General features: G+C 48.8%; 2 protein-coding genes across 2 annotated transcripts; one reads left to right on the forward strand and one right to left on the reverse strand.

The window, feature by feature from the left end:
• Window positions 1-774: 774 nt before the first annotated feature.
• On the reverse strand, window positions 775-76,886 carry KCTD16 (potassium channel tetramerization domain containing 16; the record flags this gene model as incomplete). The annotated part of the gene is made up of 2 exons (XM_082489704.1): window positions 775-1,226; window positions 76,055-76,886. 2 exons carry the CDS (start codon window positions 76,884-76,886, stop codon window positions 775-777), a joined length of 1,284 nt encoding a protein of 427 aa, XP_082345830.1.
• Window positions 76,887-86,484: 9,598 nt separating this feature from the next.
• YIPF5 (Yip1 domain family member 5) lies at window positions 86,485-93,396 on the forward strand. Its single transcript, XM_082490109.1, has 6 exons — window positions 86,485-86,548; window positions 86,827-86,937; window positions 88,484-88,656; window positions 89,849-89,994; window positions 92,055-92,236; window positions 92,885-93,396. Exons 2-6 carry the CDS (start codon window positions 86,837-86,839, stop codon window positions 93,045-93,047), a joined length of 765 nt encoding a protein of 254 aa, XP_082346235.1. The 5' UTR covers window positions 86,485-86,548; window positions 86,827-86,836; the 3' UTR covers window positions 93,048-93,396.
• The last annotated feature ends 50,301 nt before the right edge of the window (window positions 93,397-143,697 follow it).

Raw genomic sequence — 143,697 nt, forward strand, 5'->3', positions numbered from 1 at the left:
GTACGCTGCTGATGGCAACAGACCCACATGCTGTTCCCTGGTCCCCACTGAGACGCGTTTACAGTGTCTCAGAGAAGGGGGGGGATAGAGAGAGGGAGCAGGAGGGAGACAGCCACATGGGTTTTCTACTGTTCCACCCTCAAAGACCTGAAGAAGAAACGGAACATCCACAGACTGCTAAAAAATGCTCTTTTCTGAGAAAGTGCAGTTATAAGGAGAGAGCCAGAAAATCTTTAAGCAATATATATTGATATATATATACATATATATATACACAGAGATATATATACACACATATATATATGCACATATATATATATACACATGCTTAAGGTAAACTGTCATGGCATAGCTTGTTTCTTTGAGCTGTGTACGTCCCTCCAAACAAACGCACTACGGGGAGAACGCGGAAGGCATGCAGTGCACAGACACCCCCGGCCACCGCCTGCTCCCGTGCCACGTTCCCACCGCACCAGCAGCATCCGCACACGAGCATCTCCTGTTGTCAGTATGGTTGTGCCCTTAAGGTATTCAGCTTGTGTAAGACTCAGAGTTTACAAATAAAAGCGTTTGTCATTGTGCTTCCACCACTGGAAAAATATCGTTACCCTATGACTATAAATGTTAAGGTGAAATAGGCAAATTAGGCAGTACTATAGAGATGCTTTTTTTTTTTTTGTGACCTAACAAATAATTATTATTGGGAATTATTTTTGTATCACTTAGAATCTTGCCCTAACGGTAATAAGGTCGTGTGCTTTCCCCACCCTGAGCCTATAGGTGGTACTTCCGCAGCAGTTCGGATTGCCAGGGATGTTTCCTTTCTGGAAACCTGTCGGGGATTTTGATTTTAAGGAAATCCTGGATACACTTTTCTAGCTCCTCCTCGATGGAGAGCTTCTCCTTCACCGCTTTCTTCTTGCTGGAGTTGGACTCCCGGGAGCCGGAGGTGAGAGTCCGGAGCAGGTCGCTCTTCCTCCGGATCTCGGACTGCTGCAGCAGCTGCACCGGCCCCTTCTTGGCCGGCCGGTCCAGAGTCTGTATGTTGGGCTGGCGGGTGACGGGGCCGCAGATGACGGTCTCCTGGGGGGAGCTGGCCTCCGACTGGCTGTCGCAGCTCGACGTGGACAGCTCGTTGCATGACGTGCCGCTCTCTCCCTCCTTGTCGCCTTTGCCGTTCTTGCAGCAGCAGTCGCAGTGGGACGAGGACCAGCGAGAGGGCTCACCTGCAAGAGGAACAGAGAGCGCCCCGGGGTTACCGACAGCTCCAAACCCTGTGCCCGCACCCAGGAAGAGGCTGCTCACCCACCGCCGCCGTCGCCGCTGCCGGCCGAGACCCGCGGGGGAGCTGAACGTCAACACAAACCGTTGGCAAAACCTCCACCCGGTCTGGGGGGGGCTGATTTCCATTAACAGGGGAGCTCCTTCACCCGCTCCGCTTGCATGCGTTGCTCAGGTCCCCCGCGGGTCCCCTGAGACATCCAACGCGTGCCTGAAAGTTTTCTGAGGTCCTCCGTGAGAAACAGTCACACGAGGATGCAGCCGGGCGCTTACGCAGGGTGAGCGCCCATCGCCCAGCAACACTAACTGCCCTTCAGGCTTCTAATGATTTGCTGCCACCTCCACCCGCCAACCCAGGGCCAAACCCTGAGCAGCTCACACGGGGCTTATTCTCCTTTGAGAGAAAATCCTGATGAAGTCCACAGAAATTCTGTGTGAGAAAAAACAGAATGGGGGCTTCAGATTTTGTCATTCCCGATCCATTCCTCCAAGTTTTGCCTGTATCCCCACTTACAGGCAAATTGGCTTCCTTTGAAGCCAATAAACTCAGGTGTGAGCAGAGCCAAGGCCAAGGCTACTAGTTCGAAAGAGACACACAAATGATGAATTTTTGGCTGCCAGAGGAAGGCGGTGTGTGGGAGGCAGGATGCCGGCAAAGCCTGCCGCCCCTTCCCACCCCAGCTACCGTCTCCACAAAGCTCGACGGGTCGGGCAGCTCCTTTCGGCACTGATCTTCCCTGCGCTTGTGTTTGATAAAGGCAGATCAGGACAGGAGGGAATAAAACTTGTTCGCGCGGGAAGGGTAAGTCTTGGCCGGCGTGTGAAAAGTCAGGCTGGTCTCACCCGGGAAGGGCAGGCTGCTCCAGCCCCACCGCACCCCCGAACCTCAGCATCGCTCTGCCTTTACAAGGGCAGTACCAAATACGCTGGGAAATCCACCCTCGCTCGTTTTCTCCCTGTTTGCCACCTTCAGGTTAAGACCCGCGGATTCTGCAAAGATCTTCTTTGTGCAACTACACACGGCTGCAGAGTCCTACCCCTCATTAGCAACAGCACTTAACGAGCCAGCGCAGGCAAATGCCCTGCCGCGGGCTCTGCCCCAGAACACACCAGTGTAACCAACGTGGCACGGGCCAGTGGCTCTCCCGTACAGCAGTGATGAAATTCTAGCCCGGCCACAGGGGCAGGCACCATCACCGCTCCGCCGAGGCATCACGGCAGCTCCGCAGTGTCTCCCCGCGGCCCCATGGCACACTGGTCCCCAGCGGACACCCCGCAGGGACCCCCACGCTGGTCCGGGCTCGGGGCGCCACAGCAGTGGGTTCATCAGCAGAGGGGCTACACCGGACTCGCTCCCGCCACCTCCCGCCAGCACAACACCCGCTGCCGCCCCGGTCCCGCCAGAGGCAGCAATGCTGCGCAGGATCGCATCCGCCACTGCGGTGAGGAGCACCACAGCTGATGACACAGCACTGGGAGGGGTGGCTGACACGCCAGAAGGCTGTGCTGCCATCCAGCGTGACCTGGCCAGGCTGGAGAGTTGGGCAGAGAGGAACCTCGTGACATTCACCAAGGGCAAGTGTGGGGTGCTGCACCTGGGGAGGAATAACCCCCTGCACCAGTACAGGCTGGGGGCTGACCTGCTGGAGAGCAGCTCTGTGGGAAGGGACCTGGGAGTGCTGGTGGGCAACAGAATGCCCATGAGCCAGCAATGTGCCCTGGTGGCCAAGAAGGCCAATGGTACCCTGGGGGGCATCAAGCAGAGTGTGGCCAGCAGGTGGAGGGAGGTCATTCCCCCCCTCTGCTCTGCCCTGGGGGGGCCACATCTGGAGCACTGTGTCCAGTTCGGGGCTCCCCGGGTCAAGAAGGACAGGGAACTGCTGGAGAGGGTCCAGCAAAGGGCTACAAAGATGAGGAGAGGACTGGAGCGTCTCTCTGCTGAGGAGAGGCTGAGGGCCGTGGGGCTGTTCAGTCTGGAGGAGAGAAGACTGAGGGGGATCTTATCAACGCTTATCACTCCTTCATGGGCGGGTGCCGGGGGGTGGGAACGGTCTGTGTGCAGTGGTGCCCAGTGACAGGACAGGAGGGAACGGGCACAAAGGTGACCATGGGCAGTCCCATCTCAGCCTGAGGAGGGACTTCTCTGCTGTGGGGGCGGCAGAGCACTGGCACAGCTGCCCAGAGAGGGGGGGAGTCTCCCCCTCTGGAGCCATTCCAAACCCGCCTGGAGGTGTCCTGTGCCACTGCCGGAGGTGCCCCTGCTCTGGCGGGGGGTGGCACTGGGGGGCTCCAGAGGGCCCTCCCAGCCCCCACCAGTCTGGGATGCTGTGGTCCTGTGAAAGTCACCGCAGGAGACAGAATGGCAGAATGTGTGCAAAACGCAAAGTACGCAGATCCTGGGTACAGGCAGCTGGCACCGGTCTTTTGCCGCATCTTACAGGTAAAATCCTGGCAGTCCCAGAGAAATTCTGAGCTGGGGATTTTGGAGTGGTCCGCCGCAGGCGGGGAGCAGCCGGGGGCTGCGGGAGGCGGGCCAGCACGGGCAGCCCTCGCCGCGGCGGCGAGGCGGGGAGCCAGCATCCCCGCGGGACACCACGCGCCGCCCTGGAAATCACACGCCTCCCCCACGGCATGAGACAAAACAACACAAAACAAGATGTTCCTCATGTCTAAACAAAGCGTTCAGACAGTACTGCTCCCGCTGCTCAGAAAAATGTTTGTTATTCTAAGTCTGTAATCATCGCAGTCTTTCTACTTTCCTTGGATTAAATATAACTATTTGTTCTTTTTTAAAGTAACAAACCAAAATAGTAATGACCATTCAGGTGACCGTTGGCTACTTATGTCACTAAACATCTCTCCCCACCCCCACCCCCGCAAAGGATATATACAGCCCACTATAAAATTCAGACCCGGGTGTCAGAAGGCACCTGGCTTCCCCAGCCTCTGGGGAACAGCGTTCGGGAAGTTCTCTCTTCCATTATGGACGGCCACAGCACCCCTAACTTTTCCAGACATCTTTTCTTCTCAGTGGCTCGACAGCACAGCCAGCTTTGGCCGTGAGCCGGCGCGGGCAGAGCCGCCAGCCTCGGCCCTGGTGGGCAGCACGCTGCCACGTCCCCTGCCCGCCCGGAGCCGACCCCTGCGGGCAACCCGCCTCGCGCCTGCCATCGCCCCCCGTGCACGAGGGCTGTCCTGCACAAGAGAGAGGCTTTTGGGAAACACGGTCCCTCATTTGCACAACCCATCGGTGATGGGAACCCCTGAATAGCGCTTAATTTATTTCCTGATTCAGGAAGCGCATGGCTTGAATTTTTCTTTTTCAGCCGGAGACCTGCCCAGGCGCAGCAATCCGGGACAAAGGGGAAGAGCCGCCATCGGTCACAACTGTTCCCGGACCAAACCGCTGCCATAATCACGGATTTAAATGTCACCTGGAAGCGTCCATCTCCCCGCTAAAATGTAATTATCATTTCCAACTCTTGCAGACTGGTAACATTACTCAGATCAAGGAAAGCGCAATTTAGCTTCGCAACTCCGGACCCGCAACACAGCCCCTGGTCCCCCCTGCGAGAAGGAACCCCGGCTCGCATCGCACCGTGGTTCTTGCGGCATTTCCTGCGGCGGTGCGAGGGGCAGGAGAAGGGGACGGGGGGGGATCAGTGGGGCAGAGCTCAGCGGGGGCCCCGTGGGACCGCGGCCGTGCCGGCAGCTCCTGTGCGGCTGCCAGGAGGGCGGCAGAGGGCAGTGGTGCCGATGGGGAATCTCTTCCTCATGCCACAGTCCGAGGTGACCATTTGCTGTCACCGCTCCAGAAACAGGTCCCCATCAAAAAAAAAAGTACAAAAAGAAAAAGAAAACAAAGGAAAATGTTGCTGCTGAGTTCAAACCCCCAAGCGTGGGAGCAGATGCTGGAGGAAGGGTGTTTGCAAGCTCATGGCAGCAAAGTGTTAAAAAGCCGCACCGCTGACCGTCACTGCCCTGCTCTCGCAGTTCTCCATCTTTTCCACAACCATGAACACGATGTATCTAATTTAAAGAAACGGGTGGAAAAACAAAAGTCAGGAAGCCCCTCCTCAATCTCTTCCTTCCACTTCCTTGTCAATAATGAAGGAGTCTTTCAGTCTGTGAGCTGTGTGGCCAAATTTGATTTATAGATGTGCTTCAAGACCTGTTCTTTATCTTGTCTGAAAAAGGTCAATAATGGCTAAATCGAAATTTTTTATAATTTGCTCAGCTTTGACAAAGGCATTATGCACTGAGCCATCGTAAGACCCTGATCAGCCGTGCTTCTGAGAAGCACAGCCGCGAGCATTCCCCTACTGCCGCTGACGTTGCGGCTCGGCGAGGGTTTTCCTGCGCTGCCGCTGCTGAGCACCCCCTGCGAGGGACTGCGCCGGCGCCTCGGCCCTTCCCAAACACACAACCATCTACTGCAGCGACCGCCAGCGCCGGAGAGGCAAAACCTAATCAGGCGGAAGGGAAGCGGTGAGGGTGTTCCTGGTGGCCCCGCGGCCGCAGAGGGGTGCCGGGGGCAGTGCCTCCTCGCGGCTCTCCTGGCCGGTGGGAGGGCAGCTCCTATGCTCCTTCTCTGTCTTCACTCTGCACACTCCTGTCATCACTTTTTCTCTTCTCACCTCTGAGGTCAGTCATCTTCCCCATGCTCCTTGTGTGAATTTAAGGACAAGAGTGAATCCTAACAGAGGAAACAGATTTGGTGAGCGCCACTGCTGCCACCACCTCTGTCCCAACGGGTTTTCCCTGCTCGGGACCGCGGGCTCCTGCCCTGTCTCGGCCCCGCAGGACAGTGGGGTCCAGCTCCCGGCGGGCAGCGCTGGGGATGCTCGCCTGCTCCCATGCCGGGACGATGCGCTCCCACTGCCTTTGCTGCTTCCCCACCCCACACTGAACCGAACGAAGTCTGAAGAATGGCGAAAAATGAGCCAAGAGGGAAAAGGTCTCTGCTCAGGTCATTTCCCATTAGCGCACTGTGCGTTCTCCTCCTACATCCTACCGCTGGCTCACAGCACAGCAGTTTTCCGTGCCTCCCTAACAGCTTCTAAGGAAATTCATAGGACCATTCAGCTGAAGCCCATCCACATCCCACAGCAGCAGGACAGCCCCCGAAACCCAAATCAGGCCAGCCAAGGAACGAAGCTCCAACGGGCACCCAAAGTGCCCCAACAGCCCGGACACCAAACATCGGACACCAAACATCGGACCACTGCAGCGGTGCGGGACATTGCCACAATCCCCTAAGGAAACTTTGCAAACCTGAGCTGATGTTCGCGCACCCTTGGGTCTTGGACACCTCCTCACAGCTGTAACCTCACAGCTGTGGGGAAGAAGGAGGGGTCTGGCCCCCCGTGCCCCGGGCAGAGGGACCGGACCCTGCTTGGGGATGGCCACGCGGGTGGGGGGACCCATCAGCTGCCATCCAGCACATCTAGAGTATATACTTCATTAGCACAAAACAAGCCTTTTATAAGTTAATTAAGACCGAATAGATGCTAATTTCACTCAATGAATATTCACCAACAATGGGCACACTGCGGGCGAGCCAGGAGGCAGAAATTCATCCATTCATGAGGCTGAGCAGCAGAACGCAGGCGAGACGTGGGTGCGGGAAACGGCTGCGGGGTGTGGAGTGGTTCCCCGGGCAGAGACCTCCCGCCGGTGGCGGTGGCGGTGCCAAGCGAGCGGGGCTGGGCCGGGCTGGTGCAGCGGGAGCGGGGCTCGGCGGCAGTGAGGGTGCCCCGCAGCGGGTGCGGGGTGCAGCGGAGGCGGGCAGAGCTCCCCAAACCCCCCGGGCAAAGGCGAGCGCCCGCCACGCGGCTGCCGCGGTGGCAGGGAGTGGGAAAGCCAGCGAGATCCTTCCTGCAACCAGAACAACTGCTCCGCTCTGCAGGAAAAGAAAGGGCAAAGGCGAAGGCGTTTCTTTTTGATAAATACATTTTTGATGCCTTTAGGTGGTGGGGAAGTCGGTACTCACTGTTAAACACGCTCTCAAAAACCACCCGGCCGGTGCGGCCTCCGGCCCTCCAACACCCCGCGCTGGCTGGCCGCAGCCCAGCGCCACACAGCCAGAACCCGGAGCGTGTGGGCAGCGCCAGCCGCGGCCCGTCACTCTGAGCGACAAAATGAGCTTAAGTTTTACGCTGAAAAGACCTTGATATAACCATTACAAGAACAACGCATCAGGCTAGCCAGAGCCGTGCATCAAGGAAATCTAAAGAGAGAGGGAAAGCTATGGAGAAAATTGAATTGCCCTTTAGCATTTAATGAAGTAGGGGAAAAAAAATAATTTTCATCAGGCTATCTTCAGATACCAGAGGAAGAAAAAAAAAAGAAAGGTCCCAGTATTAAGCAATAATACATGAAAAATACATCTGTGCCAACCAGCATCAAAGTAATTACCGTGCTAGGAAGTTGGCTCTGCTAGTTAAAACGGTACTGTAAAATTATCAGATCTCAAGTCGAGCAAGCTGGGTTCCACTTTGTTGCAGGTGCACAATGAGGAGAGCCAGCGGAGCTGCCTAATTTACTGCCTCGCACGTTCCCTTTGCCTAATTCTGACGCGGTCAGGCAAAGCCTCTGCTCCCCGCGCGCTTTGACAAACAGCTCCGGACGTGGGCACGGTGAGACGGCTTCTGCCGCCTCCTCGGGAGCTGCAGGACGCCCGGGTGTCCCAGGGGCAGACTTGCCAAAACACATTAAAGAGCCTAAATCTGCAGCCAGCTATCGCTCAGGGAACTCGCCGGCTACGGGGACCTCGCAAAGGAGACGCTCATTCTGCCCAGAGAGTTTCAGAGACTATGGGGTAAGGAAACACACCGACAAAACCCTGACAAGGAACGGAGGTCGGAGATTCTAGACACGTCATACAAGGTCTAATTTTGCCATTTTACGTGACTAAATTACTCTCTGCATTAGATCCATTAGTTGACATCAAAGCGAGGGAAAAGGCTCGGTCAGCCTGGCAGAGCCGCGGAGCAGCCCGGGGAATTACAGACAACTGCACGCGCGGTCGCAGCACAGAGCCTGTTAGAAAGAAAGTCCTCAACAGCGTCGTTAGCGAGGAAGCGCCCTTTGGGAGCGGGGGAGAGGGGCAGCAGGTCCCCGAGCACCGCCAGCACGGTGCGCGCGAGAGCGTGCCGGGGCGGAGGCTGCGCGGCCGCGCCGCGTGCCAGAGGGATGCCAAAGGGCTCCGCGTCTCGAGAAAAAATCTTCTGCTGTTTGCCTCAGGCTGGTTCCCCCTCCCCCCAGCAGTGTTAAACCAAACCACTTCAGCCGCCCCCTACCAAAGGGAAATAATACATTGTTCAGCTATTTAAAAAAAAAAAAAAAAAAAAAAAGTCACTTTTAAAAGATGTTTTGGAGCATGGGAGGGAGAATGGGAGGCAAAGGGCCCCCGATCGCCGGCTGTGCCACGCGTCACCTCCACGCACACCCCTCCGTAGCTGGCGGAACCAGCAGCTGCTGCCCAACCTCAGGCTGCAGCAGAAGACGATCCTCTATCACACTGTCATGAAAGGAGCAGAGCCGGCACGTCACGCCTTCCACGCGCGCACGTTACACAGGATTGTGCTGGATGCAACGAGTTTTCATCAGCAAGAGCTGCGCGGGCTGCAGGCGGCTGCCGGCAAAAGCAGCGTTCCAACCGCCGCCACTGCGGTGAGCCCAGCCCGGGCGGGAGCAGCATCGGCCACGGGTTCGGGCTCGGGGCTGCCGCAACCTCTCCGGCCTGGGAGCACTGCCTTCCACTGCCGTGCGTGTTGTGGAGTGACCGCGTGTAAAAGCAAATCAATAAAGCACTACTGAAAAAACGCAGACTGCCGCTAACTGAAAAGCAATGGCTACAAACTGAAGTGAAATCAATTAAAAAATAAGAACTATCGCCGCCGTTAAACAGAATAGCTAAGGCAAGTCAGTCATCCCCGTGCCAGGACACCGTTCACGCTCTTCAAATCTTTTTCCCGGCATTTTCCAGATCACTTTGAAAGGACATTTCGCCCAACTATTCACTTCTCGGAATGTGATTTTGGGGGGAAGTTAGTGACTTTCAGCATAGAGTGCTGACACTAACGCCCGCGCGAGGGTGGGCGCGCGCCGGCCCAGCTCACCCCGGCGTCCCTGCCCCGCGGACGGCAGCGTGCCCACCGGCGTGGGAGGACGCGCAGCCCCCAGCCCCGAACCGGGGCTGCTGCGACCTGCCCCGGCCACGCTGCCGTCAGGCGTCTCTGAGTTAGAGAACAGTCAGCGCTTGTTAAATCCCATCTCAAAGGGAAAACCACGCGTACCTGGAGGCCAGGAGAGTCGTAAACCCTACAAGCCGGGCCACTCCATCGCACTGCGTATCGGAAGCTTTTTATTAGAGGAAAACTGCTGCCGGTGTCAATTCATCCTTTTGGGCACCATTTTGCCATGCAAGAAACATTTTTGCTGGAGCCCCAGGGACAATCTAAGTGCCGCAGGTGGGAGATGTCACTGCGTTTGGGTCCGGGTCAGCAGAGAGCCTTTAGTCACCATCAACTTTCGGTGCGAGGGGACGTGCATCTCGCGGGGATTCGTGCCGTTCCCAGCAGGGTAAACCTGCCCACGTGTGTCGCCGCATGGGGCCGGGTCTCCTCACCGCGGTTTTGGGAGCTGTCAGGATGACAGACAGAGCCGACAGGAAAAAAAGAACTATTTCTCTGCATTTTGCAGTGCGAGGAAGGCAGCTGCAGCGGCACCAACCCACGCGGGACCCGCGGCCGAGCAAGGACGGGTGCTGAGCCCGGGGACCGGCCACCATCCCGGCGGCAAACAGAACATCGCGCTGATCTAACCACAGAATTCATTAATTAATGTCTAAATGCTTTGAGATTCTTGGATAAAAGGGGCTAATTAATTCTGTCCTGGCTTTCCTGCTTTTCTCCCTGATCTCAGCACATTTCTCTCCCAGTACCCTAATTATAATTATTATTATTAGAAGCTTCTGAAGAAGCAGCAAAGCCTCTGATGTATAATTGACACACGAACCATCAGCCATCCGGTTTCTCTCTTCTCCTCTCCCTCTTTCACACTGAACACGCTCAAGCAGGGGACGGGAAATCCCCGCGAAGAGGGACGGCCGCTGCGCGGAACACCGGGGAGAAGAGGGAAGTTATGATATAAAATAAAATTAGCACTGAACCTTCAAAGCAAAATCAACGCTGATTTTTTATCGCGAGGAACGGCACACAGACCCCAGCCCTACCCAGCACGGAGTCCAGCTCAGGTGCGACGGTGTTTGAATTGTACGCCCGGGATAAGCAGCCCAAGGGGACAGCCCCGGGTTCCGCCGGCAGCGCTGCCCCTTCCTCCCCCCTGCTGGAGCCGCGGGATGCTCTGGTTGCGGGGGGGGTGCAGAAGCACTTTGAGGTGTCTAAATCTGCCCCAAAGCCCCTTTGAGGTGTCTAAATCCGCCCCAAAGCCCACTGCTGCCGCGGGTTGGGACAGCTCCCCCTCCTCCACTTCCAGGAACTCTGAGAAGTTGTTTTTCACATGAGTTCACCCCAAAAAAGGCCAACAGAAAATTTAACACCATTCAAATGTCAATGCTATCCACAAGCAACTTCCAACCAAACGCTGTCTCACCACGTCATTGCCGCAGCCGCTTCTGGGACCGGCACCAGTCTCAGCCTCTGCCTGTCCCAGGAGATCCCCCCCAGGTTTAATCCTGCTGACAATCGATCCAGCTGCTGCGCCAGGAGGAAATGAGCGCCCTTTGCTCCCCCCTGGGGACACAGAGGGAGTGCCATCAAACGTGGGAAACCTCCGACAGATCCCAGGAGAAAGGGCTGAACACTTCTTAGGCAATTTTTCACTGATAAATGCTGTTGTCTTGAAACTGAAATACTCTAAAAGCGCATGGTGATTTTGATGACATTTGCACTGGGAGAGTGCTGAGCCCCATCACTTCAACACTCCCTTTCATTTTGACATCCATAAGATAACATTAATTTTAATACCACACTACGCATAGTTAATTTTCTGTTATAATGCTTTAGAATTATAAAAATGCAATGTTGTAATATTTCAGAATGAATGTTACAAATTACTATTCTACAAGAAAGTTCAAAAATTTCATTTTTTCCCCTCCTGAATTTGGAATGAAAGTACGTGTTGATGTGGGAGGACACGCGATGGGATGGAGACTCCTTTCTCATGCAGCTCTGACCTCACAGGCAGCAGAGTTCATTGTTCTCAGAATTCTGCTCCTTTTATTCAGCTTCTACAGTTTTCACAGCTCTTTTTCTGGAGGGGGTGGGGGAGGTATGGTTTGGGGTTTTTTTGGGGGGGGGGGGCACAGAGGGAGATTGGTGGCTGTTCATTGTTTTTCAGGGGAAGAGGGATGGTTGAGCCTGTCTTACAAAATAACGAGCGACAGGTTTGTTGCTACAGATACAGAGACGGCAGTGAAGCCGTAACCAAAGGCAGGAGTGAGTCCTCTGCTGAGAAGAAGACACCCCACCAGCAGCAGGAGGGTCTGGCTGCCGTCACCGCCCGCACAGTGGCCGGGGCCGGCACGGCCGGGTGCTGTCCCCCAGGAGGGGGGGGGGCACTGGGCGATGACCCTGGCCCCAACCGCCGGCACTGCAGCCCCTGGAGCATCCCACCAGCCCCTGGAGCATCCTTCAGGAGACACTGCTGGGAAGGGGCAGTGTCTTCAGGCAGGGCACAGAGGGTGTGCGCCGTAAGCGCTTTGAGGCAGGCAGAGGTATTTCAGGGTTCAGACAGTCATTACCTCTACGTGTGAGGGCGGTACCAACCTTCCTGGCATCATCCGAATTTGAGCCATTTTCCCATCTTCCTGTTTTCAATCCACTCTTGTCCATTTACGCTTTCCTTCCACCTTTTAGTCTCCTTACTGCTTCTTCTGCTTTAGGGTTCTCTTGTTGGTTTTGATTTTTTATTTCTACTTCCCATTCTTCTTTTTCCTCCCTGCCCCTGTGACCTCCACTGCTCTCAGTTTTTGCTGCCTCTTCCCCACCTCCTCTCTCCTGCGAGGGCTAATTGCAGCAGCTGATCCCCATTTCAGCAGTAATTAACAACACCGCCCAGGTAGCCAGGACCACTGACAGGTGGGAACACAGTAGCCCCACCCTGAGCCAGGTGGCCTCGGGGCCACCCCCCGGCCACCTCCCCATCGCCCCATCCCTCGGGGTCCCACCACCCGCGTGCCTGAGGGGTGGGTGCCCTCACCCCCACGCTCACCTTTGTTTCCAACCTTGTGAAGCAAATACTCTCCTTTCAACACCAAAAAAAAATGAAGCGTTGAAGCTTTTAAAAATATCACACATTATTCATATGGTAAATAAAAACGCGATTGCCTCTAGGTCTGAAGATAAGGTAATGTCGGTAAAGTGACAATTTGATTTAGCTCACTCATTCGTGCATGCACAACGCCTCAAACAGGTTTTGCATCCGTGCATGAATTAAAGGTGTTGTGATTGATGAGAGACCAAGGTCTAATTGGTGTTTTAATAAATACATTCTGACTTGGTAATCGAGCTAGATTTATCAGCAGAAAATGCCCCTGTCTAAATAAAATTACCAAGGTAAAGCTTGGGAACACTGACAAATGCCACGCAAGTAATTGGCTCTGGGATCAGCGTTGGCAGCAGGACGGACGTGCAGGAGATCTATTTGCATTTAGGATCAAGTATCTTCAGTAAAATTTCAGCAAGCAAACAAAGCCAGGGGAGGACTTGACGGTAATGTTATTGGTTTGAACTCTCCCATATGTTCAAAGACAGCAGTGACGGGGGAGGACGGGCACCGGCAGAGGCGACGGCTGCTCCCGGGCACACGGGGTAACCTCATCCGATTCTTCACCCCCGGGTGCAGCTGGGCGCTGCCATGGCCAGCACTTGAGCGGCTCTCCACAGATACCCCCTTCCTTCCTAGTCCAGTCTACTAATTTAAATTTTCTATTTTAAAGGGTTTCCCATTTACATTTCCTGAACTTGCCAACCCAGCGTGAAACCCCCAATTGTTCGCCCACGGCCTCTCTCTCTGGGGAGCTCTACGATGTGTGCAAGCGAGTTTCAGGCAGTCCCTAGCCGGCACACGCACCTGTATCAGCAGTCTCCCAGCACTTCGTCGCTTTACCAGCGCTCCTGTCATCTTTCCTAAACCGCTCCATTCGGGAAATGAACTTCTGTGTATCAGATTTGTTTGAAAATAAAAATAAGTTCCCCAAATGGTGGAGAAAATATAAGACCTGGTGTTAAAATACCAGAAGGCATATTAAATGAGCCAAAATATTTATATATGGAGCTTTCTCAAAGTAATATGTGATGAAGTTAAAATTCTGAGCGGAAAGAGAAGCACAAAGTGTGAGCAGCCATATGGTGAGAAACAGAAAGCATTTAGAGAACTTGGTCAACCGTGGTCACTGACGTTGTCAGACCGTTTCTGAAAGTTGTGATGTACCCCATGTCGCCCAGACTCCTCCTTGCACTCCGTAAGAAAAGCCCTTTTATCAGCAGAAAACCGCTTCTGGGGTCAATTTATTCTTTTGGGCACCACTTTGCTGTGCAATAAATATTTTTTACCCTACCTGGAGCCCCCCGCGCTGGCCTGCCCGCGGACACAGCCTGTACCTGGGCTCCTCAGCACCTCTCTGAATCAGCAAATAGGGCCCGGGAGGACCCCTCAGCTTCAGGCATCTCCCACCGCGGCGAGCAGGCGGTGACGGCAGCCACCGCAGCCACGGCACCAGCCCGGCCTCGGCAGCGCATCGGCGTCCCTCCCGGGGGCCGCGGGGGCCGCGGCGCTCTGCAGCCTCCAACCAGCAAAACACATGGTGGAGACTCAGCCCAGAGAGCGACTCCGTGCAGCCTTCTCGGCAGGCTCTGATGAAGCCCGTGACGCTTTTAAACCGAGGTGGGGGGGTGGCAGGAGACCGGAGGGTGGCAGGAGACCGGAGGGTGGCAGGGGGTGGGAGGGTGGCAGGAGACCGGAGGGTGGCAGGAGGTGGGAGGGTGGCAGGAGGTGGGAGGGTGGCAGGAGACCGGAGGGTGGCAGGAGACTGGAGGGTGGCAGGAGACCTCGCGGTTCAGTCCCTGTGATCCTCGAGTGAGTTATTTCCACCTTCAGGAAAACTCTGGTCTGTCTCCTACTATGAAGATGTGTGGTGAAACCTCAGCAAACGTCTCCATCGTTAACTCAGGTCATCTGTCAACTTTTAATTGTTTCTGATTATGGTCTCTTCAAATCAATCCTTTTTTTAAACCTCTTTATCAGCTGAACCACAGCTGTCTGCTTCACCAACCCCCCTGTGGAAGCACTGCACAAATCGTTCAGGCTTGCACAACCCAGATTTATCCGCCTTTCTGCCTTTTAGTTCTCTCCCAGTAAGTAAAATCTTCGGCCAGACCGAAGCGAGAGCGCAGCTGAGCAACACTCCTTCGATCCTCACCTGTATTTGTCTCTGGCAGTTTAGCGGGCGTTGGGCCTGAAGAAGGGAACAGCCGCGTTTGGAGGAGGAGCTGAGGAGTTCTGACGGCTCAGCGTTTCCAATATAAGTAATTGGGGGAGTAACGCAGCGCTGCTGGCTGCCTTGCTTTGCACTCCCCTTTCCAAATACTGCGATTAGAAGCGATACTTGACCACCAGGACTGTGGTATTTCAGTATGTCATCCTCTGGGAAAACCACATTGATATGAAAAACTGGCGCACAAGTTTCCTTCTGCCGACAGAGTCCGCTCCCCCTGGCCCCTGCCCCGCGTCTCGAGCGTGCTTCACGCGGGGGCACGGAGAATTAATAGCTGCCACTACGGGCATCTTCCTTCTTCAAGTCCAGCCTTGCCCCCTCAAATGTAACACTTTTTTGTATCTTTTTTGATTTATTATTGCTGCATTAATACATTATCTTAATACAATCTCTCCTTTTACCTTCTGCTACCTCAAGTTTATGCTCGAGAACCTGAAAGTGAAGTCTGATTGAATTGAGCCAGCCGGGGCCAACGAGCGCGGGCTTTCCGTGTCCTCTCTGACCAATCCCCGGGAGTCGCGGAGGGCGCGCGGAGACCTGCGCCGCCTTTCTGTTGGCAGAAGACGTGAAACCCTCTGGTAGGACGTTAAATGCGGCAGGCAGACGCCAGGGAGGTAATGCAGGCGGGCGGTGGATTGAACCCGCCCAGCTGTTTTGCACTGACGTATTCCTGATGTTTATTAGGAAAGAAATTCCAATCACCCACTAATTAACACACAGGAGAAACCCGAGTAGTCTGAATAATCAGAAGACACGTCCCCTCCCCGTGCCCTAATTTTAGAATTGCCCACATGAGCGTTCCTGCAGACTGCTCAGCAGCTGAAGCAAAGGAACTGCGCCAGAGGGGCGTCCACGAGGCAGTAACGCCCAAAGGGGAAGCCGGGGCAGCGTCCCCAGCGCCACCCCCGGCACCCGGCCGGGGCCGGAGCCCACCCCACGCTTCGCACCCGTGACTGCCCACAGCGCTGATCCAGTATGAAAGACCTGGAGATGATACATACACATATAGATATATATTTGCATACGTTATATGTAAAAAACACAGTTTACATTCGAGCTTGAGCCCTATTTTGGACACCTTTTTAATTAGCAAGCCAAAGTGTGTATTACTCCCGCTTCTTGAAGATATGTATTATAAATTGCTGACAGATGGTTATGGTAATATGGGAGCAACAATTTTTGAATTCTTGAAAATTAGAACTCATGAACTCAAAAATGCTCTGGAGATATGAAGCTATCATGTCAGCCTATGTTGTTCCAATTAATTGCAATCAATTGCTAATTGAGAGCTATTTTAAGACTTGTCATTACTGTGAACATAATGTAGAATAATTTGCGTGTTCCCCTTTACCCCCACCACAAATGACATCGGTGCCAAGAAATCTCAGGAAACAGTAAAAAAGAGTAACTGGAGCCTCATTCCCGATTTCCTTCTGCCTCTTTGGCAGAAACAATACAATTAGGAGCTGCAGATTTAAAAAGCGTAAGAGACAAGGAGTGAGACGAGGAATCGCAGTCACTTGTGGGGGCTCCACCTCTAAAACTGCCCAGAACAGCAGCTCTGACATTGCCGAGTAAATGCATTTGCTTACTCCTTGGATTTCCAGACAGCACAAATGTCTCATTTGTTGAAACTAATGTCTTCGAAGAACATTGCAGCTCAAATCCAAGCACTAACAGTGAAAAAGCGTCAAAGGCAGAAGGCAAAGTGGAACCCGGGTTGTATATTGCGGTATGGGAATGGCTTGTCCAAAGGGACTCTGGAGAGGAATTGGAAAATCTGGTTTGAGAGACAGAAAAAAAGAAAAGCTTAAAATATACCTAAATTAATAGGTCTGCAATGGCGCCACTTGCATAGGAGCTGGCAGCCTCCAGAGCTGCCCAGGTGAAGGCAGCGCCCGCCTGGGTGCCCCGCGGGGAGGAGGACGGGCGCTTCGTGCAGCGATGCAGGCGCAGAGCGGGGGAGATGCGCCCATCACCCATCACCCCGGCGGGGCACACGCGTCCTCCCCCGCTCCGTGCCCGGCACAAGAAAGGTGCACTTCTGGGCAACTGCTGTAGGCAACAAACACATCATTCATCAATTAGTGATTTCCAAATCTAAAGATGAGCCAAAGCGTGGGAGCTGAGGCGCACCGGTTTACCGGTGGCAGCGGGAGGGACGCACCCGCGAGCGTGTGCCCGATGCTCCAGAGCTGGAACCGAGAGGCACCAAGGAGAGCGCTCCCAGCGGCCCCGTCCCACGCCACCGCCCGCAAATCTACGCTCCTGCTTCATACCTTAAGATGTTCATCTTTTAAAAGCAAGCGCCTATACTCACGGGGAAAGGAAGCACCGCTTGGAACTGGCTGCCTGGGCAGCACCGCCGTTTGCTTTGTGCCTGTAGCTCGACCGGCTTTACGACAAAGGCCCCCCAAATGCGACACAGTTATTTTGACATAAAAATCAAATGACCTAAATAACTGTACAGCATTCGGCAACAGGCCGGGTGCTTACTGCAAAAGCTGGTGGAGGGGGCAAATCCCACAGGGACAGAACTCTCGGAGGCAAGAGGCATTCAGGAGTAAGCCCGGCGCGCTCGCAGGCAGCGAGTCTGTCACTCAACGGCGACGTTCCGCCACGCACCGGCTTGACAAGCTATTTCATGATGTCAAGTAGAAAAATCCCCAGGCAAAGAGATAACTAATTCTTAAATGAGGAGTTTCTGCTAACAGTGCTGGTTTCAACCAACAAGTAAGATATTTTTTAAATCAATCTACAGTTCTGCTGTCTTTTCATCGCATTTTATTATGCTTATAGTTGGAGCAACCTCAGCTCTCCTGTTGAAAGACCCAAGCTAAACTTTTTTCCCCTGACTGCTTAATCACATACTCGCTTCCCTTTCATTTTCCACCTGGTCCTCATATACAAATATATACTATACGTAAATGTATATCTGCTTGGATCCTGTCAGAGGCTTCTGTGGGCAGTTCCGCTTGCCATCATCACATGGGTAAATTCACCCCCTTTCGCCTCTCATTTGTTCTGTTCTTGCAGTCTCTCTGTTGTTCCAGTTTCTTCTCTCTCATCTTTCACCCTTAGAATCAAGTGATTTGCTGTTCTTGGAGTATCCTCCCGTTGCCTCTTTGTCTCTACTCCAGTGCTGCTCCCAAAAGTCACCCTTTCCGTCAACTGTTTACGGGGGCTCCTGGGTCAGACCTCCCCCTGGACTCTGCACTCCAGTTCTCCCTTTCCTTGGGGTTACCGACTTCTCGTCTCTTTTCTTTCCTAGTCCTTTTCCTTCGCTTTACACATAGGCAGCACGGGGGTTTATGATGCTATAAATTAATAATTAAGCTGTAATAGTCGGCAGTGAGCTGTTATAACTCACAACTGAAATGACTCAGTTGAAAAGGAGCGGGGGGGCAGATTTTTTTTTAACTTGAAAGCAAGGTTACTAAAGGTGAGTTAATGCTGCTCATCCTTGAAGGGCCAGGATGGCTGAGGGGCCTGCCGGGGAGGAGGGGTCAGCTGCCGGCTCCTGCCAGCCCCGGAGAGAGCCGCAGAGTGCTGCGGTGAGCCCAGTGTCTCCCGCCCAGGGAGGGGGCTCGGGGCCCCCCCTGCCCGGCGACACCCGCCCAGCGCCCCGGCAAAACTCCTCGCCCGTGTTGGACGCCGGGCAAAGGGTGGGGGACGGAGGAATCCAGCTGGTTAACGCTGTCCCCTGCAGCTCTGCCAGCGGTGCCCGTGTGCCCGTGGGGCAGTGACCACCGCTGGGGCAGCCCGAAGCCGCCCGGTCGGCCCCCAGAGCATCACCTGCGCGGGCACTGGGGCACTTACCAACCTACCATGAGTTTATCAGCGGCATTTCTTTTCTGCCTAGTTTAGCCCCGTCAGCCGGCGTTCCCCCCTGGGCCAGGACGGCAGTGGCAGAGCTGAGAGGAGCAGCTGCTTTCTGGACGGTGAGCGGTGACGTGATGTATGCCGTTATTAGGGGGTGCGATGAACCGTGGCTTGAGCACCTGGACCAGGCGGCAGCGAGGGGCTGGAGCACCAGCTGAGCAGCCAGAAATGGTTCTCCTACTGAGACATCCAACGGAAAAAGTTGCTCCTTGAAAACAATTACTTTGGAAATCACTTTCTTCTTCCCTCCTTAAAGCCATTACTAATCTCCTAATTGCCACGATATGGTTTTCTTCTTACCCTGGACTTGTTTTAAAGAATCTAATGTCCTTCACCTATCATTTAGTGTTAGGCAAAATTGGCCCACGTGCCCCGTGCAGGGACACCGCCTGCACTGCCGCGAGCCGCCCGGTGGCTTCGGCACCTCCCGCCCCAACGGGCTGCACCGTGGGTGCTTTGCCGCGGGTGACGCGAGGCACCTTTCCTCCATCCTACGGCTGCATCCCCCAATGAAGTCACAAATTACTTCCCTCGTTAGCAGGAATTAATGTTGCAGCAGAAGCGCAGCTGAGGCAGTACCTGCCCGGTGGTGTTTGCAGTGCGTTCCCTGCGTATCTACTGCTCAGGATCACAGCGGTGTTTCACTCCGACAATGGGCACTAAGGCATAACTCATGTTCTCTGCTGCAGCAGCGCATTTCCAACAGCGTTGAACCAAGCCTCGTTTTTTCCTAAACGGCTTGGTGAGAACAACATTGCGTGGCGCTGGCACTGCGGGCGATGGGTGGCCGGCGGGGGGCAGTGGGTGCCAGCCCGGGGACGTGCCGCGGGGAGGGGGTGGGGGCAGTGGGCGCTCATCGCCCGCCCCGAGTTTGTCCGGCAGCTCGGCACCGCCGGATCCCGCTCCCCACCAGTGCCCTTCAGCCACGCCGAGGCAAACACCGCGGCTACAAAGAAAATCAGAGAGCGAGGGGCTGCCAGGCACGGAGGCAGCCCTGCAGGGCTGTTGGTTGTTAATTATTTGGAGCGTGACAAAGGCAGCTGCTGCCAGAACAAAGGAGGGACGAGCGGACCCGCGGCCGGGGCAGCGACGGCACCGCAGCTCTGCATCGGTGCTGCTGCATTTCTGGGAGCATCAGATATCCCTTTCCATAGGGGCAGATGCTTGGGTTTTTATGAGCTATTTAAGACACTCACCCTGGAAGTTTTCATTTTTTCTCTCTGTCTGAACCTCACAAAATAGCCTTCTGCTCTACAGAGATAAATTTGGTTTATGCGAGAGAAACGTTCCCAGCCACAGTGGGCTCTGCCTTAAACCCCGTATCTTGCTGGTTAACGTTGCCATGGCTTAGCTTGGTTTATTTTCTATCCTCTAAGCAGCGAATTGAACTTTAAGAAATGAATGGTTTGGTTTATCAGTTTTAGCATCTAGACCAAAGCCCTTTCGCATCAAATAAATGCATGCAGCGGGAAACCCTCCAGATACCGCATTAAAAGATCCAGCCATTCATTCCAAACATTTTTAGCACCAGCTTCAAGACCAATTAAGTCACCCATGCCTGGGCAACCCTCAATGCTCCGCGATCACAAGCCTTCCTGGCCGCGGAGCAGAGGGCCTCGAGGGGCGGAGGGGGTGCCGAGCGGCGGCGGCAGCCGGGCTGGGACGGCACACGCGGCAGCCGGGCTGGTCTCCCGCGGCGAGGCAGGGCTCTAGCTGGCTCACTCCGCAGCGCACTAGCCGAGGGTTTGCATGAATGAAATACACGGCCATTTCTATTTCTGCAATGCATAAAAAGTAAATGTAGGAACCAACCCAAAGCCTAACCTGCCCCGCCACTGCTCACCTCGAGGAAGGGGATGTGCAGAAGGGGACACCGCCTTCAGACCAGTAATGCCAGAAAATGAACCAGTAGCATTTTTGAACCCGCTCCGTGGGAGCAAATCCAAGTGAAATCTGGAGTGAGTGACAATCAGAGATAGAAAACAAAACCCAGCACCCGTGCCTCGGTGACAGAGGGGATGCGCTGGAACACACCCAACCAGACACATCCCTTACTGGAAAGTGAGGGGGGGACGGGCATAAAGAGGGGCGGGAGGGGACATGGCGTCCCCTGTGCCCACAGCCGCGGGAGCCACCCGGCAAAGCCTGCGGCAGTGACACCCCTCGGCACTCAAGGCCGGCAGCTGCATACGTACCCTACGGGGAGGTTTATCCACCAGGTTCTGTGGGGTTTTTCCCTAATGGGTCTGGAGGATAATTTGATTGTTTTTGAGGTGGGCACACTGGATTGGATCAGTTTGGGGAAACTAAACTGGTTTTGGTTAACAAATATACAGCTCTGCCCTGCATTTATAGAAGAAGAAAATACTTTTTTTTTTTTCTGCTGAATCTAACAGATTATTACATATTCTCTTCCATATATTTCTACAGGAGGATGCAAAAAGTCTTCAGAGATGTTAGTGGTTCCTATTAAACTCTGTAGGGTTTTAATGTCATTTACAGAGACTCTACTGGTATCAGCATCATTAAATTCCCTATAACTTCACCATAAGAATGCAGAAAATCTCAACGATATGAGTCCAGTACCTCTGTGGACGAAAACCACATTCACAGGAAATCTCAGAGCATTACAGATGTATTCAAAATAATAAAAATGGGAGGATTATTCTACACGCAGTAATGTGGAAATGCGTCAAACGTGGAAAAACTGGACTAACTGTCCTTTGACCTAGAAGAAATGTTGAAAATTTAAGTAAGCTCTCAGCTATGTAAAGACCCGATCCTAATCCCTCTGGAAATAACGTGAGCATTTCCACTGACTGAAAACAACTTCAAAAGAGCACACCAGCTGCAGCTGTAGCATCGCGGTGTACTTTTCTACTCTTTACCTTATAGACACTTTATTTCTTTAGAAATCACTACATCTCACAGCTACCCAAAAGCTAATAAGGCGGGCTGTGAAGGCAGGCTGAGTCTAAAGAAATCCTCAGAGGAAAAAAAAAATGTTATCTACAGAGTTAATTCCAGGATTGGTATATGTCAGGCTTCCCAGACTGGTGTAGGAATGACTCCTCAACACGGCACCCAGTAGGTTGGCGATGGAGCAGGAGCAGCGCAGGGGTGGCAGCAGCCTGGCCACGGCCGCGTGGGTAACCGGTCTGTTTGCATGTGACCTACGGATTTGGCAAAGGAAACCTTCACACGCAGGAAACAAGGCACAGACAGGAATATACGACAGTCAGGTTCCCCACCGCCGCGTTAAAGTGACGGGAGGGAGGGCTCAGAGAAGCCCTGGAGGAGTAGCCGGTGCTGCCGCTGTCTGCTGGCGGCGGTGGAGCCGCGGAGTAACTGAACATACAATTTGTGTTTTCTTGATTTCCGTTATTCCTTTCAGGTTTGACCAGAAGGGCTTGTAATGCGTTTCTGGAGTGACCGAATGCAGCGCTCCCAGTGGGCATCGGAAACCGGCACTGACAGGCGCCTCTTCCGCGCAGTCCACAGAACACAGCCCTCGACATAGTGGGAGCCGCGGCAGACCCAGTCCGGCCCGGCCGGCCCCGGATCCCCGCAGGGACCCAGACTGGTCCCACTCACCCACCTGCCGATGGGGCACGACTCGGGGAGAAACGGGACCTGCAGCAGAACTCGGGAAACCTTCCCACGACAGCAGAACCGGCCATAACTCCTGCGGGTCCTCAGACCCCCGCGGCCCACCTGTAACGACACGTGGGGTATCTCCTTCACTGTGGTCTTCCACGATTGTTTCCCCTAGTAATTTCTTCCCCAGGAAAAGAGGGAATTTACCAAACTAGATCCAAGATCCCACAAAATCCTCAGAAATGAACCAGTGCCCCCAGCAGGACCCTTGTGCTTGTGGGGACAGATCCTGGCTAAGGGATCACCATGGCCACGTATATAAAAGCCTTCTGAAATATTAAACCGCATGTAACTGCTTAGCTGACGTGATAAATGGGCGACACAATTATTTCAGCGAATAACAGACACTGCCTTACGGCTGCCACAACAGCCGAGCTATTTCAGTTGGAGTTCCAGCAAACACCTTGCGATGTTTTCTAAATATTTTATATTGGAGGAAAACATACTTTCCCACGTGCACCTGAAAGATTCAGAATAAAACAGGCACTTTGTGGTGTGGTTTTACTTTTTTTTCCCCACATATTCAGCACTGTGAAAGTCATTTCACCTGTTGTCAGGGTCTGCCCCTCTGCTGCGCTCTGCTCTGGGGAGACCCCCCCGCAGCGCTGCCTCCAGCTCGGGGGGTCCCCACAGCAGAAGGACACGGAGCTGTCGGAGCGGGGCCAGAGGAGGCCCCGGAGCTGCTGGGAGGGCTGGAGCCCCTCTGCTGGGAGGACAGGCTGGGAGAGGTGGGGGGGTCAGCCTGGAGAAGAGAAGGCTCCGGGGAGACCTCAGAGCCCCTTCCAGTGCCTAAAGGGGCTCCAGGAGAGCTGGGGGGGGACTCTGGGTCAGGGAGGGGTGCGATGGGATGAGGGGGAACGGTTTTACACTGAAAGAGGGGGATTGAGATGAGATATAAGGAAGAAATTCTTGGCTGTGGGGGCGGTGAGCCCCTGGCGCAGAGAAGCGGTGGCTGCCCCGTCCCTGGAGGTGTTCATTCTGCAGTTCTATGATTTCTCGCGCCCACGGCGAGCCCATCGGTCAGGAGAGGGGCCACACTGGACGGCAGACGCAGCAGCCCCACTTCGGAACGGGAGACTCCCTGCCTCCGCCTGACTGGGACGCCACTAAAGCCACACAGGCGATTACAGAGTAAAAGTCTCCCGGGAAAACAGGGCAGTTTCAGCAAAGCAGAGTGCTCAGCTGCTCTAATCATACTAATTACTGGAGACGTTTCTTTTCTCCCTTCCCTCCTGCACCCTCCTGGGCCCTTTTGCCTTCAAATCAGCTACAGAAACAAAGCAATTTGGTCAAGTAAGCAGCTTATTAACACCCGATGCAGCTCAGCGATACAAGAAAACACAGAACACCACAAAGGTCCATCACGCCCAACATCCTGACAGACAGACAGACCGACCGACCCCAACACAGCAGAGGAGCTTTCTCCGACAGGGAGGGACTGGGCATGGGAGGAGGAGAAGGAGGAAGAGGAGGAGGAGCAGGAGAAGGAGGAGGAGGAGGAGGAGGATGGCAGCCTCATCCTGCACATGAATTGCTGCAGGGCCCAGATCAGCCCTCAGACACCCTTGCCAGGGTGGCCGACGTCCTGCTCCGCCTCCCTGAAGACCACGGTTGGGATGACCGGCTGCGTCCCAGCAGCGGCTGGAGGCTCGGTGCTAGCACAGACCCTGAAATCAGCCCTCCTCTGCTTCCCCAAGTCTGTTCTCTCCTTTTTCCTCCATACCTCAGCAGCCCATGGTTTAAAAAAAATCCCTCTCAGATTTTTTCTTAATTCCCAGAGATAAGGAGGTGGTTTAAAGGTAGTTTTTGGGAGTCGTTTCCTTTTCCATCAGTCACTGACGCTAACACAGGGACTGGCTGCTCAGGTCTTTCCTAATGCATTATTTCAGCTGTATCTGGTGAAATTCAAATGCTGCAACCTCGTTCTATTGTTCAGGAGAGATAAATTATATTCTCAACGCATGCATGACCTGCAGTTCAAGAGGCTTGTTTTAGTGTTTTATCGTCTTTATTCATTGGTCAGACAGGAGATCCAAATCTGGTACTCAGAGCTATCAGAGCCGGGCTGGGAGTTAATGGGAGCACTGGTTTGGCAGCGGGATGGGGCGCTTGCCGGCGGGCTCCCCCAGCAGCAGGGGGTGTGCAGGCTCTGGCTCCCCCGTGCATCGCAGCAGCCTCAATTCAGCACCACCGCTCAGCCACAAGTAGCATTAAGCAAGCCCTGAATGCAGACTTTAAGTGGTGCAGACAAGTAGAAATATGATGGTTAAATTGAAGGAAAAGGCCCAAACTATAATTTAAAGAGTCTAAATGTTTCAGCCTGAACTCAATACATTACCATGTAAGAAAAGCTACTGCTTACACTGTTCTCATCTCAGGCCCGAGTCAGCACTGTGCTCCATCCTGACCTGTCTCCGGTGGCTTTGCACCCTCATACAGCTGCTGTCAGGCGGGTGTGAATCCGGCCAAAGGCACCTCCTGCTTCCCGGGGGGAGCTGAAGCTCCCGACAGCTTTGCTCCACAGCCATTAGAAGAAGCTGCAAATCCAGTGAGTAATTTCTGAAGGGAGCTGTTAGACCTGAATTAATGCGAAATAACGCACACACATCACGGTGCGCCGCACGCACAGCTCACCCCAACCAACAGCCTCGGGCAGGGCTTGTGCTGGGCAGATGTAGGCTGAGGTCCCCGTGCCGCTGGAGAGACACGTGGATTCCCGGGACCGGGATAACGGGAGCAGCAGCAGACCAGTGCGGGGAGCTGGGACTTTGACCCATGGGGGTCCAGGTGCAGCGGGTATGGCCGGCTCCCTTCTTCGCAGAAAGCAGGGAGGAGCTCGGCAGCTTTCAGCCAGGAGAAAGCACACCCTTTACCCCAGGACAGCCGCAGGCCCCATGGGTGCGGGATGCTCACAGCTGGGTGCACAGGTTAGCAGGATTTATGCGCTCTCTGGGGCTTAATATTGCATTTCACACTCTCAAAGTTCAACCTATTGCCTTAAAAAAATAAAACAAACTTGTATTCCACATGGGAGATTAATTTCTAACACAAAATATTTAATTAATATAGTGAAATTTCATTTCATGGGTACTTGCATTTGTGCTATGATAAGCATTAGCTGAAGATCAGTGTATCACCAAATACCACTGAAGACAAAGGAATCGTTCACCTATATCGTAGTCAAGCATAACAAATAACCAAGAAGTATTTTGGCACAGCTCTGTAACGTTTGCTGTATTAGTCCTTTACATGAATAATTTACAGCTAAAGGTCTGTCTCATTGCCATCGCCAAATCAAAAGCCATTTGCGCTAGTTATGATATCACAGTGACATCTTGGCTGAAGCAGCTTTCACTTCGCCAGCATTTAATGCATTTCTCTTAATGTTAAGTGAAAATAAAATTAAAACAAACATTACCCATAGCCAGGAAAGAGGCACAAATTTTATTATAGATATTCAACCTCACTAAGGAGAGGCTGTGGTGCAAAGGGCCCGAGCCACCTCTCCCCATGTGGTTTTGCTGCGATGCGGAGGGACAGAGGGAGCAGACCCGGACGTGGCGTTCCCCTGGGCAGAGCCAAGGCGCAGCGATTTCCTCGTACCAGCGCTGGCCTGGAGGCAGGAAAAGCAGCAACACGCACATCCAGGATGCGCTCCACTCCTCCGCCAGCACCCGGCCCTTTGTACTGGCAGAGAGGGCAGATACGGCATCGAGACCTCAGCCAGGTCCTGCCAAGTCCTGTCCCACCACCAGTCCTCTGAGCGGGAACCCGGAGGGGCGGCGTGAGCACAGATTGCTCCTGCAGCACCGTCCGTAACAGCACTGAGCCATCGGGGTGCAGGGAGTGTGCTCCTGGGGAACCACCGCATCTCCGACACCGCTCGAGTCAAGCCTCTGTGGTCTCTTGCCTTAGGGCAGTAACCAGACCCTTCGGAAAGACCCTACCGAGCTCAGGGGTTGGAGGCAGAGCTGTGTCACCAGTCCCCGGGCACTGCTTTGAAAAACCGTAAACCAGAAGAAGGTACTCTGTCTTTTTAACAAAGCACAGTTGTGGGGGAATGTTTGACTTGTTTGAGATTGTTCTGCAAAGTGGATGTTTGGTCCCTAACAAGGGGGTGGAAAGGGCTGTAAGGAGCGCAGGCTATGAACGTGCCAAGCCCAAAACCCATGCCAAATTGTACTTGTTCTTAAGACGTGGTTTGCTGACCCGCGGGTGAGCTGCCCCGAGACACCTCACCACTGCGAGAGCTGCCCGGGGCTGCCCCGTCCTCCCAGCACAGCCGCTGGGACCGGGGTCACCCCGGGGGGGCAGGGGGTGCCCAGCGGGGCCGGGGTGGGGGCAGCTGGCGGGGAGGACCCCGGGACCCCGCCGGCCCGCGGGACGGGACAGGGACCTGCTCCGCCACGGCACGCGCTGCCCCGGCCAAACCCCGCCGAGCGCAGGGGGTCTGCCACTTGGAAAGCTCCATAAATCCAAACCCAGCGAAGGCACATCCTCATTTACACATTAAGCCTTTTTATACCTCTCTTACTGCTTACGAGGGCCATAAAATAAGCAGCAATATAATTTACTTATGCTTCAAGGCCCCTTTACAGAGCCCAAATGATTTATAGGGCCTCCGTGCACATGACCGACAGGCCCTTAATATTTAACAGCCGTAAAAATATTGCACAAACCCTACATATTACCGAGTCAGTTTTGGCCTACAAACATATTAAGAAAACTCTGCATAGATTGCAACTGGTCAAATATTAATCATTGAATAATTTATCCTGTGAATTTATTTTGTTTTAAAAAAACCATTCAGAGGATATATTTGTCCACTGCAGTGCAAATGCATATTTATGATATGGTTATTGGTCTAATATATGTTTTCTGGTATCCTCGTTTCAGGATATACATAATAAGAGTCAAATCCATCCCGAGGAGGGGAAAGGGAGGAGGGCCCAGCAAAAGTTTACATGCAGAGCTATGCTTGGCGCAACGCCGCTGCCGGCATCCGCGGAGCTCTGGAAAGGAGCGGCTGCAGTCTCTTTAAATATTGATGGCTTTGCCGGAACCGTTATCAAAGCACTGGAGAGAGCGCAGGAGCTGATGCGAACACCCCTCCGCGTGAGGCAGAGTCCGCAGCAACCCCGGCAATGCCGCGGGGAACGCACTGCCGCCAGCACCAGCTCCCCCCGCGCCCCCGGGGCCCTCCTGCCCCGCTCCGACACAGAGAGCCCCCGCCTGCCTCCGTCCCTGCACCGGCCAACGTCCAAAAATGTGAAATCCAAATTAAACCAATGAATGGGTATGCATAAGAGTAGCAAAAAATTAGTTATTTCCCAGCATCCCTCAGCCTCTGCACAGGAAGGACGGGGAGCCGGTGGCACAACACGCTCCTGGGGTAGGACACAGGCCCCTGGCAGCCCCCACCTCGGCACAGCCCCGGCCTTTCCACGGGACAGCCGCTCCGACACGCTACTCGGCGCTTCTCCACGCACAGCGCGGGCTCACGGCCCCTTCGGGCGGCACAGTGACGGAGGGCTCAGCGCACAGCCGGCTCCGGCACCGGGGAGATCCCCTGCCCTGCTCCGCCTCGCTGCTGCCGTGGGGCCAACGCCACCTCTCATCCGAAGGCGTTCCGCCAACAGCACGATCACACCGCGCAGCCGGAGCGCTCCCCGGGCCTTTAGGGGAGCAGTGCCCACACCAGAAGCGCACTGCGCCCTTCCCGTTGAGGGGCGGGCCTCGCTCGGCAGCCCCCGCTTAACGCATGTTGGTGGTGGATCGCAGGAATAGCCGTGTGCTTCAGGCAGTCAGTGACACCCCGGGAAGAGCGAAGCCAACAACTCGGAGTCTGCGCTGCACGGCGAGCCTACGCAGCCCGTAGCACATCTGAGTCGTCACGTAGACAAGCCCAAAGGGACCCGTGTTCAGTCTTTTGCTGGAAACAGCTTGTGCAGGCAGCTAAAAGCAGATAACATCCTTATGCCTGCTGTGACAGACGTATGCTGCCATATGAGTCTGAAAGCACATACCTGGTGCCGTTTAGGGAAAGGGAATTCATACGGAAAGCGAGTCCTCAGCTCGGGCTGGGCTTCCTCCTCCTCCGATCCCCACATTGCCCCACTGCCTTACAATCATTAACTGCGAAGTCATGCTTGATAATTGTCCAATATGTACAGAAGAGGACTAGAAGAAGGCAACACGACTGACACTGCCTGATTAACCTTAGCCAGGAGTTGGGTTCCGATCATCAGAAGTACCGTGCTAACGAACAAGAGCTGGCTCAGCACATCGCCCAGCTCTCTTTCAGTCCATCACCAATAACAGGTTTAATTAAAGAGTCCAGGTTGTGCGCTATGACCACGGGACACAGAGGCGGGTCAGCGCATCCCGCAGAAGGAGCGGGTGAAGATCCGGGCAGCGGGGAGGGCAGGTCAGCCCTCTGCCCGTCCTCTGCCACTGAGGAGCACCAGCACGGGCAGAAATACAGCGATTCGCACCCTGTTGGCTGGCTCTAGCACAGTCGTTTAATCACCCTAAAACAGGTTCCTGTACTACCACAGTGCATCCACTGACAAATTTGCACTGCAGTTATACCACTTCAGTAACTGAAGACGGGTATTTCTAGTGCCTGCCTCGCCAGCTCGGCGCATCCCGGCTGGAGCTGCCTGCCCAGCTACGGGTTAGGCGGGAGACAAGAACTCCATCAAATACATCAAACAGGTAAAGCAAGACCCATGCCCTGGGACAGGACTGCTGCGGCAACGCCTGCTTCCCCTTCAACCCGTGCTTCCAGACCGAAAGTCAAGGGCAAATCGAGCAGCCAGCAAATGCATAAGCACATCTGAGCTACGTGCGGGCTCCGAGCCAGCCGGCGCTGCCGCTCCAGATCCCTCTCCCCGAAGCCCCTGTCCGAGTCCCGGCATCTTCTCCACATGCAGTCATGTTTTGAGGCATTCATAGCCAACAGGCAACTTTTAAAGAAATTGAAGCCCCGCGGTTGTTGAATTAAAAGCCACCAGGCTGGGCTGGTTTAGCTGACCTGCTCTCCCCACGCCGCGCGGCAGCCGGCAGCGCGACGTACCAATTGCTTTGGGGTCTGATCCCTCACCCCCGTCCCCTCTGCGCTGCTGCCAGGCACTGCCCGTGGCGGGGGGTGAGGAGGGCACCTGTGGCGCACATCGGGTCCCCGGGGCTGAAGGCTGTCCCTGTCTCCCAGCACATCCCATTTGCAGCTGCCAGTAGCGCTGCCCAGTGCGAGCAGGTACCTGCCGTGCGCTTCAGCTGCGCTCAAATGAAATGAACCCCAGCATGAACTGCCGCCCCTCACTCCCATGGCACTGGAAAGGTCACAGGAGCATTTATTTCACTTATTTTCATTTCTTCATTATGAGTTGGTTGGCAACATCATTGAGATTTTCACTTGGAGCAAGATTATTCTCTCTCAGGCTCAGGCTATAATGATCAAATGTGTTTCTAAAACCACCCAATGACTCTTCAGAAGACAACTGAATTGTCCAGGTAATGATGCCATTCTGCAGGAATGGGAGACTTCAGCCACGTTCACACCAGAGGGGTCAAAGAAGAGGTCCCTCATCAGAACAAAAAACACTGTGGAAGTGGTCCCAACTCCCCACTAGCAGCCTGCGCTGCTTTGAAATTTAAATCAGTCGCGATTTGAGGCGTAAGTGTGAGCCCGTCCCCAGGAGCAGCCACTGAGAACTGCTTTGTGCTTCTGCAGGCACCGCACGCAGCTCGGGCAGACCTTGCTCAGCTCCCTCTGAAACGCCCAGAAAGCAGGAGCTGGGTTTCGAGCTACTGCAAAAGACGTTTAAACTTCCAGTAAACCGGGAGAGATGCTCCAGCTCCCATCACGGCAATGAGCCTGACGTTCTTTTAGAAAAATCTAAACTTAATTTTAAAACATTTGGGAAATTCCATTAAGTGATTTATCATGCAACTGATGAAACTGCAGTTTAACTTCAAAGCCCCAAACAGCATTAAAGAAAGCCTCATGTGCTCAAATTAACAGTAAAATATTTGACTCTGAAAATTATTGTAACAGCAAATAGCATTGTTCTCCAATTAGCCTAACGCAGTAGATCACCGTGTGGGCAAGCATCCCGGCCGGCACTCGCTGGGTGGGGGTACGCGGGTCAGCGTACGCGGCTGGGAGCGCAGAGCAGAGCGGTGCCGTGCCGTCGGGGGGCCCGAGGAGCCCCCGCTGTCCTGCCCAGCCCTGTGCCACCCTCGGGGCAAAGATCTAAACATAACCCACCGTGGCCTGGCAGGCTGCAGCCCCCTCGCCCCCGTCCCTCACCTCTGCGGCCCCCATGGCAGTGGGAGGGTTTTGCAGGAATTTGGGCTGCCAAAAGGCACACCAGTCCCACAGGAGCCGTGCGGTGCCGCGGGCGAGCCCCGGCCACCCGGGCGAGGAGAGGGGCAGGGGGGAGCGCGAGTGCCCAGCAGCGCGTGCCTGATTAGTTTACAACTGTCTCTTTCAATAACTGGTGAAGAAGATCCCTATTGATCTAATTAGCAGGAAAAGAAGAAAAATCTGCCTTTTTTTGTGTGTGTTTTTTTTTTTCCTCCTTTTTAAAAGGGCTGTTGGCAGGTTCCAGGTGGCAGCAAAAGAGCCCCGTGGGCTCTCAGCAGACGTGTGTGGGCAGCGGGGAGAGCGGCCCGCCAAGACGGAGCATCCGCACCCTTCGCAGGGAGGAGCTCCAGAGGGAGCCCAGCGCTGCACACAGCCGTGGGCTAGCAAAGGGCACGGCGTGGCATGCCCAAAAAGGACACCTCTGAGCTGACTCCTGGGCTGCATAGGGAAGAGTGTGGCCAGTAGGTTGAGGAAGGTCATTCTCCCCCTCTACTCTGCACTGGTGAGGCCACAACTGGAATACTGTGTCCAGCACTGGGCTCCCCAGTTCAAGAGGGACAGGGAACCGCTGGAGCGAGTCCAGCGAAGGGCAACTAAGATGATTGAGGGACTGGAGCATCTCCCGTATGAGGAAAGGCTGAGAGCGCTGGGACTCTGTAGCCTGGAGAAGAGAAGGCTGAGGGGAGACCTTATTATGGCGTACAAGTATCTACAGGGTGGGCTGAAGGAGGATGGAGCCAGGCTCTTGTCAATGGTTCCCAGTGACAGGACGAGGGGTGATGGGCACAAGTTAGAACATAGGAAGTTCCATTCAAATACACGGAAACACTTCTTTACGGTTCGGGTGACAGAGCACGGGCACAGGCTGCCCAGGGAGGGGGGGGAGTCCCCTTCTCTGGAGATGTTCAAGCCCCGCCTGGATGCAGTCCTGAGGGATGTGCTCCGGGCAATCCTGCCTTGGCAGGGGAGTGGGGCTGGGTGATCTCTGGAGGTCCCTTCCAACTCTGAAACTCCGTGATTCTGTGACTCTGAGCTGACTCCTCCCATGGGAACTGCCTTATGTGACACCCTTCGCCCCGATTTCAGGCTGTGACTGAGCTGAACACAGCCGGCAGAGGAAACACACAAGTATTTATGCCCACTCTCCTGTTTCTTCACATTATCCCCAGACAATGCCTAGGGCTGCTCTGATTTAGGCCACCTGGAGCAATCCCCAGGAGAGCTGAGCTGCGGCCCCGAGCAATGGGAGCAGCCACGGGAGCTGCTGGACCCATCCCAGTGCTCCCACCCTGTGCTGGAGCCGCACTGGCTCTGCTGCTGGGATCCACGGCTGGCGCCACCCCGCGCAGCAGCCTGTCCGCGTCCCACAAGGAATGCAGAATGGGTGAAGAATACCCTGCCTGGAAACGTTTTGTTTCTAAAGGGGATGAATGGAGGGGGGAAAGGAGAAGAAATATGTTGGTAGACGGTATTTATTTATCTTCTGAAAGGAAACAAAGACTGCCCAGGATTGAATAGCTCAATTAAGCACTTGCTGGATTGACAGATTTATTGCTTGCTCAACACGTTTCAAACCAGAAGTAAAAGTGGGATGAGAGAATTAACAGAGAGATAAGGAGAGCCTCAGATAACCCAGGAGAGGGTCTACCACCCGGCACAGAAAGCAGGAGCTGCTACAGAGCCAGGGCAGACGATTTGTTTTGCAGCTCTTTGTCGCTTGGAGGGAAGAATCGCTCTGAGGGGACAAAGCTGCTCCCCAGCCTCTGCTCAGCTGGGCAACCCCAGGGGCCACGACGGCCCCAACAAACCCGCGCAGCCCCGAGCGGGCTGGGGCACCCACCGCGACGGGACTTCAGCCACGGCTTGCTCTGCTGTGCTAGAGATTCAGCTCCACCTCCAGCTGCTCTTGGGGAGACAGTTTTCCTAGAAATAATTCCAAAGCAATTACTTGTTAGTTTTCTTCCTATTGGTAGCTACTTTTAGTCAGAGGCTGTGAATGGGACTGTAATTAAGCGCACGGTGCTGAGAACGAGCCAAACCGCTGTGACAAACGATGTGCTTAAGTCCTCACTCCTCCAGTTACGGAAGGGGCAGAGCAAAGCCCTGTAACGGCTCTGCGGCTACATCTTAATAAATACTCCGGTAGTTATTTAAACCTCAAAAATTAGCTGCGAGTCCTTCAATTTAATCCTGTGCCTTCGGGGGTCATAGGAAGTGCTAGATTACGCGCCCCTCCAGGAGCAGTAAAAAATGTACTTTTTATTACGGGTACTCTTCTGAACAACAATCTCCAGCTCCATTGAGGAGATTTTTGATTAAAGCAGACAGAGGATCGCCTACATTAGTGAAGGTAAAACTGTTTCCAGCCAAGCTGTCTGGCAAGCATGTTTTATTTCAGCAAACCAGCAGTGATGGCAGGAATTCAAGATTTGCAGGTGCCCAGATAGAAGCTCAAATCCTCCTATTACTAAACCTCCGTGCAATTATGGCAGACAAATTACTATCCTTTCCTCATTGCCCAGACTTAGAAAGGATTCATGGTTTTTCCATTTCAGGCAGGTTTTGAAAGGCACAAAAGACTGTTGTGTGTAAAACTCCCAGTGGCAATCAATGACATTTGGGTCCTTACCAATCATTATGTCCTCAAAAATCTTCACCTTTGTGATTAACATATTGTTTCTTTGGTGCTCTTCTTGATTAACAAGAATGACAGAGAAACGATTATGCACCCTATCATTACTTTTTAAGGGAGTTCCATAATTACATCTTTTAATACATATCCTTGTTCATTTCAGAGAAACTTTGGGTTTAAGTCTTTTTGGCAATCCAGTTGCCTCCACAGCACGGTTTGGGAGCTCTCGTGCAGCCTGGGGAAAAGTGCAAGTCATATAGAACATCATCCATGAAAACTTTTTCCCTCTTCCAAATGAAAATGTTGAATTGAACCCAAGACAAACAGCAATCTATTCTTCACGCCCTTGTTTGTGAAGGGCTCCTCTTTTGCAGCATAACAAATGTACAGTTGCAGTTTTTGGTGAGGTCACCATGACAACTATCAGAAGTCACTCTTCAAAGGCATCTTGAGTAGAACCACAGACCTACCGCCGCCATAGCCACTACACCACAGAGCTCGTTTTAAGCTGGTTTTCTATTACGTGGCACATGGGTCAAAGTGGATCCCCGAGGACCCCCCAGCAGACGCCTGGGACCTGGTCTGGGTCTTGGCCAAATGTTGGGTTGCATTAACCCCACTGCAGGTGGGCTCCTCACAACCTGGGTGCTGGCCGTGCGATGCCACAGCTCCTGCGTCTGCAAAGGCACCCTCTTTTTTGCCCCATTTGGACCATTCCCTTTCCTTTTCTTCATCTCCCCTTTCCACAGTTGGCTCTTCTCTTCAGCCTCTTCCTTTTGCCTTCCGATGGGAAACGAGGGGAGACGCCGTTGGGAGCCGTGCCCGCAGCCAGCCCCACGCTGCCGGGCGCTGACCCGGGGCTGGCAGGCGGCTGCACGCCGCGCACGCAATCCTCCTCCCAATCGCATTATACAGCTCATCTGTATTGCAATTTGCTGTCATAAATCCTCTGCTCGTTCAATGCACTGATTGTACCAGGAGTACCACGAAAGGAAGGACTGCACAAAGCCTATCGAGCACCAGAGTGTGAATCAGAAGCAGGAATTTTCCCCGCAATTAGAGACAAAACGGTGCTATAACTTGCCTTGCAAGAGGGTCATATGAGCATTCAGAAGCAAGACAAGGGAACCATTTTATTTTTAAAAGAGGTGAACGTTTTTGTGGGGAAATATAAAATGCTTTCAATTTTGAAACGTCATTTTTTGGCCAAGTCTTCCTGTGTGAAAAAATATGGTTAGTCTTATCTCTGCTTAGTCTCCTCGCTGTATGAGGAAAAACGACCTGGCGCCCAGTGCCAAATTCCAAACTGAGGGTTGTCAGTACTTGGATTTAGGATCCAATTTGTCTTTGCTGGAAAGTATGAGCCATGGAACTTGCATTTTAGGCATGCCCAAGATTCAGAGAGAGGTTTTTATCCTAAATGAGGAAAAAGCCAAGCAACCACGGAAGCTACAAGTGACTTTCGGTACGAGCATCCATTTTACCGTCAGCCTGCAGGCAGTTTCCCCGGAGCACGTGCCTTTGCCTCGGAGAAGCCGGTCGGCAGCTGAGGGCAGAGCCGCCCCCTGAGGGCTCTCCGCGCCCCACTGCCGCCCCTCTCCCTCTCAGCGCTGCAGAGCCACCGGAGCAGAGGTGCCCACGCACCCACCGAGCCCTCCCCGGGGAACGGGGCCGCTCCGCACCGTGACAGCTGCATCCCGTGGCATCCCTCAAAACACTGTACACGCCACTCAGAACCACAGTCAAAACGCCAAGAGCAATTACTTAATTGCTTTGATCTGTGCTCTGGTGAGATCCACGGAGCATAATTATATTCTTGCTTTAAAAAGAGTGAAGAAGAAAAAGGGCTTTATTTTGATGTTTTAGTGTTAGCTTCCCAGCAATATGTGCTTAAAGGGAACTACAGTAATTTATCTTTCCAGTGCTTGCTTTCCACAGCTGAAAAAATAGGAATAGCTGCTGTACATTTGCATCACAATTTTAGCTCGAGCAGCTTGACAAGGATTCAGCTAAATGAATCGGCACCGTTTGCAAAGAAAGCAGCTGAAGTAAATAAAACCTCCGGGGATGCTGACAAAAAATGCATTAAATCAGGATCTGCTCTTTCACAACGAAAGAAACCCAACACTTCGAGTATGATCTAACGTTCACTGAAGTTCTTCCATCAGCTGCAGCGGCTCTGAAGGCGCCCCGAAGGGTTAGCCATGCACCGCAGCCCCGCGGCCGCCGCCTGCTGGGGCCGAACACGGACTGACATCCCAGCCCCGCTGGGGAGGGGGCAAAGAGGAGAGCACAAGCCCCTGCGTGACGGGTTGGGTACGCGGCTGAAAGAGCAGGAGAAGCAGAGGCGAGTCCGGCTGCCAGCGCCTGGACGGCCCCGCGGCATCCCCACCTCCCAGCACCGGGGAGGCGCGGGGCTGCGGGACCACCGACGGACGCCCAGGGACCAGTTCAGCTCCCATCCAGCCCCGAGGTTTTGTCCAGAGCAGCTGTCTTTCAAAGTTCCATCTGAGAGCGTGAAAAATGCCTTCATTTTCAATTCACTCAGGAAAAAGTGAAAAATATTGGCCAGCTGCACTTTTAATGGGGAAGTTATGAGCACTGATCTTTGAGAGCTGAAAAAATATGTACCACTTTTGCATAACAATTAACTTTTATGTTTTTCAAGAGGGCCGTTCCCTTTACTGCTTCCTCACTCCAGGCCAAATCCTCTCCTGGTCTCAACCGCGGAGGCTCGGCTGCCTCCAGCCCCGCTACAGCAATTTACCCAAACGGAGGGGTTTAGCCTTTGTTTTAACCCTGCCTTTGTCTGAGCGTCATACGGGCTCAGGGGGAGATGTTTCAAAAGCGTGGAGGACTTGGCTGACTAATCCCTGGCTCCAAGGGAAGCAGAGGAAGTTAATGCAGCATGCTTTCAAAAACCCTTCCCGCAGCCCATATTATCTTAAAGTGCAGCGTGTTGGAGAGGCTAAAAGCAGAGGTGGGGCTGATCCGGCTGCCGCTGCGGGAGCTGAACAGACCAGTTTAATTAGTAAGACTGAGCTGAGATAGAAAGCTTTCATCTTTTGATCCAGCAAAGAGGACACGGAAGAGGCAAATGATTTAAGAGGTGCCCGTTGCCCTGGGCTGGCTTTCACCGGGTACCCTTCCCTTTTGTTAGGCAGTTCCTTTTGGTCCGGTGAATTCGGTCTCTCACAATGGTTTGCTTATTTTATTTGAAAGAGTGGGAGGAAAAACTACTTCTATATACAATCCTGCGGTCAGGTTAGATCAGGCGGAGCAGCAGCTCCCAGACTCTCTACAGCCTCTTTCACCAAGGCTGCCCAAAACTGCCATCTCGGGGACAGCACGGCCAGCGAGGCAGCAAGCGACAGCCATGGCCGGCTGAAGGCTCAGTGGGAAAAGTCACCACCGCAGGTGTTATTCCAGGACAGAATGGCAACAGGCATCATTTTAAAAGTCTCCATTTACCACCTGTATATGTAGGTCACATATGGCATCGCTCCAGCACAGAGTGCCTATAGGACCCGCTGGCACGGCGCTCCCTGTCCCAGCTGGTATTGGCGGGTCAGGCACTTATTTTCATTTTACAAAGTTAGGTACGTTCACATATAAACGCAGCAGTTTTTGAGCTCTTGGCAGCAAAGCCTGAGCGCTCTTCGCAGGGCTGTCACCATCACGGCATTTCGAAGTTCCCACGAGGCAGGAGGAGTTCGGCACAGTGCTGCTCTGCAGGAAGCACCGGGCGCGCTGCGGCGCCGGCACTGCGTGGCGGACTGTCGCCCCGTATCACCCAGGGGTGCAGGGGATGTCACAGCACAATTTGCCCTACAGACCACTGCAGATGTACACAAAGCTTTCGTTGCAAACCCCTCATAATCAGAACAACTTAATCAATTTTATATTTTTGTACGACATCAAATCTAGAGCACGTTTCTGGAAGGCGACCGGTGAGGCTTACAACGTTCACAGTTCATCCCGGCAGCAGGAGCTGTACATCAGCACCACCCAAAATTCACCTTCCTGCAGGTGGAAGGCGACACCCAGTTTTGCAGCAGACTGGTAATTCAGTTCAGTCCTAATGAACTTTGGACTTTGACGATGTCCATCCGGCAGATTAAAACAAACAGCCAAGAGCAGAGCAAGAAGAGGCAAGCGACACAAGAAGCTAGAAATTACCTGTTCAGAGAGCGCCTGTATGGCCGTTTTTCTCTGAGACACGAGGAAGGACAGGCCTTAGACACACGGTATTTTCGGTGAAATCTCAAGAGTACTTTGAGGCAGAACTGAATGCACCAGCTCCCCTCTAGCAACAGATTGCCTTCTAATTCTCAGAATGCACATGCAGATGCTGTTCTTGGCACTTAACCAAATATTGCACAAGACATTTGTTTCTAGACTAGCAGCATTTCATACAGTAGCAATAAAAGGCAAAATAATACCTGGCATCTACCTGTATTTGCCTGGTTTTGTTATTTTTGCATATGATACTATGAAGACCCTAAACTGACGGCAAAACCCAACCCTGCGGGGATCTCAGGCCGCCTCTCCTGGCAAATAACGAATAGGGAGGAAGTTTAACAAATATTTCCATGATGTCCAAGCCTTCCCGCGCTGTGGCCATCGCAGGGGTCATTCTGTGTAATGAAGTGAGGTTACCCCATATAAACACCGCCTGTGGCTCAGCCAGGAGACAAAAAATGGTTAAATTTTAAAAAATGCTCTCAAAGCCAGTGATTCAGGACATTCCACTTCAAAACATTTTGGCTCAGGATCAGCAGAAAAACAATGAATTGGCATTAGCAACACCCAGAGCCTGTTCTCCGTGGCTGAGCCCTGAGGTGTGTTCCAGAGGGGCGTTTGGGTCGGTGGGGCCGGTGTCCACGGCCGCGTCCCAGCCCCACGCTCTGCCGCCAGCCCCGTGCGCGGGGGGGCGCTGGGAGACGCAGCACGGCGGCCGGGAGCCCTCCCACCCCCGCTTCCTCACGCCTGGAACGGCTGCTGCTGCCACATGAAGGTATTTAGGAGAAAAAACCAAACCAGAACAAAAAACCACCCCCAAAATCCCCATCTTCCCATTGCACTGGGGAACCTGCCCAGGGCAGCCCCGCACCCCCTGTGCCCCCCCGCGGCGGTCCAGTGGGCACAGGGGCGAGAGCATCTTCATCCCGAGGCAGAAACCCCCACCTCCGGGCAGCCCACACTTTCACCCCCTCTTTTCAAAGGGTAAAAACTACATTTCATCACATTTCAAAGCAGTTAAGCGTACCAGGTGGTAAATGCAGGGGTCACCTTAATTAGGCTGAAAGCAACACTTTCCCCCTTGACCCGAGCCCGCTGCTTCCCCGGAGACAGCAGCCAAAGGTCTCCATCAGTAGAAACTTTCCCTGTAAAACGATTTTGAAACACCAGGGATTACTGACTTGCTATCACCTCACACAAATTACATCTTATCAAAGAAGCACTGAAGTACATAATACAATTACTCAAAGAACAATTTGCTGGTGCCAGAGATGGTATTTTACATATGCCACTGAATTTACGGTTTAAGACTAAATAGTGTCAGTGAGCACCGATCTGATACACTTCCCCTCCTTTGGGTTTCTTCTTCCTTCCTCCTCCTTCTGTCACCCCCGAGGCACACGCCGAGGCACGGCGGGAACTACCGACAGGCTGAGCAGCTCCAGGAGAGACGGAGCAACCCAGAGCAGGGATAAATAAGAATATATATAATACAGTAATACAACAGTAATATTATATATGAAAATCATATCTATTATAATACATATGATAATATTATGTGTGTACGTCCCCAGTCCTCCCCTAGAAAAGAGAAGAGGGAAGAAGAGGGGAAAGAAAGGGGGAAAGAAAAAAAAGGGAAAAAAGGGAAAAAGATAAAAGGAAAAAGGGAAAAAAGAAAAAAGAAAAAAGAAAAAAGAAAAAAGGAAAAAGGAAAAAGGAAAAAAGGAAAAAGGGGGAAAAAAAGGAAAAAAGGAAAAGGGGAAAAAGGAAAAAAAAGGAAAAGACCCTACACTTATTTTCAGCTCCTGGAAGCCACCCCAGAGCCATGCTCTCGACACTGCTCCTCCTCTGCAGAGCAAGAGGGGCTGGCGAGCACGCTCACAGCAGCAAGAATGTCTGAGCCCCCGATACTGAAGGGGAAAAAGTTACAGTTTTTGCAAGAATAAAGCCCAGACTGGACCCAGGCCCATGCTGCCCAGCGGCCACGCACGGGAGATGCCAAGCGCAGGCACAGGTCTGCGGCTACCCGAGGGCTAACGGGGCGCTTGTTTGCCTTCACCTCAAGGGCAAACGCAGCAGGGTGAGAGAGGACAGAGCGGCGCGCAGGGGACGTCCTCACAGCGGCAGAAACACCATGAGGTTCTTCCAAACCATGTACAGGACATAACAGGTATTTTATGCATAGTTTTGATATATGTACACACACATAAGTATACATCTGCAGAATACATGCATATATTCTGCATTGCTTAAAAATGAAGACCATTTGGTGCCTGTGCTCACCAAACCAACCTGAGCTTTGGCATCTTTGAGCTCCGTTTCATGACCAGGACCCGGGAACTGAACCCACCTCATTTCAGGTGACAATATGACACCAGTTCCCCGTCCCAGAGACCCGCTGGCCGCCACATGCTGCTCAGTGTAATCACAGCTCTCGTCGTACAGTTCAGCACAGGCAACCTCACCTTCTACATCTTATCCGCTCGTTAATTATAAACATAATTTCTAGATTTTTATTTATCTATTTATCCAGATTTATATACGTACAATAACCTTATTTACCTAGAAAGGATGTTGTGTAGACCAGTAAGCAAATATTTGATGAGTATTATCTGAGCCTTAAATGTTATTACTAATAAAAATGCCAGCTTGAAAAATCAATTAAGTCCCATGGAACCAGATTCTCAGCAGAGATGAATCGGTTTATTTCTGTAGAAGTCAATGAAGTTAAACTAATTTACACAGCTGCTAATGCCATCCAGATTTCTGAACAGTAATAAATAGCCTGTTCTTTCCTTTATTTAAACAAAAATGCACTACTTGTTTAGAAAGAAAAAAAGCCTTCCTGTAACAGCTACTGAGCTTTTTGCCTAAGAGAGATCCTGCCTTTGCCTTTTTTTAACCCAACGAGCCCAAACAGCTTTCTGAATTCGTTGCCCGATATAATATCAACTACACTTGATGCAACCGTAATGAAATCAGTGACAAAAAGGCAAAAAAGCATCCTACTTTGGCCTCGGATTGATTTTCCTTTGTTCTCGGAAATTCCCACTTCCAGCTTCGAATTAACAAAACTCCGTAACTTTGGAGTAATCCGTTACCGGCGCTGCCCGGGGAGCGGCGCTGGACCTGCCACCGCGCAGCGGCAGGAGGGCGCGAGAGCTCCGCGGGGGGCGCAAGACGCGGGGTGGCCCCGGGCTGCTGCAGGGACTGGGGGCTCCGTTTTCTCCTTGGGAAGCCGTTCACAGGAGTATGTGGAGATTCATTTTTTATCAAGCAGTCCCTCTTCCAACTAATTTGTGGAGACGGGAGCCTGAGCTGAAGGAGTCCCTTCGGCACGGAGAGCGCTGGGACAGCCAGCGTGGCCGCGGAAGGCAGACGGGGTTCTGCAAGGAAAGAGTCTGACAAAGACTATTCCACATCACTAATTAAATCTAATTACACCTCCCAAATTTTATGGCCCCGTGAGGTCTGCCACACAAGTATTTCGTGCCTATTTTACCAGCCTGAACTACAAACGCTGACAAAGTGATTTAAGAGCACAAATGCCGAATGCCACACCGCTCGCCATGAACCAGCGCGCATCCCGACGGAAGACATTAATTTAAGAAAAACAGCAGAGCGCAGGCAGAAAAGTTTGCTGCTGTGAAAGGTCCCTGCTGTTTGCCCTCCCTGGCGGCTGCGGTTTACGCTCTCAGATCTCACGACAGAGCTGGTCCCGGGCCCACCGTCGGTCTGGGCCCCAGTTTGATGCTGGAGAGCAGATCCTAAGGCCGCCCAGCGCCAAAGCCGCTCGTGCTGGTGGGGCGCAGCCCAAGGCAGGCAGCGTTACGCTGAACTCGACTCCCGTCCCAACCTGCTTCCTCACTGCCTGAAAACATATTTCCTTTCTGCTTTCAATATTTTATAGAAACTTCAATGCACTGTACCATAAATATTTAATTACAGGTGGCTGATGAAAACACCGAAGTTTATAAAAATCTCGAGGTACTGTGCAAAAAAAATAAAATAATCCAAGGAACGTTTTCACGTATAACTGAAAAAAATAAGACATCATATACTCTGGGTAAAACATTTAATGCCTGCTTAACTAAATTCATTCAGGTTCATTAAACCCTTCTCAAACAATTATTTGTTTCCTCTTTGTTACAGAAGACATTGCAAAGCCTCCTCCGCCGCTGCTTCCCGCTCGGCAGCGAGACACACGTTTCCGGAACTGCTTTGTCTCATATGGCAGATTTTGTTTAGTCTTTCTAAACTCTGGCAAACTACAGCAGAGAGAATGCAAATGTTGCCACATGTATACCTTTCAGAAGCTGAGATCCTGATCTTGGTTTCAAAGAAAAAGAGCGTAAGTACAAAATGTGAAGTTCAGTGGGAGACGAAAGCAGTTTTCCGGGGAACTCTGCCCCTTCCCCGCGGGACGGCGGCTGCCGGGCAGCGCCGCAGCCAAGAGCGGGCGCCAGCTGGAAACACAGCGATCTGTGATCTGTGCGCTTGTGGAACTTGATAAACAAGGGGTCTGGATGTATAAAATGGGCATGTAAAATTCTGCGTTTCAGTGCACGTAAGAGTCTCTAACAGAAATGGTTCCCTGTGAAGAGCCCGTTCCAGTTACCGACGGGAAAGAAGTCGACCCGCCTCTGCCCCCGAAGCACCCGCTGCTCCGGCCAAGGTGCCCTCAGCGCGTCCGCTCCCGAAGCCCCTGTATTTCTCCCCATCAGTCACAGAATTATTTCTCTTCCTCTAAAATGTTTGATTCACAATGGCATTTTCTTTAAAATTTAAATTTATCCCAACAGTTGTGGAAATTCCGTCACAGTGTTGCTAAGTGGAAGATCCAAGAAGAAACTAAATACAAACAACAGCGACACTGAGTTTTCTAGTTTTTTAATCCTAACATGGTGAAAACCAGAAGTTTAGGTATGAACATAAAATGGGGAAAATAAATCAGGTTGTGCAACTTTTCTTTGCTCCATTTGACAGTCAAAGAAGCCATTGGAAAATCTGTGACAAGATGTTCCCATGAGAGCAACCTCATGATGCTTCTCAGGACGAGTTTAATTCTCTGTCCCATCAGGAACCTGCTTCTGGAGATCACCAAGGCGGTTCGGGAGCGAAGTACAGGTGGCCAAGGACGCGGCCCCGCAGGAGGGAGTCCCCCTCGGCAGCGCAGCTCCACTGCGAGGGATCGCTCCCCACGCACAGGGAGCCCAGCGGCCGGCGAGGCCCACCGACTCCAGGGCTCTTCGGATAAAGTCCCGGCGAAAAAGAAGAATTAAGGGCAGCCTCATTGGTTTATAGCTGAGCATAAAGTTTTAGTGAAACACGGTGTCAGGGCCAGGAGGGACCCTCAGGTCCCCCCTGCCACGTCCATCCTGCACCCGCCTCGAGCAGCCCTGAAAGGTTCATGACCGTGTTTTTAAGAGACAATTAGACCTTTGCCGTGAAGTCTAGAGGCAGGTGGAGATGAGGATTTTATCACATTTATCACACCTATCCATTACCTCCGCTCGGCAATGGGAGCTCTAAACTGAGTTTAAACTCTTCTACGGTACGAGTTAATAACGGCTCATAAGATGAGGTGCTACATATTATTCATGATCTTTAAACTACTATCATAATATGAAGCAATTATCAACACACAGAGAACCAGAATAATTAGCACATCATTACTAATAAAACAGGGTCATCAAATAAAAGATACAAGATAATTATGTTACATAACCATAGAGTTGAAAAGGCACAGAAAATATATAGAAAATTAGTTAAGACCAAGAAATGATTAGGCTGACTGGAACGCCAATGATGTAATTGCAGTAGAACAAAGCAAATGTCACCGCTCTCCCTTGGAGGCAGCGGGACAGTCACTGTCTGTAACCGTATTCCGCGTTAGGGACAAAGGGGACTGTGATCTCCGTTATCCACTCTCCGGCACAACCTGCTCCTCCCCGAGCCCATCGCGCAGCAAACGCACACACAAAATGAATCCACGAGGAAATTAATAATTACCAGCTTCTAAGCAAATTCCCTGAACATGCAATTATTTCACCTTGAAAACGCGCTCGAGCGATCGAAGACAAGATGGAGAACAAAGCAGTTAGTGAAAACTGTGTAATCAAATAATTATTTATACTGTAATTGGCACTCAGGAAAAAACACGCGTGCAGGGTGGGCTGAGCAGGGGGATGGCTCCAGTGCCACAGAGACCAACAGACACACGCGCCTGGCTGCAGAGCCACCAACCCCGACTCGCTCGTTCCTGCCCGTCCATTTGCTCCTCCACAGCCCGGTGCCCACATCCCATTTGTTTTGCTCATTAGGGAGCAGCGAAGCGGAGCCAGCGGGAGCCGGGTTGGCATCAGCTGCCGCCACCGCAACACCGGGCAGAAAGCACTGCTGCTATCTCAGGATACGCTTCACTGCAGCTCCTTCAGAAAGGAAACTCCACAAAACAAGAAGATAAATCCCTGCGGAGCGTGGGAAGCAGGAGCGAGGGCGGACGGGCTTTCCCCGCACCCCTTGCGGGGCTGTACCCACCCGACACCAGCCCCGGTGGAGCGGGCGGACGCTGCCGGGTGCTGGTGGGCTGGTGAGCAGCTCGATGAGCTCGCCACGGGCGCTGGGCACGGTCCGTGACTCCTGACCGCCTGCAGCCCTCAGCACACCCTCCCCGGGTTAGTAAACGTCGGCTCAGAGTCGGTTCTCCATGTCTGGCCCCGCTGCTGCTACGAAACGAGTCGTGGGTCTGTGTCCGAAGGTGTCCAGTGTCCTCTGCAAGTGTAATTCAGGCCTGGAGCTTTGCCGCCTTCTGTGATGGGCAAAAAGCATAGGATCAGCTCAAAACCCATCTCGACTACACCCCGCATACAGCTCCGCTGCTCGTGGGGTGATCCCACAGGCGCCGAGAGGCCGACGCGCGGTGCCCGCCTGGGAGCTGCCTCTCAGCCCCGCTGGCCGGAGCGCAACGGCCCCGTCCACAGTCCTCCAAAATCAGCATCCCTCCACCGACTCGAGTGAATGGTGAATTCAGACCCTAAAACCGCACCCCAAAGGACTTGGAGCATCCCAAAGGATAAATATTTACTGATGTGCATTCAAACACAAACTCAACCTCAAACCCCACTGTTGCAGCTCTCCCGGGAGGGCCGGAGTACAGCCCGGCCGTGCTGGCTCTCCTCGAAGCAAACAACCAAAGAAAAAAGAAAAGGGACAAATTCCCCTTTAGCATACAGGTTTGCATCTGCTGAGCCTCTGCATCTCCCCCACCTTACACCACTTATCGCACTGTCATCTCCTGCCACCTCTCCAGGCCAGGGTTTGCAGAGAAGATACGATCCCGAAGCAGTTCCCAGGCTCATCGCCACATCGCTCGTCAGCGCACCGAGAGCAGGTTCTCAGCGCAACCTCCCAGCTCCAGTTCCTCAGCTCCCGGTTCTCAACGCTCAAGTATTTGTAAACGGACTATCTTGGTTTCGCTCCAAGAAGAACTTGGAGTAAAAGCGGTCGGGGAGTTTGGAGGCCCTGGGCAATGGTGACGGGGGGGCCCTGGCGTACCCCACAGCAGAGAGCACATTGCTGCTGGCGGTGTCCGCTCACCCACATGTAACCTAAATGCAGCTTTTAAAGTACTTCTGGTTTTACCTGTGCAAGAGTAAATCCATACCAACAGGTACGTGGACACCAGCAAGCGCCTCTCTGCAATAAAACTGGTGTGTGGATGAAAGCAATAAATAAATGCAGACCACAAATACCATACCCAGCTCTTCCTAAAAGGCTGCTTTTATCCGATTTTATTGGCTTGTAGAGCCACTTGTGCATCCCCTTCTTCCCCCTGGCTTCCCGATGCAGCCTCCAGGTGAGAGCCTTCCCCCGCTCACTAACCACTCTCCCCCCAGTGACTCCAGCCCCTCTCACACGTTCTTTTTTGCAGTGAAAAGGGAGATAAAGTGGAGCCAGCAGATGTAGACCGGGCAAGGGGCGGCGCTGACAACCGCCAGAGCTTGAAACACGTTGGGAGAATTACAAAGCTGCTGTGTTTTACTCAGAAAAAGCACTGAGAAATCCAGGGAGGAACCGAAGGTGTGTTATTGGTGAAGATCATCAGCTCACGGGGGATCTGCTGCCTCCAAATGACCGGGCTGTAAAACAGGAGCAATTGCATTCGGCCTGTGGAAATCCCTGCTGCCCCCACGCCCTCCATCCTTTCTGCTTTCCTGCAAACCGGATGGTTTTTTTCCCTGCAAGCAGGAAGGTATTAGCACCCATAAAAATGGAAACACTAAAAGGCTGGTGGAAATCGGGAGATATACAACTGCAGACGGGCTGGAAATGCTCCACGTGCACAACTGCAGCGCTCAGAGCGTCTAGTTCGGGAGTCAGATAAATCACAGCCTGAAAGATGATCTCTGGGAAATGACTTTATGGAGGAAAGGCAGCCAGAAAAGATGGCACAATCGGGCTTCTGGCATGGTAGATGTAACGAGTGCGGGAACAGCAGCATAATAATGCAGCCCTCATCCCGTAGCAAAGGGCGTAGAGCAGAGGAGCCAAGAATCCCATTACGTGCATATACCTACATTATCTGGGGATGAATTACACTTGACAAAGTGCATTTCCACATCTCTTCGGCTTTTTTCAGCCCTCACACATACATTCCAGCATCACCATAACCTACAATGCTTCCCACGGGCAATATATTACGTATATCATTCATGCTTATCATGTATATCACACCAATCTCCATAAGCAGGGACAAGAATGAAATCACCCCATTTAAAGAGAAAATAAGTTTAAGAAAATCTTTTCTAATTTTAGGGCTAGATTGTCACTACTATGTGAACAGAGAGTTTGTGCATGCAATTATGGCAGCCATAAACATAAGTGCAATAACTGCACGTTGTAATGATCCCGTCAACCCAGCGGGGCATCTCCGGGCACGCCAGGGGGACGGTGGGGCCATCAAGGACCACTGGCGTGCTCGGGACCTGCAGCGACCCCGTGATCGTGCCCGGCTTGTGTGCGAGCATCGCGCTGTGTGGGTACCGCACCGTGCCCCACTGGAGTCAGATTTTGCTTTCAGTTGCACAGGCCTGAAGATGAAGTCATGCCACCTGAAGGCATTAGTGTAATTTGTCCAGAATCTGCTTCGGGAGCTCGAAATGCAATTCCTGCTGGCTGCCAGCTCAGCCCCGCTTAAAGCCAAGGGCTTCCCCAGGGTCCAGCACAACTCCCTACCACCACAATTACTGTTTTTACAATCTGCTGGTGCAGACTCCGGGCTCAGAAACTCTTCGCTCTCTCGTTCCACAGATTATTGGTTCCACTCTTTTTTTCCTCATGTTACACCTGCATTTGCACAGGTCTCTTCAGCAGCAGCACTGATTCTCCAGAGAAGGATCACTGCTGGGGGGAGGCGGGTGGAGGGCAGCGACACCCCACGGCTGGCAGCAGGGCAGGATGCTCCATTTGGAACTACTGAATTTGTGGTACCAAGGGAAAGGGCAGTGCCCACGAGGTGAAACGAGTTGGTTGCAAATGCCAAACTGGTGTTTACGGGTGGGAATCTGCAACGATGCCGCGGTAGCAGGTCTGTTTCGGGAAGGCCGGCTGTGGGTGCTCGCCTGGCACCACGTTCCCAGCGCAAACGCCGCATGGGGGCACAGGGATGCCAGGACACGCAGCACACCCTGCCCCTACCTGGGGTCGGGATTTCAGAGACTGAAAAACACGAGGAAAGGAGGGAGCTGAAGGGCTGGATGGCACGCATGCAGAAAGCGACCCGAAAATTTAAGAGGCATTGTAACAAGTCTGTTGATGTCCTCAAAGTCTTTTTAAGCATAAGGTCTACTGCACTGCTTGTGGCCTTTGGAGAATAACAGCTAACAGGCATTGATTTTTTTTTTTTTTTTAATCCATTTGTCCTGAACACTTGCTTGGGTTATTAACGCAAATAAAAACAGAAGTGAAAGAAAAAATAGTTCCCCAGCAGTTAAACAGAGGACGTGTTCACCCTGGTTGCATTGACCTGGACTTGTCTGATATGCCCTTTCTGAGCTGAGGAGTAACGTAACACCCCCAGTCTCTCCTTGGGGACACCAGGACAGGGACCAAGTCCCAGGGCCGCCCCAGCCCAGGCAAGACAAGGCACAGGCACTCCTGTCCCCACCGCAGTGCCCGAGCCCTGGTGACAACAGGGATGCCAAACCCACCAAACGCACGCGAACCCGTCACAGCCAGCGCCTTTCAAGTGCATCTGGGACAGCTGCTTCCACGAGGACACGTGTGCACTCCAGTGCTACAGAAGGAGCAACGGACACCACCGGGGCCGCTCACGCTATCGAGCATTAAGCACAGACTGTAAAGGAAGCCATTTCAGTGCCACAGGTAATGAGAAGCTGTCCTGGTCTGAGGTCCCCTCTGGGGTACCCCACGTCCCCAGTGGCCAATTCGGCCTAAACCATGACAGAAGAGCACAACGCTACGACAGCCCGTGGAAAGTCTGATGACAGAAAGTATGAGGTATTAGAGCTTTTCTAGAGCAAATCCTGGCTACGTATTTTCTGCAGTCAAAATCAGATTATCATAACATATTTCATGGACATACATCGCATGTTTCCCACCAGCCTTTACTGCATGACAAGTCCTTCGTGCAGAGGGAGACAGTAACATGTCGGGACTTCCAGAGCCACCAGTTCAGTGCAGAAGTGTCAGCACCGGTGGCTGTGCCCGGCACCTCCGCACAGAGAGATCCCCACCGGAGCCTGCACCATCCCGCCTTGCTGGGGACCCACCATCCCCTCCTGCGCTGTCCCCAGGGGACTGTGCCCGGGGATGCAAAGGGACTGAAAAATAAATACAGAAAGCCCAGAAGCTGATGAAACGCATGTGCAGCAGCTCTCAGCAATGTCCCTTCATGTGTGCGGCTGTTCGCTTTCAGAGATAACAACGCTGGTAACAACTGCTGCGAACGGGGGACGTCTTCATACAAGGCGAACGCCGCTTTCACAGTCACTTTCCCCACTGGCAAGGGGGAACGGCGATAATTTAAAAGCTGGTGACTGACGTTGCAGGTCTTGCTCTAAGCGTGCAGCTGCAGGAACGGAGGCAAAGGGAAGACACACAACTACTGTAATTGGAAGGTGCTAGGGAGTTGTCAGTGCTATCAACAGAAAGGCAATTGCTATTTAAAAATTAATCTTTTTTTTTTTGTTACCCTATTGTTATTCCCTTTTTAATGTCAGAATGAGAAAACCAGATTACTTAGCGGCGCTCACCCACAAGGGAAAACACAGTTTAAATGCAAATGAGCGCACGGCTCACAGCACCCACTCTTGCCTACTTCGCCAGGCGTCCCGCAGCGACTGGGCGGCCAGACTGAAGTCCTCCACCCGAAGTCCTGTGCCACCTCTTTCTTTTTTGTCCTTTCCCAACACTACTGCCAGACTGCCCACCCGCAAGCCCACTGCCGAGGGAACAATATCCCCGTCATCCCACGCACCTTTCAATTTCTTCTCCATTGTCCTTGTTTTCCCCAAGGTCATTAAAAGCGCTGGTTACAGATGTCGCAATTGCGAGGTGCCCTTTCTTTCACTTCCACCCCAAACTATCAGCCTCAGGCCTGGACACCACGCTCTGCTGGAGCCTCTCCTGACCCCCCGGTGCCCACAGGAGAGGATACGTGTCTGTCGTCCCTTCTGTCAGAGGTTCAGATAGTTCTTCTTCCTCTCCCCTAAACTCCACATATTTACAGGAAATCTCTCCTGCAGCGTCATTTGGAGAATCCTCTTCAACACCTTCGTTAGTCTTCTGAGCAGTTCTCAGCAAACTGCCTCGTTTGCCTTTGCTTCTCAGTTGTTTCTGCATAATTTCATCCACCAACACATCTTTAATTAACAGTTCTGTGCTGATGATTCACAGATGCACCTTTCAGCTCCAGACACTTCTCCTTCACTCCAAACCCCAATTTCAGGCCCCCTCCGCCCCTCCCTCCTTCCCTCCCTCCCTCCCAGCCCTGGCGAGGTCTCTCCTGCAGGACCAGCGAACACAGAAGAGGTCACTCACTCTCGCCGCCTTCACCACGCACGTTTCTCCATCACTGTGGTCCACAGCGCGACCATGCGAGTAACACAGGCGCACACTCTGGGATCACCCTCCACCTGGGTGTCCCTGTGTCCCCATGTCCTGGCTATATTGACACCTTGCAAGTTCTTTACCCCAGTAATTAAAGACACAGTTTCTCTACTACTTCCATGTAAACAAAATTCCCATCTCCATAATGGCAAACCTCTTCTCTCTGGCCTGTTTACCTTCCTGTAGGTCACACACTCCCAGGACATCCCAGGAAAGGCCGTACCCCGAGGTGTCACTTCAGCCGTGTCACCCTGCAAACCCTTTCTCTTCCTCCTCTTCCTCAGAACCATAAGCTGCTGCTTTACCCGCTCCTCTCGCCCGAAGCGGGGTTCGTGGTTGTGTTCCCGGAGACCCTCGCGGAGGGTGGCCTCGCCAAGGCTCCTGGAGAACAGCCGCTCATCCCCACACCTGAAGGCACTGACCTCTCCTGGAAGGGAGCTCCACAGCCCACGTTTATCTCTGCGAACACCCAAACTGGAGCTCTGCACTGGGGACCATCAGTTGTCTGATAGTTCTGGTTGTCACCATTCATAGGAAGCAGCAGAGAGAATCGCGGGCTCTACGACAACTCGCTTAAGACTCAAAAATTGTGTGTGTGCGCCCGGGGGGAGGTTGTCTTCACATTTATCCCATTCAAGTAAAAGGAAAACTAAACTTTGGCATCTTTAGCTAACCACACACTCAGAGACCAGCATCCAGAAGGAAAAAAATAATAAAGAAATGGTGTTCTTCATGCAGCAGAGATGGCTGGCACAGAATGAAAATCGATGTCAGAAAACACAGGAGGAGATCATTACCTGCACTGGATGGCTAAGGAGAAGGAAGGAAAACTGAGAATGGAAAAGGGACTCATGAATGATGCCTGTTTCTTGTAAAAATTAAAAAAGAAATAAATAAAAAAATCACTTCCAACACTGACTGTTTTTGGACTCCGTGCTGTAAACAGGCTCATAAACGCACCAGATGCCTTTTTCTCTGCTGTCCCCACTCATTAGGAAGCTGCAGCCCCCTGGGAACAGCACCGCCATAAGTAAATGATGAGAGAACATATTGCCCAGTGCCAGCGTTCACCCTTTTCCAAGATAGAAACAATCACGGACATTTTGATGGTTAGGGTGAGAAAACCGTTAATGATGTGTTGATGAACGTGAAGTTAATTTTCCAATACATTTCCTGCAAACTATTTCTTTAGGAATTTTGCTCAGAGCCCAGAAAGCAGCTTTAAAGAGCTACTATTAAATATAGTAGCTGTCTGGGATCATTACAGAGAATGTGTTTGGGCAGTATCTTCCAGAGCAGGTCAAGGGGGCTGGGTGATTTCTGTTAAGAGAAATGCCTTTTCTACCCCGGCAAGAAGAGGGAAGCAGGGCAGACTGAAATGGTCACTGTTTGCTTGTTGTTTGGTTTTTCCTCCCCCCGAAATCTCAAATAAAGCCCGAGCACAGCAGTTTCCTAAGCTGGGTCAAGCAGAGAGTGCAAATTCAGTAGCAAAATGGAAATATCCTCCACTGCACCATAGGCAAAAGCAAGAGCAGGTCAACTGGGAGCAGGGAGCAGAGGCGTGCAGAGGTGACTTTGGGACCAAAAAGCTGCAGGAGAAGGAAAAGAGGACAGCGGGGTGTATGACATGCGGTGTCTCAGGACAGCAGCCGCCATGTGGGTTTCAGGGGCCCCTCCTGGCAGCAGAGCTCACCATCATGAATTTATTAAAAAAAAAATAAAATCAAAGGCATTATAAAGATCTAGCAAACAAAATGCTGCACAAAGCAGCTGGAGGTCTGTGCCCCGGCGCCTGGAGGAGGGCGAAGGGACAAGTGCCGAAAGCCCCCGGCACGGCCACAGCCCCGGCTGGGAAGAGCCGAGGCGCCGATGGACGCTCCCCACACTCGCCTCCACAGCCAGCAAGCACGATGGGAGCAAACGTAATGACACATGCTTAAGCAGCACTTAAAAAGGAGAATGAGAAATGTAGTCTGAGAGGATGAGAAATTGAATTTTAAGCCCATAAAGCAGTGGAGGTTTGCCCGTCCTCCCCACGCTGCGGTGGGCGCAGGCGGCTGGCGGTGCTCAGGGGGAGGGTGCTGAGCTGTTTCAGTGCCAGCAGCCCAAAGGGCGACTGTTTCCAGGAATTTCTAAGAGTTCCCAATATTAAAAGACATTTCCAGTACTGATCCAGAATACGGGGGGTCTGAGCGGGGGGCAGAACAAAGTTACGCAATGCTCCCCCAGTGCCAAGCAGACGTTCTCCGCACCGACCGAAGCGCCCACAGAAGAGCGGAACTTTGCATTTCTGTCTCTTTCTGAATGAGAAAGCACCAACTTAGCAACAAAACCCACAGACAAATAGCTCAAGAATAATGCAGTTATCCAATATAATTTGTACTATACGCTATAGCTAACATGTATTATGTTGAGGGATTGCCGATTCCCTGATTTTCCAGGCTTCTTAAGCCCATAATAAAGAGCCCATGTCAGGGATTTCATTGCCCGCAGTCAGTGGCAGAAGCTATTCTTCCTCGCTGGCTAAGAAGGTAAAAAACAGTTATGCACTTCTGCCGTATATGTCACTGGAAAATACAGATCTTGGCTGTAAATGAAGGCCCACGGAGCAGTACATCAGCAACCTCTGCTCAAAACATAGCAGCAGGAAGGAAACGGCTTGATCCATCAAGTTGTAAGAGGGCGTTAGCAGCGTTGGTCTCCCCGGCCCAGTTGCAGGGGAAGGGAAGGACCCGTCCCCATCACCCCCAGGTCTCCGGCTGGAGGAGACGCACCACCTTCCACGAGGGCGAGAGGCAGCAGGAGGCGGTACCTGCCTCCCGCACACCAGAGCCGAAAAAGCAGGAGTGGGGGCAGACCTGGCTTGTGCTTGTCTTGCCGCCGGCGCCGATGCCAAATGAGCGTAAGGCAAACATCAGACACGACCACCGTGGCACGCTGGTTCCCTGCACAGCCCGAGGCCCCGCAGAGCTGCTGCCCCCTCCTCTCGCGGCTGCGCTGGGGTTGACCCCCACCCAAAGAGATGCGCTTCCTTGGGTTTCACACGTGAGAAAATGCTATTTCTCTTTGTCCACTATAATGTTTTTCCCCTTTTCCCGAGGCTCCCGCCCACTTACATATAAAATTCCTTTTCTGTCATTGACATTTTATGATCTGATTTTCAATCTTCCCCAACACAGAAATATTTGCCATAAAGGGTGGGGCAGAGACAAGTAACCCATGAATACCATGAGCTGAAACGCTTCCTAGACTTTCTCTTTTTCAGTAGTGATAGATGCCAGCTACAGTACATTTTGTCCTTGTGCATCACCCAGAATTACTTGGGCATGACATTTATTTTTGTCCTGGTTTGAGGACATGTAATACAAACAGTATAAGGGGGAGGGGGGAACAACCAGATTCATTTTGTACTTTGGATTCAATTTTGTTTAGATGATTATCTGTCCAACACCCCTACCCTTTTTTTTTTTAAATAGTCATACTTAAAACATGGAAAAAAACTACTTTTTCCTTTAAAATTAAAATTCAGTGATGATACACACTCAGCAGTAAAATGGCTTAGTTTTGCTCATCATCATCAAGAAGCATTTGAGTGACAGAGTCAAGTTAAAAAGCTCTGATTAGCACGTGAAATAACATAAAAAGATCCAAACAAAAGCAGAGCTTCAGATCCCTCAAATACAAATACCCCATATAAAGAGAACCTTGGTGTTGGCAGAGCTTGTTTGTGGGATATCTCATGAGAGAAAAAAATAACCCTTTTCTTTTGGGGAAACTTTGATGCTAGCTATACATCATCCATTAATAAAAACTGACATGACCCATTGAGACAGGAGTGATCCTGCGCCGTCCTCTCTCCCTTCAGCCTGTCTAAAGCTGAATAATGTAAATTCCAACTCTTTGTGAATAAACAGCTCAAGAGTCAACACACTTCTGTTTCTTTCGATGACATGAGACCCCTCATGTGCCAGGACTGGTGCTGATGACAACATCTGTGAAACTTCCATGTTTAGCAAATCCACGCTAAAAGTTGGCTGATCTTTAACCCCTTAAAGCCGCGTTATGTACATCTGTGGGAACACGCTGCCTCCAGCCAAGGAGCTGGACGAACACCCCATGAGAAGTCACGGCCTCCAGGTTATGACCGTGGTGCGGGAATGCGCACGGCCGCGGCAGGCACGGTGACCACCCAGCGGCGACTAAGGACGTAGAGCTTTGAGCAAACCACGAGCGATGAGCCTGTAAGCCAAACGTCGCATCTGTCACACCGGGGTTTGCCAAGTACAGCTCCACACGGAGCAATGGAAGCGTTTCTATCCACACCCTCATTCCCGCTCCTCACACGGCGTTACTCTTACGCTCTTCCATCATGTCACTCGTTTGCACCACGGTCTAAGAGACCTGTTTACTACCAGTTTGGCCCAGAGTCTACCAGTGAGCAAGCAGCAGGTTTTGTGCACTGACCTCCCTCTGCAGCAAGCCACAGGGAACGCTGGGGTACGCACACAACACCCCCGGGGCCACCCAGCCAGGAGCTCAAGCACGTAGAATCATAGAATCATAGAATCAGTGAGGTTGGAAGGGACCTTTAAGATCATCAAGTCCAACCATTAACCTACCCTACGTGTAGGGTAGGTTACGTGTACATCTCCTTTCGGAGGATTAGGAAGGGAAGTCTGTAGGCCAACAGTAGATCAAGCGAACTGCCTCTGTGAAACAGCCAGGGCTGGCCGCGAGAAGCGTGGATGGAGCGCGTGCTGCTTTGCTGGGTGCTCCGCAGACGCTCAGTGTCCCTCAGGGCACGGCCCCCCTTCCCCAGGGCTTCGCGCCCTTGCTCTGGCTGAGCTAACTCACAGCCAAACCCTGTCGGTTGTGCACGGCAGCCACACCGTCAGGGTACAACCCAGCAAGGGACCGCTCCGCAGCCAGGCTGGCTCTGCCCCGCCGCGTCCTCCAGCCCCCGCGCCGAGCTTTGCTACGCCCACGCTTCGGGCAGTGTTTTCCCCAAATATATTGGGCCTGAAGTCCCGGCATGAGTATCATTACTGTCCTCCAAACCACACCGTCTTAAAAATAAGAGGCAACATTTTCAGACAAAATGGTCATATTCCAAGTTGACAGCCTAAGGACTGAAAGAACAGGGGAGGAAAAAAAAGGAACGTTTTCCTTACTGTCGTGGACAGCACTTTGCACCCATGGCACCAACTCCACCCGCCCCACGCCGGCTGAGAAGGCACTCGCACGTGCCCCCCTGCTCCCAGTTACCCGAGGGGGACAGCGGCTAAGCACATTCGGAGAGGGGCAGAAAAAGAGAGTGGTGGGAAAGCACCTCTTGGACCTCTCGAGTTTTCCTGAAGGAACTTCGTGAGCACAGCAGAGCAAAAGACAAAAAGGGCCTCATTCAGTTTTAAAGACATTTAAAGCCTGTTGTTCCTAATGGATTATCATACTTTAAAATAAACGAGATCAGATGCGTTCAGCTGAGCTGCATCCCATAACACCAAGAGCTTTTAGAGCTGGCCTCAGAGCATGCCCATTAAAACGCCATCAAATAATTACCATCAATTTGGCTGCAGGTAGAGCTTTAACCTCAGACTGCATAATTCGGGGGAAAATTCAAAATCTAGCGGTAGCTTCTTACTTATTAAGGGTATTTTAATCGTCTGTTCTGCTGCCTCACACGCTCCCACTCGTATTTCCTGGATACTGATGAGCCCAAATCTGCACAGGCAGAGCTCAAGCGCTCCGCCTTTGCTCCCCGCATGCATATTTTTAAGTTGATGACATCCAAACTGGACAAAAAGAGGACTTGGTGCCATCAGGGACCCTTGACTATTAATTCCATCTGGGCTTTTTCATTCCACTAGTCCAGATCCACATCAGGAGCTTTTGTCTCACCAAAGACGAGGCTGACCTGTGATGTCCCCACGGTGGGACACAAGAGCCCAGTGACCCTGGGACACAGCACCTGGCACAGCACCGCGCCCCATCCTGCCCATTTGCTCCCCGAAAGGCCCGACCAACCCCACGCTGAGCTGCCTCCTCTACGCTGCTAAAATGGCACTGCTTTTATGGAGACATATAACGTGGTCCCATTTTAATTTCAGCATGCGGATCAAATAATTGTTTGGATTTTAATATTGAGTCTACGTTTCAGTGATTTGCATTTAAATGTGTTGTCAGAGAACTTCCAGAAATCTTTAATAAGAAGACCGATTTGCATTTTAATGTGCACTTAAAGAATTTCAAGAAATCTTTTCATGTGAATAGTGTTATCTGAGTAACGTTCACATTTGAGGGGGAACGAGAACTGCCGAATTGCTCAGTACAATTCCAACAAAACTACTTTTTTGAGGCAGCCCAGCTTTGGTGGGCTTTGTTTAGAAAAAAAGAAGATGTGGTTTACGGGGGAAGCTGGGAGAGGTGGGAAGGCGGTGGTGAGACCTGGGCTGGTGCAGAGAAGGCTGAAGCACGAGTCACTGGGGGCTCAGTCCTCCTCGCAACCGAGAGCACTGGGGCGAAGCCCGAGCCTGGTGGGCAAAGACCCGCAGAGGGATGGTGAGCTCTGAAGGGCTATTTGCTGGAGCTCGCAGCAGCTTCATAAATAATTCAGCTGGGTAACGTCTCACTTGAGCCATCCGGCAAGCTACGGAACCAGCGGCTTGTCTTCCATGTCAAAAGCAAAGATAGACAAAAACGTCATTTCTTCCCGGTTCTCCTCCATAAAATGAATATTTTGACCTCCCTGTGACTCTCCCTATCTCTTGAGAGCATGTTGTAGTATCTAAGACGCTGCTACATTCATGCCTTCGGGTTACAGGGCAACCCTCCTCTCTTCTAATCTATCCAGCACCACTTCCATCCATCAGATTGTTGGGAAAAGGGAGCAGAGAGGCTGGGCGGAGTTTCTGAGAAGGAGAAATAGAGTAAGTCTTCACAAAAGCTAGTAACAAAGACAAGCTAAGACAAAAAGGGAATAGAAAACCCCTCACAAATGCCAATCCTCCCCAGTCCGCCAGAAACACCCCACTGAGGCACAGCACACAAGTTCCCTCCCCGCCGTCACCGTCCTCACCCCGCCAAGCCTCCCGCCGCGAAGGGACAGGGTCACAACACAGACCGCATCCCACAGCCTTCAGAAACAGAACGGCAGTTGCCCAACAGGTCTGGGGGACTAGCGGGTGGCCACACAGGTGATTTGGCATCCCTGGCTGACGTTTCTCCATAAAGCAGTGGAACGCTAGCGCAGGTCTGCATTGCGGGAGTCATTCCCGGCAGCACGGGGTTAAGTGCTAGGGAAGGAGTCTGTGTTTCCAATTATCAGCTTTATCTCATACTCATTCCTAAGCAGAGCAAAACTCTAAGCTGATGTGAAAACAAGTTCTTTCTTCCATCTGTAATAGCAGCAAAGAAATGGCTCCTTTAGCACGGGCTTTCTCATGAAAGATCTGTACATGTTTGCAGATTACCTTAACAGAAAATCATGTTTCTACACTGTTCGGGTTCTTTACATTCTCACTTAAGCACCAAATATACCCAGTATGCAGAATAACTCTGCTGATCATGCAGTTAAATCAGGCATTGAAATGTAAGTTTTATTAAGTTATCTTGTGTGGTTTGAGATTACGAGGACAGACACAGGTCCAATCCCTACCACAAATGCTCGTTAGGTTTATCTTTAAAATAGACCAGTCCAAAAATTCATGCATAAATACGCAAAGCAACTAAGCCCATAATCCAACCACAAACCCCTACCTTTGCCCCGTGCCCCCTCCAGCACGCCCTTCCCCCGGGCTCACCCCTCTGCGCCGTCCCCAGAGCCCCCGCGGGGAACTGCGCTCCACGTGAAATCACAGCTGTGCCAATGCACCGTGTTGGGCTACAAGTGGTAGTAGAGGCTGTTTCCAAGAAATAGATGACGACAGGCACACCACTAGCAACAAGTGGAGGAACTTAGAGACTATCATAAGATTAAAATCTGCTCTTTTAGGCCCCAGAAGTTACTTGCGGCTAAGACAGCACCAGTGAATGCAGGAATGCTGTCCAGCTGCTAAACAAACGCAAGGCTGAGGCATTTATCAAAAATAAACAACTTTAGGAAATGAAGACGCTTATTTTTAGCAGACGACTCATTCCCTGACAACATTCTGTTCAGTTCACATAACTTCACCGTACTCAGTGACTCCGGGTGTTTCACCGCCTCCTCGGCGGACGCTGGCGCTGCTGCTCCTGCGCCTGTTGCGCTGCGAATGCCGCGAGCACAAACTTATTCTGAGCTGAAAGAGCAACTAGAGAGCTCAGACCCTCCTCTGCCTCCCCCCCTCCCCAGCCTGAGCTTTGCTGCACGTTCCTGTCCTGTGCGCAACAGAGAGATGTGTAATGGAAATCACACACAGAGCAGTGTGCAGCTCCCCAGCGCGCCCGCTCCGGGGCAGAGCTCGCACCCCCCACCTTCCCTCACCTCCCGGTATTTTACAGCGCCAGCAAAAGTTTAAAAACTGCAATTAGCCAAACGGAGACATATGCAAGGAGACAGCGCAATAATTAGTGAAAAGCAAACTGAATACTTCAGACTCTGAATTATCTAACGCATAATTGATACATAAGTAAGAATATTTGTTTGTTTACTCTATATGGGGTCACCTACTGCTTCCACTGAACAAGGCTGTCATGAGTTTTAAATGGAATAGGCTTCTGCTGCTTAAGCCAATTATTTTCTCACCAGAGATCAGAGCATCAATAAAAATGAACAAATAAGCCAGTTTTTGATCAGCTGAAATATTGGTTATGTGGGATTTTTATCATATTCTTTATTGCAATAAACATAAACAGAGTATCACATACGCATCAACACTGCTAAATCTTGAAATTTTTCTGAGCGTTTCATGACAGCTGATGTTTATCCTCATCCCCCCGCCTAGAGACCCGCTGCTTCTGGGCTTGGGGGAACCTGTGTGGGTTCCTTTAATACAAGTGCAAGTGTTGACCCTGGGCTTGCAGGAGACCCCTGGATGCTCACCCCTCGGGGCTGGGTGACCGGGAGGGCTTTGTAATCCCGTCAAAGACAAGGCAGCTGCTTCGCAAGCCGCTGGTTCCCGAAGCACAGGCTCCTGCTCTTCTCCCGTTTGCCCCAGTAAACCCAGCGGGAACAGGCTGTCACCCCATGATGGGCACCCTCCTGTCAGTGAATCCGACAGGGGTAGCAGGCGAACGGGGTCCTTCTGTGTCATTTTAAAGATCTGCTACTCCATAGCATAGTCCCTATTTGGGTAGCAGTGATGCATCCTCAGGGGAAGCACACTGGATGGTCTCTATGCCCGGATGCTGAGGAGAACACAGGGTGACAAGACAGGCTTTGTATCGTCCCATATTTCAGCAACAGTTCCACGCACAGGGAAACCTCTCCTTGTTGTAGAAGCTGGCTCTGTATTGCTGGTGAATTTGGGAGGCTCAAATACACGCATTGTTTGGCACATTATCAGGGTGCACAACACACACCAAATAAAACTTCAGCTATGAAGGCTGAAAATAATTTAAAGTTTTTACTGTAATCATTTTAACAATGCTGGTGAATGGGCACAGCGATCCTGCCGATCCCATAGTCACGAAGGGGTTTATGCATTTTTACTCAGGTCCTTGTGGTTAGTCCATGTCAGCTCTAAGGGCTGATGAGCAAGAGCTCGTCACTTGGATTCAGTCTCCTCTGGGGACATATGGGACATGTCCCTGTCCTGTGGAAGGGAATTGCTTTATATGAGGTTATATCCAGGTGGACGTGTTCAGAACAGCTCAGTAAAGATGTGAATCGTGTACATCCAAACAGCTTTTGGCAAACTGTGTCTTTATGAATTTATCAAACCTGATCTGTCTTTCCAAAGTGGCTGTGTCGCTGCGTGCCACGTTAGAACAGATGATGGAGCGTAGGATGACAGGCAAAAATACGGACCAGCACTTCAACATACACACAAGCGTTCCCTGGTTTGCATTTTCAGATAGGAGTAAAAGAAAATGCTTTAGATATTAAAAATGCAGTGCCAGGTAAGGTCCATAGGCTCCAGTCTTCCCCGTCCCCCCCGAGCCCTGGAAGCGCCCTGAAGCAGCTCCTACACAACCCTGCCAGGGAAAGGGGAGGGGATGGGCGCAGGGACGCAGGGCGGAGGGCAGGGTACCCCCCTTCCTGCACAGACCTCCCACCCCGCTCCCATGGAGAGGACGCGGCGCGAGCAGCCCTTCCTGAAGGGCTCTTGAAATACCACTGACTCGGGGTGTGCGTGTGTACCCATTCGGACTGACAGCATCACAGGCGGAACACTGATAACCGCGCGCTAGCCATGAACACTGTTTACATAAGCAGTAAGAAATACAAACAGTAAAGTATCTAATAACCTTACACAAAGCCATTTTGAAGGAAATATGGTTTTCCCTAATGAAACATTCTTTAAGGTTTAACTTAATCTGTTCTCTTCAGTTACTTCATCCCTTGGGAATAAGCACATTAAAACACTGATGATCTGTACAAGCAAGAAAAGGCATTATAATGCCATTATCAATACAAACCAATTTAAAATGCTTCCAATATTTGGAGAAGAGCTACAGCATGATTGCAAACAAAATCTCTGATCACTTTTTCAAACAATATTTAATCTCTCCTATAGCCATGGCTCTGTAAAAGCTGCATCTGCAAACAAAAAATACAGTGTGTAACTAAAGTTGTCACTACAGCTGAGCAAACACACTCTAGCTAATATTTTACTTATTAAATTTCACTTTTTTATTTTTGGAATATGCTCAAAATCAGGTCACAGAACTTGCAAACATCTTCATCACTGATATTTTTTGCTGGGTTTCTCCATGCAGCGGAGAAACTTGGCAGGATCAGATGCAGGAAATTCGGGTGCAGGAAAATTTCTCTCTCCCCGAGGCGAGGGTTTATGTCACCAAACAGGAGGGCGGACACTTGGAATATGATACTGGAATTCAGGTTGAGTTTTATGGCTGGGTAACGTAAGCAGATGTACTGACACTGCTTTCAAGGCCTGGTTTGATTTCATGATGTCGAGATGTTGGTGGAGCAAAGCATGGAAAGATCTGCATGGGATGACAGTCCCATGGGCACAGTGGGCAGGGAGCGGGCAGGGAGCGGGCAGGAGGGTGGTGTACGCATGCTGAGGGGACGGGGGACATCGTTAGCAAGGATGAAACATCCCGGTGCCAGGCTGTGCCAGCAGACAGCTTAGTAACAGCTTCGCCTGCGTGGCGAAGAGCGGGTGGCAGCAAACCCCCATGGCAGAGCGGCCACCAGCCCTCAGTCCCACAGGGATGCGCCGCGGGGGGACGGTCCCCGGGGTTCCCAGGGGGGAACAGCAACAGCGTAAAGCCATAACCGGCTCCCTGCAGCCAGGACCCGGTTGCCAGCGGGCAGACCAAGGCCCCAACGGTGCATCCTGCTTGGAGATCTCTGATGGAGAGATGGGGTCATCGGTGCCCTAAACTCCGGGGGCAGAGGGAGATCCCTTCCCATTCCACAGATCAGAGGGGCTGCGGTTCTGAAGGCAATGTTTCAAACACAGCACAAAGTGCAATAAGTTAATATTTCAGAGCTCTTTAATCTCCTCGTTCAGAAGCAGCAACACAAACTTTCAAATATTTATGCTTGCGAGGGAGAAGGTGGCAGCCTAGATGCGCGCACTGTGCCTTCCCCCTCTCCCGGTGCGCTCCCCATCAGGGAAACAGAGAGAAAAACCCCATTGTCTAAAGCAAGGAGGCAGCTGCGAGGATGTGAGGGAGTCAGTTGCTCTCGTACACAGTGTTGTAATGTTTTCTCATGAAATATTCATTACCCATCCCCACTCACCCTGTCTCCATTAGTGCTTCAGCACCTGAGCAGAGAAGCGGCGGGTGCCAGCCCCTCGTTGGCGCTGTGCCGGGCAGCGCCGGCGCTGCACACCCCCTGCCCTGCCTGGGTGCTCCCAGGGAAACCGAATTAGCTCAACCACCTCTGGCTATGGCACAGGCTTCTCGGTCAATGTCATCTTATCCAGGATAATTATGGAAAATACTAATTATCAGAAATAGGTGGGAGGGCAACTTTTTGCACTCCGGGCGATCCCAAAAGCCCTTTCTGCGTCAGTGCGGTCGCCCCAGCAAGAGGGGACATGCCAGCCCTGCGGGGACGAGACATCTTGCGGCCTTTGGAGATGTGTTTGGGCGGCATCCCAGTCCCTGGTGCCCCTGCAGCCCCCCAGCCAGCCCTGCTGCTCCCCCCAGCCCAGCCACCACCAAAACCCTTCGCATTTTCCACCACAGATTCCCAGGAAGCAGAAAAAATTGTGACCGAGCAGGGGCGTGGGGAGATGGGGTCCCTGGTTGCCGGGTCCCTGCCGCGGGAAAGTGCCTCCATCCTGTTGGTGCTGTGCTCCCAGTCCCGCTGCATTTTAAGGATGGGAACAGTGTCTTCTGAAACACCGTGGGCTTTAACGAGCAGCAGGGAGATTTGCACATTTGCATGCGGGAGGAATGAGTAATGGCAGCAGGCACGAGGGAGGAATACATGAACCTGATTATACCTACACCTGCAACTGGCGTCTTTGCCCTTACGCCATATGTTTGCATCGTCTTTCGTGGAAACCTTCCCTGCAGCCGATATTGCCAGGACGTACGTGTGAAATGCACCAAGGACAGGTAACAGACTGAGATTTATTTTTGCCGGTCCAGTCCCTTGATCACAGCCAGACCTCAGAAATACGTTCCCTTGTCAGGAGGAAGCTGGGTAGACACTCAGTGATTTAACCCTTGGGAATGTTGTTTTCCCCAATCTACAGACCCTAAATACTTACAGCTTGTTTCAAATGCAGGAGGTACTGGGACTCTCCTGCTCTCTGGACTGGGCTCTAAATTAAACACCGACACCGCCGACTGGGACAAGCTTCCCCGTGACCGGCTGCACACAGCAAACGCCCCTGCTGAGAGCAGGCTCAACGAGCCACGTCGAACCTCACCCCTCTGAGAAGACACTGCCAACCGCAGCTCCCAGCAGACACGCAGCCAAAGCGGAATCAAGGTTGGCACGCGAGAGACGCCTGAAACGCGCTCACAGGTCCTTCCCCTGAGTACAGCACATGGGGGAGGAGAAACAGTACGGAACACGTACACAGGTGCTCCATGCAAAACACTGGTAGCTTTGCATGAAAACTAGTACTATGTAGTAGGTGCAAAATATTCAGGTGGATGTTAATAATTTGTAGCAGTAGATTTTGTTTTCTTCTATAAAAGATTAAACAAGCTTATAAATTTTGATGAAAATGTAACCCTGTGTCTCACAACAGGATTAGATAATACAGATCATTGCTGGTGTAAAAATGGGGTCAGTCCGGATTCATTCCAGTGCAACCAAGTCCAGAAACCTGCCCCAGCATCCTCGGTCACACCGGGTGGACGTGGCCCATTCAGCACACCCTGTACCAGCCCTGCCGTGGAGCAGCTGCTGTCCCACGAGCCCGGCACGGGACCTGCTCGCCCTGGGGTTGGGGACGGGTCCTCTGCCCCACACCTCTCGCCGAGAACAGCAACAGGTCTAAGGGGAAATAAAAAGGCCACTGGGAAGGAAACAGCAAATATCTAGAGAGAGGAGTTTTTGGCAGAAATAGGGCTGTTACAAGGAAAAAAGCTTACGAGAAGACTTGCACATGTGCAGAGGCACACGTACGTGTGTGCATGCACAGGGAAAGAAAAGATGACAAGTAGAGCAATAATAACAATAGTCAAAAAGTAATTTGTTCTTAACCTGTTCAAAATAAAAATAACTCGTGTACAAGTTCACTCCTTGAACCATCTGCATCTCATAAGCATAAGTTAAAATCCTGACACCATCTGTTCAATTGGAATTTTAATACTGTACCAATATGCCAAATCACAATTATGCTAGCAAGGACAGCAGCCTCCTCATTTACCAAACAACTTGCTGCTGTACTTTAACGAGACAGGGACCGAGAAGCAGCCAACTTGGAGCAAAATGAATCCGGGTGCTCGCTGCTAACCCCGGGCGGGGGGAAACAGGCCCAGGCCATCAGTGGGGCACCGGGAGCCGCCCTCCCAGCCCCAATACAAAAAGGCAATTTAGGTAGGACATCTGAAGACTAAAAAATAAACGGAAAAAAATCTCTAGGTTCTCATGGAATATATTTTGTTCTCAATAACAGCAGCGCGTTTGCCAGCCTGCAAAGTTGGCATCCCCAACAAAGCCCTTCCAGAAGAGAGATCCATCTCTCTGTGGGGAAGGTCCCATCTCCTGGCACAACCCAACACCCGCTGTAGGGCCACGGGGGTGGCGGTGACTGTCCGGTCCTTCTGCACCTCTGCCAGGCACCAGCCACCGTCACCTCTATGACTTCTATTTGTCCCTGGGATGGACCAAAGAGAAGACACTGAGATCCCAGCAAGACCCAGAGTGGTTGGAATTGTGAATTCAGGGATTAGTTTGAATTCAATGGCAAAAAAATGTCTTGTGAAGTGTCTAAAAAAACGTACCTTGCTAAATTAGCCTAGAAGATTTACACCATCTTTTAACTAATTATTACTGGAGAGGCTGTTGAAAGCCTTTGCATATTTTATATTGGTCCTAGTGGGAAAAAATCCATTTTGAAATGGAAATTAATATAATATCTGCCAAGCCTTCTTCAGTGATTTTTTTTTTGCTTAGCAATATTGTTGAGTTACAAACCATACATCATGTCCTGTGCTTCTTAGGATCAATTTCTTCAAGAAAGAAAAATAGAAACATGTTCCCTTACCACTGCAGGATATACAGTGAATGAAAGTGAGGGAGGGGAGGAAGGCAAAACACTTGTCAAGCGAGGAAATCTTAAAGACGTAGCACATATCCATTTTTTCTTGATCAATGGAACTACGTAGGCATGTTCACAAAATTTAATTAAGTTCTGTTCCCCAAGAAATCTATGTGCAATGTTTCCCTGCAATTATTTATTTACTATCTGCCATGTAGCTTTTAGCTTTCATCCAGAAAATGATTGGTTTCCGCTGCATTTTCATTAGCAGGCGTGCAGCAGAGAGGCTGCTTCTCAAACGGTTTGGGGGAAGGTTTGCTCTTCTCTCCCATCTGTATGTGACTGCCTTCTCACAAAGAAAATCTATTAATGTATTTAGACGCACTTCAAGTACAATGCCATTTGTACCAAAGCCACCAGCAAAAGTTGGAAAAGAAATGTAGAAATGAACAAAATTCCGTTCTGCTGCCAGGAGCTATGAATGCTGTGGGAGCTGTGGCTTTTGCCTGTTTGCATCCAGACTTGGTCTGATCCCGGTGTTGCTGGATTGTGAATACACAAACTCAAAACTCTGCGCTACGGCAGCAAATTTATTTGGGCATGGCAGCAATGCAGCGGCGTGCAACGCCCAGTCAGAGGGGATAGGAAACTTCTCACGGCCAGGGAACAGCACAGCCTCGGGCAGGAGGTCTGAATCCTGCGGCTTATCTGTTGGAATCAAAGAGACGGCAGAGATGCTCGGGGAGAGGCAGACGAACCCATCATCCTGCCCCTGAACAGGACTGGGCTGCTAATGTGTCACCTGCTTTGTACCAGCCTGACTGGAAACGCGTGGGCTGTTGCTGGAGGAGAAAGGATGCAATTATTAAGAGTTTCAGATGGATCATATTCTCCAGTCCTTTGGAGTTTCAGCACAGGAAAGGTTATTCTGACTTCTTAAACCCAGAAAATCTTTATAAAGTAAATGCTGATGCTTCCTAAGTACAAGTCAGGTATTTTGAGGATTTAAAAGTGGAAGTAAGTTAGAGCAGGGTGTGATTCTCCCCATTAATGACCTCCAACAGATCTGCCAGTCTCAACGGGATGCAGACTACCATGGGCTGCCTAATCCCATACCTGGGAAATTTTAATCTTTATAACAGGAGGTAGACTCATTTCTAGTCATTGCCCATCCTGCAAGCAAACAAAACAAAAAAAAAAAATCCAAACCAACAGACATAAAACCAGAAAAAAAAAAACCTAGTTGTGACATCCATTTCTATTTTAAGGTCAAATAATGTGACAATACTGTCCTTCCAGGAGGCAGGTTATTTTATTTATGCATTTCCATCATGAAGGACATCAAACCAGTGCACAGAACAAATACTATTGCTACTAAATGTTCATCTTTTCCGTGACACGTGAAAATGTTCGTTGGACTTCTGCAATCAGAAGCCCCCTTGCCAGGGCTGGAAGACGTGAAGGGGCCTTAGCAAAAGCCCCCCCGGGGGATGCAGCAGAGGAGCAGGGAGAATCAGTGGGGAGGGACCTGGTCTCTTCCCAGCAGTGGAGATGTCACTGGGTTGTGGAAATTCCTCCCATACACCAAACTTAAACCAACTTTTCACTCTCTCTGCAAGAAATGGTATCTTTTGGTTTCTGCCTTCACTTAAAGGACTCTTTAAAGCAACAGATTCTTTAATCAAATCTTTACTGTTGAAAGCATTTTTATCAGCATCCTTATTTCAATATTCTTTGTCTTCTTAAAGTAAGGCAGACCAGCTTTCTATGTGCAGACTCTGAACTGAAGGAAGGGAATGATTTATTCCTCACGTAATATAGGTGCATTGACTTGAGAGAATAGAGGATTTGTTCTCTTGAATGCTCACAAATGAATGAAATCAAGAATACCTAAAAACTATTCTCCCCCCAGCTAGGAAACACACGTTTTTGCATCTTGATAATTGTGGCTTCACCAGGGAAAGTAAAGACACCCTTGGGCTGCACGTGATTTAGGTTAAACAAAGTCCAAGGGAATGAAAGAATTTAATCGAGCCATGGGTACAAAACCTCTCTAACTGACAATTCTTCTGGATTAAGAGGAGATGGCAGGATTGAGAGAAAGTAGTTCTACCCACAAATGGCAGGAATTACAGAGGTAAATCAGACAGAAAAAAGCACATAAGTTATAGCATGTCAAGACAACTAAGGAGACAAAAGGAACCCAACTTTCAAGAAATTGTCAGCAACATGTTTCCGATAGTGGCCTCTCAAGAAAGCACAGCTATACTTAAAGAAAGTGCATTAAATATATTTTCTATGTCAAACAATGAGGTATCTTCCACAGCAAACCTTTCTAATTAGCCAAATCACATGGGAGCCTACACTTCTGTCAGGGTAAGAAGCAATGGAGGGATAATGCGCTGCAGAAATGCTTGGCCAGACCTTCAGCTGTGGTAGCTGGAGCAGGTCTACTGGGCTCAGCAGAGCTTTTCTGATTAACCTGAGCTCTTCATATTTACTCTTCTGCCTATAAATATAACATATACACTATCAATATTAACAACAAATATAATAAATGTTCTAATAAATAGTATTATCTATGCATAAAAATGATATTACCACTGGCCCCTATTGGGCCATTAATTCAGAAACAAATTCTCCCTTTAATTCTGCAAGAAGACAGTGATAAAGTTTTTTCCACAACTATGCTGCAACATCACACCCAACGGAAAGAACCAGGCACCCTCCCTGCACTGACTTTTATGATCACCTCAAAACTAAGAGAGCAAAACCAAAGAAAACCACAGCCAACATACTTTGTAAATAATCAGCAACTCACCAAATCCCTCCTTATTGATTTCTGAATGTTATAAGCAAGGGGGGTTTAGATCTTCAGTGAAGCATCTGAATTTCTTTCAGAAGCCCCAGTCTGCTGCTCTGACGCCCAGCCTACACTCATTTGCCATATGACATCGCGCTAAGGCAACGACACTGCAAGAGAAGACACTGTTCAAAGTTTATATGAAAGCACCCATTACCAGTACAGGTGTTATGTTTAGTTTAACGGATGATCAGTAATCACATTTTTGTATGAGCATGCAAATAGGAAACTTGCAAAAAGCCGTCTTCGCTTCCCAGCCTCCGGATTAGCCTCTGCAGTCCTTTGGTTCCTTTGTGGAACAAAATGTTGGACTTTCCCACACTACCGGTGAAAACTCTGAGCTGAGGGAAATTCAGTACAGTTCTCTTTGTAGGAGCCCAAATAAACATTTTTTTCAAGTTCTCTGATGGCATGCTTTTTGCTCACTCAGGCTTTGCTCTGAGTTTTTGGCTTTGAGAATATTTAAAGTGCAAAATTCAGTCAAAATCAGCATGTTCCACTGGGTTCTATTTCAGCCTGATTTAATTCTGGTGTAAAAATATACTCTGATTCAGTTTGATGAAAATTCAACCTGAAGTCTTGAAATAAGTCTCCTCCAAAATATGCAGAGAGAGAACTTTTTCTCTAAATTTGGCTTTCAGGCCCCGACGAAAGACTAACGCCCAAAGAGCAGCACTGGGTCTCCATTCCCACCCGCAACCTGAGCTCAGAGCGAGGATGAGTGTCCACCAGGCTGCTGCTCCCTCCAAAGCAATTCTGTTCTTCTGGAAGCACACACCAAAACTCAGGGGCATTTTCCTGTTTGAAATTAAAGATTTGGGGATGTTGTAGTCTTTTTCAACAAACTCCAGAGTCCCGTGTCTGGAGCACAGCTAAAGAGATTTTCACTGTGGACTTAAAGGAGTTTGTTTTCAAGGTTTTCAGGATGGATTGCCAACCAGGATGGCCAGGGTTTTCCTCACTATATTTTGGGTAGGGGAATTTTTTAGCTGCCTTAGCAACTAATCAATGAGCTCCTATAAATTGCTAATCGCTTTTTTAGTAGATTCAGAAGTAGCACTGGAGAATTTTTAACACTAGTGATTTATGAACCAGCTTCCTAAGTCCATGCAGTTATTACAGCTGTAGAATGCTCACACCAACACTGGGCTTACAGACGGACATGCATTTTACATGACTCATAGTCAATAGAAAGTGGTCAACAAGATCACACTCTAATTGAATAGTTTATTTTTATGGGTACTGCAAAAAAGGTTATACCCAGCTATTGAAATATAAAAAGTATTCTCACAATTCTAGACTTCTCACTTTCTTTTAATCTTTATTAGAAAACTAATAGAACAAGCTAATTTGGGAAAACTAAGGAAAACGGCCTACTCAGTCCTCTGATGCCCAGTGTACTACTGTTCATTCTCTCTTTTATTTACCCAGATCCTACTAGCAAAGGGTCCAACCAAGGGACATTCATTCCAAAATAAAAGCCCAAAGCTCTTAGGAAGGCCTTCATAAGGGCCGTTAGCACAGAGCTAAACCCCAGGCCCCTACACTGCGCCAGTGAAGGGAGACCTTATCTTATGCACTAAGCTTTTATATTGCAAAGTCGTATTCAGACCTGAATCTTCATGGACTTCAGAGGCATTGAAGGTGTTCAGCACTTCTCAAATCATGAAAATAAAAGTCATGTATGTACATCACCAGAATTGAAGCTTGAGCTCCAATGTTCCTTAAGTGCTTGGGTCAGCATTAGGAGGCATAATAACAGCAGCAATGCTTTATTGTATTCCAGTATTCGCTTGAGCACTTCTTCTGAAAGTAGCAGGGGAAAATCACTCGAGCGGGATTCTTTGGACTGGCCAACTCATTTGCCAACCACTCTAGTGACAATTTAAGCAATTCCACCAAGTCTAACTCACTTCAGCCTATTTTCTTCCTTTACAAAAAATACAGTTTTGGGCAAGTTTCATAAAAGGTTGCTCTTGCTCTTTGCAAAGATGTAATTTAGATTTTGCTTCTTGTCTCCATATTTACTATATGCGAGCCTTGAACTTGAAAAGCCGAAAAAAAGGAGAAGAAACTGAGAAAATCTTGCTGCTACATATTTAAACAAATCCAGGATGGCTGAAAAAAAAAACCCAACCTGCTGCAAGGAAGTGTTTGTCTGTGTACACAATATGTTGCTGATATTCATTGATATCTGCATTATGTTTTCTTATTTACACTCCTTTGCTCTTTCTGATTTTGTTTTCAGAAGAACCACAACTACATCCCAGCAAATTTTAAAAAAGGCCAGACCTCACCAGGCTGAACCAAGCAGCAGAAAAGCGGCTGGTGGGAGCCATCGCACGCTGCTCCGCAGAGAGCAGCCCGGGATGCTGGGCCACTGCCACCCGGGATTCTGCTGTCCCAGGGCAGCAGACCAGGCGTTCCCTGTTTCCACACCTCCCTGGGACACCAGCAGAGGAATATCTCACTGGCACATATCTACTTTTATTGCAGCAAACCCCTCCTCTGATCAGTCAGTCTACAGAAATGGTGCACGCTGTTCCTGGAAAACATCCAGCTCAAGACTGCAGTTTAAAATACATTGATTCCCCCCCCACCCCGCAAAATGCCAGCCCTCCTTGGTTAATCCTTTAGTCATTACAGTCTCTTTCTGGATCACAGAGCAGCAGAAGCAATGCAAAACTCACAGGTGAGGTTCTGCCTCCTGCCTGCACCCATTGATCCTGCCGCAGCAGAGGTGGTGGCCGGCACAGTGAGGACACGACCGCAGCCTGCGCCCGTGGCCAGGCCCTCAGGGCACTGAACCCTGCACGAATATTTCCATTGCCTCCCCAATACCTGCACTGCACGAAGCGCACACAGCCCTCCTCACAGCTTGGAAAGGGAGGGAAGACGCAAACACCAGATCAAAACCCACTCAACAACCTCTTTGGGCAGTGCTGATTTTATCTCCTGACCTCACAAACCCCCTTCCACCGCTGAGACCTCCACGGACATGGGACAGTAGGGGTAAGGATTTTCCTTGGCAGGAAATCCGTCTAGCTGCTGCGCAGGTGTCGTGACAGAGGGAGGATTTGCATCGCCAAGTGGTATTTTGGAGCAGCGAGGTAACAGATGCTAAACATCTATCTCAAACATTCAAGCTGATGAAGATCATATCCAAAGGGCTATGAAATAACCAGCCACGCTGTAAATACTGGGTAGAGGCAAAGGCCAGTACCCAAAAGCCATCTCTTGCCAGTTCCTAAACATCACTATCCATACGTTGTTAAAATGAACTCTGAGTTCTATATCCAACCAACTTTTTTACCAATTTTTGCTTCAGTTATCCATTAAGATGGAGATTTATAGACTGATCTAACAATCAGATTTGACACTATCAGTTTCCAAGAAATAATATCATTTTTCATCTATGAAATAACTCTTATCAAACCAACAAACTCTACAGGCTTTTCAGTCTGCCATGACAAACTAGGAAAAAATCAACCAACACTCAAGTCTGACCAAAAAAGCTTGGAGCAAGGTCCTTCTGACACGAATATGCTAGCAGACTTGGCTGATCACAGCCCCACCACCTGCAGTGGAGCATCCTTGTGCGAGAGAATTTTGTTTGGCAAGATGGACCAGATTCACTGATTATGACAATAATTACCTGGAAACAGAAACATCTCCTGTCAACAGGAAAGGAAGCTTGCATTATTCATTAGATTAGACTTTATTTTGTTATCTTTTGGGTCATTTTGATCTTCACTGATTTAAAACCAGCCAGAACCAACTACTAGAACATAGAACAGTATCATTTTAAAGAGGGAGGAAAATAAGTGATATTCCTCTTCCACATCTAACCCATTTGACAACACAGCTGCAGGTGTCACTGTGCAAGAGCATTCCGTTTTGTTATTCAAATTTCTACCACACAATTCATTTATGAGTCAGTGATATGTATATCACCATGGGATCTTTTAGGTCTGTTCACACATGCAAAGTGATGGGCCGCAGCTGGCTGCATTAATCTCAAGTGGATTGTTTTGTATGAAGGACACCAGGATTATCACAGAGATACATGTCCAATGAACGGCCACCAGAGTGCATTCGCAGAGGGTATCACTCGGCATTTCTCTTCCCTTCCGCACATCCCCACTCCAGAGAATTAATTTGTTTGTCTCAGGATAAACTGAAATCTACTTCACAAACATCTCTGCACATGAGCCTCCTACCAGCACTGAAGTGAAAAGCACACCCAGACAGCATCTTCTTGAAAGGGGAAGGTGAGAAGGCCAAAATTTACAACTGTCCCTAGAGCGAGCAGAGGCAGCACGTGTGCTTCAGGAGCAAAAGCCTTGTTAATTAATTTTCTGCTTTCAGAGCTACAGTGCCAGGAACGTCTCACAGTTTCCTTTGGACATCTGTAGGTGCTTGAGCAGCTCCACATGTGCAGATGTGAAGTGGCCAGTGCAAGGCAAGGCTTAAACAAATCAGATTGTTGTCCTGATTTTCTCATGCTTGTTCAGACTTTGAAACACAGCAGGGACAGTCGTCTGTCAAAATCCCCATATTCTTTTCTGCTAGTGAACTTGAAGGAGCATTTGCCAACCCTCTCCACCTGCTTGTTGCAGGAAAACATTTGGGTTAAACTGAAAGCTTGACGTATCTAACAAATTCTCCCGCACCGTGTCTTGGTGTAGTTGTCAGTACCCCCATCTTTTCCCTAGTTCTTTCTCTCCAGATTGTGTGTGAATTTTCTCTCCTTTTCCTCCATCTGTACTACTTCTATATTTGTTCCTTTTTGCCTAGCAGCTCTCCTCTCCCGCTGCTTTACTGCTCCAGCTGAGCAGAGGGCAACCTGCTCATTGTGGTACCAACCGTGCTCCTTGTCAGTGCTACCCCCAGCTGTGCAGGGAGCCATGAGAGCAAAAGCAAGGGGTTTGATGTGATACGTCAGACTCAAGACCTCCCCTCTCTACTGTGAACTGTTCTGAAAGCCTATTGCAGTCTCAGCCACTGACAGCAGAGAGAGAAGGGACGTGACATCAGGGTTTTGGGGGCAACAGCAATATGCAGACAGAGGCTTCCATGCAGTTTCTCCCCATCCCATCCCATCCCATCCCATCCCATCCCATCCCATCCCATCCCATCCCATCCCATCCCATCCCATCCCACTGCCATGTCACTCGGTTCCTGGTGCTCTGCAGACACATGCACACAGCCTGCCGTGTTGCTGACCCGCTGTCTGAAGCTAAAGCCTTCTCCGTTTCTAACCTGTTCTTTTGCTTTCTGGCAACCAGAACATCCACGTGCAGGACTGTCACCCACAGTCCTGGCAATGCCGCAAGACTGGAGCCAGGCAGAAAGGGCTGGTTTGTAGGTTATGGGAGGTGGTGAAAAAGAGCGTGCTGCTGCCGCTGCGAAGTCAGGAATAGGGCCAGGCTACAAAAGGCTGAGCCAGCCCATATGCTTTAACACCCCTCACCCCCGCCACAACATTTACCAGATGTTCAACTGCACATTTTGGATTCATCCCATCATAAAGGTTGAAAACATTTAAAAATGAAGATTCAAGCACAGGCTATCACCCTCTTCAAAAATGAGAGTGTTTGGAGGTGAGGTTTTACTTCAAGATCATTGAAACAACGGCAGAGGGGGAGTCGATGGGAGGAGGGGGGGATAGACGGATGACCACAAAAATGCTTCAAATTAGAAATCCAACCTTAGACAGTATAACGTTTAAGTAAACATTTTTAACATAAGAGAAACTGGAGGGAAAGAAAATGCAAGGGCAGAACCTCACCTCCTTTCCTCAACTCATACTCCACCTGTGCACAGGAGCCAGGCTGTGACTCCTGCCTACCCACCACGCAGGAACTGCGCTTCAAAGAACTGTGTAATTATGGCTCTAATGTATCAATACAGCCTGTCTCCCAACCCTCCTTTGCATCGGCCTATCTGAAACTGGAGTGGAGCCCAGCTGTGCTCTGAGGATTGCATTGTCATCCCCAGTGCCGGCTCTGCAGCCCATCTTGCCACCCACTCAGCAAAACAGCTGCAGGTTTGCTGTACTGGACGCTTTCTACATGCCCTGCATTTCGGGAAAACCTCCTCCACAGAGAACATGAATCTCCAATTAACCTTAATAGCACCTAAATTTGAACAAGGGGAGAAAACGTCATATGATATTAATCGTGCAATTCTGTTACCAGTACACACTGTACCCATTTGAGCAGCTGCACAGTTTACATCCCCTTCGATCCATCTGATCTACGTTCAAAAGGATTTGCACATGAAGAGTGTTCTTCATCTTCATGCCAACCACAGGCATTTACCTTCTGAGTAGTATTTCGAGCATACAGTGTATTTGGTGTATCAAAAAAATATTTCTCCCTCTCTTCTTCCTCCTTTGGAAATAATTTTCCAGCTCTGAGGAGTCCCTCTAACTACGCATTTCACATGAGCTACTAAGTGGCTCTGCAAAGACCACCTCTGCATCTGCCTAACCAGTTGTATTAGACGCCGTCCATGTTTAGGCCCATTAACCTGATCACAACAGCTTGATGAATTAATGCTTATGTAGACACAGTTGGCAGCTTCTAATTAAATAATTACGGCTAAGCAGCTGCAGAGAAGTTGTAATGTTCCACTAGAAAGCCAGATGTCAATTTTATTGGTCCTCAAAGTTTCAAATGAAATGATTTGGGGAGATTTGGAAAGGGGGTTCTTTTGCTCCAGGTGAATTCTGTAGATATCATGCCTGCTCTCAGGTCAACTAGCTGCAGCCCACCACTGGCTCTATTGCAGCAAGCAGCAAATGGCACAAAGCATAACGGAACAATTTGGATCAAGATAAAAAAGTGATTTGGCATCATGGTTGTTCTTTAGGTTTTACCTAGGGAAGAACCCTTTGAAAAATCCATCTCTGAAACTGTATCAGTGTCAAAAATCCACAAAACTGGTATGAGCCAAATTCAAAGCCTGTTGAACTGGATAAGAGTCTTTCCAGGAACTTTAATTGGATTGGTCTTTCCCTGCACGGGTGAGAGAAGATTTTGTGAAACCTACTATAGACTTTCACTCTCCAAAATTTCTCAGGTACCTCTCATCTCAGCACCTAACCCTCACTGTAGTGATGTGGAAGCAAAGAGCAATCCTTGAAGATAAAAATTTGAGTAATATGAAAATTGGGAGCCTGTGTTCGCTAATTCATGCAAAACCTACCTTCATCCTCTTTTCAACTAGCAAACCATCGTGCCTATGAGGAACTTATATTTTTTCAGATTTTAAATATAAATGCAAACACAATTTATTCTAATCCATTTCCTTAACTACGTCAATTTTCCTCCTATAACTTCTACAAGACACTATGATTTTGAACAGAAGAAGCCTCATAATAGAAATCATCCATCCCTGTCAGAATATACGCAGATCCCTGACCTTAGAACCATTTCGCTAAGAAATCCAGCTAGAAAACTAATTTTAAGTAAATCTACGCATGTCAAAAATACAGATGGCTTTTCAGGATGCTAACTTAAGCATCATTACATAAGCAGATTAGGGCTGCCTGTTGAGCCCAGACACAAGAGTAGATGGCGCTGAATCCAGTATTACACACAAACTATTCACTTCCTGATACATCTTTCATCTAAAACTTTTGTCAGCTCTCCACATTACTGAGCCTGCTAACTGTAAGCACCACACACAGTGCAGCAGGTCTGCCAGCAAAGAAACTATTATCTGTCTCTAAACCCCACTGTCCAAAGCAGCAGCTGGCTAAAGCCCATTTCTACAAATGGACCAAGGAAATGTTCCATCCTTCACCCTCTTGAAATGAAAATGGAGGAAAACAGCCTCATGGACCTCTCGAATATTTAAGAACAGCAGTTTTGGAATGGATTTCTGATGCAGAATTAGAAGATCAAAATTACCCTCATGTTACCATTGGTAACGGTGCCTCTACCTGAATATCAACTTAGAAAGTTAATGAGCTTGCTAGAGCGATCAGCTAAAATTACCCCAATAGTATGTGATCTGATGTGATTGCGGTAAGCAGGGCAGATACTTCACATTAGGATGATACTTTGTTTTTCATAGGCGTGTTGCATAACAAGGCGCAGCAACTTGCCTCTCTCTGCTCTGAGCCCTCATTTCCGAGCACATCAGCTGGCTCCGAGAAGGCCCCCTGTTGAAAAGCAGCCAGGGGGACGGGATTTTGTTTTCCCTTCCCTGTGTGTAAGTGTGTCAGGTTTGTTGACAGATGGCTTGGCTGACTGTGCTTGACTATTATCAAGCAGCTATTACCTTTGTAAATTGAATCCCATTTGAAGATTTTCTGTAATTAAATCTGCAGTGTGTTTGCAAGGCTTACATTGCATCCCACCCGTACTTGGGAAGCGTGCAAGGCAGTCAGATGGCTGATTTACACAGCCAGAGACAGAAGCATCCTTCAGCCACAGGGATGGGGTGCTTTTGACAGTCTGTGCTGCCACCTAGCCAAGACCAAGCCATTGAGTTCAGCCTTGCTTTTACATTTTCAAAGCTTAAATTGAAGCATATCCCCCCAGATTTAAATAAAGCCTCGGTCCGCAGCAGACACAAGGAAATTTGCACTCTTTGCACTTTGAGAATTGTACAGTCAATGGAAGAGAGCAGCTTAAAACAGGTAGTTACATTTCCCTCAGAAATGTCTTGTACTTACGGTAGAAGACATATTCAGTGTAGCTGGACCAGACCTTGTCATCTGTGTACTGGTTGACAAAGGAAGCTGTCACCGAGGAGTTACATGCCACCATGTGGAATCCACACTCAGACAACATGTCGAAAGCCCTCTCCAGGTGCTTGAACTTGAGATAAAACCTGGAGGTATACCTTTCTGGAGCCCTGTCTGGATCTCTGCTTTCGTTCAAACTTTCTCCAAAGACCTCTTTGACCAGAGCAATCCTTCCACAAACCAAAATCCTTGGGACCCTCCTGAATTTGGCATCTGCTTGGCTCTCCCTGCCAATAGTGCATGACCCCCGGTACCCGATGGTAATGAATCCCCACTTCCGATCAGGCGGTAAGAGCGATGAGGGTGGGCATATTCTCGTGTCACTGCCTTGGGAGACCTCTTCATAGTCACTGTGGCAATAATCATCGGGGCTTTGCTTGTTGTCATCGGGAGTCAGGAGTTTGACCAAGTCTGGGAGCTGGAAGTACTCAGCCTCCCTCTTGAGCCTTCCCTTCTCTGGGAAGTGGTCGGGCAGAACCACTTGCTTGTCCCTGAGATAGTCCAGAATATAGCGGAAAAGAAAACCATCTCTGTCAATGAAGAATCTTCCCTTGGAGTCCTTGGCCAGGTCGTTGGCTGTGTCTCTCTTTGGGGTGAACATCTTCCACAGCAGGGAGTGAGGGGTGCCAACCAAGGTGGAGTGGCGAGTGAAGTAAACCTGGCCGCCTACGTTTAGCTCCACTACCTCCGGGAAGGAGTGCAGCCCAGTCCCCTGCTCTCGAGGAGGAAGGTAAGTCCTGCAGTTGCCACTTAGAGCCATTGTACTTTAAAACAGAAATCAGCAGCACGAAACAGCAGGACTGTCAATCACATCAAAGTGTAGAATAAGGCTCTGAACATTATGGAGAAACAGGGAGGAACAGGGAAGTGACAAAAGAAAAATAGCCAAAAGGTTTGTTTAAAAAGAATCTGAATTGTCCATGAGTGACAGTGTGGCAAATGTGGCTTATACCCTAAGCCATAGAGACTGAAGAGCAATCACTTCATGAAATGCAATCACATCATTAGATCTTCCAACAAAGCCATCAAAATCAAGGTCAAGCCAAGCCTATGGTCATTCACGGCTCTGTCAAAAGGGAAAACAAAATAAGACACAAATTATTCTTTTAAGCCTCACAGAAGCTGCAACAGAGAAAAGCAGATCAGTTTAGAAAGCCAAGCTAGATCTCCTGCTAAATAGGTCTATTTTTTTGCAAGTTCTATGCTTCTTTTTCACAAGTACTGATCAATGGAAGGACTACATATGACTCCACCTTTAAAAGCAAATACATACTTCAACTTTAAAGAAACATAGAATTTAGACATGCATACAAGGGAACAAGAACTGCAAGTCTTACCTTGGATACAATTAATGCATAGCTCTTGTAAAGGAAAGCAAAATTTCAAGACACTCAGAACACACATACAGGCACACAGAGTCCAGTAAGTATGAAATCCGATCCCAGCAAGGGACAGCAAAGGCAAGAAAAGTGCTCTTAGCAACATCCATGTAGATCTCAAGAATTAAACCGAGTCACAGGGAAGTTAACCGTGGCAGGTGGCGAGAGAAACCAATACATACAGCACGATGGGGGAGAAGAAAAAAAAAAAAAACAACAAAACCAAAGAATAACCCACAACAAAAAAACCCCAAATAAATCCGCTGGGGGTCCGTGAGAGTGGGGCAGGGGGAGCGCAGGGTGCGCGTTTCGGCTGGCCCAGATGACTTGCAGAAACCCCGCAGCCTGCGCTAAGGGCTGGCGAGCTCCAGCAGCTCCCGCGGCGGCAGCCACCCGGACAGCGCGGCCGGCGGCGCGCCCATCTCCCCTCCGGGGCCGCCGGGGCCGCTGCCGGGGCGCTGCGGGGCCGCCCTGCTCCGCTCCACCCCGCCGCGCCGGGCAGAGCCGTGGGGCCGCTCCCGCGCCCCTGCGCCGCGCTGAGCGCCTCTGCGCGGCTCTGCTCAGCGGCGCGGGGACGGGAGCGCGGAGGGCGATGCCGATTGCATCATCTTAAAGGAGTCGGGTTGGGATAGGCGCCCGCGCCCCGCACCGGGACCGGGCCAGCGCCAGCACCGGGGACGGCGCCAGCACCGGGGACGGCGCCAGCACCAAGGACAGAGGCAGAACCATGGACAGCGGCGGGGCCGGGCGCCGCCGCGCCGGGGCCGCTGCCGAAGGGGGCAGGAGGCGCTGCCGCCCGCTCCGCTCGAGTTCGGGGAAAGTTCCTCCCCGCTCCGTTCCTCTCCGTCCCCCGCCAGCCGGCAGCGCCCGTCCCCTGCCCGCCCGCCGCCGAAACGTGCCTTTCCCGGCTCCGCGCAGACACGGCGGTGGTTTCAGCCGGCGATGCGGGCGGGCAGGGCGGGAGCGCCCGGCGGGCGGGGGCTCCCGGCACGCACGGCCGTGGCTTTCAGGCAGGACCGTGATTTTATCACGCTGCTGGCACTCCTCATCTCCCCAGCAGCGACCCAGAAAAGGGCAGGAGCCAGCAGGGAGGATCTGCCACAACGGGTGGGACTCCGAAGGAGGCTCGGCGCGGCAGGAGCGGCCCCGCACCTACTTTATTTGCCGGCTTTTAAGGGGAGCGGGGCGGGGGGAGCAGCAGCCGCGGCTCCGCGCCGGCACTGCCACCTCGCGTCCGCGGCGGCGATCGCGCAAGATCCTCCCCGCTGTTCTTACCAGCTCAAGCGCTGCGGGAAAAGGAGAGCCGAGCAGTACCGGGAAACGGGGGACTTGCGGCGCAGGCTGCTGCCGTCGCTGGACGTGGGGTCCGGGTGGGTAAATCGGACACCCCCAGCCACTCTGCTCAGCAGGACGTTAAACACATGCCTCAGGTCAAATAAGCACTGCACAAAACATCTGCTGAAATTAAGCCATGAAGCTGCTCAAATAGCTCACCAAATTGCAACCACAATTGCACCCACCAGCGATTTCACAGCTGGTCATGCAACTGTAATAGGGAATTTGAGCTTTGTGCCTAGCACACACCAGTTCTGGACAAAAATAGGTTCCTCAGAATGATAAACATATGGTAAGATAAAGCCTTTTACTCAAACATGAACTAAAACCTGGAGGGGAAGCTTTAGAGTGAAATCTTGGGGTGAGGAAGTTCCCATGTGCAGAATTTTTTTGCTGACTGCTCTTAAGTTGCAGATACTTCAGCGAGATTCTGAAAAAAATGGCCATAATAAAAAAAAAAATCGTTAACATAACATGCTAACGTAAAAAGCAGAATTTTCAAGGCTAAGGCAGAAAATCGTTAATTTGTATATTTACAGACTTTTCAAATTCAAACCTGAGAGTTGAACAGTTAATCAAACCCTCAATTTTTACCTTAATCAATTAATTAATTCTGAAGTAACTGCTGGGCTCCCGAGCCAAGGTTCTGCCTCTTACTGCTGGATCTGATTTCTAATTTTCAAACCAGCAGAATCTGGTACTACTACAGAGGCTGCTCATTGCACTTCAAAAAGAGAAAAGACAAGTACTGTGCATCTGCACTTGCAGTTCCAGTAGACCACAGAAGAAACCCTCATCAAGTGTCCCATAACCCTGACAAGGAAGATTGAAAGGTGTGATGTAAGAACATGTTAACTTGGATGTCTTCATTACTTTTTTAAGTCTGGTACAGTCAATGCATATGGTCTTTAACATCTAAATGACCAGTCAGATGAAATGATAGCTTCCTTTGGGATTTAAGCTCGTTAGTGCTGCCCTTGTTCAAAGCAAGGAGTATTGCATCAGCATTTTCAAATACTTTAGTTTTTAATGTTAGTTAGTATGCTGTAATAATTTTAAAATCAATTTTCATAAAGCCAGTGATGTCATATTGGCAGGGCTTGAAGAATCAATTCACTCTGCACAGTAAAAATCGAACTTGTTCAAACAAGCACTGAAGCCATTTGTGATCATACAGTATGATTAGGATCCAAACCACCAAGGCAGGGGGATAAAGATCACCTGGGTAGAAGTTTTGGGGGCCGAGTAGAGACAAAAAAGTCTGATGTGCAGGCGCTTAGGGAACAACATGATGATAAGAGTCTTACAAACAATTGTGATTCCTGACAAGCTTCTGTGAAACATTCTGACATGGATACCATGTGATTAGTGAATACAGAGATGTTTAAGCTCTAAGTATTTTTAAAAAATTATAATCAGAATTGCCTTTTGAAAAGAACAAAAACCTTAGAATTTTAATCACAACAGCTTCAGAAATGCATCTGCACTTTTCAAATAATAAATGAAAGAAATTCAACTGCTGCTTTTATTTCTTTACACAGGATGTTCCAGTCATTTTACTGTACATATTATAATTTTCTCTGATGAAACGACTTCAGTAGTGAAAGCATCACATAATGCTTCCCTGCTAAATACAAGGCATTGGTCAAAACCATCAAAATGCAGCCTGAGAAGAGTGAAACTTTAAAATCTGGGCCAAATACACTGGTGACCTAAATGTAAAATATGTGTCAGGACCACACTAAGGTTCTTACTTATTCAGCTGCAGAACCGATGCAGCTCATTTGAAGAGCAGCTCAGTTACAGCTCTCTGACAGAAAAGAGAAGCAGCATCTATCAAAGGGAGGAGGATGAAGCATGTTCCACTTTTAACAGATGCCTACATAACCTTCAATATAGCTAGGGGAAAATATAGCCCAAGCTTTAAGTGTATGTTCCAAAAGTCACAGCACAGCTATGCTTAAACCCAATACACTAATGATGTGACATCATTCACAGGTTTGAGGTCATTCCTTATGACAAAGTGTTAAAATAGCATGCAAGCTTTCAGGAAATCATGGGACAACTGACTTCATCAAATTATGTGGGCACTAAAAAAAGGTAGGTGTCTTAAAAGCAGCAATGAACGTTAGAAAGAAAGGGTAGTATTCAGCTGGGTCTGTAGTAGCAGTGGTATGTATACATATCACCTTACATCCTGCAGTGTGAATACACAAGCTATAAATATGAATCAAGTCACCCACGCATAATGAGAAATGCAGAAGCTGTTTATCAGCATTTAGCAACACCATGCAGAACTTCAAGGCACTAAGAGAAGTAGTGATAATTTCCAGCAGAAATTGCAGGAGTAATTCTGGGAAGAAAAAAAATATCTAGGTTGGATTTTGGACAGAAGATTTCAGCTAAAAAGCCACATGGGAACTTTCATCACTCTGTGTGATTTTTACACACAATAGTTAAAATAAAGAGAGGAAGAAAAAACTCAGTACTTGCAGTTCTAGGCTTGTGCTTTGATTCAGAAATTACTTCGAGGTGCCACCTAAGGACCCTTCAGCCACATATCCTGTAACATTCAGTGGTCCTCAGCAGCCTTGTATCTAAATACAAGCTAATGCAACATTTTGCCAGGGCAACACTCCATCAAGCCAGAGAAAAGAGTGCAGTTTCTGAGCAGGGTGGCATGGCACATTAAAAAAGAAATGTCTGGCCCCAGCAGATGTGTTGGGCCTGATTCTGGCTCAACATAGTGGGGCCCCTGGTTTCACTGAGAACCAGACGCCATGTCCTGTAGACAGATGCTAGCATTTCCAAACAGGACTTCCGATCCAAAGCAAAGAATGGTAACAGAGCCCTGGTAGGAATCAATTCCAGGCCCTTGCAGAGTTACAGGCCCTTAACCCAGACACTTCTCTAAAAGGTGTATATCACTCCTAGAGTGGAACGGTCTTCACATCATTCAGGTAGCTCTAGAAACTGAGGAAACTGAGTTCCCAAGAAGTGTGCCAGGCAAGTAATAGTATGATACTGAGCTAAAATAATACATTATCCACCGATCCAGCAGTGTGACTTACATACAGTGAAAATCTCATCTGCTGAAATCATAGAAACAGAATCAGAATAATTCGGTTGGAAGGGACCTTTAAAGACCATCTTGTTTAACCCCCTTGCCATGTGCAGGGACATCTTCAACTGGATCAGGTCGCTCAGAGCCCTGTCCAACCTGGCCTGGAATGTTTCCAGGGATGGGGCATCCACCACCTCTCTGGGCAGCCTGGGCCACTGTCTCACCACCCTTACTGTAAAAAATTTCTTCCTTATATCTAGTTGGAATCTACACTCTTTTAGTTTAAAACCATTACTCTCGTCCTATCGCAACAGGCCCTGCTAGAAAATTTGTCTCTATCTTTCCTGTAGGCCCCCTTTAAGCACTGAAAGGCTGTAATAAGGTCTCCCCAGAGCATTCTCCTCTCCAGGCTGAACAACCCCAACTCTCTCAGCCTGTCCTCCCAGCAGAGGGGCTCCAGCCCTCGCAGCATCTCGGTGGCCTCCTCTGGACCCGCTCCAATAGGTCTTTCCTGTGCTGATGGCTCAAGGCCTGGATGCAGTACTCCAGCTCTGGAGTAGCATCCAGCAGTATGTGTCAATAGGAAGCCCTAACAAATCTTTCACTTTGAAGAAAAAGCATAAAGAATCACTAAATGGCAAAATCTCCCTAAGAAAAGGATCTGCTAGCAAAGGAGCGCAAGTGCCCTAAAGTAGGGTTTAGTAACAAGTACATGGTAAAGCATTATACAGATTTGCCCTTGATCTTTTATTCATAACTCAAGTGCATAATGTATTTTCATCAAAAAACGGCAAAGGGGAAGAATATCTTTCACAGGTGCTCAGCACATGAGCACAGGCATGGTGCAAGGCAAACAATTCAAATAGAAGACATGCGACAACATTTTTTTTTCCATCATGTAACATACAGAGTGTGGGCACAGCTTCTGCAAGTAAAACTGTACGCTCCTTCTCTCAAACACCAAATCCAAAGCAAATTCATTGCACAAGGTTCTAGGTTTTCAGAAATGGACAATAAGGGGGAATCACATTCCACTGATTTAGACAACAATTGTTGTACATAAGGTAACATTTTGACCAAGAATTGATATACCCAACACTGACAAAACCTTTAGAATTTCATGGACACTGTTCAACAAAGCAATCTGCTATACAAACAATCCTGGGGGTCTCTGACCCTTCAATAGACCCACCATGTATAGGCGGACAGAGACCTCATGTGCACTCACATCAGCGTGCGAGGATTGAACTCAAACAAAAATTGTTTTCAGTCACCCTTCTGTAAGGGACTTCGTTTCTCCCTCACAAGTTCTGCCATAGCAAAGCCTACTTCAGCAGACTTCTTCCTCCCCACCTTTTTCCTTTCCTCCAACATTTCCAAAGTTGTTTGGATAGTACTTTTATTCTCAGTCTGGTTCAAATTATCCCATTATTAACACTGGTGTAACTGTAGTGGTTTTTAATGTTACAGCTAAAACAAAGTTTGGTCCTCACCGAGTAGCATTATTACAACATCAGCACTGTGTAAACCATGTACTAATTTTACAAGTATCTTTACTCTTCCCACCTTGGAGCCATTTCAAGGCCTCCTGCAAAGCCAGATGCCCTGTCCAGATAACCACAGGTGCAGCTGGAGCTGGTCCCTCAAGAAACAGACAGTGTTTGCCAGGGAGTGTTTGGTGCCTTAGTAGGCTGTACCTCTAGGCATGACGAGCTAGGCTGTTCACAGAATGCCCTTTCCACGTCATGCAGGAAGGAAGCAGTTCTGTAGCTGCAGTGCCTTGCCTTCCCTTCAACCCACCGGCCTGTAGCAGACTGCACACTGCTACAGACGAGCGTGAATTTGTCAGGCAAAGCTGAAACAGTTGATACCCTAAAGCAATGTTGAGATGGCTAGTGCAGAGAGAACTAATTAATGAAAGTTCAACCTAAGCTGCAAGTAAATTCTAATAACCTAAGTAAATCCAAACAGATTTTTAGCCAAAGAGCATTTCACCAGCAAGTCACAATTACGCAGCCCACTGCCTGGGATTTGGGTCTCATTTTACTGTCTAGTGAACTGCAATGAAGTCACACAGTTCAGCAAAGTGGCACTAAGTCATCAACATCAGATGTAGCCTGCACACTCTACAGGTCTTCCATGAAAGCTGGGATCTTCTCAGCCTTCAAACAGTAATTTACCTAAAGTATGAATCTGTAAGAAGCAGCTTATACCACAGTTAGTGATCTCTGTATTATCCATGGCCATAATTCCTCCACCATTATTTCATTCAAACATGCATACTTTCTGGGAGGCTGTTCTCAGGAGATACCGTCTGCACTGCACCACAAGATATGTTTTGCAGGAGAGGCTTGTAACAGGACTATAATTTAAACACAGTAATCTCACTAGAAGAAAATTACATACATAAGAGTTTGTAACAAAATAACTGTAATCATGTCCTGAGCCAAAATGAATTAAAAAAAAATTATAATGTATACATACTTCAAAACAGGGACTCACACTTGCAGAAGCACGTGTGCCCAAGTGGCAAGCGTTCACTTCCAGCATGCATATAAGAAGTTAGGCTATATGAAGCATGGGATTGCAACTCTCTATGCGTGAGCTGCTAACACATTTCTAAACCTCATTACCATGTACCTATTCAGTGACAACAATAAAGCGGCAATCACGATTCATGTCATTCTGAAGTTTCAGCTAAACTACCTCAGCTGACGTTTTCCCTGACCGTCCACAACAAAGCCCACCTGAGCCATCAATGCACACTCACTTCTTCCTGTGCTCAGTGCCAGGACCTTAGGTAGTTAATAAAACAAATTCTAGTTAACAGTCCAAGTACACCCTTTTCCCCTGCCCCTGCATGAAAAAATGGGAGTAAAATAATGAAACTAGAGGGACAAACAGCACGAGTGACAAAGGACTGTGAAGGAAAGGACCTTCTTTGCATGAGAGTGTCCTCACAGTCCCAGTCACGTTTTTTGCAATTCCATAGTACTGTCAGCTCCTGCAGCTTGCTTGTGAGGGACAGGTTAACAGCTGGTCTTTAAATAAAAACAAGAAGATTCATGGCTTTAGCAATTTTTTTGTCTCATCTCAGGAAAATATTAATTTTAGTTAATGTGGATATGTGAAAGGGTATGAAGGTCTAATATTAAATGACAGCAATTATTTACTTTTCACTCAGCAGCACCATCACCTACTCCATTTCCTTGAGTACCTGCAGTTTCACATAAACTCTCCCATCCATGCAGTGAACAGAGCACACTCCACTCCTTTTAGATCTAGACAGAACACGAGGAAAGGCGCTAAACTTGCAGGCAAAGCCACTTCATGTAACTAAGCTGTGGCCTTGATAAAAAAAAAAAACCAACACCTGAAGTGAACATTATGCAAACCAGTATCTCTAGGACCGAATTCTACTCTCTTACTTTCAGTGATGTCAACAAGAATTCTGTCTGAATCACGCAAATGGCATTTTACCCCTACTCTGCTCCACATTTATGCGATTCACAATACTTTTTTTTTTTCCTGAATAATAGGAAAAAAAATCCTGTGAAGAAAGATTTTTGACAATTAAAAAGTTGCGTAGTAATAAATTCCCCTGTGACGTCAAATGCATTAATACTAAACTCTTACTGAAAAGCTCCTGATGTCACCTGTGCACATAAACTGTAGCGAAATAAAAATTTTGCATCCAGCTGAAAGCAGATGACGCTGCTGAGCATGAATAAATAAATGCAGGGAAGCTGGCAGATGCCACACACCTGACAGCCTTTGTGCTTTTACACCGCGGGTTCTGCTCTGCATGGCCACCGCAGGACTCGCCGACTGCGTTTCTGCACTTCCCAGAGTATGAGGGCTGTTCTGATGGAAGGATGTACAACCGTCACATCTTTTTTTTTACATGTCATTAGTGGCTGCACCAGAAAAGAACAGTAAAAAGAAGCAACAATTAGCAGTTACACAGTGCATTACAGCTTCATCTCACAATAAATCGGTATTACTCTCCCCGTCTCACAGCTGAGGTATCTTGACACTCACCACGTGAGGCAGAGCAGTAAAAGGAAGCACTGACTACTTATGTTTCAGTGACGAGTGGAATATGGACAGAAGTTTATTCTTTGCATGTATTGAAGAGCCAATGTTTTGCTTTTCTTAAGATTTTAGGCAAAACAATGGGAGGCAGCAGCCATGAAGCTTTGAAGCCTCAGTCCTATCAGGGAGGCAGAACAACGCACGGAAAACGCCAGCTGTCTCCTCGCGGGGGACTGCGCGATCGCCAGGCCCGCAGCCCTGAAGGTAGTGACCGAGCCCTCCCGCAGGACGAGCCACCAAACCCAGTCGGCAGCCCCCGAGACACCGCCGCCATCCCGCGCCCTGCCACCATCTTGCCTCCGCCGCCATCTTGTCTCCGCCCCGCGCGCCGTCCCCTGGGCAACGCGGCGGCGCGCGTGTGCGCATGCGCGGTGGCGTCACGTACGCAGAAGGGCGGGGCTGGAGGGCGACGCAAGCTCGGTGGAGGCGCTGCGCCGAGCGCGCCGTGCGCAGGCGCGGCCCCTCTGGCCCCGGAAGTGCTCGGGTCGCTGTGTGACACGTCGCAGGGGCCGCGGCGGCGGGTGTGGGGCTGGGCCCGGAGGGGCTGAGGTGGGTCCGGGCCGCCCGCCGCCTCCCTGGGGCCTGCGGGGAGAAGGGCGGGTGAGGGTCCTGAGAGCCGGGGCTATGCAGGGCGCGGCTGAGGTCGGCTTGAGCGGGGGCGGCGGGGAGGGGGACTCCTGGCACGGCCTCTGCCTCCGGGCGCTCGCGGCGGCCCCGAGGGGGGCTCCCCGGCCGGGCCTGCGCGGACAGGGCCTCTCGGCCTCTCTGGAGCGCTCCCTTTCCGGGTGGGCTCGGGAACCCCTGCGAACCTGGCTGTTCTCTTACAGATAACTTGCGATGTCTGGGTTTGACAGCTTCAACACAGACTTCTTCCAGACGAGTTACAGTATCGATGACCAGACGCAGTCCTATGATTACAGTGGAAGGCCGTACAGCAAGTAACTCCTGCATGTCTTTTGAGCTTGTGTAACGTGTGCCTTGTGTAAAGCCATTCAGTGGCGCTGCTTTAGCCACCAAGCCTGAGCTAAGATGCTTCTGGGGTAGTCTGCTTATTCAGAAAAGGTTTGGCATTTCTGCCAGCTGCTGTTGCCTGTAGAGTTGCTCTGTGTTTTACGAAAAGCATAACATTCTGTAAATGGTGATATAAAGCAGTTGTATGTTGAATACTCTGTCTTCTACATTTAAAGCAAGGATTAGAAAATTGAAAGAAAGGTTATATGAGTAATCTTAATTATATGAATAATGATCGCATCTTAGGGAAAAGCAATACCGCTGTTCTGTAAGTCACTCAGGGAGTAAAAATTAGTTACAGTGTCATATAAACGAGCCGGCAATGTCAGTGGTGACTCCTAGGCTTTAGCAGGGAAGCTAAAGCATGACGTTTCTAGGTCAGGGGAGCTCTCCGGAGGCCCTTGTGAACATCCAGTCTCAGGCTGAGGGTTTTGGTCGGTTACGTGACCTGTGTGATCCCTGCGATACATAGAGCAGGTCGATACCTGTTTGTGCCCTGGAAAGGATTACAGGACTGTGATGAGGCTGAACGCCACTAACAAAAGGAAATAAAGGAGAAGGAATTCTGGGTTTTCCTTCTTTATATTAATATTTTTTAAAGATTTTGATGCCGTTTACTGAAATCACTGTAGTCAGACTTGGAAGTGGTTGGTGGCAACAATAACTTATGGGCTTGTTTAGGAACAGAAGATAGCTTTGATGAGGCTTTTTTTTAAAGGTAGCAATGGTATATTTTTACACATATAAAGTCTACAATGAAAGTATTCCAAAGACACTATAAATTGATTTCTTAGTAAATAATTGAGAATACGTGAAATAGAAACTGAAAAATCACGCGGTTTTTTTTTTTTTTCCTCTGCGTCATGTCCTGTAGGTAGATGTCATAATGTGTTTAATGCCCCTATCACAATTCCTGTTTATGTCGTAATGCTACCTGATGCACGTGGTGCCCAAGCAAAGGCGAAAACAAGCTCATATTTTAAATCTGGAAGAGATAGTATAAGCAACTTTTTCTGTAATAGTGAGTTTGCAGATAAGCATTCTAAATAGCAAATTAATGCTGACATTAAATGAGAAGTCAGTAGTAATTAACGGACAATATTTAAAGAAGTTTCAGCTGTAAAATTTTCCTACTTTTATACAAGTCTACAGCTGGTAGTAGTAATTCAGTCAAAAGATAGTGTTTATTTCTCCAGGCCTCTGACTTAAAAAAAAAAAAAGCAATACTAGCGTATATAGTGAGAATTATCTTGTTTAGTTTAACAGTATTGTTGATAGAGTTTGTATTGACAAATGTGGCTCTATGCCTAAAAGGCCTGGATCCCAGTAAGGGGATCATCTAATGTAACTTCTTGAAAAAGAAGAAAGTATTGTTTGCTGTGACTTATTTACTGAAAATAAGCTCTGCTTTTGCAGGGAGGTGTTTAAAATAAAGTTCTGTACCTGTCCATAATGCAATGTCCTTCTTTGTAGGCAGTATGGAGGCTATGAATACTCTCAACAAAGTGGATTTGTCCCTCCAGACATGATGCAGCAGCAGCAGCCTTACACAGGGCAGATTTACCAGCCAACACAGACGTACACTCCAACTTCGGCACAGTCTTTTTATGGAAGTAATTTTGAGGATGAGCCTCCTCTGTTAGAAGGTATAACTTATGCTTTGTGGCCAAAATCCAAAACTCTTCCCAGTTTGGGGATAAGTTGCATAGCAGGGTGTGTATTCCCTACTTCTGAAAGTGTACACTTGATTTGAAATTCTCATTAGTTTTTTTTTTTATTTAACTGTATTTTAGTGCATGAAATGCATGTTCTTGAGTGAACTTATGCAGTTTTAAATTTGTGCTTTATTACTTCACAGCAGCTGTTCTATTTAGAATTGCCCACTCTTTGTACAATAAATCGATGCAGTTAATTACAGTTGTTTGGTTAGAACTGAAGTCTTTCATTGCTAAAGAGGAATGCTAAGCACTGCAGAAATTCCTGTGCAGAATGCCGGAATGGATGTGTAGTTACTGTCTGGATTGATGGTTTCAGTTTCCAGCTTATAGCTGTTATTGTTCAGTACTGAACAACTGAAGAAACCGTTACAGTTACAGGTTAGAGAGGTATTCGTGATGCCCATCACCTATGCCTATTCACAATACCTTTCATCCTGTTGTGCTTTTTTCGTTTTCTTCAAAAAATTATTTTGTTTACACAGCTGCATCCCAGGGCCTGAGGTGGGCAAGTAGGAACTGCCTTCGTAACTAGGTTTTGATGCACAACTGTGGTCAAACTGTATGGATGGAGACTTGAAATCATGTCTAGCTGGAGGGAGCTGTGAAACTCCTTGTCATGAGACACTGAGTGTTAAAAGGGGTGGGTGGTTTTTTCAGTGGGCTCAGTGGCTGGTTTATGAAAGAGAAATCTGCTGAGGGTAATTAAATACAAAGAAACTACTTTGAATTAGAAGTCCTTTAGCCAGCAGTCATTGGAGACTTGGAGACTTCTGTGCTTATACTCTTCCATACATACCTGCTTTTGGCCACTTACAGGGACAGCGTGGGTACTGGGCTAAATGAACTTTTGGGCTGACCCAGAACACTCTGCTTATGCTCTTACCTTGTCCTTTAGAAACCACTTTGTCACTTCAGAGCATTTGAGACCTGGAATCTGTGGAGGCAGCACACTCAGCAGCTTGAGGAAAGATGGAATGACTCTGTCCTCTGGTCCCCATAGAAATGTATCTGGAGGAGATTTAAAAGTGAAGAGGCAGGGAAGTCAGAGTGAAGCAAATGGGGGTGACAGGAAGGGAATACATGAAACAAATACTCATAACTCTTTTCATGTAACTTGTAGAATTGGGGATCAACTTTGACCACATCTGGCAGAAGACACTAACAGTGCTACACCCGTTAAAAGTAGCAGATGGCAGCATCATGAATGAGACTGATTTGGCTGGACCAATGGTCTTTTGTCTAGCTTTTGGAGCCACATTATTACTGGTAAGATATTGATTGCAAAATATTACTGTTTGTGCATTAATATTCTTGGAAACGCTGGGAAAAAGTTAGCTGTAGGTTTATTGGAAGTGACTTGGCATGGAGGCCAAAAAAGCCCATCCTGACCAAGAATTTGTAGCTGTATGGAAGAGGAGATGGAGCTTCATAAATGGCTGATTAAAATTAACAAGTTCACTATCACTTTACATGAGTGGAGTTTGAATCCAAGTCTTTGTGCTTGGTTTTTGCATGGCAATTACTTCAATGTAATTCATATTTCTTTTCATGCTTTGCTTTTGAAGAATATGGCTCCCTTTTGCCACAGGAGTGGGTGTCACCCATGTTCTCAGAGTTTTACCTGTTTGGGATTTTTTTATAGATTGAGATGTTTTACTTTCAGAATCATAACTTGTCTTTTTGCAGCATCTCTGTTCTGTTTTATCAAGAATCAGAACAATGGACACATTAAATATTTGAATATTTATTTCATTTCTTCATTTAGGAGTTTCTTTTATTTTTTAACTCTTATTGTGTTTACTATTTGAGTCTATTTCTCTGTTTTGTTTCATTGTGTTTCTTTGCTCCATATTCTTTATTCATTGTTCTTTACTGCTATTCAAGAGGCGAGGAAGCTCAAAATTTATGTGTAAAAAGTGATTTCATAAGTACTGATATATTAGGCATGACTTTCGGTATCAAGAGTCAGTCTGGTAAAACACAAGTAAACCTGTTTTCAAATTGTTTATATTTCTTAATAGGTTAGCAGCTGTTGAAGCCTGGTGGTGTTTTTAGTTCAGCTTAATTGAAATAAGATTGTGCTTTAATGACTCAAAAGTGTCAATTACGAAATGACAGAGTAGCAGTAAACAGTCTTGCTTGTCACTGAAAGCTTCAATATTTTTAATCGTTATTTTCCTCTAAATGTCTTCAGGCACTGCTTTTAATTTATGCCTAAAATTTCACATTGCCGCGACACTTAGAACACAGTGTTTTGGTACCAGGAGGACTTTAAGCCTACTTTAATAAGTAACGTTTATTTATGGAAACTAGGCCAATAGAATTAATTAACATGTTTATAATAGATACATTTGAATGTTCTTTTCATAAGAAATTATCACTTTCTCCTATGTGCTTTTTTTTTTTTTAAAAAAAAATACATTGAATGTAGTGAGAGAAAGTGAGAGAAAACAAGCTTAACCTAGCAAAAAGATTAAAGCAGATATGATTGCTTTATATAGCGCTGGAGAAAGAAGAGAGAGGGATTATAAGTAAACTTAGTTTGGAAGTTAGCAGTGGGAGACAGTCCTTGAAGCTGTACACCATCGGAGCTTTGGTAACTGCATGGTCCTGTGTTCCTGCAGGGGTGGCCACCGTGCGTTGTCTGTGTTTCGGTAGATGTCATAAGGGAAGCATTGATCTCATCATTGGAAAAACAGATGATGACATAGGATACATAAGTTTTGAAATAACGCACGTATGCTTTCTGCATACTTGTTAGTAAGAAAAGTTTTGATTTTGACTTCTAAAAATCTACATGAGTTAATTCTGCTGTTCATATACAGTGCTTTCCCAGAAACAGCTGAAGCTGAGCTGTCATTTTTTATAATTTACGTTGTGCTATAACTTTATGGAGTCTATCACAAATTAAAGGGCTTTAGCTCTGGATTAGTCAAGAAGTTCCTGAATTACAGTTTTTTGGTATTTATACACTAGTTCTGGAAAGGTTATTATTGAAGTATCAATTGTCATGAGAAATTTGTTGATTAAACCCTAAAGAATTCATAGGCTTTTGCAGCCCAGATCAGAGAACAACAACTCAATCACAATCTGTTTATCGAGATACATAAAATTAGGATAAATGTGCTTCCTGGGTGCCTAGAATATATAGGTGTCCTGGAATTCGGGTTGCGGGAAAATACCGCCTGTTGAATTTGAGTATAGGAATTGGGGGTGGGGGACAACGGGAAAATGAAGATATCCTGTAAACATTCTTTCCTTATCCCTTTGCTTGTGGGAGGCATTACTTCAGGTAACTAACATGCATTACTCTGCTTGACTTGCAGGCTGGGAAAATTCAGTTCGGTTACGTATACGGAATAAGTGCAATCGGATGTTTAGGGATGTTTTGTCTCCTGAACTTAATGAGCATGACAGGCGTCTCGTTTGGCTGCGTTGCCAGTGTCCTTGGATACTGTCTTCTTCCTATGATCCTGCTTTCCACTTTTGCAATTGTATTTTCGTTGCAGTAAGTACATAAACTTTATAATTTGGTAATAGATTCCTCTCCTGTGAGACGGTGAAGGAAGTTACTAAAAGGAATTTTTGTATTCAGTGACAAAGCTGCATATAGTTTGAATATGACAGGAATTTGTAGTGAGGATAAAAACATAAATATCAACAGTCTTCGGGTATTTACTTGAAAAACAGGTGAATACTGGTTTTAGCTCTAAGTCAATTACCAGCTTTTAAATACGTAGAGTGAAATAACAATATCAAGTTTGTTTTCAGTCAGCTTTGAATCTGACAAATCTCAGTACCCGTAAAGTTAATTATAATTTAAGATGCAAATTTGAATTTGACAAACAAGAAAATCAGTGCAATTCCTCATAGCTACATGAAGTTAGGGACGAAAAGAAAGAACCTGCTACAGTTCATTTACTCACCGCTTTTACGTTTCATATGCACAAAGTTAATTTTGTTTTTTTTTATGCTGTCATAATTGAGTAATATCGTTTTGAAGTCTTTACTACAACTATTTCATTTAACGTCAAACATAAAAGCTAAAGTTCATCTTAGAATCTGTAAAAGGTGCCAGAAGGAGCCCAGTTAGGACTCCTGTAAGTGTATATACACAAGTCTTACGTGAATTCTCTTTTTATTTCTGTCTTTACAGGGGAATGATGGGGATTATTCTCACGGCTGGAATCATTGGCTGGTGCAGCTTTTCTGCTTCCAAAATCTTCATTTCTGCCTTAGCAATGGAAGGACAACAACTTCTAGTAGCATACCCCTGTGCTTTATTGTATGGAGTCTTTGCTCTCATTTCTGTGTTTTGAATAGACTGTCCAAACTGTTGGACTCCAGTGGGCCAAAATGAAAACATCAACTTGGAACATTTAATTGGACCAGAGACAGCTGCAAACAGCTGTATAGTGTTGCTGTCATGAAACTTAGACCTGTTTTGAATCATCTGGAACAATGAAAACAAATGTCTCGTGTTCACTTTTTTAGGACTTTGAATACTGTTTTCAATTGACCTGAGGTGTCTATAGCTTTAATAAGTGTTCATGCTTATCAAGTTAATGTAATTTCTTTCCCATTCCTATATCTTCAGAAAAGTAACTTTTGGTTGTTTATTTGAGGGTTGTGTTTTTTGTTTGCTTTTGGTTTGTTTGTTTGGGTTTTTTTAGGGGAGGGAGGGAGGGAGGGAGAAGGGTTGCAGTTATAAATTGATAGATTTTTATCCGAAAAAGTTAACAGAACTGCAGATGCCATAGATTTGGAGTACTCTTTGAATACATCTGCAGTAATAAGGAACCTATTTCCTGTTCCCTCTTACCAAAAAGCAAAATGCACAAATGAACACAAGCAATTAGGGTACTTTCTGTATTTTAACAAATATACTCTTAAGCTCCTGGGTCTCATTTATTGGTTCATTTGATGGGATAGTATTTCAGGATTTAAGATACTTAAATTATGAGTTAGAAAACAGCTGCTTAAAAGTTAAAGGGATCTGTAATTCTGTGACACTTGAAATATGAAAATACATTTGGATGTCTGAGTAGCTATATGTTAACTTGGATTTCTGAAGATGACTTCAACTAGAGTTTCTTTTCCTAATGGTGCACATACAAGTAGATGAAGAGTAATCTCTTTTGCAGTACTTCCAAGAAAAACACCATTTTGAAAATGTTATGCTTGTCAGTATTGTAGTTACTGTAAAATAATTTAAGGCATAATGATTAAATTTTCCTTAAATTTTGAAAAAGGTGTTTGATTTTTCTAATCTTTTTTAATGGAGTTCAGTTACTAAAATAGAAACTTCAATATTGAAGCAAAATCGTATTTAAAACCGTTCAGTTGGTGGATTTGATATTTGCTTCAGTCACAAATACTTAAATCTGACGTGAGAAGCATAATCTACTTTGTGATGTTAGTCACAAGAAGCTTTACAGGCGTGAGAAGTAGGAAAGCAAAAATGGTTGTGCTTCACATGAGCACTTGCTAATTCTTAAAATAAGCATGAGAAGGATACAGATATTTTAACTGCTACTGGGGAAGGGAGGTTCCTTATGTGGATGGTAATTCTCTGCCCCCGCCTTGGAAATGAAAAAGCTCTAACAAAGCCCTGTATTATAACTACCATTTCCTCAGCAGTTTAGTCCAAGGGATTTAATTGAATTGAGTTTAGCACAGGTGTTAGTCTGATGTTCATCTGTCGTGTCCAGGGAGTGATCTGTTCGTAGACGTCAGGAGTTGAATCACTGGTCAGATGTGTTCTGTTAACACCCCTGGTAAGACTTGATGTGCGAATGCATCTTCAAAGGAAAGCTTGCATCTTGGTGATATGGGGATGAATAATTTCAAAGGCTCCGTGTGCATTTTTAGTCACTCTTCCCTTAGTTTTGCACATTCTCTTAAAAATGCCTTCCTAGTGCCACTAGAAGTTACTGACCAGGGCCTTCTGTGTTGGCCAGAGCCAGGTTTTGCTTGTGTCACTGGGACTTGTGGGAAGTGTCATACGAGTGTGAAGCCTTTAAGAACCAAACACGGATGCACAAAAGCATTCGGACTTGTGTTGTGTACTGTAACTGGCTGTTGCAATGAATTTTAAAACTCAGATGCACATAAGAAACTTCACTTTCTTTCCAGAAGCAAAAGAGCCCAGATAATTTTCTACTTTGGTATGTTATTACAAATTATGATTCTGAATAGAGGTGGCAAGTTGATTTTATTTAGCAAAATGTTATACTCTGTACTTTGTAGTTCTGGTTTCTTTGGATTAGTGGACCACATCTACCCCGGTGCACAAAGTTCTTACTTTCTTTAATGAAGAACATTACCTCTGATGGAGCATGATGTCCTGTATTTGTGCAAACGAATTACAGTGATTACCTTTACTAATGAGGCCTAATTAAATACAGAATTGTTCTGCTAAGTCTGAAAGCTCACATACTTCCTTGAGCACATCAGGTTCTAATACTCAAATATTGTATTTTTGTGAGGCGGGCTAATTAAGCTTACCTTGCATGTACGAAATGTGGTTCATTTCTTACAGCTTGTGCTGGTTCTGTGGATAGCTACCGGGGTGATTACTTATGTGTTAACGGTTATAAATAACCGTTTCTCTCACCGCAGCATGAGCAAACTAAGTGCACAGGAAAAACATTAAAATTCGCTTGTCTCGGTATAGCACTGGCAATACAGCTGCTGAGTTTGGAAAGACCATAGGAAAAGGTATTTATTTAGATACATATGTTCTCACCCGCTACTGCCAGAGCAAGGACTTTATTATGTGTTCTACTCGAGCAGTGAGGTTTGACTCAGTGAGTGTCGGGAGCGTTTTGTGTTCTTCAGCTCACATTGTGGAGAATTTAGCAGTGAATTTCTGACTGGTCTCTTGGGGACAGGAGAGAAGAGGATGGGTGTAGAAGGTCAAAGACTTTAATTCATAGAAGACTTTATAAAAACACAATGTTATGTCTAGACTGGTAGTCTTAAATATCCCAAATTTCTGGTACTTTAATTAACGTGATTGCATTGACTGTGTTTATTGCCTTTCCAAAATCAATTCCATTGATTTCCTGTAATAAGGTTTTGTCCTAGATCTTGCTTCAATTTTAGTTACATTTCAGACCATTTAATCTCACCATCACCTAGAATGACAAGATTGTGTGCTGTAATTCATTACTCCCACATTTGCCTTTCATATCTAGTAGGACTTTTTTTCTTTTTACACTCTAAATCTGAGCTCTTCCCCACAGTCTGTTAACATCTGTATTCTCATTTAGGTTTCAGATGAAATACTGACATTACTTGCTTCCATCCTGCACTGTCTCTTGACATTTTCATGTTACTCAGTTTAAAGCATTCCAACATGAATGCAGGTGTTGCTTTTTTAGAGCCACTTGTGTTATCACACCCAATCTTGAAATTATTCCTGTTCTACAAAAGTTAAAAGTTACCTTTCCCAGTTTTTCCATTTCTTGTCCCAGTTTTTCCATGTTTTGACAGTGACTTTGTTTTTCAGATCGCTTGTTTTGCTAGGAGGCAGCTGCTGACTGCAGTTCTGTTTGTTTCTGTAAGCAACGTTTCTGTAAGTTTCAAAAAATTACATGGCGCGTTCTGTACGAAAATGCATGTTTTTCCTGTGCTCTTACGCCTTTCATCTGGCGTGGGCATCTGTTCTTGAGGGGCTGTTCCTCGTTCGATGATGGATGAACACCTTCAGAAACCGCAGAGGCGGATTTGGTACTTTGTGTGAGGCCAGATGTTCCTCCATCCTCACAGCTGGAGAGGAGCATCCTGGATTTGATGGGGAGCACCAAAAGCGCTGTGCACCAGCGTCGCACCAGCTCTGCACTGCCTTCTCCAGAACGTCTACCTTATTTCCCTGGAGTGGAGCGGTCCAGGCTGGGTTACTGTAGAGGCCACTCGTTTGGGTCTGTGATAAGGAGATGGAATACCCTTAGTTTTATCTCCAGATAGCAGCAGCGGGGCGTTTTCACTGCATAATCCATGCAGAAGGGAACGGGGGCTCTCGCTCCTCTAGACAGCAGCAGTTGCAGTTGGGCACAGGCTTGGTGGTGCGAAGGCTGGGCTGGGTCGCAGCCCGGGAGCGCTCCGTGCGAGGGAGTCGCTCACCAATGCACTAAGTGCTTTAGTTCCTGTCAATACCATCGTTTAAAAAGTTTGCTAATGTTTTTTAGGAACCACGTTGGCCAGAAGAACAGCCAGCCCTTTGGGACATGGTGTCACTTATCTTATACTTTTTATGCCATACTTTTTAAATTTAGTTAAATAGCATCTGTCTCAGAACTAAAACAATTTATTTACACAATCTATGGGATTAGAATAGTTTTTAAAATATTTTTTTGTTGTTCGGGAGTTGCAAGCTCTAATACCTCAGGATGTGAGGCCCTCAGATTATTCGTTGTGGTTATCCTTGAGCGTCCTGTGAGATGGGGACGTTCTGCTGTCCTGTTTTGTAGATGAGGAAGGGGATGCGTGTCATTTGTGTACATCCTGCTGCGTTTGACCATCTTTATGCCAGCAAAACATAACGGAGTATTTCTCCAGGGGGGAATTCTCGGTCCAGCTCTCTGGGACACAGTCTGAAAGCGGGAGGAGGTTTTGTAACTGGAAAGTCTGTCGATGGTGTTCGCCGGCTTTGTGCCTTCCTAGGTGAAGCCAGCAGGCCGTTAGCCAAACGGCAGTCCGTGCTTTGGGAAGGACTGCCAGCTTTGGGCTCTTAAGGGCATGTTTTTTCTCCTGTTACTTCTTTGCTTTGTTGCTGGAAGTACTGACATTAGAAAAGCGAGGATTCTCTGGGCCCTATTGGGAGTGGTGAGGTGGAAGACTGCCTAAAGTTAAGACTAGTCCTGGAATAGGCCTCTCAAAAATTGTACTGTAATTATGTGTCTTCAGGAAGGAGGGCGTTGCTCTGTTTCGTTACACACTGAACTCCACCACGTCATTCTTGGAATTACAGTGCTCTCACCATGTATATTTATATTTGTTTTTTTCCCAACATTCTTGCTTTTCTGCTGTTAGCATAGGAAAATCTAGTCGTCTCGGATACCTGCCTGACCTACTGATCTATCAGACCTATTCGCTCTTCAGTGATGGAGCTTGGATCCGCTTTTGCGCAAGAGCTGAAGCCAGAGGTAGGAAGCATCTTGTGCTTCCCTTGGGAAGACGACCCCAGTTCCCGCGAGCGCGTCTGTGTGGCCGCTGCAGTGACGTGAAGTTGCCGTCAGGCTTTGAACCAGACCCCGCCAGAGGCACTGGTTACCTACCTGTGTTTTCTCAAGTCTGGAGAATAATGATTTAACTGCTAAAGAGGAGTCAGGAAAACTCCCCCTCTCCAGACTGCCCGTTCCCCGGCACGGCACGTCGGGCAGCTCCTGCGGCCCGGGGTGTGCTGTGCCTCGGTGAGAGCCTGCTGTGCGTCCCGCATTGCTGAACGCGTTACAGGAGGGTATTTCTCCTCTGGGACCCGCGCAGGGCTTCCTCCGGCGCAGAGTGTCCCCGACAAGCCCGTCAGAGGGAGGTCACCAGAGGTGTGCGGTGGCGCGGCCCGGCGGAGCGCTGAGCCCGGCACTCTCTGGCAGAGTCTCTCCGGGCCCATCGCAGCGAGCGCCAGCGAAGGCTTCTCTCCAGCAGATTTTATGAATCCAGACTCGAGGCCTTTTGGGCCTCAGGGTAAAATCCGGACGTTCTTACTTGGGGCGTGATTTATGCCACGCCGGTGGGTGCCAGCTTCTCGGCTCTTTTTCAGGCAAAATTCCCATTTAGCCCAACAGGAGACTTAGCTGAATCAACAAGATGACTATTTGGCCAATAACCATGTCAGGCCAATCTGGACAAACACCCTCATTTACAAATAAAGCGGACAGGCCGGGACCCTTGGCCAGTCCCTCTACTCCAGTCAGCGCCAGAGCCCAGCCGTGCCCGACCTCCCGAGCCTGCGCTCCGACGAGCCGCATCCACGGCGAAAAGAATTTGGGTGTTGATAGATCGATGCCAGCTCCTTACCTCAGAAACGTGGAGCCTGAAAAGTATGTTCACAGAGGACTTCTGTGCTAGTAAAGGATACAATCTGCAGAAAGGAAAATCCATCCTAAAAACTTACCGCATTAACCAGTTCATGTGCAGTTACCCAGGAAAGCTGCAGCTCATACTGTCCTCGTACCATCAAGACAAAAACTACAGACTCATGGCAGGTTATGGAGGATTTCAATGAGTTCAGTGCCTTCTCCTTTCTTTATTTAATCTTCACGTTATTAATATGATTCAATCTTTTGATTGTTATAGCAGCTAGTTCAAATGTTAATTGTCAATAGGAAAAGATAGTCTAGGACGTTGGCAAGGCTCTGCTGGCAGTGGGGCTGCTTTATTGAGTCACAGATGGAAACGTTTAAATTCAGGGTGATTTTCTTATTCCAGTGTTTTGTCTGAATTAAAAATTACTGGTTCAGGCAAGGTTAGGAGATCTAAAGAAGGCAGTTTCTGCACTTAACTAATGCCAACAGCAGATGTCACGCTACTTGCCACTCTGCTTTCTTACAGATTCATATAGCCAAATTCTGCCAAATACCCATTTGGTTTATTTCAAAAGCCCTCAGCCTGCAAGGTACAGAATTACCTTTAATCATTTTATATGGGATTTGAGAAATTTTAACATTACCCTTGAGGATACAAAGAGTGTTTTTATCTTTTGGAATAGACTGTTCCAGGAAAGTCAGATGGGGTTCTCTGCACAGCAGATACACCGTGAAACCGCAGACTTCAGGTTGGCTTGTCACCATCTCATCACGCTCAGCAGATCAGTCTAGTAGTCGCACTCACGGAATTGGATGCAAATTTTCTGAAGTGAGGCCTCAAAACTGATCTCTGAAAGTCATACGGGTGCCCCGTTTCATCACCCTCCTGTGAGCGCTCCGTTTGGTTCCCCCGGGGAAGCCCCTTCCTCCAGGTCCCCGTTACGGGGCTGGGGTGGGCACATGCAGGCAACGGTGAGGCCCCATTTCTCCACCACGGGAGAGCGGGTGGGAGCCAGCACGCGGGGCTGCACGCAGAGCCCTCCGGTGTCACACCGGTCTCCTAACGCCGCCCGCTGGATGAACACGATGCCGTGTTCCCCTGCCACCTCCATGGCTGCCGCTCCAGTGAAGGCTGCCTCTTCCCCCACCCTCCTCTGCCCTCGGCTGATGGAGGTCGGTCTGGATGGCACCCGGAGAAGTCCATCACCTGGCGTAAAGCCAAGATTAACTCAATTCTGACAGATAGGTCTGACCTGTCCTTTAAGACTCCAGCTGGAAGGAAATGACACAATCTCCCCTGAATACCTTGTCAGTGCTTTGCTAACTTTATGATTAGAAAATGGCCCGTGATGTCAGGCTTATTTCTTCCTATTTCTTCCTCCCTTTAATGCACTTTATTATTACTATTCTATCCACAATAGACATGAAAGACAGCTTATTCTCTTCCTTCTGGCAGCAGCCTCTTACATAATGGTGAACTCATTCTAATTTCCCGTCATTCTTCTCATTCTTGGAAAAAAAGCCTGTTTGACTATCCACTGCAGTCCCCAAATCCTCTTCTACAGAAATGCTACTGAGCCTGCGGTAACCCATCTTGTTTACAGGCATTGACATTTCTTCTTTAAAATAATGTTGTGCACTGTACTGAATTCCATCTTAAAAATTCAGATCATTTTTCCAATTTATGTAGATCAATTTGAACTCTAATCCCATCTCCAAAGTGATTGCAGTGCCTTCCACTTCGTTGTCATCTTTACATTTCATCCCCTGAGTGGATTAAAATAGCGAATAGTGCAGACTGAGGGTGGAGCATCGCCTGCATTTAATAGTGATGCAGTCATGATTTTGCATCCGCCTTTCAACCTTTATAGTAATTTTTTTTGAACTGTGTTTCTTGTAAATCAACATATCACATCTGCTGCTTCCCCATCTTTAACAAGAGCAGGTACCTGAAAGGAGGGAGCTCGGTTTGCCTAACGTGCTTTCTCCGTTACGAGCCCACATTGGCTGTTTCTTTTCACCTCATTTTCTGCTATGTATTTACAGACTGATTCTTTTAATTAGTTTATGGCCTCCTGATGGGCATTAACATTTGTTCCTCAGGTCCTCCTCTTAAAAACGGCTTTATTTGTCCCTCTGTAACCACAGCGTTCGTGGCCCCATCCCCGCACTCGCTGCTCACGCTCCCGAGACGGTTGCAGGTGGCAGAGCGATTGCTCCGTCCGGCTCCCGGAGAGTCCCCTGGTATCATCTAATAAGCCTCCAGGGACACACAATTTACTGAAATTGTCTTAACCTTTTAAGGGTTTAAGCGTTTGGTCACAGTTGGTGTTTTGGTGAGGGCTCACATGAAAAGGGCGTTTAACCTCTTCCCATCGTGCAGCACGTGCTTTCCTTCCCTCTTTGGCAGTGGTCACGTACTTTGAATTTTCTTCTAACAGATGCATAAAACCTTCTGCTAGCCTTGTTTGCAGCTTTGTTTTTTGATCACTTATTACTCTTCCTTTTACCTCAGCTTGGGTGGCTTATTTTTTCATCATCTTTATGAGAAGAACATTCATCAAATTCTCTTTGATGGCCTCATCTGCTGCCGTCAACCATTGAGATGTTACTTACAGAAGAAGCTGAAACAATCAGACGAGAATATTATAAGAATAGCGCTCTGTATTTTAACCTTCTCAATGCCTTTCAGACACGCAGTTTCACCACTGAGTATTTTGGGTCTACTTTGGTCTCTAAATCTGTGCAAGGTGGTGGCTCGGAGTGCTTTGGGGTTCCGCAGCCCGTGGGAAGAGGGTCCTTGTCTCGGTTTGGGTTGTTGCTTGTTTGGAGGGATATGTGCTCAGCCCTCTGCAAAACAGGACGCTGATTTTAGCAGCCAGCCTTGAGTGGAACAAATTTGGGAATTAGCTGGCCTGAGTTCAGTTAATCAATAATGAAACGGGATGGGTAATTCCGCGGAGGGGCGCGGGGGGTGGGCGGAGGGCAGAGGGAAGCAGCCGAAGCAAACCGCAGCAATGTCATTTTCAACGTCGGGTAAAGGGAAGCGCTGTGCTGGGGGCGCAGGCGGCTCGTGCAGGTTGGCGATCCAGTGCTCTTCCCGACGAAACTGTGCGCTTCAGTAAAACAGTTAAATCACTTCATGACATTTTATCTGAATAAAAGCCACAGCAGTTGTATTGTTCTTAAAAACTAAAGAGAGAAAAGGGATCGGTGACTATAATCTTACGTGGAAAAGGATGCCCGGGGTGTGGATTTCAGCAGCAGTGATTCAGTAACAGGAACATCTGCTCGATTAACTGCAATTGGCTTTAATGTTTTCTCTGGCTATTTGGTACTCTCCTGGAATTCTTATAATCTAAATCCTTTTATCTAAACTAGATGTACTTAACTATCGTGTAATAGTAGGTTTGATCTGGAGGTTGCGAATTCACGGGTTTACGTCAGTAACAGCTTTCCCAGAGATGCAGATGTTTCATGTTCATTTCAGTATCTTTCAGACTGAAAAAATTTATTTATTCACATGTTTACACAATCAAGATAACAATTCTGATGCCATGGGGTAGTTTATTTCTGTGCATTTATTTAATGTTTAAACAACAGATTCTGCTTTAAATATCAAGGTTTGCGTGGGGTTTTTTTGGTTTTGGTTTTTTTTTTTAATTGAACAATCGAACAGACCTCTCTCATTTCACTCCCTAATCTCTGGCGATTTCACTGTCATATCTGAAGGAAGCATCAGAATTAAATTTTAAATGTGCATATTGACAAAAGACAAGATCGCAATTATAAATGATTGACTGGTCCAAGCCCACATCATTGGATTAATTCTTCACTCCTTCACACCACTGTTAATTCGGAATAAATTTGCAGCAATCAAGTGATCTTAACTTGCGTGGTAAGTATGAAGATCTTGATGTTCTGCCTGGGCTTTAATTGAGCTTAAAAGGCCTAATTCTGCCTCAAATCTATTCTTATTTTTGTTTCAGACCTGGAGCGAATATAGAGCTCAAATTTGAAAATGATCCTCCTGTCTACATATCAGCTGGAGAGAGTTTTCCCACCCAGTCCTGGCTTCCGCGATGGGCTCAGCGCTCCCCGCCGGGACGGAGGATGCGGTGCGGCCGCGTCAACGCGCTGCTTCAGCTCCTGAGGTGGTTCTGCGGCAGATCGCTTCAACGTCTGCCTGTGTGGAATGGGATAACACGTTCCACATGTTACTCCTGCCGCTACTCATAAGATTTGTTGCAAATATGCAGTGATTTATTTGGGGAATGCCAGGAGGGAATAAAGCCACAAAAGGTCTCAGAGCTTCGGAGTAAGGTAAAGAGCAGGCTGTAATTAACAAACGATGACGAAAAACATGGGGAGAGAGAGAGGAAAACACATTCCCTGGCTATGAAGTTGTTTAAATGGGAAAGTCAGGAACGCTGCTCAGTCTGGAGTATTTTCTCGGCTTTTCCCTGCATAAATAAATCCTCACAGTGTGCATAGTGGCTGTGGTGATACCTAGTAAATTCTACCCTGAAACCACGCGCCCCACACTCCCTTCCCCATTGCAGCACCGGGCCCTGCACGATGCTGGGCTGGAGCGGGACCCCAGGCGCCCTGTGCGGAGCGGACGGGGGATGCAGCCCTGGGACGCTGCTGCGGGATGCAGCCCCGGGATGCTCCCGGCTGCATGCGGCCATTGGCAGGGCTGGGGCTGGTGGCCGAGCAGCGCAGGGGACGCAGAGGAGCCCTCAGCGAGCCCACGGCTCGGGGCAGCTGCACAGCTCGCACAAAGCTGAGAGCGAGCCTCAGCAAGCGTCTCCCTTTCTGTCCCAGTATAATGGGGTCTGAGGCAGATTTCTGCCTTCTGCCTGCCGGAAAGCGCCTGCGTCTGCGGACGGGATGCAAAGGGTAAAATGTCAAAAAAAAAAACCCCAACAAAACCCACCCCCTTCTTTGTACTTTCTGCAATTGGTATCTTTCAGATAGTTTTACAAGACACCAAAAAGTTTACCTTGGGGGGGAAAAAAAAGAAAAGATTAGTTTAATTAGGAAATATGGGATGGCAAGAATAGCGATGCCTTTTCTGTTTCTGTTCACACAAACGGTAAAACAACTATTTTTTATTTTTTTTTTTTAGGTTCCTTTTATTTGGGATTGAGAACTGGATGAAAAAAAATGAGCCGGGCTGTCTCGGCTTCACAGCTGAATTGAAAGAATTTTCCCATAAACTACAAGAAAATTTTCCTACAGGCAGAGCTGCAACAGTAACACATTTTAGATTCAAATAGAGATCTAGCATGTTTAGCCGGTTGTCGTTTCTTTTTTAGACCAGCAGAAGAGTTTCATAGGGAGATACTCGGTCAGTAAGCAGCAAGGTGTGCTCGCACAGGAGTCAGTGCTCACGCAGCAAATTCAGGCGCTGCGGAGCCCTCTCTGACGCTCCTCCACAAGCTACAAACCCGCCCATCATTAGTTCTCACAGCAAAGCCTCACTAGCAGGGAAAAAAAAACAAACCCAAACCAGCTAAGTAGAAGAACAGAATGTTAATTTGCCGTTAAATCAAATTGGGGTTGTGAACAGATTACCTATTGCAGGTGACAGATCAGCAGGAGGACAAAGTTGGAAAGCGGTGAACATGCAAAGTTAAAAGTTCTTAAACTATCAACGATCAACGAAATCTGACCTGGTGTGTGTGTGACTTGTGCTCAACTACCGTCCTTTATTATGAACTTGGGCTGCTCATCAGCCCACATTTCCAGTCCAAACTGGGAACGCGGTGGTGGGCCTTCCCAGCCCGGCGGGCTCCCGTACAGACCAGCCTGGACAGCTGGTGGGGATGCTGGGGGCGCGGGAGCACGTGCTGCCCGGGAGGATGCTGCTGCGGGGGCCTTCACCCCTTCACCCGCCCCACCTCCCTCTGCCATCGCTCCCCCGGTACGCAATCACAAGCAAAACTGAGATCTTTCCCCCCAGGCTGCGTGTGCCATTTCCGTTCTGTCGGAGAAGCGGTTGTAGCTCAGCACATCTCCGCTCCCGTAGACGCCGCTCTGGCTCTTGTGGTCCCACCCGGTGCCTGTGAGCACTGCAGTTATGAACTTCACCTTTCTCCTGAGCCGTTCTCCGGGCCGCCGTCCCCTGGGGCTGGGGGTGACCCATCCCCGCACGGAGGAGGCAGCGGCGGCGCTGCGCCCCGAATCCCCGTCAGCGGGAGCGGGGAGCTGGAACTCAGCTGTGCGCTGCTGAGGGGGAGGGGAGAGGAGGAAGAACTGGCAGGGAGCGACAAAAGTAATTGTTTCCAACTGAATCGCAGAAGCAGTAAAAACCGCCATCAGCCTGACTTCGGTAACTGTTAAGTCACCATACCAAACATTCCTTCTTTCATATTCTCAAACAATAAATGTCATTAAAATATTTTCTCTCCATCATGAATTATGTATGAATGTGGTAAGTGTTCATAATCTATTAAAAATAATCCCATTTTGCGCAGCATGAAAATACTCAAATTAGATTATTTCAGATCATGTTTTTAAAAGCAAGGAAGAATTTCTTATTTTGTCATTCAAATATATCCCAGCAATACCGTACAGTACCTGCAACTCACAGCCAGAAATATGTGTCAAGTTAATCTGAAAAATATTGTTTTTCAATAGTACAGTCATTTTGCTGTGCAATACCTTATTCTTACCCTGGAGGCCAACTCGGGGGGAGAAAACTAATTTTACTGAGCTGGAGAGTCTCACCAGTTAAAACTCAGCAGAGTTTGATATACTGGGGATCCCAACGGACTTCAAATACTGGAGGTAAGGAGGAAAAAAAAAAAGTCTTTAAAATGATACGGCCGCTTTCTGTGCCAATGCGGAGCTATTCCTCTCCGTGCACAACCCAGGCTACTTTTAAACGTGCTAATGACTTTCCACCGCATTGCTGAAAGGAGGCGATGCGGCCCTAAACAGAGACGGTGTCTTCCTCAAGTTGTGATGAATTCCCCTTTAACTGCGGCACTTGAAAGCATCTTAAATATACATTGGAGAAATACAACAACCATTCTTGTCTTTCTGATGCAATCTGTAATTAATTGGCTTCACTGATTTGCAGGGATTTTTGGTCCTATTTCGTTCTGATTATTTTGTCTGTATTGAGAGTTGGCACGCTCTTTGTGCGTGCAGCATTTTTGAGGCGATATGAATGTTTTTGTGCTGTAAGTAGCTCTGAAGCACTCACATTCAGCTCTCGCCCCGCTTCTACCTCCAGCACATTTGTTTGCTTGTTTTTGCTCTGGATCGCTAGGCAGACGACTGAATAACCGCAGAGGCCATTTCTTGTTCCTTCATTATTTTCAAAGCAAATACCGGCAGAATTCTAGACCCTGGAGAAAATACAGCTAAGCTAAATTTTGAAATCGTAAAGTGCTGGCAGCAGCTAGACAATATTCATTAAAAACATCAAGCTGAAGCTCTGAAACCTCTCTTCAGTTTACACAGTAATTCTGCTGGAAGTACGTTCTATGGGAGTTTTTTCCATGGAAACCTGAAGTGTAATCCCCCAAACAACTCACTTCACTCTAATGTATATGGCCTTGATGTTTAGATACCACCTGGCTATGTTAGTCTGGTTGCTATGGTCCTGTTTTCTTTTTCATATAACCTTTGATTAATATACTAACCATCAAAAGAAGTTGGAGCACGGCTGTACGGACATGCCATAAGGGGTGTGCTGGGCAGAGATGGGCTCGCTCGATGCAGAAACACTGCTAGTTTCTTCCAAGAAGCTCTGGCAGCATAAACAGCCTTGGCCTGTGCTTAGACAGCATCTCCAGCCCCTCGCACCGCCGCCAAGATTTCTCGCCGCAGATTTGTTTTGAGCGTGCATCCCCCCCCCCGCCACTCGGCTGCCCGGCGTCTCCAGCACACCCCGCGCCCCGCTCCGGCCCCTCGCGGGCCAAGAAGAGCGTTGCCGTGGCTCGGTGCGGGGGTCTTGCGCGACACACGCGTGGCAGGCTCGGGCCCGGGCCACGCAATGCAGAAGCCTCGTGCCTTTACCCAGCGCGGGCCCTTGCGGCTTTGTTCTATTATCATCAAGTTTCTGTTATGTACCGCCTGTAGCTAAGCAAGGTGGCAAATCTGCAGGAGGTACATCTCGGCAGGAGCGCTGACTCTCAAGCACAAGAGTAACCCACGAATGCAACAGTTGATGAAGCTGAGAAAGCCAACGGGGCTTCATAGATTGCAATGCTGCTCCTGTTTTCTCCTACTATAAAATGCCTTTTTCGTTTTTACTGGTCTTCGTCAATCCAGCGTACAATAGTGTTGGTTAATCATTGTAATCTCTACACCACAGAAGGAGAAACTGAGACATGGAGAAGGGGAATGATTTGCCTGGAGGACACTAAGCGGGCGAGGCCGAACCGCCGTCGAGGTCTCCAGTTCTGCTGAGAAGACAAAACCAGAACAGAAGTGTATCTTTGCCTCTTGCTCATTAATCTATACCATCATCAGCAACTTATCTGCATAGTTCTCTGAACCGGTAACCTATTTTGAACTGCTATATTTACGTTGCTGTTGTTTTCAATACTTCTCACTGTTTTCAGCCTTAATTTCAACTCATCTGCTGTGGGATTCTCCCGATCAGATGGATATCTGTCATGCAGATGTAGAAATATGAGTAAATCATTGAGGCTTTACAGGCAATGGAAATAAATAGGCTCTATAAGGCACTTTTCTTATCTCAAAGTAGACTACCAGAATAAGTCAGATGAGTCACACCCTTTGACCGTAAAGGCAAGCCGGGGTGAGTCAGAGGCACACAGGAGACCTCTGTAACTTGTGAGATGAATCCTCCCCGAGGCAGGAGGAGGTATGCGGAGGGCTGGTTAGCAAGGCTGGCTCGCGTCCAGCACACGGCCAGTTTTCCTGGCAGGAGGGGGTCGCCTGCGCAGCACGGCCCCTCCGGCGACAGCCAGCAGCGGTGGGGGAGCGGCAGCCTCGTGCTCCGTAGGGAGCTAAAGTTGGGCAGTAATGCGTTGACCCAGCGCCATTGCTGAATTCGAGCTGGCTGCTTGAAAACGACACGTCCTGCAGATTTGTACTCACTGGCCACTTGCATGAGGGTTTTGAGAAGGCCGCTGGGGTTTCCCCAAACCTCCTGGTGTGAGGTGTGTGCACGGCCAGAGCACCCCTGACCTCAAATCTGCATTTCACCCAGGAGAAATAGCACCAATAATGCACCTGCTTCCTAAAGTCACTTCTCGGCCTTACTTTCTAGCCAAAATATCCTGAAAATTTAAAACGCGGGATTAATAAAGGAAGAAAGCAGAGAAGATATAATTTGAGCCCCAGACCCGTCGATGGCCGCGGCAGGGGCACTGTTCCAGGCAGCAGGAGGAACGGTAAGACAAGTTCAGAGCAGCCTTCAGCAATATTTAGACTCAGTCAGCATCCACTGTCAACAAAACTTGAGTGAGCAAAGTTATGAACCTTCGTTTTCACAGGCCACTAGATGGCAATCTGTGTATATCAACTTTTCTTAGCTGCTATAACGTTTGCTAGATCTTGGGATCTGCTCCAGAGGCTGCTGGATACCTTCTCCGGGGAGGCGCTCACGCTGGCGGCGGGGCCCGAGCCGGTGCGCGGGGCCGGGGCTGGGGGAGCCGGACCGAGGGACCGCTCCTGCTAACAGCTGGTTCTGTTCTAACTTGATTAGGTCAACCTTCAGCTCAATCAGGTCCCTGACCTTAGGCTTGTGGCAGGGCCACACGAGCGCTGCAGGAGGGGACAAGGTGGTGGTGGTGGTGCAACAAGGCAGAGCATCCTCTTCAGCGACGCTGGATGACAGTGTGGCCCGGATAATAGATGTTCGAAGTAGTGGTGCTATTTTAAGAATACTTGCTAATATGTTGGAACATAAGGAAAGAAATCCTCACTTTGATGTGTGAATTATCGAAAGTTTCCATTTGCTGTATGGCTTAATTTTTTTAAGGACAACTCCATTCCTCTTCCAGAGGCGGTGGTAGGCATTTATTGCTTCTGGTCTCCGTTCCTGGCGATAAAGCCCAGCAATGTCTTCCGGGTGGCACCAGGTCCTACAAGAACACAGTGGACCGCTTGGGTCTGCTGCTCCAGGTCTGATTTCAGATCTTGCAACAATTTTTTTTGCGTACTGGGAGTGCAGTCCCGGAGCATGCTCGGGTGTTTTGGGTGTTCTGTGCACAGAGCTCCTCCTCGTCCTTTCCAACTGAAGCTAAAAATCCTGTGTAACACTATTAAAAAAAAAAAAAGGGCGGAGGAAAATAATGATTTTTTGGCCTACTGCCACTTCACTTAGCAGGGAAAAGTTAATGGCTGTTCTACTGACCTCCACAGTCGCTGCGCTCATTTAACCAGTTACACTTAATTATGCTGAGTAATATAAAAATTCCATATGTTGTGTGAGCAAATTCCTCCCTGGTCTATGGAAACCAGAACTCCAGCGGAGGCAGGAAAATGCCTGTGCCTGACAGCACAGTCTTACAATCTATTTTTAACTGCATTTCTCCATCTTCTTTGTAAAGGAATAACACTTCTTCATTGCCTCTGGCCATAATTAACATGCCGTAATTCAAGACCAAAAGACATATAAAAACAGACTTAAAGCAGAGCATTAGCTTCCAAGCAGAGCAAATAATTTTAGAGATGATCAGTAGTTTCTATGCTTCAAACTCTCTTCACTGGTTTTTATTGAAGTCCCTCAGCTGCTTGTAGATGGAACGTGCTTTCTCCAGCCCCGCGCGGTGTTTGAGTGCCTCCGACTCCGGCGGGACCGGGCGAGGGAGCCCGCTCTGCTGCGGGAGCCGCCGTCGGCAGAGCCTTTCCCCGCTGATTTGAAACGGCAGGAGCATCCGGGGGCTGCCACCGCCTCCGGTTTATTTTGTTTGAAAATAATACTGTCGGTTTTTTTGAAAAAAAGGTATACAGGAGAGAGCAAATGTTTGAAAACATTTGAAAACTGTATTCAGCAATAGTTCATCTGTCTGAACTGGGCTTGGCATCCACAGCTCCCTTCTCTCAGTTACCTGGTGGCCAGGCAGCTCTTGGGAAGGAAAGCACTGGTTAAGCAGAAGAAACGCATTTCAGATAAAACACGTTTTGAAACAACAAACAGTTTATATACACGACTAACCCCGAGGAGGCTCTGCCGGCGGCGGAGGGCCCTGGGGCTGCAGCAGCCCCCATCGAAGCCCTCCTGCGCTCTCTGCGTCAGGAGCACAGCACAGCGAACAGGCTATAGCTCTGCTCCAGCTTCTCTTGAGTGTCCCCCGGTCCCCCTTCCCCGGCACCTCCCGAGCTCTCCGGCCAGCAGGACAAGTTTTAACGAGCCCCTGGCTCCCCAGCTGTACGCAACCGGCACCAGCACAAGAGGCACTCTTGCGCCTTCTCCTCCCTCGCTTACGGTCTCAGGTCATCGTGGCTGCAGCAACAACGCGATTTACTGGCTAAAATAGATATTCAAAAGGTCACATGCGATCCGAGCAAGGAAATGGGGAGGGTGAGGCCCTGAGAGCCGAGGCAGGACAGCAGCAAGGGGACCCGTTACTGTCTGCTTCGGGCCCACCCGGCTGCAGCTCAGCCCGTTACCTACTGCAGAGACCTGCAGCAAACGCAGCGGCTGCCCTCGGGCAGCACGGGGCACCTCGCTCCCTTCCACTCCTTGCTGCCCGCATCACACCTGCGGGGCAGGGTGTCCGCTTAAAAGGGGCAAAAGGACTGCAGGTACGCCCCAGCCAGGCGGTGTGGGTGAGATGCTCACGATGAGAAGCCCCCCATGAGGCGGCAATGTGCGCCGGCAGCCCAGAGAGCCCCCCGCCCCCCGGGCTGCATCCCCCGCAGCGTGGCCAGCAGGGCCAGGGGGGACTGTGCCCCTCTGCTGCGCTCTGCTCTGCTCTGGGGAGACCCCCCCGCAGCGCTGCCTCCAGCTCGGGGGGTCCCCACGGCAGAAGGACACGGAGCTGTCGGAGCGGGGCCAGAGGAGGCCCCGGAGATGCTGGGAGGGCTGGAGCCCCTCTGCTGGGAGAACAGGCTGGGAGAGGTGGGGGGGTCAGCCTGGAGAAGAGAAGGCTCCGGGGAGACCTCAGAGCCCCTTCCAGTGCCTAAAGGGGCTCCAGCAGAGCTGGGGGGGGACTTTTTACAAGGGCACGGAGTGACAGAACGAGGGGGAATGGCTTCAACCTGGAAGACGGGAGATTGAGATGAGATCTGAGGAAGAAATTCTCTCCTGTGCGGGCGGTGAGCCCCTGGCGCAGGGTGCCCCGAGCAGCTGTGGCTGCCCCATCCCTGGAGGTGTTCAAGGCCGGGTTGGACGGGGCTGGGAGCGACCTGGGCTGGGGGGAGGTGTCCCTGCCCGGGGCAGGGGGTGGCACTGGATGGTCTTTAAAGTCTCTTCCAACCCAAACCGTTCTATCATCCACGCAGGTGTGCCCCATCCACGCAGGTGTGCCCCATACACACAGGTGTGCCCCGTTCACACAGCTCTGCATATCAGCACAGCCGCCTTGGGGCTCACTCTTCTTCTGAGGGTTGCTTTGCTTGCAGTGTCAGTGCTGGGTGCAGGTAAGGGTTTCTCTGGGTGTCCAGGGTAGGGGTGGCCTGGGGAGCTGGGCTGTGAGGGGGGGGCTCCTTGGGGGCTGTGGAATAGTTATTGCAATGCAGAAAATAGCCAGGCTGACGTTGCTGGGCTGTAGGATCTGCAGCTCTGGCCACTGTGTTCTCCATGTGCTGGTGCTGTGTGGTCCCAGGTTTCTGCAGCCGCGGTCCTGGCTCTTGGGTTTGGTCCCGCTGGCCATGGGTAGCACGCAGCCGGTCTGCGCTGGTGCTGCGGCACCCGGAGTGCCCTGGGGCAGGGGGAGCCCTCCTCCCCGGGGCTCGGGTGGTGGTCAGGGCTCTGCCGTGCACTATGAGGAAGAGCAAACTCATTGCGGTATGTGCTATACAGTAAAATACTGTATGTTGTTATGGCAACAAAAACTCTAAAAATAAGCCAAGCATAAAGAGATGATGTACACCAAAATGACCTCATTTTATTTCAATTATGAGGGGTTAAGTTTACTTTTAAGTTTTCCTTCTCTGTGTAACTTGTGGCCTATACGGAGTCAGGTACCGCAGAAGCGTTTGCAGAGGCTGCGGGTGCCACCTCCAACGCGCCTCTGTCTGAAGCAGCTCAGCCACGGTGGCAGCTGCTGTGCTGGAAGATAAAGGACAAAAATTAAACTTATTGGGGGTTCCTGCTCAGGATTTGAATATGTAGTCATAAAGCTGCATTTGAGGGAAGAGAAATTGGAGCTTTATCTTTGGGACACCTTGGAAATCTTTCTGAGTGAAAACCAGTTGTGTTTTGTGGTAGCAACCAGGGCAGCGGCAATAGCGGCTTTATGGTTTTATCCACAAATACTGGGGAGGAGACAGCTCTGGGCTGGCTGTTGTACAGGCAAATAGTAACAATAATTAGGCTAATCCAGATAATAATATGGCATTACGAACGAGTGACTTTATAGGTAATCTTCATCCCGTTGCATTTCTCTACATGTGCTGTGTTTGTGCGGACCTGGCTGCCTTCCCCCACCCCGACGTAACCCACGTCGGCAGCTTTTACTTTTTTTTTTCCCGCTGGTTCTGTGTAGTGAAAGACAATTCTTGAAACAGAGTGTATTGTTTTCTCTTAATAGTAATAAACATGTTCTTGCTTTGGTGGACTCATTACGTATAGCTGGTGTACCTTGCAAAATCGTAAGGCTCGGCTTTATCAGAAAGCGCTCGCTGTTCTCACCGCTGGGTGCTGCCTGGGAACTAACGCTTCAATTGCAAAGAACAGTGAACTTAAGTCATTCTTGGAACGACTGGAGAAATGAGCTTTATTATGTCAAAATCCAAGCTGCAGCTGCAAGCCTTTTATTAATCATAATTAAACTTTCATGGAGTTGCTCGTGAATGCGCCAGCTAGGCCAGGCCTGGCGGCTCCCTTCCGCGGCGTCGGCTGAGCGGCGGTGCCCGTGCCGGGAGGATGGGCTGCAGGAAGGGCGTTCTGTTACAGTATTTGCCTGAACAGCAAATTCACACTGAAGAATGGGGATTCCACCCGTGACCCAATCCTGGGGTTGGTGCTGTGCGCGGTGGCTGTTGGACAAGGCACAGCCCTGTCCCGCTCTCATCCGTGTGCTGAGGTTAAGTCCTCGGTGTCTCACTGCGCTTGGAGAGCACTCTTTGATGTGTTTTGCCCGTGTTCCCTATAGCTCCCGGTTTGGTGGACCCCTTAGGGCTGGAGGTGGATCCCTCCCCCGGAGGGCAGTAGGTCCCCTGGGCTCCCCGGAGAGAGCTTTCCCATTTCCCCGGGTGTCCCACCTGCGCTTTCTCGGGCATGTGGTGCAGAAAGGAGAGGGGGGGTTGGTAACGCTCCCCCTCTACTCTGCACTGGTGAGGCCACAACTGGAATACTGTGTCCAGCTCTGGGCTCCCCAGTTCAAGAGGGACAGGGAACCGCTGGAGCGAGTCCAGCGAAGGGCAACTAAGATGATTGAGGGACTGGAGCATCTCCCGTATGAGGAAAGGCTGAGAGCGCTGGGACTCTTTAGCCTGGAGAAGAGAAGGCTGAGGGGAGACCTTATTATGGTGTACAAGTATCTAAAGGGTGGGCTGAAGGAGGATGGAGCCAGGCTCTTGTCAATGGTTCCCAGTGACAGGACGAGGGGCAATGGGCACAAGTTGGAACACGGGAAGTTCCGTTCAAATACACGGAAACACTTCTTTACGGTTCGGGTGACAGAGCACAGGCACAGGCTGCCCAGGGAGGGGGGGCGTCCCCTTCTCCGGAGATTTTCAAGACCTGCCTGGATGCAGTCCTGAGGGATGTGCTCCCGGCAATCCTGCCTTGGCAGGGGAGTGGGGCTGGATGGTCTCTAGAGGTCCCTTCCAACTCTGAAACTCCGTGATTCCGTGAAACATCTCTCTAACCTCTGAGGGGCGGTGAGAGGCAGCGAACCCTCCCTGATATCGGGGTGTCCCCTCCGGAGCCGGCACCCACCAGCTGTGGGCTGGGAAGCTGCTGATGTGGAACCTGGGGAAGACTTGTGCCCTTCCTTCTGGCAGCAAAGCGTGTGGAGGAGAAGGGGAGTGGGGCTCTCCTCACCCCGCAGCTCAGGAGGAGGATTTGAGGGGTGCAGGGAGCTGCCTCCTGCGCCCCTCCTGCAGTGGGAGCTGGTCCCAGGGGACAGCCAGCCCGGGGGGGGGGGGGACGGGACGGATGCGCGGCACTGTCCCCCCGGAGGCTCGGGACAGGACCAGGCACCTCCCGGCGCGGCTGGGCTGGAGGGGGGGATGGTTCCGGGCTCACCGCTGCCTTCTCCTGCAGCTGGGTTAATCCCCCCTCGCCGCTGAAAGACAAACATCTGGAGAAGGGGCCACAGAAAGGAAATTTTCCCCCATTCAGAGGGAGAGCTGTGAGTGTCAGCTAAATAGCTGTGTGTGTGAAAAGCGGCATTTAATTAAATAAAGATAACGTAAATAGAAATATGCATTAGCTTAACGTGGGCCATAGAACGAAGGCGCTTCCAAAGAGCGGGGAGGGGTGAGGCCCTGCACACGAGTTTACGTCTCGTATTCTGCCTTCCAGCAGGAACGCGTTAACTGCCAAGGCCGCGCTGTTTCTCTTTATATGTATAGACATATAAATAGGGTGCGTGTGTGTTTACTATGTGCTGTAATTTCGTAGGTGCTATAAATTTCATGCCTCTTCCAAATATTTGAGCACTACTCTGACCTTTTAACCAAAACACGAAAAGTAAACTGTATGAAATCTATATGTACAGTGGTTGTCATTGAAAGCTAACATTTACCCATAGCCATTACTGTTTATATTGCAACAGCATGAAAAATTGCAAATATGGAGGAGAGAGGCTGCTGCTGGTGGGAAGTGCTTTGGCTCGGGGGAGCGGTGGCCCGAGAGCGGTGCTGTGCTTGCACAAGTTGGGCTTTTTCCACCCTTGCTGAGCACTCTCCTCGCACGTCCCGTCCCACCGAGGAGCCCCTCCTGGATTCGGGCTTTGATTCGTGTTCTGTTAACGAGCCTTGGAGCCGTCACTGATGTTGTGCCTGTTCGATCGTTCTTCTGAGACTGCAGCGAACGGCTGCTGGTTGTCGCGGTCGTTTCCCTCGTTACTGTGGGATGTGGCGTTCCGGGGTAATAGACAGCAGAACTTGTGATTTCTGCACGAGGCTCTGAAATCTCCTGTTGATGCCGTCTCTGCAGTTATACCATGGCTCCGTTTGTCTTCGTCCCTCACTTTCTCTTTTTCTATCGCTGTTTTGGGATGAAACAGCCCTGAAGAGCCGCTGGGTGTGTGGGGGCAGCTCTCCTGGCTCTGCCACGGGCAGCCTGGCGTGCCGGCACAGGGGTACGGGGAGGGGGCACGGAGCGACGGGCTCTGCGCTGGTGGCAAGGGCTGGGTTACAGCAGGAGGCGTTGCATCCAGAGGATTTGATTTCCTGATGACCTGGAATTCCTGTCCTTCATCCTCTGTGAAAAGCAGCAGTGTTTGCAGAGGTTCTGGGAAGCTTGCGCATAGGTGTGAGCACCCCAACCCCGGTGGCTGGAGCCCGAGTTCAGGGCTCTGGGAGGGGGAACGACCCTGGTCTTTTGGGGGCTGCTGTTAAACAGGAAACCTAAACCCTCCAGAGACTCGGAATGTCCTGAGAGAATCCAGCCTGATGCTGGGGGGCTAGAACTAGGTGATCTTTTAAGCTCCCTTCCAACCTAAACCATTCTGTGATTCTGTGCCACCAAACTCCCCTGTGCTCCCAGCACTGGTTACTGGGGGCAGCCTGGGGAATGACCGGTCTGATCCCCCAGTGAAATAAGAAAACCAGGGAATTGTCCTCTGTCTCATACTGGGAGTTTGAGTTATCCTAAAGTAACATTTCAACCTTTTCCACTTGGTGTGTCAAAGCTTTTACAACTGTCTGTGGCAATAGCGGCATTTGCAGCTTCATTTTTACAGGAGGAGTCTGTGTCCAGAAGGATCTTGTCATCTTTACTGGATGACAGATAAAACGTATGGCATGATTTGTAAAGCAATCTACTTCTCGAGGTCTCCAACCTTGTGTTTCAACTATAAGACTACTTTTCTCCAATAACTTTATTCTGTTAAAAAAATAATCTGATAACAAATGCCAGCTCTTATCTTATAGAATTGTCTAGAGTTAAAGAGGAAGCAACATAAGATATAGGCACTTGGTGCACCTAAAAGAGGTCAATAATGTAGTGATCTCTGCTTCGTGGTGCTGTGCAGCTAGATAAACATCCAAAGCAATGGCAGAGCGCCACAGATCTAAGCCAGTGTGACACTTAATGCTGCGTTGCAATGTTTGCGTTTTATGCTGAACCAAGAGGCTGCTTGAACTATTGCCCTATTTACTCCATCAGTCTTTCCTATGAAGAGTGTTTGCCTTCTGGAGCAAGACTTGTGTCTCCATGTGGCGACCTCTCTATCCTCAAGCGCCCTTGCTGGACAGTAATGCACACGTTGAAATATAGGAAACCGGCTGGATTTAAAACGAACATTTAGTAAAATATGATGTTACCTTTAGGACTATTTTGAAAGCCAACAGCCTGATGGATGAAGTGTCATTATTTAGCAAACAAATGTGCTATTAGAACTGCCAGGGAAGACTCCCGATGTAGTACTGATGAGTCAGCATACTTGAATGCAAAGCTAAAACTATTGAAACATGGGGTGGAGTAGGCTCAAAAAGTTGCATATCCAGGTGTTCCAGTATCCAGCTGCTGTTCCCGTATCGTGGTCCTGTCATTGATACCAATAATGTGGATAGGGCTGGAAAAGGAGCACAGCAGCGTTGGTCAGTCGTGTTTTACGTAGGATACACCATGTATTCTGTAGCATGGGGTGTGTTCCGGTAAAGGTCAGTGTATTCAACTAAATATATTCCCATATTTTCAGTTAGTTTTGCTTCCTTTAACTTGCACGGTGTCCTCAAATTTTAGCCTCTTGCTAGGTGCTTTTGCTGAGAATGTCATGTTAATAAAATTATTAAACGTACCTGAAACAAAAGGAGTCGTCATTGCCCGGGCAGAGAGAGGTGCCCTCCATCTGCTCCAGCCTGGTTAGAGAATGGGCGCCACAATCTCACTGGTTTTATATTTGTTTCAAAATAACGTTGGCCTTATTTATGTCTGCTCTGGATGGACTCGGCAAGACTTGTTTCCTACATGAGAGGGGGTTCTGCCTCCCGCAGTCTGGGAAGGAAGTTTGGATGCTTTACAGATACGCTCAGCTGTTTGGGACCAGCAGGGAAGAATGATGCTGTCAGGACTTAAAGCTATTGGGGGAGTATGGAAAAGCAGCGTGCAGTTACCAGAATTTGATGGAACGTATGATAGGAGTCGTTATGTTTCAAATTACCAAAGTAATCACGACATTGACTTTGTGTATGGCAGCGTCTGGAAAGTTTTGAAGACATCTTTTTCCATTGGAAAATACTCATTTATAAAACAAAAACTTTTCATAGAAAGGGTATGTTTTTCCAAGTCTTCTAATTTAAGCTTTTAGAAGAGGACCACTTTCAAAACGACCTGTAAAGCTGGGAGTAACACTTAGTTTGAAACCATAGTTAACTTGTACTGGAAGAAAGTTAAAAGGAAAAGGCTGAAACTGAGAAGAAAAATGTTTGTAACTAGACATTTCGGAGAGTTACCCTCTTAGCCTACCCATTAGAAAAGAGTGGACCGGCTTTTTTTTTTTTTTTTTTTTTTTCCACAGTGATGCTATGTAACCAATCACTTGTCTTTTACAAAACCCTTTCAAAAGGGTTTTTTAAAACCTGCTTGCCGTAACATTTTATAGATGCTATAGTATTTCTGGAACTGGAGAGCAACCGCTGAGTGCTCCAGGACCTACAGCACTTCTCTGCCCACGGCTGGTACGGGCTTCTCTCCACCAGCTTCATCTTCAGCTTCTGTGACACTCCACCGGTTGGCGTAGCGGTGGCCTTGCAGGAGCACTCCTTGGGAACTGGTTTGCTGTTATCATCTTCTCATGGTTATCTCTACGCTTTTTGTGGTGTGAGTAAACTCTGTTTGATATATCTCTTTTCCCCCCTAAAATGAAAGCAATAATATCTGATTGAGAACACTTAATAGTCATTAAATTAGGTGTTAGACATTTAAAAAAAAAAAAAAAGACAGGACATCTATATAGACAACTGTGGGAGGAAAAAAGATTAGCTTTCCTGCCAAGTGGGAGTAGAGTCAAGTAAGTCCGGTATTATCCATACACTATACTTAAACCAGTGCTTGGAAGGCTGTGGGCATTCCTAACTGTACCTTGTTTTCCTTGGCCATTTTTTTGGCTAAATCTCTAGTAACTTTTGGACAAAATCCTGATTTTTTTTTTTTTCTTAAGTTAATGGAAATTTGCATGTGCTTAGTTGTTGGGTTTGCCGCCTTTTTCTGTTGCGAGTTTGCTTTTTAACCATTTTTCTTAATTGTTACCCTTTTGTAGGCTGATATGCCTAAGCATATATTTCTGTACCCTGCAGACCTGAAATTGCTAGAAACTTGTAAATAAATATAAGATTTTGGAAACTTGTTACTTTATTGTTCTCCGAACTTCCCCCTCACCACTTTTTATTCCCAGTTCTCCTTTACTCCTCATACCACTAAGCCTCTTTAAATAAGATCCATGTGTTGAGTGAAGTGAGAAGAGCTTGTGGACTGTAAAGAAAATGTTCACCGAGTGCTACAACACAACTTACTCAAAGATTAGAGAAAATACAGCTGTTTCTCTGCAGTCAATAATACAGATATTCTGCACCCCCCCAACTCACAGATAATGAGAAAGGGCTGGGTTATTTTTAGGGAAATTATGGAACTCTGTTTTCTCTCTCCCTTTCATAATATCGGGGATGAAAACTACATTTGTCCTGATGAATGGATATAAGCTGTAAAGAGTTGCCAGTATGCAAATGAAGTTGCTCTTTAGCAATAATTGAAACCATGGTCTGGATGTTTAACTTTCACTGACTGTTGGCCCAGAAGGTCCTGTGGTGTTGAAGCTGTGATAAAAGTGCGGGTACTGAGCAGAGCATCGCGGGTCCGGGATGCCTTGGCCAGGAAGGAGGCAACTCTCACTCCTGCAGACTTTGCTTTTTAAGGTCCCAAGCATCTTGTTCCAGTTAAGGGCTGGGAGGGGGGAAGGTGGTCTTTCTCTGAAACAAGCTTTTCTGTGTTGCTGCAAACATCTGCCAGCTCTACAGGCCCCAAGGGACGTATTCTCCGGTGAGGGTTTCGGCTTTTCTGGAGAGGCTGAAGTTGGACAGCTTTGGGATAGAGCAGCATCAGAGCTACCCTTGTTAGCAGGACATTATACCCTGGGGTGTCTGAGGCATAACAATGTTCAATGACACAGTTGTGTTTGCACACGTGTAATTTGTCTCAAGGTGTGGTTTGACTTCATGACTAACCCGATCCAAGAAGTTGAGTTGCCATCAAAAAAAGCCCTTCCAGCCGCAGCCTCTCCCCTCCAGGCAGTGCTGTGCGGCGTGTTTTCTCCTGCCAGCGCTGGCAGTGAGCCGCGGCGAGCCTCGCATGGATGGCTCCGCGCTGGGAAAGCCCCACGCCGGAGCTTGGCACCGCGCGGAGCGGGGCCGGCACAGGGACAGCCACCGCGGCTGCGGGGGGAGGAGGGGGAAGGTGCCGCTCTGGGCTTCACCGGCCTCACCAGCGCTTGCCCTCGTTCAACTCCGTTCACTGTGACCACTGCAAGTGATTAAGGCTATCACAGGCCTCAGAGTGATGGGAATCTTTAGAGCAGTGGCTGTGTCTGGGTACCAAACTTGATCTGGAGGTGCCGTAGCGTTTCCCGGCTCTCGCGCGTGAGCGACGCAGCTGGCGATGGCACTGCAGCCCACGCAGGGTCAGTGCTGCCTGGGAAGAGCAGGAAACGCTCGGAAATGGCAGGAGAATACAAATTAAAGCAGCAAGTCAAACAAAGCGATAGCAAAACAAGCCTGAGCTGTTATTAGTAAAGATTGGTTTAAAGCTGATAAAAAAACAAATCATAAATTCAGCTGAGTACAATTATGATGGAGTGCCAGAGGTTAATTATCAATACTCTCTGCTCCTTAACAATGCATTTTTTTTCACTGCTATTCAGTGAAACAGCTTTGCCTATCTAGGGATTCTTGGTTTCGTCAAACATTTATTTTTCCCAGCCGGCTGCGCAGTGTTCGGTGTGTTGGGCTGTCACCAGCCTCGCTACCCTGCGCTTCGGTTCATTAGCTAACCGCAGTAACGAGTACCTTTCACTTTCAAACTAGTCTTCCAGGGCTGTTAACCGCCTGCTAACCAATTCCCCAGAGAGGTACCCTGTACATGTTAAATCTTCATTGAAGGGTGTTGTGGTTTTCTCTTAATTTTTTGGTTTTTGCCAAAACTTCACCACAAGCCCTAGTGGTAGCTTCCTCCTCAAACCCTGAGGTTGGTAAGCAATTTGAAACTGCAGTGGCTGTGGGGCCGAGCCCTCAGGGCTTCTGAGGCTGATACCTCCTGGGGAGGATGGTGTGGGACTGCCGTCCTCGCGTGGTGAGTTCCCATGGGAAGCCGTAGAGAGACCGAGTTGCTGTGGATGCTCAGGAGATGGCTGTCCTCCAGGTGCTGAGCTGGAAGAAGGGACGCCTGGTGTACGGAGAGGACAGAGAAGCGCATGAGTGGTGGAAGATGCTGAAACCGTCCTTTCCTGAGGCTTCCGCTCTTACTAAATGATAATTGATAGGAAGGCATGGTAGCTCATTGGCTCTCGAGGGCTGTTCGTGCTCACCACTGCCTGTAGCTTAGCTTCTCTTTTGCCCCGCTGCGTTTGTGGTTTCCCTGGGGACTGAGTGGCTGCTGGAGACTGCGAGAGGGGAGCGTGTCCCTACGAGCTGTCCCCTGGGGGCGCCGGGCCCCTTCCCCTGCAGTCACCGGGGCAGGACGCCGTGTCTCACTCCTGTTTCGTTATGACTTATTGCCCACTCCCTGCTGCTGGGTACCTGCGACTCTGCTCTGAACACGAGTCCTTAGAGGTCAGCGTCTCCCACACATCAGCGGTATGAAGTGCTTGAACAATTGCGTAGCGTGGCTGGTTTGAACAAGAGGACGAGACCCACCGAAGAACCTGTCTCCTCCTGGGCTGTGTGGCTTGTATGGGTTTGTCTGGGGTTTTGCTCTCTTGTGGGGTGAGTCGTGATGCTGTGGCAGCTGCTTAGCGCGTCTGCGCTCGCTTTCTTTGTAGTTCTCAGAGAAACGCATAAGGAGGCAGACATCTGTGTTGTGGTTCCTCGCTTTATCTGGTTCACATACTGGCTTGAGATACCATTTACGCTGTGGCAGGGGGAAGTCCTTTAGTGTTCGTCTTCAGAAGACTTCTTTAAATTGGCAGGGGATGCCCCTTGTGTTTCAAGTGTATTCACATCACTTGTACTTTGGGTAGGAAAGACTATGGAATAACCGTGTATCAGAAGACTTTTGAGATGAGTGTATTCATATTACATCTGCACTGAATAGACACTGACCTCCACTTCTTAAAATGAGGGGTGATATGAAGACCTGGATTAATAACAACAGTAAATTGGGCCTCTATGTGAATTGTGATCTATTGGTAAGATTAAAAAAAAATGGCTTGGGGATTGGGGGTCGAATTTCAAGATAATGTTCTCTTAAAGTGCTTTAAAGAATTCCCACTGTGCACCTTCTAGTCCAGACCCGTTAGTAAATGCACAGCCGTTCCTCTTCTCCCCATCTCACTCCTTCCCCAAAACAGGGAACGCCTTTTGCTGAGTGTAAGAGAGTAAGTTCCGGGTTAGAAGGTGATGTTGGGTAAATAGGTTTGTTTCTGACAGTAGTAACTTTGCGACGAGTTACTCTCTGAAACCGCAGAGCGCACTTTTAAAATGCCCTTGTGGAAGTGGCAGCAGACACTTTGGGTTATGTAGTACGGGAGAGGTTCTCCCAGAACAGCATAGGCTTTGTACAGCAGATGAGGTTTTCTTATAAGGAACTGAGCAGAGAAGGACCAAAGGCCGTACGCAGCCTCTGAAAGAACTGGAGTCGCACAGCAACAGCTGAACAAAAGCAGAAATTCCATGCAACAGAAACGAGAGATTTGGGAGGAAAAGTTAATGCAGCCAAGCTATAGAAATAGATCACAGGCAGCCTGAAGTCTACACCAGCTAGCAAGGAAGGCTTTGGTCCTAGTCCACGAGCACATTAAAAATATGAGATGGCAGGGTGTGCTGAAACAAACACAAACCATTTGTTGACGTTGGCAAACGCTGCGTCCTTCAGGAACAGGGATTTCTCCAGCTACGGATGCACGGCTTCCAAATTGAACACAGAGCTAGGGGAGATGTGGTAGCTGTGGACCCTTCTAGGAGAAAAGACAGACTTTAAAAAGGAAAACACGAAAATGCCCCTTCCCTCAGCCAGCCCTGGGTGCGCTGAGAGGGGAAGAGATGCCGATGCTGACTGCCAGAGCCCCGCTGAGCATCAACCTCCAGGCTCTTTCCAGACTCGGAGGGGAGAACGTGGCTTCTAAGTGAAATGGATTAAACTCTTTCCCTTTGAGATCTGACTCACAGCTTTACCTCTGGCTTTACTTGTCTGACTTCTTAGTGCCGTCCCAGAGTGACGGAGAGTTACACTGGCCTCTGTTCAGAGCGGGCTGTAAAACTGCAGCTTGAGCATCTGCTCCAAACCAGAACGGCGGGGACCAGCGGGGGATCCGGATGGCCAAACACTGGCGTTACCAGAATGATGTTTTTCTCCACAAGCCGCCGCCACTGTGAGCTGACATCATGCTGTCTGTTGGGAGAGGTCAGCGGGGATGGTGTGTGGGATGGCGCACGTCCCTGCAGCGGCGCGACCCGAGCTGCTCTGCCTCCCGCTCGGCAGCCGTGCGGCGTGGGACCATCAGCAGGGGCTTGCGCAGGAGCTGCTCCTGGCCCCGTTCTCCAACAATGATTTATTTTAAAACAAATAAATGAAAATCAGCGCGGCACTTACTTATCTCTCACCTGCTGCAGGCTGCTGCCGATTTCCAAAGTTCAGTGGGGCACTGGCGGTTGACCATTAGTCATCATCTCTCCAGCCTACGTGTTGGTCTGCAGTTTGCTGCATCAGGGTATGGGGCCGGATTTGTCAGAGGGATCAGACAATGTACAACTCATAACAACGATGTGTGTGTTTAAAAAAAAAAAAAAAAGCTGTCTTGGAACAATGAATACAGAGCCCATTTCGAACAATTTGGTGAGAAAAATGAAACAGCTCTTGCCAGTTCACGGAGCGTATCTCGGATGGTCCGTGTACCGTTCAGAGTGCTCAGCTGCCAACTGGCTCTCAGTGGACTGAACAGGGGATTCAGCTTTCCTCCTGTGCTCCTTTCCAGCTCCTTTCCATCATGCTCATAAGATATGGACCGTAGTTTCAGACTTCTTTGCTTAGCTCTTCCTCTAATTTTGCCTGGTTTCCCCTGTTTCTAGCATCCCCAAAACTTACGGTCTTTATTCTGTTGCTGATGTGTAGGACTTCATCCAAGCCACTTCAGCTCTCCCTATTCCTCAGCATTTCATGAAAAATATTACCTTGAAAACGCTGGTTCCCCCCCCCCCCCCCATTCCTTTTCAGCATGGTTTTTATCTCTGTTTCCTAATCGTCAAGCACTGCCTACTTCTGTTTAAATTTTGTTCTGCCCAGTGCCCACTGCTGCTCTGGCTGCACAAGGTGCAGGGCGATGCTCCCCTTCATCCCACTCCTCATCGGCCACCTCCCTGCCTGTCTCCATTGCACGTATGAGCTCGGAAAGCGTGGATGCCTTGGGTCAGACTTCCATCCTTGCTGCCTGGAAATCCTTGAAGTTCGTCATTTAAGGAACACTATCTTACAGCAAATAAGTCTCTTCTCTTTAAGGAAAAACATGCTAACTCTTCCTCCTCTCCCCTCCTGCCCCAACCTCAGCTTTTTCATTTTGTCTGTGCAGATTTAGCTGCTGTATGCAAAGCTGTTATGTATTCTGTAACATGCCAGAAGAAAGCAAACCTACCTGAAGGATAACGTACCTGAGAAGTACTACAGATGTGTCATGGCAAGCTGTCAAGAGTGCCGGCCAGTACTGTGTTTGAAATTAATGAAAAATAGACAGGAGTACATTTTGTGCATGTAGTGTCTGTTGATGACTCAATATTTCAGCTAAACATATTTACCTGAATATTCATAGTCACTTAGGAGGTGGTTGGATCTCCTGAGCTCAGCTAATCATTTAAATTCTGTTAACAACACTGCTTTTCTCTACTCCCCAATACTGCTACTTGCGAGCTATTTACTAGAACTTCCAAAAAAAGCAAAACAACAGAAAAAAAAACAAACAAACAAACCACCAACCTACCCCAAAACAAAAAAAAAACCCTGAGGCACCTCAGGTGGTGGTGAGGGGGAAGGGCTGAGTGCGGGCACGCGTCCCTGGCTGCCCGGTTCTCCTTGGGGACACGATCCTGCACAGGGAGTCATGGTCCAGGGTGCGCGCTGCGGGGGGACCCGAGCTGAACCAGGCACCCCTGGTGATGGAGGTGCGCCCTTTGTTTTGTCTCCTTCCAAAGAGATTATATTCATCCTCCACGTCAGCACGAGAGGCGGAAGCTGCTGACCGAGGAGCAGTTCCGCGGGGGCAGAGCCGTGGCCGGAGTGCTGGCTGCCAGAGCAGAGGACACCAAACCAGGCTTGTTTTTAAATCATGAGAGAATGGTTACCTCTGAGCATTTTCCCCAAGAGCAACAAAAAAATAATTCTGGGGGCTGTCTTGAGGTAAAGGCGGTATTTGTCAGAACAGAGACCCGAAGAGCCTGTGGTTGTAAAACTGGTGTTTGAATGGCAAAACCCATTCGGCTGATCTAAACACCGCTTGGAAAGCCCAAGGAAGGCGCTCGGTGCTTCCGGGGCTGCGAACACCTCTGACGAAGACCCCGCAGCCCGGGTGAGGTGCCCCTTTCCCAGCGGAGGGACCAAATCCCATTTCCCGCTCGGGGGTGCCGGCGGGGAAGCGGGGAGCGCCGCGGAGCTCCACACAAAGCTGGTTAGTGCCTTTTCCCCTCTAGCAGGTTTTATCGGGGAACAGATGGTGCTAAGATGCTGTTGAATCTCAATGTCACCTTAGTTAATCCTCTGTGAAGTTTTGAGGTTTCTCTGAAAGCTGTGGCTGCCAACTTCAGCTGCCGCACTGAGTGAGTCCTAGTTTGGCAAGAGGGCCCTTGAATAAGAAAGCCAGGAGTCATTACAGGGTTTTTACAATAACAAACATAAGTCCTGAGGTCTGGTTGGAATGTATTTGCATTTTAAAGGGAATTTAAGTTCTTCAGAAAGGAAGATGGAAAAGTAAAGTTAGCAATTAAAACCAAAAACAAACAAACAAAAATGACAAAAGAAAAAAACAAACCCATGCTGAGCTTTTCCTTTCACTGGATTAATTAGCTTTAAGATTACAAAAGAATCAAAGACCTCAAAGAGTGCGCTGGGGGGAAAAAGCTGCTGTCCCCAAAGGTGAGCAGTCAGCTGTGCCTCGGATGGGCAGCTTGTCTCCTGCCAGGGAATCAGAATGGTTTGGGTTGGAAGGGACCTTAAAGATCATCCAGTGCCTCCCCCTGCCCCAGGAAGGGACACTTTCCCAGCCCAGGTCGCTCCCAGCCCCGTCCAACCCGGCCTTGAACACCTCCAGGGATGGGGCAGCCACAGCTGCTCGGGGCACCCTGCGCCAGGGGCTCACCGCCCCCACAGCCGAGAATTTCTTCCTAATATCTCATCTAAATGTCCCTCTTTATGTGTAAAACTGTTCCCCCTCATCCCACGGCTTCCCTCCCCAGCTCTCCTGGAGCCCCTTTAGGCACTGGAAGGGGCTCTGAGGTCTCCCCGGAGCCTTCTCTTCTCCAGGCTGACCCCCCCACCTCTCCCAGCCTGTCCTCCCAGCAGAGGGGCTCCGGCCCTCCCAGCATCTCCGGGGCCTCCTCTGGCCCCGCTCCAACAGGTCCATGAGCAGCTCTGGCACAGAAACAGGCAGAGCTGAGCACTCTGAAAGGCCGACCCGGTGTTCCAACGTTTGAGTGACTTCAATGTCACACGCGCTGACTGTAAAACAGCTTTCTATAAATTCCTGCTGATTGCATATCTGCCTACAGTTAATCAATTTTATGAAAACCGCTAATTAGGAAATACTGCCTTTGCTTCTATAGCCGTTGCGATAGGCTGGTGACTGCTGCCCGCAGCCGCGCGTGGAGCAGCTGCTGAGAGCACAGGCAGGTCTGCCACATAGGTGATGGTTTTAATTAAATAGCAAATGGGTGGTTTGGGGGTTTTATATCGGTGGCTGGCGTTATCGCTTGACGTTCAGCTGTTTTCATCGGCTGCGTGACGCTGGCACCATCTGAGCCCTGTGCAGAGAGCCTGACCTACAGCCCGTCCTGGAGGCCTTGGCCACCGGTGATGGGCGAGCGGGGCCGGGGGCTGAGCGTGGTGCCAGAGGGTCGTGCTCCAGAGGCTAACGGTGCTCTGGATAAAGCTGTGTCCAGGCACAGGCAGAGCAGGGTAAAAGTGTTCTACTCCTTTCTGCCGGGCTGTCCTGTCCTTTTTGATGAAGTACATTTGACCCAGAACACCTGTGTCTGCGCAGCCTTTGGTTCTGCGGTCAGTGCCAGATAAGGCTCCGGGGTGCGTTAATGAAGAATGCTGATTTGGTAATGGAAAAATGTGGCCAGTAAGTGAAGTCTTCAATCAGAAAACTAATAGTGTGTTCCTAATGAATCGTGGGAACATTTAATATGTTCAGCAGGAGTAGATGAGATGTTGCCCAGGAATGCTGCTGTAAAAACACCTTATAGTGATCAAATGTGGGAATACTTCAGGATATTTGTTGGGAGGAAATAGAAGTTTATTAAATATTGCCTCTGTTTTGAGGATTCCCTGGCACAGCCTTGTTGCAGTGGGCACTTTGCAATCGCACTTGAAGAGTATTTCAAAAGCCGTCGGTCTGTGTGCCTGCAGTTGTGCCAAACTTCAGCCCACAGCTCTTGATAGGATCGGTTCCACAGAGGCAGCTACTGTCATAAGATTCATCGAGGGATGTGAGCTAAGGTTTTTACTTTTCTGTGAAATCTTCGTGAAAACACTCTCAAATTTTACAAATTGTAGACGGGGGAAGATTTGTGCGTGACAGTGGCTTGCTGCTCAGGACCTGTGAGCGTTCCCTTGAGTAGCCGCTGTGCAGGGCTGCGCAGCAAAGCCGTCCGTAATGTTAAGGTTTCGGTTGCAACCGTTGTTCACTATTATTTGTAATTTATATTGTACAGCTAAAAATAATCCATAACGTAAGATATCTATAGGTAAACGAGAATTGGGCTTTCTCTTGCAATAGCAGCATGGGTTTTAACTGGAGGTGCTGTACTTGGGGAGCGGGGGGAAAAGGGGGAACAATTTAATCTCCAGGACGTTCGTTTGCATTAATTGCTTGTATACCAGGTATCGGATCCTTTCTGTCTAGACCATCCTACAAAGACAGATTTTCTTAGCGCTTGGCTCAGAAACAGGTGCTTCTATATGTGTGCCGAGACTTTCCTAGAATTTTAAAAACAAAACCGAGGAGCTGTCAAAATAAACAATACTGCCAGCATTTTAAACCTGTGTGTTCGGCGCGTGAATGGGAGCTGGTTTCCGTCGGTGCTGCTAACCCCTGCCGCCCCAGCGGGACTTCAGGTGCTCCTAAACCTCGACATTAAAGGAGATGAGATGATGTTCCTTCCGGTATCTTCCTTCTATAGTTAAAAGCTGTGAAAAACTGTGCAATTTATGTAACCGAAGATTCTTTAGCTCTTTGATTTTTTTTTTTTTTAATTGTTATTTGCTCCTTTAAGTCCTTACCTCTCCAATAGCTTCTTACCAGTAACTGCTGAGGTTATCACGTTGCAGTCAATACAAAACTGCTTTACAGCAGTGCAGCATTGGAACAAAGCGTCTGCGCCCTGTCTGCCTTAGCAGTGGTGCTGCTTATGAATCCCCACAAACGCCAAATGCAACTAAAATACTGCAGAGTGCCTCTGCCCTGTCTAAATTCGCAACACCACATGCAGATCTGGAAGAATTTTCTCTTTCACGTTAGGTCAAGCATTTATGTTTATTCTCCGTGATTAAACTTGGGCACACACTGTAGTAATATGCGCAGAATACGATACATGTGCTGTATGTGTGCTGAGGGGGAGATGGAGATGTCTAAAGGGCAGCAGTAATGATCTCTAAAGTGTTAGGACATAAGAAAACAATAAAAATAGAGAAAAACCAGAGGGAGGATATGATTTCAGTTGTATTGGCCCACCACCAAACAAGTGACAAGGAACTGTGTGGGGCGTTGAGGTCCAGCTTGTAAAACATGAGAACCTATTGTGGCGATGTTCTTTTCCAGTCCCTCGCGGCAGCGGCCCCGTGCCCCCCCGGCAGTTCCCTCCCAGTCTGTGCTTTGCCCCCTGCTTGGCTCATCTCTTGCAAACACCGCGTTTCTTCCAGTATATGCTTAGGCGTGACTTGACACAGGGGTTTTGTCTTCATTGAGGTCTACAAGCGTTGTTAGAATCAAAACGTAACCTTTAATGTCATCTCCCATGGGATACCTACCCCGCTTTGACTTCAGCAGGGCAGTCTGCAGTGGAGGAGGCGGCTAGGCTGGCCGAGGTGTGCCTGTACACTACCTGGGACGACTCCTGAATTTGGCTGACCGGATCGAGGTTTGCCCTGGTAGAGATAAACATACAGTGGAGCACTGTTCACAGCAGGGTGGTAACTGGTGGGGGAGCTGCTGGCAGCGGGAATTGAAGTAGCTAATGTACGGGGAGGTCTCAGGTCTGTGTCTCGGCTTATCGATGGGTACTGACATCCTCGAGAGCCCCATCTCCGCTGCCCGTCCCGAACTGGCCAGACTGAGTCCGGTTTGAGTGCAGACAGAGCACAACGCGCTCGGACAGACTTGTGCGGTTGTGGAAGGTGAAATCATCTTTGATCCTGAGTCCAAGGCACCCCCGTCACGTGTGCTGCGGTCAGCCGGTTCTGCCACCAAGTGAACGATTGCCTTTGTCCTCTTCGGTTCTGGCCGGTTCTGTCTTAATTTGGGCTGTTCTTGTTGGGTCACTTGAAGCCCTGAGGACGCTTGAAGCTTCTCAGGTCTGATAAGATGATATGTCGTTAAACATGAAAACGTACACGAAATATCAGGTTGCTACAATGGCTGGTTGCTCTCTTCTGGGTAGAGAGGGATGTGTGGGCACGCTGGGGTAGCGATGGCTGTCAGTGAGCTCAACCGGTGGAAGAGGCTTCACTCAGCCCTAACATGAAATAATCGCCGCAAAGAAAAGCCGGATGGACTTGCGTGTGTGAATTTATTTGCAGTAATTTGCATTTTTACTCATTAAGGGCCGATTATTCTGATAATAAAGAATAAACTTTGCCATCAACCATCTCAAGTGGCTTAACAGTCCTTAATTAAGCATCATAATTTTCTTTGAAGCAGGTAAATGTTATTGCATATCACAGGTAGGCAAGCTGGGACTGCAGAGCAAACGAGGCTCGCCATGGTGAAGAGGTAAGCTTTGCTGAACGTGAACTTCCGGATCTGTGTGTTTTCAGCAGAGGATAAACCTTAATCAAGGGGACTTAATTTTCCAACTTCCTTGTGCCATTTTTAATTTCTCTCTGGAAAAGGAGAATATCAAACAGTTTAGTTGCCTGCTTGGTCTCAGCATTTGTCTGATTCTTCACATTTCATGTGAAATTTGCATGAGAGTAAATGCCTTCATGGCAAAGTAAATGCCTAAGTTCCTAAATGGGTAACTGGAAAACTAATTCTGCAATGGTGGAAGGTACAGTATGGAGGACCTCAGACAATTCTGTCTTCTAAAAGCACACAGCTCTGCTTGCACAGGCAGCTGTAAGTGCAGGAAAAAATGGATCTCTTCATATTCTCTAATACAAATGAATCAAATCTCAAATACCTTCAGAGAGGTGGGTTTTACCTGATCGTGGAGAAATTCTTGCCTCGGAAGGAAGAGGCGAGGTACGTGTTTGCGTGTACATAATATCACTCCTGTCCACTCTTAAAAAAAGAAAAATGTCAAAGGCCCATCTGGCAATAGCACTCAAAATGCTTATGAGGTCATCCCCCGGCTGCATTTTTTGCTTTTGTGCGTTGGCCGTACTCTGGGGGGGAGAGCCCCGTTCCGGCGGGGGCAGGATGGGCGCCCCGTCCCCGGGACCCGTCTCCTGCCTTGGCCCCGCCGCTCTCCGCTCAGCACAACCCCCCTGAGCTAAGGCCGACACGAACTAGTTTCTGTGTTTGCCGGTACTGAAGTTCTGGGCCGGAATGGCAGAAGAATTAACAGTGCATTACAGGCCGTTATGGCCTAAAGAGACTGTGAATCTACGCAACTGCTATAGCCATTAAGTGTAATAAAATCTAATTTATAGTTAGTGATAGAGCATAAAAGAATTACAATGGCTTTGACTGAAGGTTTAATACTTGCAGTAATACGCGTTTGCACTTGAGAGGAGCTCAGCCTCTACCACAGGTGCTGTTGGGCCTCCTCCCGGCTGCTCGGTTCCAGCAACAGGGACAGAGCTAAAGGTTTGCTGGCGGTATTCTGGTCCGTGAGAAGGGGAGGGCTGCAGCAGGCCACTAACACGGAATTTTGTTCTGCTGTCATAAGTAACCCATATGGTAAGACACCAGGGGAAAGAAAGCAAAGAAAACGAGTGTTTGCGGAAGGGCAGGACATTCCTGCTGGGACCATCGTGAACAGTCGCGCTCGAGGAAATAGCACTGAAGAGAGTCGCTGGCTCTTTACAAGGTGCCAGGTACCAAACTCTCTTATACTTAGAAAGCCCGAAAATCAGGTTACTTTATGTTGGCCGTACCACAGGAAAGCCAGATTAACCCCCGGAACTCCGGAGCCAATTTAGGTTTACCCACCAGTGGCATTTTTCCATTCTGTTCGCTGGGATAAGCTGGTGCAAGCCGGGGTGAGGGTTTGACCTGTGCCCGCGGCAACTCATGTGTGCCCACGGGCATCTTGCTACGCTGCAAAAGTACTGCCAGCCTTTATGCCGTGAGAAAGCTGGGAGGTGTTAATATACCTAAAACTGATCTTTTTAAATATTAAACTTGAGACAGGCTTCAAAAAACTTTAGTCAGAGGACTCGTTTCCTCCTTCCCGTTTAAGAAAAATCAATCTGCTCAGCTGCTGAGAGGGTGCCCAGCGGTCGGAGCAGTTCCCTCCGCTCAGCATTCCCGGCTCCCGGCCCGCAGACCCTCCTCCAGAGCATCCCCCGCTCGGTGCGGCGGCGCGGTGTCCCGGCCGGAGGGGCAGCGTGTGGCCGGCGGCCTCCGCGTCCCCGTGCGCTGGCGGAGCCGACCGCAGGCGAGGGACCTGCCTCTCCTCTCAATGAGGCTGCTTAGCCCTGGCGTACGCTCCCTGGTGTCTGATTTATACCAGTTTCAGCAAGATGAGAATTGGCTCCTTCTACTCATGTACATAAATTACCTTTCCGGGGTCACTGTGATAACAAATTCTGAATAATATACGGAGTCAATTAATTAGAGTGCTGGTGCTCTACTGATCTGCGGAAAGGTCACAGTCGTATTTACTTTTTCTACTATTAAAGTGGGCAGTGAAAATCAGTTTTACAGTGCATCCGTGGGTTTGTTTATCAATGACTCGGAGGCGCGTGTGCACTCTGCAGCCGTTACACCACAGCGATTGGTATCTGAGTGACTGTTGTTGCTGTGGTTATTTGCAAACATGTCACAGAGCCTCTAGGTTTCATCTACATGTTGTTTTCTTTTTCTTGAAAATATGTCTTGCAAAGCAGTGCTGCTGGCATGTCAAAGAACAAACGTACCTTCGGTGCTGTTGGGTTTGTCTTGTTTTTGCATCCAACTCCAACTTCTTACAGCGTGAGCAACTTGTAAACAGTTTCTGTTTGAAGCAGTCACGTACAAACGGGAGGTTAATAACCACCGGTAAAGTTTGTGTGTTATGTCAGCAGCTTCCCACTAGTGCGACAAAATAAATACTTCTGATGTAAAATGTGATGGTTAGAAGGTTCAGATAGACAAATATTTTTCCTCCATGCATATTGAGCATTTGCGATGAGCTCATGAGTTAAACTGTGCTGATCATTCTGAAGAGGCCCTTGGAGTTATTTCCATATGACAGAGTATAATCCATTCCCCAATTCTGTTCTGAATTAGCTTTAACATTTGGTAGGGTCTTTAACTGCAAATATCTAATTTCTTATTCAATATTCAGATTTCCAAATGAAATAAATGATCTATTTACATGCATCAGTAGACCATCTGGTTCCATGTGAGAATTCAACAAAGAATCTATTAATTGTCACGCATGTTTATTCATCATTCTCAATTCATAATTCTTATAAATAATTAAATCAGAGGATCTCTTGCAAATAAACAAGCCAAATGATTATTTTGAAGCTCCAACTTCCATACCTAAAAGAAAATAAAATTAACAGCTCATGTAAATATCCAAGAAAAGGAAAACATTCAATTACATGAATACGTAAAGCTCTATAATTTTCTGCAACTTGCTCAGTCCCTTTCATCTCGCATTCAAAACCATAATTACCGGCACCAGTAGAGCACGCAGAAGAAAACAGAAAGAGAAAGCAACGTATAGAAAGAAAGTTTTAAGTTAGATTATGTGAAAGCATCAAGATGGGACAATTTGCCTGTGTTGCTCTACTGTTTCTATAGTTCTCTCCCCAGAGCGAGCGCAGCGCCATCGATACGCCCGTGCATCGGTACGCCCGTGCATCGGTACGCCCGTGCTGGGCACAGCACGAGAAGGCGAAGGAGGCGTTTTGGGGCGCAGAGGGAGGCGGCAGCGGAGCTGCATTGCAGACGAGGGGGGGAGGTGGGGGGCAGCTCTGGGACGATGCCCCGCCGGGGGACGCCACCGCGCGAGGGGGGATGGCTGCCGCTGGGGCACCCAAACCAGCCGGGACGGGCAGGCCCTGGATGGAGCCAGGCGTGGGTGAGGTGATCGCTGCGGGGGTGGGAAGAGTAAAATAGATGGAGTTATTTGTGAATAAAGCACGGCTCGCAAGGGAGGATGGATGTATGGTATTACTTCTTGGACGATTTTGGATGGTTCGTGGCTGGTTGGGAGATAGCGATAATGGTTTGTGGGGCAGTGTTTTAAAGGGGAGCGTAAATTCCCTTTGCTAAAGTTTCTGGAAAATTAAAAATACCACGGTGATTGTGGCCTTTTGGGGGAGACTTAGAGGTACGACTAAATGGCATCCATGCATCCCTAGAGCCACCGGAGCTTTATTTTTTTCTCCCAGCCACTCCAAGCATTATTTCTGGAAATGAAGAGTCCTCAGGCACACAGTACTTTCACTGTGAGTGATTTCAAGCTGGAAAATGTGATTCATTGGAGCTAAAATGTAATTTCCAGAATAGTCATCTCTCACAGCTTATCTTCTGGAAAAAAGACATTGCGGCATGTCAGCAGGTGAAAAGGTTGGACACCTGCTGCGACTCATGGATAGTGTTTTATTACGTTCGCATTTCTTATTTTAACTTCATTGCCTGACATAGTCATTACCTTTTCAAGGACATAGTTTTTAAAAGTATTGGGAGTCTTCTATCCAGAGCACACTGAACCTCCTGTAATGTAAGGCATAACGGTACCTCACGCGTCTCTTTCACTTTCATGCAGAGCCTTGGAAATGACACGGCCGTGTTCATTATGCACTGATGGATCGTCTGTAGTTCTTCTTCCAGGTTGCTGTAATTTTAGAAATCAGTATCCTTATTCCTACAGCAAAGAAGGGTACAAAATTGGTAATGATTTATGCGTGTTCCGCTCCGATTTATTAATCCAAATTAGCACCGCTCCAAAATGAGAGAGATTCTTCCTACCTGATTTTTTTGGGGGGTTCTGCACGAGGGTATTGGGGTTGGAATTTTCAAAAGATCTAAATTCCATTAAATATTAGACCAGTCTAAGCCTCTAATAGGATTGACAGACATCAGCTTCAAACCAGAGGTCAAAGCCTGGGCCCTGGAAATTAAACTGCCTTTCCTGAAATCTCGGTTTGGATGTCCGTCCATCCATCCATCCATCCCTCCCTCTGGTGTTTCATCTCCTCATTCCAAGAGTGAAAAACAGACACTTTTTTCATCCAAAGTTGACATTTAACAAGTTCCCGTTATGATGCTTAAAACCTGTGTGCAATGTACCTTAAAAGTCGCGGGATTTTCTTTCCTCGTGGTTGCACCAAGCGGTGCTGATGGGAGGGCCACCGAGCCCCGCACTGCTTTGCCCAAGAGTGAAATCCATCTCTGGATACGACGTTCTCTGAGCCACATGGTTCATAAGAGCTGGCCATAAAGCGCTCCGGGAGAGGCCGTTTGAGCCCCACATCTCTTATCAGGTACATAACCAGGAATCTTGATGAGCAAATACAAACCATGAGTGCAAACTACCGGGATCGCTGTCAGCAGTAGGAGGCTTTTCTTTCCTTTGGATATGCACTGAGTGACAGTTGTAATATGAATTTAGTCCCTCGTTGATTGTTCTTCCCTGCTGTATGATTTCTCTGGGTGTTTGTATAACACCAAAGCGGTGCCGTGGACGGCCCTAAAACAGAAAATGAATTCCAGGTTCCCAATCTTCAACTTTTCAGGCTCAGTTCCAATTGTGCAAGAAAAACATTTGTCGAAGAGGCAGAAGAGCAGGACTGGCGTGCTCGCCTGCGCTTTATGCTTTTGTAGAAAATACCCCTCCAACCTCTGTCTCCACAAATCCCCCGGAGGAGCGTTGCAGGCAGTTCGGCATTGCTGTGTTTTCATTGAACGTGGCTGCTGAGAGAAAGTCGGGAAAAGTTATCACTGAGTGCTGGGAGGTGTGTTGGGTTTGGCAGGGGCGTCTCTTGGTTTTTACTGCAGCCAAGAGACGCTATTTCAGTGTTTCAGGCAGTAAGGGCAGAGAAAACCTGGAACGGGTTTTATAGAAAGATTTATGCAGCTTCTGAAGACGAGCGGGCGCATGCTCGTAATTATCGTTCACCCGTAAGTTTGCCGAAATCTAACTCGGTCTCCTGAGTGACAAGTATAAACTACCACACGATTGTTTTCCCCTTTTTTAATGAACTCATAGCCTCATTTGTATGTTGAATGAGGAATCAATGCAATCAGACCTCAGAAAGTAGATATTCCGTATAGATCAGACCATAAGATATTAGCGCTGAAACGTTACCTTACATTCCATCACCATTTATAGAGGTAATGGAAAATATTGATTTCAAATGCCACTGCCAAAATGTGAGAGCATATTTTAAAACTTGCTTGCTCTTGGAATTTCATCTCCCCTATCAAAAACTTTTCGAGGATGCCTGAATAACTACTCTGACAGTAATATTTTCTCTTCTGAGCCTGGCTAATGAAGAAGAGTCTGTCTGCCTGTGATAGAGAAATAGGCAGCGTTCCTGGGACAGCAAGTACAGATGAAAAGATAAAGTAATTGAAGCTAAGAAATTCATGTAAATCAGAAAATTTTATTGCTTAGTATATGTCAATGAATTTTTTTGTTTTCATCAGTTCCTCAGCATACGTTTTGTTTAATGATAGTTTTGTTTTTGAAGCTTCTCAATAAAATATTCTCATATATTGTATCCTAACAAACAGAACTATAAATTAATGTTTTTGTGATGTGGATGTGTTTATGATGCTTGTTTTTTCATCATGCATGTGGAAACACATCCTCATGGGCTCCACAGGTGTCCAGAATTCTTCCCTAAAAGCTAGAAACAGAAGTGGTAATGGATTTAGTAGTAATTGTTCTACATACGACATACCAAAAAATTTTAAAAGGTACTTTTGTGCTATGTGTAGAGCGAGCTGGAAAAACTGAACAGCTCTGTCAAAGTGCAGATCAGTTGAAATGAAAATGCTTCATGTAATCATGCCGTCATTGCTGAAAACTTAATTTCTAAGAGGGCGAAGGCACTAAGGAGATTATAAATTCAGGTAATGTCAAACATCCCATTTCAACATTTTTTGAATGAAATGTTTCAGTACTTCCTTTCAAATTATCTTTTCATTTTTGAAAGACTTTTTTAAGACTTAATTACCTTTTTATCTTTTTTTTATAAGCAAGTGTCAGATTATATCAGAGTCCAGTATTGTGAAGTTCAGACCTGGACATCTGTTACATATGCCTCTCTTACATCTTGAGAAAATATTCAGCTTTGAGATTCTAATGCTTAAGTTCTTCTCATTATTTCTTGATTATTTGTGAAGCAAAGTGAAAAAGGTATCCTGCCTGGCACTGCCAGTGAAGCTGGTTTTCTTTTCTTTGTTGTTAACAGTACTAGTGAATGAACAACCAATCTGAAGTGAAATAATGAAATACCCTCAAATTAACCTAAAACTTTTTTATATATTAAAAAAAATATTATTGGGTTCTTTCTTTTTCACCAAAAAGCTGCAGGTTTTCTTTGTTCCTTTGTCTTTCCTTTATAGTCTAGACTGAAGACTGGGTACTTGAGCAAGATGGGAAGCAAATAATAAGGAATCATAGAGTCATAAAATCGTCGAGGTTGGAAGGGACCTTTAAGATCATCGAGTCCCACCATCAACCCGACACTGCCAAACCCACCGCTAACCCACGTCTCTCAGCACCATGTCTGCCCCTCTGTTAAACACCTCCAGGGATGGCGACTCCACCACTGCCCTGGGCAGCCTGTCCCAATGGTTGATGACCCTTTGGGGGAAGAAATTTTTCCTAATATCCATCCTAAACCTCCCCTGGTGCAACCTGAGGCCGTTTCCTCTTGTACTGCTGCTTGTTACTTGGAAGAGGAGACCGACCCCCCCTCGCTACCCCCTCCTTTCAGGGAGCTGTAAAGAGTGATAACCTTTTCTCCAGCCTCAACACCCCCGGGTCCCTCAGCCGCTCCTCACAGCACTTGTGCTCCAGACCCCTCACCAGCTCCGTTGCCCTTCTCTGGACACGCTACAGCCCCTCGATGTCTGTCTTGTAGTGAGGGGCCCAAAACTGAACAAAGTACTTGAGGTGGGGCCTCACCAGTGCTGAGTACAGGGGCACAATCACCTCCCCAGTCCTGCTGGCCACACTATTCCTGATACAGGCCAGGATGCCATTGGCCTTCTTGGCCACCTGGGCACACCTCTGGCTCATAGTCACCTGACTGTTGATTAACATCACCAGCTGCTTCTCCACTGGGCAGCTTTCCTGCCGCTCTGCCCCAAGTCCGTAGTGTTCATGGGGTTGCTGTGACCCAAGTGCAGGACCCAGCACTGGGCTTTGTTGAACCTCACACCATTGCCTTCAGCCCATCAATTCAGCTTGTCCCCATCCCTCTGTAGAACCTTTCTACCCTCCAGCAGGTCGACGCTCCCACCTGACTTTGTGTCGTCTGCAAACTTGCTGAGTGTGCACTCCATCCCCTTGTCCAGGTCATTGATAAAGATACTCAAGAGAACCGGCCCCAGTACTAAGCCCTGGGGAACACCACTTGTGACCATCCGCCATCTGGATTTAACTCCATTCACCACCACTCTCTGGGCACGACCAGCCAGCCAGTGTTTTACCCAGCAAAGCGTATGCCCATCTAAGCCATGAGCAGCCACTTTCTCCAGGAGAGTGCTGTGGGTAAATGCTGTCAAAGGCTTTACTAAAGTCCAGGTAAACAACATCCACGGCCTTTCCCTCATCCACTAGGTGGGTCACTTTGTCATCGAAGGAGAATCAGTTTTATAAAGCGGGACCTGCCTTTCATGAACTCGTGCAGGCTGGGCCTGATCCCCTAGTTGTCCTGCATATGCTGTATTATGGCACTCAGGATGATCTGGTCCATAACCTTCTCTGGCACCGAGGTCAGACTGATGGGCCTGTAGGTCCCCAGATACTCCTTCCGTCCTTTCTTGTGGCTGAGCATCACTTTTGCTAACCTTCAGTCAACTGGGACCTTCCCGGTTAGCCAGGGCTGATGACAAATGATGGGAAGTGGCTTGGCAAGCACTCCCACCAGCTCCCTCAGCACCCAGGGGTGGATCCCCTCTGGCCCCAGAGACTTGTGTGTGTCCAAGAGCTGTAGCAGGTCCCTCACCATTTCTCCTTGGATTATGGGGGCTTCTCTCTGCTCCCCACCCCTGTCTGCTAGCTTGTGTAAGCTGAAACCCCCGAGACATGAGACTGTCTGCTATGTAAAATGTCTGCTAATAAATTTTTGGTAACAGCCGTAATTTAATAGAAAGAGCATAGGAGAGGAGAAAGAAAACACATTACCCTGTAGCACTTACAGTTGCTCTGGTGCTGAGGCTGAGAGCAGTTTAATGCACGTAACGTGGCGATGTGCTCCACAGGTGGGAGAAAAGCTGTAGATCTGAAAGGAGGAGTGGTGTTCGGTGAGATAATTTTCTCAGCCTACCTGGAGAAAACCTCAAAAATGCATGACTGGAGTTATTCTGACGTCGCGTGCACAAACACACCCATGAGCATCCCCAGCGCGGGGGGCTCCGAGCGGTGCCCAGGCAGACTGCCCCGACACCCCCTCCCCTTTGCTGCTGTCCTGGTGGGCCTGACGCGCTTTCATTTCTTGCTCCCAACCTGATGACCAGGACGGAGCTGCTAAGCCAGGGGTCCGCCCCCGTACCGGGGCACAGGGCTTGCGGGCGATGCAGCGAGGCCGTGGGAAACACGCGGGGCCGCGGTGGCTGTGCATACACGAGGGGTTGTACCACATCGTGGCTCATTTCTGTGCCACACCGACCTCTCGGTGTGACTGTCACCCTGAGCAAAGCTCACACCTGCCTGCAAAGAGCATATTACAGCTGCAACGTGAAAAGAGAATAGCTGTTCTTCCTTCAGCAGACCCAGTTTTATCCTCTGCCTCCTGGTGAATTTTGCTCCGTTGACTCCTTCGCAGGCAGCGAGCGGAGCAGCGTGAAAGAGCAGGTGTAAATTTGTCACGCTCAGTGTCATAGTCCCAGCTGAAAGGGTGATTCAGATCATTGATAAGCTGCAGACAGTGCACAGTTTTTTCCCCCTTCTCTTTTTTTTTTTCCCTTTTTTTTTTTTTTTTGCCTATACTGTTTCCAGAAATGGAGCTTGTCATCGAGTCCTGCCCGGTGGGGTTTCTCCACCAGTCTCCTTGCTGAGGGAGTCTGTTCCTTGAAAGCAGGTTCCGCTGGAGCCCAAGTGCTACCCAAGTGCTACCCAAGTGCTTTCCACTTGTTCCCAGGGACCAGGACTGATCTCATCTGGTAGGAAAATCACTGAACCGCAGCTCACACGGGTATTTGGGTACAGAGCTGTTCCCACTCCGGTGATAGACATCAGCAATATCTAACTGTTGAGCATCTTCCTCTTCTCATGCCTATTCAGAGACAGGTGGAAAACGGATTGCGGTCTAACTACTAAGCAGTTTGGGTTCCTGTATTATTATCTGCTGTATTCAGGTTGACTCATTCCAGGATTATGTAGGCATTTTATTTACTGTGTTATTACTGGAAAGTTCTTTCTGCAGAGGCTTGGAATATAAAACTGAAAATAGTCTGGTTGTAAACTGTCTAAGATAACACGCAGTGTGTTGTAAAAGCAGGTCCTGCCTGTGCAACACTAATTCCACAACTGCAAAAGCCCTAGCAAGTGTTAAACTTGTCCCTCCTACCTTGTAAGTGTTTTTGGTAACTGCCAAAATTGAGATTCTCATCACAGAAAAATCTGTTGTCTGCCTTCTTTGCACATTTAATTTTTTTCTAGTTGAAAAGCAGCGTTTTAATGCGTTATTGCTGGATGTTTCAGGTATTTTCTCCAAGCGTATGACAATCCAAGAATTTCCAAGTCATGAGTGGTTATAAACTCTCTCTTGCAATGCGCCATAAAGCAGGAAAAGGAGCCAGAACTTGTACTGTTTCATTGCTCTGCTACACCTCAAAGGCCTTATTGTTCGAGGGGCACAGGACTGTCAAATTAAAATTAAGCTGAAAATGCTTCAGCAGTACTGGGGGGTTCTTTTTGTGTTTTTTACCCTAATTTATCTCTTCTACCCAGGTTCTCGTGTTGGGTTTCTGAGATGGGAATGCTGATTAAGCTTTCCATCATCAGATGTCTACACCTTTCTCTTTAGAGAACCAGGTCAAATAGCGATTGCTTTTCCCTTAAGAGCAAAAATGATTTATCTAAAGAGAAGGTTTCTCTCTCAGAATTTCTAGTCTCCGGTTTAAAAGTCTGTTATGTTGTTTTTTTTTCCTCCTGCTAGCTCCTGGCAATGTGAGGAGCTTTGAAACACAAATATTTATGGATGAAGCAGTGTTTGGATTAGGGACTGAAGCGTCCCGATGAGCTGCGTTGCTTATCTTTTTTAAAGAATGAATATTACAAGCATGGTATACTCTTTAGATAACGTCTTACAGCTTTGATTCCACAGAATGTGCTTGATTAAAAGTAGCCCAAAGAAAGAAGAGGTTCATTTTACGGCTTCCTGCAAAGAGACAGGATTTGGCACCGGTTCTCAATTCCTTGGCAAGATGTCCGAGCCTGGGAAAAAAAAAAGGTTATGAATATATATACGCTTATAAAACAGTCGTTACGATTAGAGTAGCATCAGGATGCCACAAGCTGTGCTCAGGGAAGCCCGGAGGCAATAGCCGCCCCGGAGGCGGGACTCTGCTCAGCCGCGGGGATGGAGTGAGGCGCCGGCGTCCCATCGCTCGGCCGGGCGCTGGGAAGGGCAATGGTCCCACATCCCATCAAAATCCACCCAAAAAGCATCTACGCCTTGGGAAGTGATTTGTATTTGTTCCCTAGGTAAACAGAGAACTCTTCACCGGGTGCTGCCAGTCCAGCACCTTCCAGGCACATTGAGATTAACTTTTAGAAAAATAATAAAAATAATGGCCTAGCTAATGAATGCCCTAGGAATTCTATAGACGGCCTTACGACACCTACATTAATACCAAATGAGTTCATTATGATTAATGTTATTAAAATAAATGTCACAGGAATGAATAATGGCTTGGTCATTATTTTAAAGTGTTGCCACTGGATCTATAAAAGCTAATGATTCAGTTCTGGGGAAGTAATTCTGCGTGTTCATGCCTAAAACCTGTGGAGAATTCAAACTTTTCTGCAAAAAAAAATAGCCATGGAAATAATGTGAAAAGATGCATGTATTGTCTGAAAAACAGAATATGCCCTGGCTTCGGGAAGGTCTGGTTTTCCTGTGGCTGAGAGGTGGGATGAGAAGATCTCTGACACGGGAATTTCTTTGTGCTTGACGATGCTTTCAGAATTGTTCATGCTGATTTGTGTTTAGGTTTTCCTCAGGACAGATTATATTTTTTTATCAGTTATTTTTTAAAGGAGGGTTTGGGCTTCTGGCTGTGAATTCAGAATGAGGTGGTTTCTCAGATCCGTACGTCCTAAAGTTTGTCTTTGCATTGCATTGTTTGTAACAGATAATTTTGTATTACCAACTTGGAAGTGAAAAGGGACGGCCTGAAAGCATTTTTGTTCAGGCAGAGTGTATATATCAGCAATGGTGACACCCTGTGCTGTTCTTGAGTGCTTCTCCGGCTCGCAGCCGTGCTCGGTTTGTGTGTCTGTCGTACTGTCTGTCCGTGGGACACACCACTGTGGTGCCAGAAGGAGTTTTGGGTGGTTTTGGCACAGCATTGCTCAGCTTGAGTAGGTCCAGTCAGCGCAGCCTCTGCTGAGAAACGTGTTGTGGTTGGGCGGGTCTCTGGAGCTGCTGTACTGCACTAAATTTTCTCGTGTAATTTTAAGCAATTACTCCCCAGTACTTTTTTGACTGCATTTCTGGCACATAAACGCTTCCCTCCCGTTTCTTGTCGTACGCGTGGTTACAGTTTAACTGCCCTCTTGGAGACCACGGTGTGAGATGTGCTGGAGGTGGCAGCGTGACTCTGCTGCAGCAGGAGGATGTTCAACCCGAAACCATCGCGTTTGTCATGAGCCTGTGGGGCACGGCAAAAGGGTGGGGAGCAGGGTCTTACCTCCAAGAGAAGAAAAGTAGCATGGTGGTAAAGGAACTAGGAATTTGAATTCTGAAAACTATCATTTAAATTATGAGCAACACACTATAAAATAACCTTGTACACAAAACAAGGAGTGCTGAAAAAGATCGCATCTTCCAGGCAACCGGTCAAAGTCCTCAGAAGTAGTTACCTGAAGGGGGTGAGGAAGCTGCCAGAGTTGCGTTGCCTTCAAGATCTACTCCTGGATTTTGGAGAAAGGGCTGCTGGCTGGCCTGCCAGCAGGCAGATTAAAAGGTGGTGTCAACTCATGGAAAATAAGTGATTTGGTTTAACACACAATAAAAAGTGTGCTAAATATGCAAATCCCATAAAGGATGACTCAAGCTTGAGAAAGTCACGGCCACTGCCCACAGACATGCCCTGGCTCTGCCCTCGCCTCCCTCCGCGCTGCCACCGGGGGAACAGCTACTGCTCTTCCTCCTCTGAGTCTGTGCTGCTTCAAAATCCTCTTCTGAGAATTTTTCAGGGTAACGGTGGAGCTCCTGGCTCCCCGTTCGCACTGCCCCCGTGCAACACAGCCCTCGCTCTCCCAAAGCCAGCCGAGATTGGATTTTGTGCACTCCGGCTCTTCTTATTGCTTTGTGAGATCACTCAGTATTTATAATAAAATATTAATGTTTGAAAATTGCTTTAAAGATTAGGAACTGATGTTCATTTAAGAATCTTCACATTCTTAGGGAATCTTGAAGGAGTGAAAATGAAGGCTCTTGGGGAGGGGTGCACAACCGGACAGGGTAACCGAGGTTGCAGCTGCCTGCTTTTGTAAAGAGCTAAGTAAATATTAAGTACTAGTATCATTATTTATTGATTTGTATAGCATTTTTGTGGTATGTACTAAATTGCTTTTAGGTTTAAAACGAAGCATGGCTATTCATGAGAGTCAGTTAACCAACCAGTAAAAATTCATGCAGTCTTAGTGTAAAAGTATGTTCTGTTCATTCGGATCAATTTGAATGTACACAGAATGGCAGAAATGGGAATTTTTCTGGGTTATAAAAGTTGATATGAGATTGATAATGACGTAAATAGCCTGCTTTTTGCTTCTGTTACGTATTCAAATTGCTGTCTTTTCACTATTCACCTCTTACTTTGGTTTTCCTAACACAGTACAGTAGTCTTACAAACATCATAAACTTGTCTTTACAAAAAAGAAAAGGCTAAGAATGAAAATATTCATTTACATCATTGACATTTTAAAACCAATTCTTTTCAGTGCCGTGCTTTTTACCTTTGCAAATCTTTTTAGCAACCTGTGAAGCCTTAGGAGACGTTCTTTAGAAGCTTGATTAAAGTCTCAGCTGGAATAAACTATTTAGTAAAAAGATGTTTCCATACTCTTCAATTACCCCTTAATGAATTGTCTCGGTTAACCTACTAGGAGACATGCTCTTTCCTTCAAGGTCTGCTTTCCATTTTTCCCTTTTGGCTTAGTGTAATATATGTAAATTCAATTTGGGTTGTATAATCCAATCATTAAAAAAAAAAAAAGAAGAACCTTTCTGCCACTGATAGTGCTTTGTTTGTCGGGATAAAGGAAAGGAAACAGAGTAGTGGCCGTGCTCTCTCGGAGGACCGATGGCACACGGCGTGCTGGCAGGGGCAGCGGCTGCGGTCGCCCCCCTGCGCTGCTGCTCAGGGCTGCTGCCCGCACTGAGCCAGGAGAGGGGGAGCCCTGGCGGGAGCTCCGCCAGGCAATGGACGGAGAGCAGCTCCTCCTCCGCTGCGGAGCAGGGGTGAGGCTGTCC

The sequence above is a fragment of the Vanellus vanellus genome (assembly GCF_965231255.1).
Source record: "Vanellus vanellus genome assembly, chromosome: 13".
Taxonomy (NCBI): domain Eukaryota; kingdom Metazoa; phylum Chordata; class Aves; order Charadriiformes; family Charadriidae; genus Vanellus; species Vanellus vanellus.

What these genes read in the sequence shown, in the direction of transcription:
- YIPF5 (XM_082490109.1), top strand. Translation starts at nt 86,837, where the DNA reads ATGTCTGGGTTTGACAGCTTCAACACAGACTTCTTCCAGACGAGTTAC. An exon ending in AGTGGAAGGCCGTACAGCAA is followed by an intron (nt 86,938 to 88,483) that starts GTAACTCCTGCA and finishes CCTTCTTTGTAG; the next exon opens with GCAGTATGGAGGCTATGAAT. An exon ending in TGAGCCTCCTCTGTTAGAAG is followed by an intron (nt 88,657 to 89,848) that starts GTATAACTTATG and finishes TGTAACTTGTAG; the next exon opens with AATTGGGGATCAACTTTGAC.